We start from the raw sequence: 144,179 nt of genomic DNA on the forward strand, positions 1-144,179 counted from the left end.
TGATTTAATTGTCCCTTATCATCCTTAAAAGATTATCTTCAAAAGTTCAGCAGAAACTATGCCACATCTGTCCGGTTTTGAACCAGTAGCGCATGGCTGTGCAAGAGCAGACCTCTGTTCCCCATGGCTAGTTTTGCCCTGCCAGGGGGACCGTAGATGGGTTTGAAGTTGCCCCAAAGAGGTGACCATGAAGGAGGGGCACTCCGTTGATCATGAAGCGACAGCAATTGCTTCATTTGATTCAGGGAAAGCCCTCTAAACTCAACAGGAGAAAGGCTAGCCGCATGCCAGTGTCTAGCCCAAGCTACCTGCAGCTGAGAAGTCCAAGAGCACTAACCAGAACAACAGTGAACAGTGTGCTTGGAATTGTTGAGAGTATTTGATCTTCTCTCCCTTATTTTGCAACTAAGTCCCTGAGAAAGATCCTCAAAGCAAAAAAACTCCAAAAGTGAGGGGAGGGGACTACATTCCCATTCCCCCATAGACGGAAGCAGCAAATTAACTTTTAAGGAGGAAAGAAACATATTGAAATTAAATTTAAAATACTACAATCTGATCAAACTTACAAACTAAAACAAACTGCTAAGATTATATTCTAAAGGATTTTGATGAAATCATTAAAAAAAAGAAAAATAAGAACTTCTTGCCTGAAAGAGCTGGAAAACAATATTTGCTGACATCTAGTGGACGACTAGAATATATCACATTAAAGACAACACCCAGAAACAAAGAAAAATATGTTCCCATGAACTGTAATAACCTTTAAGAAGATAGTTGCCAGGAGACAAAGAAGATATTGTATCCTGGACCAGCCATAAGATTGGAAAGTGTTTGAGGGAAAGGAAATATTTTGATTGTGGCCTAAACTTATGCATTATTTTAAAAACTTTGATCTATGACTAAGTCTTGAGAAGGAAAGTTATAGGAAGGATTTAAGGTGGCTAAATATACTGAATTGCAATTCTGACTGGTTGACAATTGACTCCTGAAGGAAAGAATTGTTATAAAACATTGATTTTACTGAAACCTTGACAATTGAAAATTACAGTGGATTATAGAAACTATATATAAAGACAAGAACTATATAAAATTGGACTGTTTGGATTTTGAGTTTTGGCTAGCTTGACAAGGCTAATTACAGAGACTATGGCACTTATAATGGATTACTCAAAAGGGGGAGACAACATGGATATGACATATTCATTAAAAAATGATAAAAAGCCACACTTAATATCTACTCTTGAAGGATTGAACCAGAAAGATCAAAGACCTCTAGAAGCAACATTTCAAGACAAGACAAATACTTTCCAAGAAGAAATTTATGCAATGCTATGACAGATACAAATCATAATAGCTCTAAACAGTGCTTTTTTTTGTAAAAGAAAAAGGTGCCGGAACTCACACGTGTCATACAACCCGCCTTGCCTACCCTACAAGGTTCCATCCAAAAAAGGTGCCAGAACTCCATTCTGAGCGTTCTGTGAGAAAAAAAGCCCTGGCTCTAAACCATGAGAATAAACATAACTTTGATAACATAAAGGAATATACTTCTAATTTAAATCTACAATCAAAAAAACATTCAAAGAATGATGGTAAAGAATGAACAAACAAATCAGATAACAGAATGTGAACCAGAAAAAAATGACTTAATTGATAAAGTCACAAATGAAGGGAACTATAACTCAATACAAACAAGAAAAACTTCACAGGTTTTGGATACAACAATAAATCTGGAAAAGATACCTTATGCATTAGAACGTCAAAATAAACCTGAGAAGAAAGAAGACTTAACAAAGTGGACACTGCTAGGAGAATCACTGTTTGGGAGTCAAAAAGCGTACATTTTATGTATTATGTATCCTCTACGCCTAACAACAACAACTACAAAAATATAAGAACTGTTTGACAGCTCAAAAATATTAATTTGGAAAACAATTTGGCAAAGGAAGATTAGAGATGGACTTAAGAGACTTGACTCACCCTACCAGATAGAATATTATATGAGCAAACACTTGTTTGAATATGGATAAATAAACAAACTAGTAATGGTGTTTAAAGCACTACATGGCAGGGGTCCGGAGTACCTCAGGGAACACCTGCTGCCGGCATCAACCTCCCTGCGCCCTGCGCGTTCCCACAGAAAGGGACTCCTCAGGGTGCCACCGATCAGAGAATGTCGATTGGTGGCCCCCAGGGGGAGATCCTTCTCTGTGGGCGCTCCGGAACTATGGAATCAGTTACCGGTAGAGCTCTGGATGGCGCCCGATCTTCGCTCCTTTCGCCGTGATCTAAAAACATTTTTATTCGAACAAGCCGGCCTGGCCTGATGGGGGATTGGTGGGGTTTTTATTGCTGTATTTTTGGGGTTTTTATAAATGTATTGTATTAATTGTTTTTTAATGGGCAACTATTTAATCTTCTCTTAATATTTGTAACTTTGCATTTTATTCTTGCCCTGTTCACCGCCCTGAGTCCTTTGGGAGAAGGGCATTATAGAAATATTAATAAACTAAACTAAAAATAACTTTGGCTATAAAGGGCCATTAGTATAAGTGGGATAAGAGATATAACTAATATGGTATTTTTTTATACGACAAAATGTAAAAATATTGGGATGATGAAAGTGAAGGAAAAGTCTGAATTTTAAAGACAAATTAAGTTTCAAAAGATTTAGGATTAAGGAATGACTGAAATATTGTGGGGAATTTAGGCTTAAAAAGATTTTTTTAAAAAGGATATATAGTGATTTAATTAATTTTTACAAATATAAGTGAAATATAAATTGATTAGAAAAGATGTTATAGGTACATGTTATGATAGATAAGTAGTATAGTATTTCTATAATATATGAAATATGAAAATACTGGGATGCTATATTTAAGTGGAAAATTTGGATGTTAATTATTGAGAAAATTATGATTGATAAGAATTGTTTGAATATTATGGAGAAATTGAGTTTAAACAAGATTTATGAAAATAAGATATATGGTGAATTAATAAGATGACTTTTATGAACATAACATAAGTTGATAAAAATGCTACATATGAATGCTATTATTGTTGGTATAAATATAGAAGAAAATGTTTTTTATTTAATCATTTATATATAGATAACATTAAATATCAAAAATTATATTTGTTTAATGCTGAAGAAAGAAAATACTATTGAAGAAGAGAGGATCAAGGAAATATATTATCAATTGATATACTAATTATGGAAATATAAAAAATAATTATTATTGATTGTTAATTAACTATTATTGATTGTAAAAAAATATGAACCAAGACAACACACTGTACACCAGGCAAGAAGGCTGTTATTGTAAAAAAATAATAAAACATTTACAAAAAAAATTGAAACTATGCCACATCTTCACATCTTCTATCTGCTTGTTTGTTTGGGCAAAAATAGAAGCTTTTAAGCTGGAAAACAAATAGATTTTGGGGGGAAATGATAAAAATGGTTGAATTTCTATAGTGCATATTTTAATTATCATGGTGTATACAGTGGTAGGATTCAGCCAGTTTGCGCCAATCTGGCAGAACCGGTAGCTAATATTTTGTTGCCAAGGCTCAAAATGGACTTCTGGAAGCGGCTGTCAGAATCCATTTATATCACATTCATAAATGTATGTTTAAAACATTATCCCCCCTCCCCCGGATTCTGCCATCTCTCGAGGAAGGAGGAGCAGATGTGGATTCAGCCTGCCTTAGGTTATTTCAAAGACCAAGGGAAACCTTTTGAACTGAGGGAACAAAGGGGAGGGTTAGGGAAGAAGGCATCTGGCCTATGTCTCCATTTGAATCTGTGAAGGAAGAAGGCAATAACCGTAAAAGATCCGAAGTTCCCTTTTTCCCACGAAAGGGATGACACGAAGTAAATGATGGGGGGCTGACCAAATGGGGTTGAGGGAAGGGGGGTTGAACTGGGAACTCTTTATAAAGTTTCAATCTGTAAAACAATACCAGGTCCTGTCTTGTATTTCTACAACCAAACATGTCCTAGTAAAAATTCCTTTTGGACTAGAACTGACTCCAAGAGTTTTTGTTTTCCTAAGACATGAATTGGAGTGGGTCCTGACAGCGGCATCCACAGAGAGAACTAGTTGTTCACATATTTGAATCCCACAACTGGGTGTATATGCATTTTTCTTTGTGTTTTTGTTGTTGTTCCTTCGGTTGAGATAAGATGCACAGATGCTTGAAATAAATAGTAAAAAAGTATTTAACTGCAAAGAGCATCTATCACAAACACCTCTTTTAAATTGCTACCTAGCTCTAAAGTTCACCATCTAGCTAGATATTTCTTCAGAAAACTTAATAAACTTAGGAAGAAACTTAAGAAACTCTCATTTAGTTTTCCTGAGAATCAAGTGAGTTATGCAAGGACAAAAGGTTGCTGGAGCTAAAACATTCCCCCACCCTATCCTGCCTCCACCATAGGGAATATATCATAACCTCTTCAGCATAACTTCTGATGACAGGTAACTTGTCACTACATGCTTCAGTTTCTTTTCTCCTTTACAGTCTGGCTGATCTGGCACCCTCTTCACTGTAGAGGTGTTTTCCTTTTGCCGTCTTGTGGAGATAATAGAGCAGTTCAGTCACACCATCTCTGAGAATTTCTGACAGGGCATTTGCTGCTTTTGAAACATTGGTACTCGCCATATGGTGAGGGCAGCGCAAGATTTGGAAACTATAAAACATGATTTTTTTTTCTCTCCTATATTTTTTTTCATTTATTTGATGAAACGTATTAAAGCTTTGTAAGACCAAAATTCATTAAATGTCAACAAGGTCCCAAACATTGTAAAACTGTTTTCTGCAGTGAAATTGAAGTGCAGTTGGGAGCATTTGAAGAAAATAAAAATATGTGAAAAATCACCCACTCAAAATCTGTGCTATGGGGTATTGAACAACCAAATAAACATTTGCAAAATATTGCATGGATATCTCTATCAATCTGTCTCTGTCTCTGTCTCTGTCCCTGTCCCTGTCCCTGTCTCTCTCTGTCTCTCTGTATGTATACACACACACACACACACACACACACACACACACACCCCACATATATATATTTGTATAACTGCCTTCCTATAGCATAGAAGAAACAAGGTATAATTTAGAGGCATTTAAATTATTTGGGGAACATGCTGTCTCCTGCTTTATTACACTTGATATAAATACTAGATTTCTCAGTTCTGCTATATTTTCAAGATGATTGAAGTTGTACATTCCGTTTATTGTATGTGACTCATATTCGAGTTCTAAATATCCACAGATTTCATTGATATGCATTTTCTTAATAGTGAGCAAGTTTGCACTAGTGGTTAAGGCTCCAGGCTAAAGACTGTGAATTCTAGTCCCATTTTAGGCATGAAAGCTGGTTGGATTATTTTGGGTCAGTCACTCTCTCTAGCCCCACAAGGTCAGGCTCAGGTGACAAGTGGGTCAATCGATTCCTGTCACAACGAATAGATCACTTGCCCCCCACCCCCCCTGCAAAGTGGATCCTGTTCTTGCAGGAGAATGCTAGGAAGAAAAAATTATGCAAATCTAGCTACATTTATTCCAAAATCTTGCTTAGCTCTTACAGTTAATATGTTAATACTATTATTTTCCAAAGTTGAGAAAACATGTAAAAACCAAGCAAAATCATGTTACATGGGAGAGGGGTTATTCTGATAACTTATATTAAAAGCTTTGATGGAGAGACTAAGGGAACATTTTAACAACTAGAGAAAGGATACAATAAAGTTACCAGCCCAGAAATATAGCCCAGGTAGAAGTGATATAGCCAATACAGAATAAGAAGTTACAAGGGTCTAACATATACATACATGTCAATTACCCAGGATCATTCATTCATCCAGTAAGAAAATCAAAAGAAAAAGTAGATTAGATGCTGACTGTATCCAAACAATTTTGGAATTACTTTGCCATTATGCATACTGGTTGGAGAATTTGGGGGGATTGAAGTTCTAAACGTCTTAAAGCTGCTGAGGTTGAGTAACAGTTCTCTAGTGCAAAATGCTGATCACACTTCCATGGTAAACGTCATTTTTAAATCTAATTACTGCTATGTAGACACAGACACACACAGACACAGACACAGATACAGACACACACACACACACATGAACTCTGGGATATAAGAGAAAATTCTTTATTGCTGAGCTTTCATCAACAAGCTGTTGACATTATCAGAGCAAGGGCTGAATGATAGGGGAGTCAGTACATACACTTGTATGGCAGTTATAACGTTCAAATTGTGGAATGTGGGTGTGGCCTGTTCGTGACAAGCTCGCTCATTTATAATCACAGTGGTTCCAGTTTTGCTGAAAAAGGCCGGTTTCTGGTTGATTTTTAAAAGTCGCATGTAGCAGCTGCTTGGCACGTATCAGCTGTTAGGCACATAAGTCTCATTGCGCTGCGTGTAGTCACACTTCCATGGTAAATGCCATTTTTAAATCTAATTACTGCTATGTAGATGTAATGTCTTTCCCTCTCTTCCCTTTTTTAGTTTTGGTAGAATTTTGATTGGAAAAAAATAATTAATACTATTTGGTTTTGATGCTAGGATTTATCCCATAGTGAAGTCTGATGAAAGCAGAGTTGTCTAATTTACTCCCACTGGAATTTACTGTATAGCAGAATGTGTTTAAAGCCCTTGCTATTAGGTTATAATGGAGAATGCCTGGGCAAGTTCTAATTAGCACTAGCAGATATTCTAGTTCTAAATCAGGGGTGTCAAACTGCCGGCCCATGGGCCACATGCATCATGGTGAAACCACATCGAACCCATTGCCAGCAATGGAAAAAAAAAGTTTTGCTATGTCGTGACACGTCACATGATTTTGCAAATTTGAAACCCTTGTTCTAAATCATTCCTTTCAAAAGCCGTCACCAATGGAACCTGACAAATGACTCAGAATTCACTTTTCTCATTCAGAAAAAAGCTCATATATTCCTTTGATAGCCAACTTGCAATATATGCTGGTCCAATAGTAGTTTTTGAGTAATTTCAAAAGTAGACCTACTATATTTTAAAAACATGGTGACAATCCAATGGTGATGGAATTACAGTATAACACCTGAATCATTTTGATTAAACTGAGCAAAGGCAATACTAGCCATAAACAACTGCTGAGCCTTTTTGTTGTTGTTAGTTGCGATGTCATGTCCAACCCATCGCGACCCCATGGACAACGTTCCTCCAGGCCTTCCTGTCCTCTACCATCTTCTGGAGTCCATTTAGGCTCACTCCTACTGCTTCAGTGACTTCATCCAGCCACCTCATTCTCTGTCATCCCCTTCTTCTATTGCCCTCAATCTTTCCCAGCATTAGGCTCTTCTCCACTGAGTCCTTCCTTCTCATTAGGTGGCCAAAGTATTTGAGTTTTAGCTTCAGGATCTGGCCTTCTGAAAAGCAATCAGGGTTGATCTCCTCTAGGACTGACCAGTTTGATCACCTTGCAGTCCAAGGGACTCGCAGGAGTCTTCTCCAGCACCATAGTTCAAAGGCTTCAAATTTTTGGTGCTCAGCCTTTCTTATGGTTCAACTTTCACAGCTATACATTGCAACTGGGAAGACCATAGCCTTGACTATACACACTTTTGTTGGCAGGGTGATGTCTCTGCTTTTTAGTGTGCTGTCTAGATTTGCCATGGCTTTCCTCCCCAGGAGCAAGCGTCTTTTAATTTCTTGGCTGCAGTCCCCATCTGCAGTGATCTTGGAGCCCAGGAAAATAAAATCTGTCACTACCTCCATTTCTTCCCCATCTATTTGCCAGGAATTGAGAGGGCCGGATGCCATGATCTTGGTTTTCTTAATGTTTAGTTTCAATCCAACTTTTGCACTCTCCTTCTTCACTCGTAACAAGAGGCTCTTTAGTTCCTCTTCACTTTCTGCCATTAGAGTGGTATCATCTGCATATCTTAGGTTGTTGATATTTCTCCTGGCAATTTTAATTCCAACTTTTGATTCATCTAGCCCTGCCTTTCTCATGATGTGCTCTGCATATAAGTTAAACAGGCAGGGTGACAGTATACAGCCTTGCCAGACTCCTTTCCCAATTTTGAACCAATCAGTGGTTCCATGTCCACTTCTCACTATTGCCTCTTACCTGCATATAGGTTTCTCAAGAGACAAATAAGATGGTCTGGCACTCCCATCTCTTTAAGAGCTTGCCACAGCCTTTAGGATTCATTTTAAACTAAGAATCAGTATTTTAAGAGGAAATACAAACTTGTTCAACATCCACTAATATTACTTCCAAGGTTAGCTTCATTTATCATACCACTGCTCTGCATAGATTTGCATTACACGTGAAATCTTCTTTAAGGGATATTGCTATTTAGTAAGGGGATCATTAACTCCACTTTTATTTCTACCTAAAATGCCCTGCATTGAATTAAATAATGTTACAATGGCTCTGAATTAGATAATTTTAAAAGACCGTGGCATTTGGCATTGTCTTCCTAGAGTAACATTATTCTATATAAGTTGTATGGACTTTCTTTTTCCTTGCTCTCATTTCCCATTTTGGCTTTATTATGATTCACATTAAAAAGAAAACTATAATTCTCTAAGTGCTAAACAATTAGGTGGAAAGAAAACAAATTAAAACTGAGACCATAACATTCAGAAGCAGAGCATTAAGTTAATATATCAAGTGATCAAGTTCATCTTTTTTAATCTACACAGCAGTTTAAGGGTACAGCAAAGTTTCTGCATTTTTATTTTGTGCCTTGTTTAATCTAATGTGAAGAACACACTGGGCTAACTCATTTTTAAGAATTGGATTTTAGTGGCAATGATTGAAGTTAATGGAAGGTGGAGTAAATTACTTTAAGGGAGATTAGGGATCATAAGAGAAGCTATAAAGTTTTCCCATTAACTTTGTTTCCATGGCACAGTGTACTGCAATCTCCTCTCCTCTCCTCCCCTCCCCTCCCCTCTCCTCCCCTGCCTTCCCTTCCCTTCCCTTCCCTTCCCTTCCCTTCCCTTCCCTTCCCTTCCCTTCCCTTCCCTTCTCTTCTCTTCTCTTCTCTTCTCTTCTCTTCTCTTCTCTTCTCTTCTCTTCTCTTCTCTTCATGCATCATGCATATAAGTATGCATATATAGAGGCAGGATTTTCATAAATTTAAACAAATAATAAATATATATTTTTTAAAAAAGTGGTTTAAGAGAGAATGACTGACCCAAGGTCACCCATCCGGCTTCATGCTTAAAGCATGACTGGAACTCACAGTCTCCTGGTATTGAGCCTGATGCCTTAATCACTACACCAAATTAACTCTCATGAGATCTAATAAAAATATTATGTGATGTGTAATAAATACACCACTAGAAATAATTGCACGTGAAAGTTTTTCACAGAACAATGATAAATAAAGCCACATACAGGGCAGAACGTAGCCCAATCATCTATGTTCATAAGTCCTGTATATGTTTATTCAGAAGTAAATCCAATTAAATTCAATAGGAATCATGACTCAGTAGTTATAGAACTAGTGGCATTCATCCAACATTATGATCCGCTCATAGCCAGGATTTCTGCACTATAATGGAGTAGAAAGGTTAAAGCACAATAGACCAGCTGTAGTTAACTGTATCTAGGATACACAATAATTGATACTGTACCAGGCACCACCTCTACTTCACTGATCCAGGAAGTAAAGTGACAGAAGACAGTTAAGAAATGTCTTCCCTGTCCCCCTGTGATTTCAGATATTATCTCTACATTATGAAAGAAGGTGGCTATTGCAGAAACTTTTGCAGAGCACATAAGATGCTGGAAGAGAAATCCCAAACAGGACCTACAATAGTATACAGATCCCAAAGTTCTCATGTTAAGGTTTATAAGGACTTTAATCATGGCTGAATTATTATTGAGTGATTCTATGTTGTTCTGCCATGTTAGTGTCAGAGAGTTCTACTAAAATGTGAAAATGTCCTACATACTTGTATATTTCTAGATGTTGTTCATAATGGAGACAGAGTGAGGTGAAAGACAAAACAAAATACACATAGTTCTCGACTTACCACAGTTCATTTAGTGACCATTCAAAGTTAGAACAGCACTGAAAAAAAGTGACTTATGACCATTTTTCACACTTACCACCTTTGCAGCCTTCCCGTGGTCACGTGATCAAAATTCAGACCCTTAGCAACTGATTCATATTTATGACCAGTGATGGGATTCAAATATGTGAACAACCAGTTCTCTGTGTGGATGCCGCTTCCGGAAGTCCGTTCTGGGCCTGGTGCAAACTGGTGTGAACTGGTTGAATCCCACCACTGTTTATGATGGTTGCAGTGTCCTGGGATCCCCTTTTGCGATCTGACAAGCAAAATCAAGGGGGAAGTCAGATTCACTTTACAGTTGTGTTACTTACTTAACAACTGCAGTGATTCCCTTAACACCTGCAGCAAGAAAGGACATAAAATGGGGCAAAAACTCACTTAATAAGTGTCTCGCTTAGCAACAAAAATTTGGGGCTCAATTGTGCTTTTAAGTCGAGGAGTACCTGTACCACTTTTACACTATACTGGACTAGATGTATTAGTTTATTCTAGTCTTTAATCTGAATATAAAGTATAGTCTGTCTCAAAATACAACAGTCCATTTTGCTCCAGGTAAGAGCAATATTACACATGGATCGCTAGTGCTTATACCATTTCTTCAAGCGTTTGTTTGTTTTTCCTAAACTGTCTGCCTCTTGAAGATGATGTTCAAGAGTAAAAGTGAGAAAAAACATCTTTTAAGTGTGTACTTCTGCAATGAATTTACCATATTTGTAAACAAATATTATTTGACTAATGCAGAAGAGTTAGAATTGTGGTCAGCACATGTTAGATTTGATTGATTCTAATGTAGCGATGAACTCACAAATTACATATTGTTGTAATGGAACAATTGTAGTTTTCTTTTCTCATTTGGAAGTCACAGTCGAAGAGGCTCTCTTTCTCTCTCTCTCTCCCCCCATGCATACGTGCAGAGATGGAGGAAAAAGACCAACAAAAAGGAATTGTTATTATTATAGCATCAGACTCTGTTAGAAAGATTAAGGTTCAAGTCCCAAAGAGGCTGTGAAGTGTATTTGGTAATGCAATATCCAGTTGCTTTGGCACCATTCAGATTTTTCTTACACTTGTAATACCCATATTATGAGTGTGCCAATAAAACCTTGTCCTAATACCACTGTTAAAAGTGAGATTCTCTTGCAGGCATTTGTAAATGATATGGATATATTGGCAAGTAGAAGACATTGTGCATATAACTGTTCACATGTTGGCTTCCATGGAAACCATGAACCATAAAATATGGAAGGTGATAGTCATGTTTTCTTTGATGACTATGGATTGAAATTAGCTCTATTGCATAAAGATGAGAGATTACATAGGCAGGGATCTCAAATGTAGTTTCTCCTCTTGAAAATACTTCAGAAAGAGAAATTGCTAATGACATCCCACCTATGTTGACTTTCAACCACCCTGTCTCCAAGAAAATAAATAACTGATAGCTTTAAATTCTGAAGGCCTAAATAGCTTAGACCCAAGAAGTTAGGATAAACCTCTTTTTGAATAGCCAGCCCAGATACTCTAGCACTCAGATGGGGAATCTATTTCAGACCTCAGCTTTGAATGGCTAATTGCAAAGTGAACAATTGTCTAAGCTGCTCTGTGTTCATTTAAGATTTCCTCCTTAGAGGGCTTCAAAAGATATGCTGTAGAATAAATTGCACAACATTTATTTAAGCCAGCTTCTACTACTGAGCATTCACATATGTTAATTTTTTTTCAATTGTACTGAGATGGTGTTGAGAATCTTCCTTTGACAAAAATGTTCGTTGATTGATTGATTGATTAACTCCATCCATTCATTATATTGATATCCTGCCTTTCCTTCAGAAGGTCAAAGTAATCTATAGGATCTTCAGTTTCATCTTCACAATAATCATGTAAGTAGAACAGCTTACCTCCAGAAATTGTGGGCACTCCATCTCTGGAAATTTTCAAGAAGAGACTGGACAATCACCTGTCTGAGATGGTATAGGTTCTCCTGCTTGAGCAGGGGGTTGGACTAGAAGACCTCCAAGGTCCCTTCCAACTCTATTCTGTTCTACGTAGGCCAGGCTGAGAGGTAATATTTCCCTGAAAATAACTTTCTGTGGGGACAGGAAATTGAGACTGGAGCTAATTTAACACCTCCACTATTAATCTATCTGGAGCATTTTAACAGGGCACAATACTGGCTTACTGTTAAATAGTGGGTTCTTTAGTGCAGGAATGAAGATGAGGTAGCTGAGTACAGGGAAACTCATATTTTATTTTGTGCAGAATCTATACTGAGCAAATGGCTGCAACTAGCCGTCCAGTGCGCTCCCACAGAGAGGGCCTCCTCAGGGTGCCTCCGATCAAAGAATGCCAATTGGTGGCCCCCAGGGGGAGGGCGTTCTCTGTGAGTACGCCAGACCTGTGGAACCGCTTGCCAGTTGAGCTCCGGATGGCCCCCGACCTTCGCTCCTTCCGGCGTGATCTAAAAACGTATTCATTTGAGCAATCTAACCTGGTTTGATGGGTTAGGGCAGGGGTTTTAATATGTTTTTAATTATTGTTTTAAATTTGGGCATTATATTTAATCGTTTTTTAACTTTTGTATTCTGTTTTTATATTTATTGCCCTGTACACGACCCTGAGTCCTTCAGGAGAAGGGCGGTATAAAAATATAATAAATAAATATATAGTCTAGCCCCTAGGTGGCAGCCAATAGGTTTGAAACAACCATTGCCACCTAGGGATAGCCAATTGTAGTGCTGGAGACTTGTAGTCTGGGTTGCTGGAGAGCCGTTAGCTGCTCCAGCAACCCACGTGGTATTACTATGAGCCCAGTACATAACACCCCTCCCCTCTTAGATCAGACAATATTAACATAAGTTAGTCTCAATGCAATTATCAAGACTCATTATCAAAACATACAAAAATAAAAGTAATAGAACAAAAAAAACCCATATAGGTTACAACATGATTAAACAACATCTGAATGAATAGGCTTCATGGATAGCATACTTAGACAGTTACAACATAGCACTAGTTTCTGTAGTATAGTGGCATACAGCAATACACAATATTATAGCTCTTTATTTTACAACATAGTCAGCAAGATATGAAGGAGGCTTGTGTGCCCTAGTGGAATGTCTCGGAGTCCCAATCACTTTGTGGTCTACCAGCTTACCCAGTGGGCTGGGTAGACTTGTGTCCATTTGTGCTCCTAAGTCAAGGGGATTAGATGCTCTCGGGCTGGCCTCTCCTGGTTGGCCCACCCCAGAGTCAGACTGATCACCAGAGTAGGTGCAGCGGTTGCTGAAGTTTGGATTAGATGCTCTCTGGCTGACTTGGAAACCACAGATTCCTATGACCATTGATTTGATTTGATTTGATTTGATTAAATTTATATGCCACCCTTCTCCCTGAGGACTCAGAGCAGCTCACAACAATAAAAATTAAAAAACATAGAGTAAAAAATTAAAAGAGAATTAAACAATAAATGTAAAATTACGAGACAATTTAACCCAGTAAAAAGCCTAATTAAAAACCGTAGTCAGTCCAGGCCCACTTGTTGGAAAAACCAGGTCTTCAGGTCACGGCGGAAGGACCAAAGGTCAGGGGCCATCCGCAGCTCTGGGGGCAGTTCATTCCACAGGGTCAGCGCACCCACAGAGAAGGCTCTCCCCCTGGGGGTCACCAGCCAGCATTGCCTGGCCAACGGCACCCTCAGGAGGCCGACTCTGTGGGAGCGAACCGGGCGATGGGAGGTTGACAATGGCAGTAGGTGGTCTCGCAAGTACCCCAGGTCTAAGCCATGTAGGGCTTTAAAGTTTATTACCAGCACCTTGAATCGCACTCGGATGGTAACCGGAAGCCAATGCAGCTCGTGCAGGAGTGGTGTAACATGGGAGTACTAAGATACTCCCATAAGCACCCGCACGGCCGCATTTTGCACCAGTTGAAGCCTCTGGGTGCTCTTCAAGGGCAGCCCCATGCAAAGAGCATTGCAGTAATCCAGGCGAGAATAGACCATAGTTCCTGGCCCAAACCCAATTGCCCATGTGCAGCCCCCTCAGGGGTTTTGGTCAAGAGGCTTCTGCTGCCACACTATCTGGATGCAACCTGTCCAGTTTAGTGATCAAATGCCTCCCCCAATGTAGTTCTGCAGGACTTTTGCCTGTAGCAGTGCAGGGCATATAATGCTGGCAGAGTAAAAAATCTGCCAATCTGTGATGCCAATCACCTGTGACAATACTGTATGCTTGAGTGCCTCCTTCATTGTCCTCACCATGTGTTCGGCTTGTCCATTAGAAGAAGGATGAAACAGTGCAGACATTGCATATCTGATGAGGTTAGCTCTAAGAAAAGCCTGAAATTCAGCAGCAGTGAATTGGGCCCCATTGTCTGAAACTAAGACATCCAGCAACCCAGGCATGGCAAAGAGTTTTCTCAGCACCTGGATGGTCCTAGCAATAGTCATGTTAGGAACTGAAATTACTTCCAGCCATTTTGAGTGGCTATCCACTACTATCAGGAAGAGCTACCCCTGAAAAGGCCCAGCATAGTCTCTGTGAATCCTAGACCATGGAGTGTGTGTTTCTTCCCACCTGTGAATTGGACCCTGTGGCATTTCAGGCCTAGATTGCTGGCATGTATAACAACCCTGGACTTGTGCCTCAATGTCCTTATCAAGGCCAGGCCACCAAAGGTAGCTTCTAGCTAAAGCTTTCATTCTGACAATACCTGGATGGCCTTCATGTAATGCCAGTAAGACCCTGTCCCTTAGGGAAGTGGGAATTATGACTCTATTTCCCCATAAAATGCACCCCTTGTGGGCAGATAACTCATGCCTTCTGAAAAAATAGTTTTGAAATTCAGAACCTGGGCTTTTATCCAACCAGCCCGTGTATACCCATGACAATACTCTACTAAGTATTTTTTCTGTGGCAGTTTCAGCAGCAATGTCCCCCACATGGAGGGGAAATTCAGGTATGTCCTGTATGGACAGTATTCTAGCAGCTGGAGCTGGATCTGGTTCCATTAGTGGCAGTGGTAGTCTGCTGAGGCCATCAACATGGCCCATTTCTTTGCCCAGTTTGTGAATCAATTTAAAAGTGTATGCAGATAGAAAAATAGACCATCTCAGCATTCTTGGAGAAAGTATGTGGGAGGTTTGTTTGTCTGTTGTGAAAAGTCCCAACAGAGGTTTGTGGTCTGTAAAGACCGCGAAGTCCTTGCCATATAAATAGTCATGGAAGTTTTTAATTCCAGCAACGATGGCTAGGGCCTCTTCGTCAATCTGAGCATAGTTGTGCTCAGCAGAGGACAATGTCCTAGAGTAAAATGCTATAGGACCAGTGTTCCATTTTTTTCTATGTGGCTTAAAACTGCCCCCACCCCATAGGGAGATGCATCACATGCAAGACATATTGGTTTAAACTCTTTGTAGTGAGTTACAGTGGACTTATCTGACAATAATGCTTTTAAGTCCTGGAATTTTTTTTCATATAAATTAGTCCATTTCCATGGAGCTTTCTTATCTAGAGGCCTGTGGAGGGGCTCTGCTATTGCTGCCTTATGAGGTAGAAATGTGTGATAGAGGCCCAAGAATACTTGTAGATCTCCTTTGGATTTGGGGCTAGAAACCATTTTAATGGCCTTCACTTTAGATTCAGCAGGGTGAATGCCATTAACATCAATTCGGAAATCCAGGAATTCTGTTGAAGGAACACCAATACCACACTTGCTCTTTTTTTAATTTGAGGCCTGCTTCGCGAAGCCTCTGCAAAACAGCCCTGAGCCTACTGGCCAACACTTCTGGGGATTCTCCTGCAATAAGAACATCATCAAAATAAGGGCAGATGCCCTGAATACCCTTAAGTGTATGATCCATGATTCCCTGGAAAGTGCTCAGTGCAACACTGACTCCAAACTGTAAGCATTTAACTTTGAAAGCCCCCCTGTGAGTCACGATCGTCTGAGCCACAGCTGTGACCTCATCAACCGGCAATTGCTGATTGGCCCAATTGTTACTGCACCTACACACGAAGTTAAAAGTGTCTTGAGAAATGATTTGAGACTGCAGAGCCAGAGTCCAATTCCATCTTACATGGAACTCCTTTTAGCTCTACCATGAGCTTAAGTTTGGTTTTGAGGGGGCGTCGATCCCCGGTGCGGCACACGCTTCTATGGCTTCTGAAAAACCTCACACTAACTGGACCCTGGGCCCCAGTACCTCTCCTAGTCAGTTCTTCCAACTGGTGTTTGGGTGGCCGGTCTCTCTGTCAGGCTCTGCACACCACTGTGATGTAGCCTGTCCTTCCACAAGCTCTGCACGTGGCTGATCGGAATGTGCAATTGGCGCAAAGATGGTTGCCGCCACACCCCTTACATCTTGGTAAGAGTACTGCCTTGTAATTGTCCTCTCGCTGCTGGCTGTTGCGGTGTTGCACGTTGGGTTGCTTTTGGAGTGTGTTGATTTCAGGTTCTTCTTCCTCGGAAGAATCTTTGGTGCGTTCGGCGTCCTCAAGGTGGACCATTTCTTCAAACTTTGTCGTTTTGGTGGGCTGTACTGTTTGAACTGCACCCCCGGTGGCTTCATCGGCCATCACTTCATCTTGTGTCTCAGAAAATGTTAAGTTGGGTCTAGCAAAGAGTCTCTACTGAAGTGTTCTGTCCCATAGGCTGCAGACGAGCCGGTCTCGTAGTTGCTCTTCTAAATTTGAAAATTTGCAAAGGTGTGCAGCCTGCCTCAGGCCTGCTATAAACTCTGAAGCTGATTCCCCGGGTTGCTGCACTCTCTGGTCGAACTTGAACCACCAAGCCATTTCATACATCTTGGGTTGGAAATGTCTGGTTAGCTTCTTTTTGAGGTCTTCGTAGGAGACCGCTTCAATCAGTGTTGGCACGAAACGTTTCTCAGCCAAATCAAAGGTTGCTGGGCCATACACAGAGTAGAGTTGCAGCCTTCAGCCCTTCTTCCGTGATCTGATTTTCCCTGAAGTAGTTCTGTACTTGGGACAAATAGGATGTCCATTCTTCCGGGTGCTTCACATTGAATTCTCAAAGTTTCCCAATCTTCGGCATTCTTTCTTTGCTGGTTCCTGCATTTCTTTCTGAATCCTGCTTTCCAGGCTCAGGGAATGAGTCCACTGAACATGAGGTCACTAGCGTAACTTGCCTAGCCGACCTTGAGAGTGGAGGAGAGAAAATGCCTTTTCCCTCCGGCATGTACTGCTTTCCCCTTGTAGACTTCAACTCTTTTTTAGTGAAGCACGATCCCTCCCTCGTCACCAGTGTTAAATAGCAGGTTCTTTGGCGCAGGAATGAAGACGAGGTAGCTGAGTACAGGGAAACCCATATTTTATTTCGTGCAGAATCTGTACTGAGCAAATGGCTGCAACTAGCCGCAATATATAGTCTAGCCCCTAGGCGGCAGCCAATAAGTTTGAAACAACCATTGCCGCCTAGGGATAGCCAATTGTAGCACTGGAGACTTGTAGTCTGGGTTGCTGGAGAGCCGTTAGCTGCTCCAGCAACCCACATGGTATTACTATGAGCCCAGTACATAACACTTACCATATGGTTTTTTCAGCTTAATATTATATTCTTTGAATGCTTTACTTATTCTACTGTTTCTTTTAGATAGATTTACACTCTTTTGTAGCAAGTTAACAAGTTAACATATCTCAAAACATACTAATAAATCATTAACAGTCTTGATTAAGATTGTCAGCTCTCTTATTTATTTCATTTTATTGCACAAACAGTTCCATTGACTTTGGTGTATGAAACATTCATTGTTTATAACAACAATATCACTTAGACTTACATAGCACTTCAGTGTTTTGCAGTCCTCTCTAAGCAGTTTAACAGAATCAGCATAATGTCCCCAACAATCTGGGTCCTCATTTTACTCACCTCAGAAGGATGGAAGGCTGAGTCAACCTTGAGCTGGTAAGGATCGAACTCCTGGCTATGAGCAGAGGCAATCCTAGAACTTCTCCTGATGTTTGACAAATGTATAATGTACCAATTTCATTTTAAAGTTGTTCTATATGAATCCTAAGTATCCTGTGTATTTTTAAAAAAATGATAAAAGTTTCTCCCCTGCCAGGTACAAAATGAACCAATTAAAACACCATCCCCCCAAACTAGGAAACAGACAAATAGTTGCCTTGTTATATGCAGACAACATAGTACTTCTATCCCAAACACTAATTACAGTCAAAGAAGCCTTGACCTTGACCAGAATGCCTTGACCAGAGACTGTTCAGAGCAAGCTTTCAAAATCAATCACAGCAAAACCAAAATCCTGATTTTTGCAAAGAGACCTAAATAGCACGCCTGGAGGATAAACAGCCAGAATATTGAACAAGTTAAAATCTTCAAATACTTGGACATGATTTTCCATAGTTCCACCAAACACAGTGCACATCAAAATTACACTATACAAAATGCTCAAAAAAACCAAACCCACAAACAAAACAGTTGCTGAAAGCCAATCCATCTATTCTACCAGAGGAACACAATATATACCAGCAGCACTAAAGTTATTTTTAGCAAAGGCTACTGCACAATTAATCTGTGATGCACAGCTAAGACCCTATTCCTCTTTTACCCCTCTCAAAAGGGTTTAGTCCAAATCTCTATAGGCCCCTGTGTTCCTAATGCAGTTCTAAGGAGGGAGACTGGGTTCAAAGTTAAAACAGTGCATGGATGTGCATTATAACACCCTGGCTGAAATTGCTGTTCCTCCACATAGATTTGAGTCCTTTCCTTATGGAGAATAACTATACAGTAAATCAACATGGATTAGGATTATTTCATTAAAACTCCAACATCTGCAAGGAGGATTTTCTAATTATGGGCATTTAGCACATTTAAACAATGTATTAAAGATTAGGAAGTCCAACTGGACCTGTCTGGTTTACCCAAGAATGTTTTTGTGAGCACAGACTTCCCTCCACAAACTAGTGAGATATTTATAATTTTGAAAGAAAAAATTTCAGATCCAGTCTAAGCCAGGAATAAGAAAATGGAGACTGCTTTAGAAAAGAAAGTCCAGTTTATTGAGTTGCCAGAAACTTCAGTGGCACAGCATGTGTGTGGGGTGGCTGACAAAATGGAGCTGGGAGTGGTGGATTTTTATACCTTCTTGGGTTTTTAGGTTTGGAATTGTTCCTGTTCCTGTGGCATGAACTTTGACCCGAGCCTGAGTGTGCTCTTCTGGTATTCTAATGGTAGTGGGTTACTCCTATTATGTCCTAAAGGTCATGTCCTGCTTCTCTGGGGCTGGGGCTGATGATTATGTCCTGTGTTGGATTTTTGGGTGAGGGGTTGCTGGTTCTAATCCTATAACACTGCTGTTGTTTAGCTATCAAATCTTGCTCCAAGGGATTTTGAAAGATCCTGTCTTGAATGGGTTTCTGCAAGTAGTATTTGCTCATGAATGGGGCCTCAGTCTTTCTGAATGTGATTATCAAATATCTATTTCTACAGAGTTGGCCTGTTTAGTTTCTGCTTGGGGCTACTAAGAAAACCTGGGCCTGCTTTTCTGCCTTTGAGATCCCCTGGAGAAATATAATATTCTGCCTTTTTAATATTCCCCAAAATATTTCCTTGGGGGGGGGTGATTTCCCACAATAACATATACTGTAACTGTCTCTAAATTTCAGAGGACATTAACTCTAGCTTGCTGTAATACTTTGCCCACATATAAAAAAATGTCCCATATGAGCTGAAATTGTGGTCCTGTGGACAAAGGGCCATTAAAAACAGTCTGTATTGCATCCTTTATAAGTGCTCACACACTTTAAGTCTTTATTAATTATTGATTAACCCTTGGGCCATATCAAAGTGCAAAGTTCCAGCAACAAATTGTTACTAAAATTTGATAAAGGCAATTTAAAATGGAATTTGATAAAACACAATTTAAAATGGAATTTGATAAAATACAATTTAAAATGGAATTAAAATAAAATACAATTTAAGATGAAATAGTAATAATGTACAATAATTTAAGATATAGATAAAATATGATAACATTATATTTCGGAGTCGCCCTTGCAATCTACCCCAATCAGTCCCACATATGTAGATCTCAACCGGATCATTTTGTTTAAGTACTGTGCTATGTTAAATGTTATTTTCAAGTTCTGGGTGGACATAAGGTAAGTTATTTTGATATGGGGATCCCAATGGGTCATTCGTTTGGCATATAGACCAAGATACCTGTCTCTCATCCTCTTATACAGGCAACAGTCAAATAGGATGTGTGCTCACACACTTATTTTTATAGCACCTTACCTGACAAAATATCATTGGAATTCCAATCCTTTTTTATATACATTTACTAATATTGGATCAGTATGATACAGTTTCTTTGAATGTAGCTAACTTTTACTATCTGTAAAACCAGACCCTGGTTATCCACTGATGATTTCACCATCAGTTGTAATACATTATTATGTCCTCTACTGTTCTGTTTATTTTATTCCAATACTTAACTTTTACATGGTCTATGATCATAATAAAGATTGAGTGATTTAAAAAAGGAGAGAAAAAACATGCTCACCTTTATTCTTGACAGTAATTGCTGTTTATTTATCTACTATGTTAGTATACCTGACATTTTATTTGATCCTAAATAACTCTTTGAAATAGTCAATTGATTTATAGAGAAAAAAATTGTCACAAGAAATGGCTTGACCTGATCAAGCTTTGATCACACACAAGTGGGGCAGAAGTGAAATTTTGACAGCATGTTCCCTTCCAAATGGCAATAGCCTGAGTTATTTAAATCTCTTAGTACAGAAAATTTGTTTTAGCTATGTTTAAGATTTGGAAGACATGTTGGATTTGCAATGTGACAACGTGAAGCTTCAGGTTTTGGTATTTCATTGCTGACATCTTATAATGGTCCAGATTTTGCATTATAGTTATAGTAGCTCTAGTCACCAGCCAAGTTCAGCTGATATCCTAGTTAACTATATGCTGCCACCCAAAGTCACTTATTTATATAGATGGCTCTAGAAATCAAATAAATAACTCTCCCTCAGTCTAGTTGCAAAGGCACCATTTTAGTTTGTTGTATGAATCCTTTGCCTAAACTGTGAAGTGCTACCCAGGTTGACTTTGTTTTAATAATGGTGCAAACTGAACTTTACATCCATTATAAAACATTAAACTTTGCTTTACTTTATCAGACGCTGAATTAAAAGGTTCAGAATACTTAATGAAAAATTGACCTTTTTTGTTTCCTAGAAACAATACTGCATTATTTACTGGTTTGTTTCAGTTCAAGACTAAATCCATGGATAGTGATTAATTTCTGAAGACAATACGTTTAAGGGTTATCTTGACTTACTGGAATAACTTTATTATTCATCAATAACTAGGTGCTTTTCAGTAGAATACCCTAGAGAAGTCTCTGTGCTCCAGCTCCTAATGATCAGTCCCTGACATCCTAAGTGTTGCTTAGTATAAGCCCACCTGACTCTGACAATTCTGTTTGCTTCTTCTTACAAGGAAAATGTTCAAGTTTTTGATCAACTGTGGACTTGCTAAAGTATTACTATCACTTAGATATTAATACTTACTAAAGTATTAATATCACTTAGATCACTTAGATCTATTCTGCTGGACTTCTGGATGGTTTGCAGCATTCTATCCATTAATCAGTAAATGTCAGCAGATTTATTTATATCTGCGTGAAACCATTTTTCCATTTCTAGTCTACTTGCTTAACTGGTCTGTCCTTTAAGCTGACATGGATATTTATTTGCTAATTAAATTCATTCTTATGTTTAAAAGAAACATGCTAGATCTCTTAAACCAATTGTCTGTTTGGCAGAAGATTTCTAAAAGCAGACCCTCTATTAGTAGTAGAGTAGCATTGGAAAAAAATGTTGTGATGTTAGACACATATTCAGACATGTCCTTTTGAGTTTAAAGACCCTGAGGAAATTATCTGAACTTCTCCAAATTCCATTTTTTTTCCTGCAGAATTTGCTCTATTACCTTAGCATAAACCACCAGATTGCTCTTAAAATTTCACCTAGATATATGTGGAATTTTTATAGGAAAAAGTGTAGTCTTACTAAAAATCCTCATGCATCCATATGATATTGTGTCTCTGAGGCACTTAGCAATTATGTAATTTAATATGGATTGGGTGAGGTATTATTTTACTTTTTGCTTGCTTGGTCTATCATCCATACCTTTTAATGTGTGAAGAACACCAATTTTGTCTAAGGCAAGGTTTTCAGGAAGATTGCAGTTTTAGAAAGATTGTAAGGTTTTCTGAAACTGAGAAAGGTATTATTGGCTCAGGAGAATGGTAATTAGCGTGGTGTAGTAGTTTAAAATGATGGCCTACAAATCAGGAGACTGTGAATTCTAGACCCACCTTAGGCAGCTTTGTGATCCTTCTTCAATTTTTATTTCTATCAAACTTAAATTTTGAATCCTAGAGTTCAGACACATGATCTTTACAGATCCCCAAGCTGAATAAGTCTTGTATAGGAAGAATATAATGAAAGAAACATATCAAGTTCCAATTTCTGTGGCCGTTACCAAATCCTTAATTTTATAGTCTGCAGTTCACTGAGAAACTTAGTTCAATGGCCAAATCTGCACATTCCATTAAGCCATAGTACAGCTCAATTGGTTGTATATTACAATATTGTATTAGTACAGCTACTGTTATTTGTAAAATGTAGTTATTTATATGTAAATTGAGTCATTTGATTTTATTCCACAAAACATAGCTAAAACTAACTATGGCTTTGTTCAATGTGAGAACCTTTACAACCACAGCATAGGCATGAAATAACAAATTATTTTAAAATCCATTCACAATTTAAATGAAATCTGCAAATTTGATGCTACCTAAAAGACCATAGACACAATATTCTGTATTTGAAAAATGTAATATTCTATGCTTGATGATTGATTTTACAATGTCTGGTGCTTTTGTTGACAATGTCACCAGTGTTGAGAATTATGATACCTTTTTAAAAATCTCTAAACAAAACAAAACAAAATTCTTTTGAAATAACTCCCCCAATCTGATATTGTCTGATATTTAGCAGGATTTATCCCCATGGAGCTGACTGTGGCTCAGACCATGAGCTTCTTGTTGCAAGGTTTAGGCTTAAATTAAAGAAAGTAGGGAAAAGTGCTAGGCCAGTCAGGTATGAATTAAGTCATATCCCTGTTCAATATACAGTAGAGGTGACAAATAGATTTAAGGAATTAGATCTGATAGACAGAATGCCTGAAGAACTATAGACAGAGGTTCGCAACATTGTACAAGAGGTAGCAACCAAAACCATCCCAAAGAAAAAGAAATGCAAGAAAGCAAAATGGCTGTCTGAGGAAGCTTTGCAAATAGCTGAGGAAAGGAGGGAAGCGAAAGGCAAGGGAGAAAAAGAAAGATATGCCCAATTAAATGCAGAATTCCAAAGAATAGCTAGAAGAGATAAGAATGCCTTCTTAAATGAACAATGCAAAGAAATAGAAAAAAACAATAGAATAGGGAGGACCAGAGATCTTTTCAAGAAAATTGGAGAGATGAAGGGAACGTTTCATGCAAAAATGGGCATGATAAAGGACCAAAATGGCAGGGACCTAACAGAGGCAGAAGAGATTAAGAAGAGGTGGCAAAATTACACAGAAGAACTATACAAGAATGAGCTTAATGTCCCTGATAATCACAATGAGGTGGTCACTGACCTCGAGCCAGACATCCTAGAATGTGAAGTGAAGTGGGCCTTAGAAAAGCTGAGCAACAACAAAGCTAGTGGAGGTGACAGTATTCCAGCTGAGCTATTCAAAATCTTAAAAGACGATGCAGTAAAAGTGCTACACTCAATTTGCCAGCAAATTTGGAAAACTCAACAGTGGCCACAGGATTGGAAAAGATCAGTTTACATTCCAATTCCAAAGAAAGGCAGTGCCAAAGAATGTTCAAACTATCGCACCATTGCAGTCATTTCTCATGCTAGTAAAGTTATGCTTAAAATTCTACAAGCTAGACTCCAGCAGTATGTGGATCGAGAACTACCAGAAGTACAGGCAGGATTTCGAAGAGGCAGAGGAACTAGAGATCAAATTGCTAACATACGCTGGATCATGGAGAAAGCTAGAGAGTTCCAGAAAAACATCTACTTCTGCTTCATTGACTATGCTAAAGCCTTTGATTGTGTGGATCATAACAAACTCTGGCAAGTCCTTAAAGAGATGGGCATACCAGACCATCTTATTTGTCTCTTGAGAAACCTATATGCAGGCCAAGAAGCAACAGTGAGAACTGGACACGGAACCACTGATTGGTTCAAAATTGGGAAAGGAGTCCGGCAAGGCTGTATACTGTCGCCTTGCCTATTTAACTTATATGCAGAGCACATCATGAGAAAGGCAGGGCTAGATGAATCAAAAGTTGGAATTAAGATTGCCGGAAGAAACATCAACAACCTAAGATATGCAGATGATACCACTATAATGGCAGAAAATGAAGAGGAACTAAAGAGCCTCTTGTTGCGAGTGAAGAAGGAGAGTGCAAAACTTGGGTTGAAACTAAACATTAAGAAAACCAAGATCATGGCATCTGGCCCTCTCAATTCCTGGCAAATAGATGGGGAAGAAATGGAGGTAGTGACAGATTTTATTTTCCTGGGCTCCAAGATCACTGCAGATGGGGACTGTAGCCAAGAAATTAAAAGACGCTTGCTCCTGGGGAGGAAAGCCATGGCAAATCTAGACAGCACACTAAAAAGCAGAGACATCACCCTGTCAACAAAAGTGCGTATAGTCAAGGCTATGGTCTTCCCAGTTGCAATGTATGGCAGTGAAAGCTGGACCATAAGAAAGGCTGAGTGCCAAAGAATTGAAGCCTTTGAACTATGGTGCTGGAGAAGACTCCTGCGAGTCCCTTGGACTGCAAGGCGATCCAACCGGTCAGTCCTAGAGGAGATCAACCCTGACTGCTCTTTAGAAGGCCAGATCCTGAAGCTAAAATTCAAATACTTTGGACATCTAATGAGAAGGAAGGACTCACTGGAGAAGAGCCTAATGCTGGGAAAGATCGAGGGCAATAGAAGAAGGTGACGACAGAGAATGAGGTGGCTGGATGGAGTCACTGAAGCAGTAGGCGTGAGCTTAAATGGACTCCAGAAGATGGTAGAGGACAGGAAGGCCTGGAGGAACATTGTCCATAGGGTCACGATGGGTCGGACACGACTTCGCAACTAACAACAACAACATCCCCATGGAAAGAACAACTGCTGGAAACAAATAAGTAAGGAATAAATAACAAATATAATTGTTTTAAACAAGCACATTTTTCTGTATATCAAGAAGCTTATATCAAAATTCTTGATCCAATTCTCTGAAATCTTCCAGGTTCTAATCCAAGTTGTTACATTTATCATTCTATGCAGTCCTTCATAATAAAGGTGGCTGGAAATGTTTAAATAAATTATATCCAGAATGTGTTTAATATAGAACTAATGATATCCTATCCCTTCCAGAACACTGAATGGAAAATGACAACATCATAATAATATATATTATTTTTTTAAAAAAATATCCATGTTATTTGTAACATAGGATGCAGAGACCTCATAAACAAACTCTTGTAAAACTGTAATGAACCAGAATTATACTCATCCACCTATCTCTAAGGGGTTTCTGTAGACAGTTTGCAGTTCTAGCATTTTTATTGTACAGCTTTATATTATATTTATAATATAATATAGATTATATTCTGTAGATTCTGTCAAACTGTTTAGAGCCCATCGACAGATAAAATTTGACTTTAACACATTGTTTCACTCCTAAAAGTTGTGTGCACACTCTGTTTCTTATGCATCTGTGCAGCCACTCTTTTATACAGACTGACAGATAGCAATACCTATATTGGGAAGCAAAAGACTGGGGCTGACATTATTATGAATTTATGCACTGGCATATCAAAGCTGCAGGTGTTGAGGTTATTGCTGTGACACAATAATTCAACTCTGAAAACTGCCTTGTCCTCTGGGTTCTCCCCTATGTGAGAAGTTACTGCAGAGTTTGCCGAGAAGTAAAAGAGGGAGCATGTGCTGTTTGACATAGTGCCATCTTGTGGTACTGAAAGCATATCACAGAAAAGATATCTGGTGAAAAGATGGGTTAATCTGAAATTGAAAGGACAGAGCAAAGATCAGTGATTTTCCATGTATTCAGAAAACTTTATAATCACTGAAATAAATAAGCTTTCCAATGAATACCAATGAAAATGGTATTTCATCATGAAAAAGTAAAATAGTGTTGACTATCAAACTACTGAGCAATTAAACATGCAGTATATAAATGGTTTTGTTGTTGTTGTTGTTGTTGTTCAATTTCTGTGGCCCCCATTTCAGTAAATGTCTCTGGGACCAATAATTTGCATGAATATTGACTAGGTTTAGCCTGTCAAATGGAAGCAATAAAGAGTTACTTAATTAGTTATTTTGGTCTAATTAATCCCTTTTGTTGTTGTTTCCCCTTTTTCCTTTGACTAATAGCCTAAATATGTCCAAAGATAATACTTGTCTTAAAAAAAAATCTATGCTTTTGAATAGGGAATAGTATACAATAGGCCTCTTGAATGAAGAATAAAGCATAAAACAAAGTACAACTTTCATGCTCTAATGAATGGGAAAAAGTGAGTCTAGATTCAGGCCCACTTTGGGAATTTATATTCTCTCTGAAATTTATGTAGTAATTCCATTCCACTCTATCAAGAGACATGAAGGAGATAAGGTTGGAGAAACAAATATTTATCCCAGTGGAATCACTTAGGTTCAGGTTCTTGCTCAAGAGCTGTGGTGATGCAGTGGTTAGAATGCAGTATTGCAGGCTGACTATGCTCACTGCCAGGAATTTGATCCAGACTGGCTCAAGGTTGATCAGCCTTCCATCTTTCTGAGGTCAATAAAATGAGGATCCAGATTGTTGGTAGCAATATGCTGACTCTGTAAACTACTTAGAGAGGGTTGTAAAGCACTATGGGGCAGTATATAAGTCTAAGTGCTATTGTTAAGTGCTATTTATAATTCACCCTTTTCCTCAAGTACCAGTAAGGTAAAAGTTGTCAGGCTTGTGAGGTACTCTTAACAGGACATATGTCCAGGTAGACTAATTCTACTTCATTATAAGGTTGCATTAACAGAATCTTGCAAATCTGAAAGTTCATTTTCCACCATTCCCGCCCTTGTTTTTACAGTAAAATAAAAATAAATAAATAAATGGAGAGTGTTCTTTCTAAGACAACTGCCACACCCACATACCTTTTGTGGGCTAAACAGCTATTGTCCAACCATTCTCCTGGCTGTGGCTCTTTACCTTATCCCCCAGGTCATTCCCACATACCCTTACAGAAGTATCCCCTCAGCAGTTGGTTTGAAGGTGATTAATGAGGGTTCTCTATGATCCTAGGGATGTATGGTCCAAATGAGGACAAATATTGCTTTATAAACAACTTATGGAGATATTTGTAGGAGGTCAGCAGGCTGAGCCTGAGGGAGGGGTCAAACACATCATCAGTCTCAAGTTCCTTCATGCCCACAAGAGATCTAAGTCCAGCCCACCTTGATTTCCACTGACCCTTGTCTACCACCATTTGCTTTGACCATTAGTAGTTCAGATTCTTGTAGAGTGCATAAGCTTGCAATAACCTTTATATTCATTAGAACTGCCTGGACTTCTGATATTCCCATGCTTGACAATACTAATAAATTTATGAAAAAATGTGTTTAATGGGGGATTGGAATGGAGTGATGTATTCACTAATGTAATCTACCAGATCCCCTGTACAGACGGGCAGGAAGCTAACCACCAGATTGCAAGAACACAAGTGAGTGGTCAGATAAGGAGACCCAAACTCATTGGTAGCCTCACATTGCAATGAACAAGGACATACAATTTTGCAGCTACTAAACTTATCAGGTACTTACAGTAGGAGTTGAGGGCTTGACCACACAAGGAAACAACAGCCAATCACCAGCCATCAACACGCCAGTCAAACAATAGGAAGGCACTACATAAATATGACTCACAGAATAGCCCAAAGCATATATTCCAGTAGAGAGAAGTTCCCTGAAGATGGGCTCCAGCATGAGTCCAAAAGCTTGGAAAAGTAAACCTCTAGTCCCAAATTTGACATCCCAACAATTCGATAGAATCTCTGAGAAAATATTAAAACTCAAGGCAAATTACCAAATGTCTTCTTAATTTGATAGACAATTTATGGTTGGCTGATATACAGACACAAAAGAAAAAAGAAAAAGCATTTCAAGAGAGAAAATCGATTTTTCTGAAAGCCATAAATCTGTTTCAAAAATAGGCATCATTTCGATTGCAAACAACCTGGCTACTAAGGTTTCTAAAATAAAGATATTACCAATTTTATTTATATCACAATCCTGTACATTTTATAAGAAAAAAATCTAATTATTTTACAGGGAGACTAAACAAAATGTTGCTACACAAAGAAGAATAGTGAAGGGATGTGAAAAAAAATATTTTTTTAAAAAATAACTTAGAAGAAAACACTGGTTTAAGAATGGTTTGGAATGTAAGTAAACTTTTTATTACAGGTTATTAACACAATAATGAAAAGAATTTTTTTAAAAAAACCCACAAACTGCTCTGGATAAATAAAAAGAAAAGAAGAATTAAAGAAATGTCCAGAAAAGTTAAGTATTTCTCAACAAATTAAGCTTTTACAATGACAATTATCTGTGTTAACAGTAAGAGAAATGGAAATAAAAATGAATTATGTAAAGTAAAAAAAGAGTTTGCAAATAAAACAGGGAAGTGATTAGCATATAAATTACAAAAAGAAAAGCAATGTTATTGAAATTACAAGAGGAATTGTAATTCTATAAATGGACATGCAGCTATATAAAAGCATTTCATCAATATTATTCCAATTTGTATAAAGGAAGTGATATCTCTCTCTAGAGAAAATAGATGGATATCTAAAGAAACAAAATTGATTGAGAATTACAGAGGAACAGGGACAGATTATGAATGGGCCTATAACAATAAGAGAAGTTTCTGAAGCTATAAAGAAAGATTGAACTAGGAAAGGTGCATGGATGACATGGATTATTAAGTCCTTATTATAAATGTTTGGAAGATTAACTTTTGTAATCTTTACAAAACAAGGTGAACTCTATCCTACAGTGAGGAAAGATGCCAGAGAATTGAAAAGAGGCCAATAAAGCATTTAACTATATACTAATAAAACACTTGTATCAGTTTGATTTTAACTTTCATTTGGGTGAAACAGTGCATCATAGGGCAACATGTTTTGAATGAACAGACCTCAAATTGACTTTCTTACAGAATGGGTCCAAAGTCCAGAACCCATGATTCCCATGGGATTGAAACTTTGCAGGTGTGCCAGTGAAGTGCTTCTGTGATCATGTGATCAACCTTTCCAATCCTCTTACCAATTTCCTACAAGGAAAGTCAAAGGGGAAGCCATCAAGAAATTCTAAGTCACTTCTGTTCCCACAATATTTTGTCTGCCCATGCTCATACCTCTGTTTAGGTAAAGAAATATTTCTGAAAGAATAACCCAATGGGTAGCAGGTGGTCTAGTACAATACCTAAGAGAGATGAGATGTGACTTTAACAAGAAACTGTAAGCTGATATCATTTGAACAATGACCTACAAATTGTTCACAAAAATTCTAGCTGATAAATTAAAAATAATATTGCAAGCATTTTTCCCCATATGAATCAATGTGGATATATTTTTATTAAAAGAGAGTTAAAGGATAATGTTAGAAATATATTGGTCATTTTGGAACATTTGAAGAACATCATGAATAATAAGCCATGCTGACTTTAAATACAGAGAAGGCCTTTGACAGTTTGAACTGGGCTTTCTTACACAAGGTTTTAGAACAGACATGTCAAACTCGCAATGTCACATGATGTTGCACAACGTATCAGAGCTTTTTCGCCATTGCCGGCAATGGGGTGGCCGTGGTTTCCTGATGACACATCCGGCCGCCAGGCTGGCAGTTTGACACCCCTGTTTTAGAATGTGATTTTTGGAGACAATTTTATAAATTGAATAAGATGGGTTTAGATTTCACAGAAAGCACAATTGCTAATGGAAATCTAACAGACTCCTCTGAGGTACAAAAAGGAACGAAACAGGGATGCCCAACTCTCCTCTCTTGTTTATTTTAGTTCTTGAACTACTGAATAGAGATATAGGACAAGATGAGATAGTTGTGGGAGTACAGATTTTTTTAAAAAAACAATTTATAAGTTAAGGGCTTTTGCAGATGAATTTATGTTTGGTTCTTGAAAATCCTTTAAAGGAAGCTTAAATATTTATAAATATAATTTGGTGCATTAACAGGTTCCAAGTTTAATAAACAGAAGATAAAGTTGTTAACAAAAATGTGAAAGTAGAAGATCAAACAGAATTTATGAATAATGTAGATTATAAGATTGAGAAATAGGTAAAATACCCGGATACCACTTTGATAAATCTGAAATGTATTATACTTCAAAATAACTATGTTACATTAAAAAGACATGTTAAGATAGGCAACATGTTAAAATTACAACTCTCCCCACTGCTCAGGAGAAGGTTTGTGATAAAAATGATTATGTTGCCTAGTACAATGTTTTTGTTTCAGACAACAGATGCTGCATTTAAACAGTGGAAGAAGGATGTGCCTAAATTTGTGTGGCAGGAAAAAAAAACTTGAGTTAAATATAAGGTGTTACAATATGCAAAAGAAAGGGAAGGATTGGATTTACCTGATTTGAAATTGTGTTTGCAGTTTGTTGTTTGGTTTGGATGAAAGGGTATGTGTTGCTGAGAAATAGAAGGGTTTTGGAATTAGAAAAACACACCCGGAAATTTGGGTGGCATTAATATTTGTATACACAACAAAGTCAAGGTTAATGTAGATTTTAAAAATCATTATGTTAGGTGTGCTATACACAAATGGGTAGCTTATCATGAGATATAATCATTTGCCAAGGGAAATGTAAAATCAAAATCAAACTGTTGTCAGAGGTAGTTAGCTGTCAATGGCTTTCTTATTTACATTTATGTACAATATTTTTCCTAAACATAGTGCAGATGTTTAGGGTGTCTGAAAAATTCATATTTGATACCCACACTAGTGCTGTTGCTCCATGGTAGGGTAAGTATAGGATTTATTTTAGTTCTCTCAAAACAATATTTTTAATGCTACTTAAAAAAAGTACTTTAAAACGCATTTCATTGTGCATTTGTACATGTATTCGAAATATGCTCTCAATTACATAATTTAATATGAAGGTATGTTCTTCTTAAAAATATTTGAATAGGAGCCCTTTTGTGACTTCATGAGTATCACATTTAGTGAAGATGGCAATGTATGAACGTTGATTGCATTTCAATATCCATTAATATCACCTCCTACATTCTTGAATCTAAGAATGCCTATTCATAACTAAATGAGCTACATGTAAAAACAGGTACTGTGAATGTGATTTTTCTCCCTCATCCAGCTGCTAAAGATGAAGCTACAAAGTATGTGAGCTATTCAGAGAACTAAAGATCTAAATATAGTCATACTTTAGCTCCTTTAAAGATGAGTTGTTACCAAACTCGAGTGCTCTGGATGGGAGTTTTGGTACCTGTTCATAACAAATTGGTCTTCTCAGTATATTTAAGGGAGGATAAGATATTGGTTCCACTTATTTTATTTTTTACATCAGCTCACTGCATTTCAATCTCCTGTATTTATAGAGCTGGTGTTCATGTATGTAGCAACAACAACTTCATTTTTCAGAATATGCAATTCAAAATCTCAATTCAAACTTTGAACACAAATAGGTACAGAAGACATGTATAAAGTCATATAGAAACAGAAGTAATCAGAACATGCAATTGGTGAAAAAGACTTTAAATGAAACTGAAATACACAGTCATAATCCAGTAAAGATTATGGTTTTTTTTAATAAACTTTGTGCTTGAATACTCTTTCGCTAAACATTTCAGACCTGTTAATTTTGTATAAACATACAAAACAAAGAAAAAAATATGGCTTCTAAATTCAGTCTATTGTTTCCTACTTTTTTTAAAATATAATTTTTGTTAACGAGTTATGCAATGTTCAATGATAATATAAACTGAAATCAGAAAAAAATAATAAAAAAGAAATGCAAAGTGCAAAAAGAAGAGAGCTAGAGATTGAAAGCATATATATATACTTTGTTAGCTGAGAAGCAAGGGAGATATGTGTTAAATGTCGATGGCCTTTGGTTAGGCTGAAACATGAAATAAAGATTTGTCCCATGTTTGGGGCCTAGCAAGGTAATTTAAATAGTTAACAAGCATTTAACACATATCTCCCTTGGTTCTCAGCTAACAAAGTGAGATAGAGCTTGTGGCCTAGAGGTAAAAACAACTACCTAATGTGCAATCAGCCCAGGTTCGAATCTCAGAAGGGTATGGATGACTGATGAAAACAAATAAGTTTGAAATGCATATCAGTCTCCCTTTAATACTTTGTTAGCAATCTAAAAAATTCACACAAATATGAGCTGTCACTGTTGTGACTACTGCCTGTCGATGGCCTTGGGCTAGGCTGAAACAGGAAATAAGATTTGTCCCATGTCTGGGACCAAGCAAGTGTATCCTTTGAAATATTTCAAGTGTCATACCTTTGTCATTTTGTAAATTTCACTCTTCTTTTTCCTGCCTGAATCTTTAGTCTCCTTTAGTGACCTATTTCTATATTCACAAAGTCTCAGTTTTGTTGCTTTGTTTGTTTTGTTGCTTTGTTTTCAACTTTTAGTTGATAATCTTCTCTTGGTAGACTAAAAAGTTTGAATTTTGGTCAGCCAATTTTAGTCACCATATCACAAAAAAGATTTCGAGTTTGGAAAAAAAATCAGAGAAGAGCAACTAAGATTATCAGGGGCCTAGAGCAGACATGTCAAACACAAGGCCCAGGGGCCGGATCCGGCCCGCGAAGTGGTTTCATGTGGCCCGCGAAGCCATCCTGGAAACAGTGAGGGAACGGCCCCCACTGCCTTGGCCCTGGCCCAGAGACCCTCCTCCTGCCAGAGACCCTCAGATCTGTCCCACTCCTGCCCAGGCCCCCATAGGCACCCTTGATGCGAACGATGTAGAGCTGGCCATGCGCACCCAGTAGGCCATACGCACTCTAGCCATGCCCACCCAGGCCATACCCACCCGGCCCCCTGAGGGCAACTGCAATGCTGATGTGGCCCTCAATGAAATTGAGTTCGACACTCCTAGCCTAGAGAATAAAACATATGAATAACGGCTACAGGACTTGGGTCTGGCTAGTCTAAAGAAAAGAAGAAATAGGGGAGACATGATAGCAGTGTTCCAGTATCTGAGGGGCTGCCACAAGGCAGAGGGGGCCAGGTTGTTCACCAAAGCACCAGATGGAAGGACAAGAAAGAATGGTTGGAAACTGATCAAAGAGAGAAACAACCTGGAATTGAGGAGAAACTTCCTGACAGTGAGGACAATCAACCAGTGTAATAGCATACCCCAAGAAATTGTGGACACTTCATCACTGGAGATTTTTAAAAGGAAACTGGACATTCACCTGTCTGAGATGGTATAGGTCCTCCTGCTTGAGCAGGGCTGGTCTAGAAGACCTCCAAGGTCCCTTCCAGCTCTATTCTGTTCTGTTCTGTTCTATTCTAATTCTCAAGAAAATATTACTTTGTATACTCATTTTTTTCAAAAATCTTAGCAAAAGTCCTAATACTCCAAATTCATCTTTAGTCCCTTAAACTTAGATCCCTTAAACTTTTTTAAAATTAAATTTTATTCAGATGTTTGCCTTTTATCTTATATTCGTTAAGTTCTTTAAAGTGTTAGTTAAAATTTCTTCTATTTGGGGATGAAATTTTATTTCCCAGATAGTTATTGAAACTTGTTGTTTGGAAGACCTGTTTTAATTGTAAAATAATTGCAATTTCAAAAGTGATTAGAAAATAAGGTGGTTGAACTCAGTGTCCTTAAAGGCTCCTTAGCAATTAAGACCTTGATGACTTCCCTCATCTCCTAGAATTCCATCCCATGGGATGATGCTATCTTGCAGTCTTCTCTTGAGGATCAGCCATTTAGAGCTGTAGGGAGTCAGCACCTCCCTGCCGAGAGAATGAAAAGGCAGGATAGACTATTCCCCCTGAAGGAGAAATGGATTTAAAAAAAAGAAAAGAAAAGAAGAAGGCAGAAACCAGCCCATTTCCCCAGGCAGAAACTGAGCAGGCCAGCTTTTAGAAATGCAGATTTGTTAATCTATTCAAGAAAACTGGAGCCCACGAAGGCTGGAGCTGATGAGATTAGAAAAACAAAAACTCCTAAAAGCTACATCTCTCACCCAGCTCCATGGACAGGACATGACCTCCAAGCCACAATGGGAGTCAGGCAACAATGATTAGAATACCAAAAGGGCACACTCAAGCTCAGGTCAAAATACATTGCATAGGAACCTCAATTATAAAACCCAAAGAAGGTATAACTCCCCCCCCCACTCTCAACTCCATTTTGTCAGTCACCCCAGAAACATGCTGCTGTCACTGAAGTTTCTGGCAACTAGAGAGACCTCCTTTCCAAAATGCTACAGCATCCTCCTGACTTGGAACAAAACCTGATTTTCTTCTTCTGACAGAGCACAATGGGAGATGTTTCATCCTCTTCCTATCTGCAATAGTTCCAGCTGAAGCTGCTATTGATCCATCAGTCATTGACATGGTGTTATAATTGCCGGTTTAGAGACATCTAGTTTGCCATTTTTCCTCATCTGGAAGTCCCTCTTGTTTTCCAGTTCTTGAGAATTGGCTTAGTGACAGTCATTTACTTGTATTTGGATCTTTTTGGACAGCATTTGTATAACACCATATCTATATTATTATAGGAGGTTTACACACAATACAGTAAAATAATAAAGCAAGCAATAAAACATAAACATATCAAAAAGCAATTCAATCAAACATGTAATGTAAGAATAAAGGTAAAGGTTCCCCCGCACATGCGTGCTAGTCGTTTCCGACTCTAGGGGCCGGTGCTCATCTCCGTTTCAAAGCCGAAGAGCCAGCGCTTGTCCGAGGACGTCTCCGTGGTCATGTGGCCGGCATGACTAGACGCCAAAGGCGCACGGAACGCTGTTACCTTCCCACCGGAGTGGTCCCTATTTTTCTACTTGCATTTTTACGTGCTTTCGAACTGCTAGGTTGGCAGAAGCTGGGACGAGTAACAGGCGCTCACTCTGTTATGCGGCACTCGGGATTCGACCCACCAAACTGCCGACCTTCAGATCGACAAGCTCAGCGTCCTAACCCACTGAGCCACCGCGTCCCTCTAATGTAAGAATACAAGTGGATTAAAATCTATTTTTTATCAACCTCCTTTTAAGGATACCGTGAGCAATTAAAACAAAAAGATCCAAAATCTCTGAGAAACCAGCAGAGTTTTCACTGCCCTCATAAAAGCTGAGAAAAGTAACAATTGTCTGTAATTCTGCAATGAGTCCATTTTGTAAGAATGGAGCAATTATTGAGAAGGTTTTCTCTCCCTGCACCTCTCAGAGAGATAATGTATATGAAGCATTCTCTCTAGTATGAACACACAGGATGAGCACATATGATTCCAGGTTAATGGTCCTAAAGATAAACTCGCACTTGAATTGTACTTGGGAACTATTTCTAGATAAAGTTCACACTAAATTAATGTTGCAATGCTGAAATGGCTCTCACCAACCAGCAGGCAGAACGCCACCTTCTGGGTAGCTGAAGTTTTTGTGTAGTCTTCAGAGTTCAATATTGAGGTGATGAAGGTGTGAATTACCCTAACAGAAAGTTGTTGTTCCCTGTCACAAAATAAATAATAAAAAAGGCTATAATTGGGACATAAATTGAACTTGGAAAACCTCTCCTCCACCAAAGATTCGGATTAAACAAATCCCGAATCCAGAAAAACCCATATATCATGGATCTGCTTCTGCAGGAGGAATTTATTCCTCTCCAAGATTATAATTTGGGGAGTCCCAATAAACAAGATTTTTTTTGGTGATCTATGAGTTCTTTTTTAACTTGGAAGTTGCCTTTTTCAGATTTTTACCTTCTCAAATTATAGATGATGATAGTTTCTAGTCCAAAAATAGCATTAGAAGTTGGCAATGATGTAACAGACTTGGTTTAGTCAGGTAAAGTCAAATTACCAGCTACAGAGTCTAAAGTAGTGAAGCGTTCCCTGAAGCAGCTTTCACTGAAGATATTAAATGTCATCATTTTCACACTTCATTAAGTGTATAATTCAAGAGGGAAATGGCTTTATAACATCTCCTGACTTTAGACAGTGTTTGTTGTACTCTGATAAAATCTTGTTGACCTCAGTAATTTAACTTTAGGCAGAAAGTTAAAGTTTCTTCAGTAATTTTTCAGAGTAATGAAAAATCTAATATTCCCATCATATAAAATATGGATGCTGAAAACTCCAATAAGTATCTTTGGTTTAGTCAAGACATTTAATTAATCAGTGCCACTGGTCCATGTTCACATAATGGCAAAAAAGTTAAAATAGCATCACCATGAAGATATTTAAAATGGATCTGCAGGGGCCTTTAGAAAGTCCTTGGCACCCCTCTCTCCCACAAGGAAGCTATATTAATCTTTATTAAAAAATACAAACGTGACCTGTGACAAAAAAGTAAAAAAATGAAACTGTTTTAATATGGGGTAGCTGAGGGCAATGGAGTACTGAGGAAGGGAGGACTTAATCTAAATTCAAACATAATTATAACTCATGTTATAGTTTTATTTGTATGACATGCTTGGCTGGATTAGTGAATTAACACATTCTGAGGGGTACATGCAATATGATGAACCCTAAATAAACCAAACAGGCTGACCTTGTGCAACAGAAAAATAAACCTGAGATTAACATTAGCTAAATTTAACATATGGTGTACACACAGCCACTAAATCCTTCATTACCTGCTTAAATATTGTATGAATGCAGGAAGTATACATGAAGGAACCTCAAAAGTACAGATATATTGAAGAATAGAAGAATATACAAATATAGAATATACAAGAATATAGAAGAATATACAAAATACTATATATATATATATATATATATATATATATATATATATATATATATATATATATATATATATATATATAAAACAGTAATAATTAGCAATGTTTGGTAGAAATTGTTGTAAATAGAAAACTATATGACAAATAATTTTCTTATATGATTTTTTTGGCTCATTCTCTATACTAAATTTTAGAAGATTGGAAGTCACACTCAAGTATTACTATGTTGCCTCATCAGTGTAGGTAGTGATTCTAGGAGAAATGAGGGAAGAATCCTAGAGTTTATGTGAAGAATACATAAATCCTGCAGGATCACCCAAAGCATAAAATTCATCTCAGCTGCCCAACTAAAGCAATCAGACACCTATAATTGGCAGCAACAATAAAGAAGGATGCTGTAGGTGGAAGATCACTTTAGTGGCAATGGCAAAGGCATTATTTTATACTCCTCAGGAAAAAGTAATGGTAAACCATTCTCGCATTTTACCATCTACTTGGATGAAGAATATAAAGTGATTGATGATGGGCAGCTGAGATGGGATGGCACACAATACATTACTGAGGAAGAACTGAGAATCTTTTGTAATACTGATGGTATTTGTTACCTGGCTGGAATAAAACCTTCAAGACATCACATGGCTGATGCTGCCATGCAGAAAAGAAAATCAAAGGTGCAAAGAGCAAATTACTACCAGAGCACGGCATATATAAAGCATGAGCAGGAAAAAGTTCAACACAGTGAAATATGAAATGAATGGACCACACAAACTTCAGCGAATTGAAATGAATTGAAACTGGACATTGTCAGTCAGAAGTTCATACAGTTTTCTATTCAGGACCTGAAAAACAAAGAAGAAACAATTCTTTCATAACCAGGAAGGATATAGCAAGGACAGTACTTGGGACGATGCAATCACTGAACAAATAATATCAATTAGACTTTGTGAACAATCCTTCAATATGACAATTACCCTAGTTTATGATCCAACCACTAGCACAAAAGAAGATAAGGTTGATTATTTTTATGATCAGGTTCAATGTGAATTCAATAGAACATCCAAATAAGAAGTGCTGCTTGTGATTGCAGTCTTCAATGCCTAAGTTGGAAACAGTAAAGAGGAGAATATTGTTGAATTATATGACCTAGGGAACAGAAAAGAAGCAAAAGAATGACATCAGTTTCGGCTAGTCCAGTGATGTTTTCATTACTAATGCTGTATTCAAACAACCAAAGCCCACCTCTGTATCAAGAAATCAAACTGACTATAAAGGTAAAGGTAAAGGTTCCCCCGCACATGTGTGCTAGTCGTTTCCAACTCTAGGGGCTGGTGCTCATCTCTGTTTGTTAAAAACAGGTGGAGGAGCTTGGTTACAGCATAAAATCCTGTTGCTGACTATGGAACAGGTCATGAACTGTTCATTGACAAGTTTCAGGTTAAACTAAAGACTGGTTTCCTCAGTCTGATCTCCAGCATAATTCTCATCCCCATTTTCAAGGAGAACATCAGTAATCATTTTGAAGTCCTGTACCTCATTGATACAGAACCAGAGAACTATGATATAAACTTAAGGGATATATTAAAGAGGAATGTAAAAAGAGACTGTCAAAGATGAAGAAACAGAAGAAAACAACCAGATACCAGAGCAAACTATGGAAGAGAATAAAAGTCAGAGACAAAAATCTCAAGAATGATATTTCCTTCTTAACTTTTAAGAATTCGTACAAATTGCTCTTTGCATCTAATGGCAGGTTCTTATCCCAGTTTTTACCCATATTGTTCAAGCATCTTATCTTTGATTTTTTACTAAGCCTCTCCCATGGGTGTTCTCTCCCCACCATCTCAGTAGACTGTGCCCAAACTGCCCTCTTCTTGCCTGATAGTTTACCCACTTCACTGAATCTGGAGTATTGCAGCTCCATTCCTTTACACAAGCAGCATACAACTGGTCACAAGAGATGGAGGCATTCCATCAAGAAAACCAGGTACTTTGTGATCAGCTGTGGCATTGAGCTATAGCTGTGGGCAATGTTCAGACACCTTTGGATGAACTCAGTGCTGCTACTCTGCACCAGCCAAAATGTCTTGTCTCTGGGCCTGAGAAATTTGATGGGTTGATTTGTTGCCTGCTTCCCTCAGACAATCCAGCTTATATATTTGTCTGCACCCAAAGGCTTTCCCTTCAGAAGCCCATGAGGTTTGTTTCAAGCCTGTTGACTGTCCTTGTGTTTTGTGGCTAAGAGCCCCATCCTGTAGGATTTGGGAGACTTCATAGGGGAACTCTGTCAGCCTTCGAGGTTTCCAAGGCTAATCACAATATATGATGCTTTCACCAAAGCGGGCACTCTGTGATGCACTATTCTGCTGAATTTAAATTAATTGCCCAGGATTTGGGGAGGAATGATGATGCAGCTCTCCTGATGATTTGAGCTGCTAGAGTTGAATGTCCTACTACACTTCAAGGATTACTTCAACTTTGTAGGCAAATAGATACACATTTGGAAACATGTAAGGCTCAAAGTGAACATTCAAACATGAGCAACAGGCCTAATCAACCCCTGTCATCCAACACTGGCTCCTTTGTCAGTCTACTTCCAGATGGACCCATACAGCTGGGCAGCAGTTGAAGTTGCTTAACAGATATAGCAAAAAAAAAAAAACAACCCAAAACCGAACCCTGTTGTCACAAATAAAATCTCTGTTTGTACTGCAGCCAGCCAAATCAGTATGGCCAATAATGCACACAGAAACAGAGGCAAGGGAGAACAGTCAGAAAACACAGAACTCTCAGCCAACTCCAGAAACTGAACTTAGGTACAGTGGTGGGATTCAAATATGTGAACAACTGGTTCTCTGTGTGGATGCCACTTCTGGAAGTCCATTCTGGGCCTGGGCAACAAAAAATTAGTTACTGGTTCTGCCAAAGTGGTACAAACCAGCTGAATCCAACCAGTGGTTAGATATGAATAGCAAGAGCCTGCACCATTCAGTGATGTGCCACCCCATTTTCAGATTCTAATATAGCTGCTCATACCAGGTCATAGCACTGTTTAAGCACTTGCCATTATTGACTCTGTGGCTTCCTGCAATTCTAAAAATGCTGCTCAATGTTGAATTTCAGTGTGCTCAATTAAAATGCCTGTGGTAGTGGAAACTATCAAGGGATATCCCATAGAGTGAGAGGTTACTCTGACCACTGCACCAGTGATTGTACATATGGGAAAATATAAGACAATATATTTACTGAGAACAACTCTAGTTCATGGTCATGCCAATCCTTGAATTACAGGACACACTGGAACTTCCTTCCTTCATGACCCTCTGATATCCTGGCCCAAGATCATTCTGGCCTTCCAAACACAATTATGTCGTGCTCATGTGTAAATTCTGAAGGTCACAAAAATGGCCTCCAAGATGTGACAGTAAATTCAACAGCTTCCAGCCAAGTACAATAAACATTTAGTGATGCTTTCAGTGCTCAAGAATCTGATTGTTTTGATCCTGTGATTTGCTATAGATTTGGTACCAGGATCAAACATCTCGAGGGATCACTTCTCTCCTGTTTCTGAATCAGAAACAGAGGCAGTTTGGGAATTATTTGGAAAAAAAATGTAAACAGGGGTTCACCCTGCATTCAACCTCTGCAGGCACCTCAATGTCATTTGGAAAAAAAAATAAATCTAGGGAATTCCATCTTTGCTGTGATTATAGAAGTCTGAACCAGGTCGCAGTATGCAACTGGCATCCCTTTCCATTTATCTTGGATCCATTGGAATGGCTACACTCTGCCACCATCTTTACTAAATTAGTGATCCATGAGGCATACAATCTGGTTTAGCTCAAGGAAGGGAATGAGTGGAATACCACCTTCCAAACTAAGTTCAGCCATTTTGAATATTAGATAATGCCCTTCCGTCTACACAGCTTCTGCTGAATTACATCTTCCAGTATCTCATGATACTTGCCATACCATTGATAAGGTCCTGGTTTACTTGTTCAAGAACATACAACCCATATTAAGATTGTCCTACAATGACTCCAGGAGTAGCATTTGTATGCCAAGTTAGAAAGATGTGCATTTCACCTCACAAAGGTCTGGGATACTGCATATCTGCTCAAGGTCTAGCCATGGATCCAATGAAAGTTTACTTGTTGCACAACTGGCATTCCCCTCAGAACAAATAAGATGCACAATGGTTCCTGGGGTTTGCAAACCTATATTGTAAATTCATTCTGGTTTTCCCACAGATTATTCCACCAGGACTGCCTCAGAACAAGGTTTCCTATAGTGGCAGCCCTGAGGCACCACAGATGTTCAGGCACCTTAAAGAATTGTTCACCAACACCTATGCTCTACAACATCCTGACCCTGCAAGTCCCTTTATCATGGAATTGGATGCCTGAAATATTCCTGTTGCTGCTATTCTCCTTTAGCCCACAATTCCTAATCAGCCTGCCTTGCCATGTACATTTCACTCCTATAAATTGGCTGTAAATTAATTACAGAATCTGAAAGAAGGAGCTATTCATTGTTAAGGATGCTTTTGAGACTTAGCAGCACCTCATGGAAGAGGCAAGGAATCTGAATCAGGTACAGATGAACCACAGGAACCTTGAAGACTTGCACACTAAATACTACTCAATTAACAATTGGTAAGCTGGTCTCATTTCTTTGCATGATTTAACTTTGTGGTATCTTAGCTGTCACTATGCAAAAATTGGCCTGATGCTCCTTCAAGGCTTTCAAAGTGTGGGTCTAGGGGGAGTAAAAGGAAGGAAGAAGAAATTATTTTACTCTTGCAAGATTTTGTTAATATAAATTTACAGAGATAGAATTGGTACTTCTTGTTGTGCTTATTGTTTGGATTATTTTGCAGGGCTAACAGCAGATTCCATTTTTTTTCAGCTATGGTTAGCACACCCAGTTCTTTCCTGTGCCTGTATCTTCTTCCTCACTTCCCACCAGTGGTGTATCCTTCCTGAGCTGCAGGTTAAACCATTCAAGACACTATTAGCTAAAGACTACTACAGACATTTTGGAGACCACCATCATCAAGCAGAACCACATTTAAAAGTTGTGACTACAGCTGCATTACATAGCTGCACTAGGAAACTAGTCATAGTTTCATAGGATTCTTCATCACAGCATACATCAACTCTATCATTTACATGCTTCAGCTTTGGCCTTCTTACCCAATGCACTCTATTTTCCATCTCTCATTTCTGCTCCTGGATACCATGCTGCAGCTTGCTCTTGACACTCCTGCAGCACCTCTATCCATGGTATTATAAAAGACCATGCAGAATGTGATCTAAGTTAAATTCTGGGTTCTTAGTGATACAGAAAATGGCTGTTACACTTTATTGACTGGAAGGGGTATAGTCCATAGGAATGTTTCTGAGAAAATGCCATTACTGTCCATTTGTTCACCCAATTCCATTGATATTACCCAGAAAATCTGGTTCAGCAACCACAGGACGAGAGTCAAAAGGGAGGAACAATGGCATAGTCTTAGAGTCAAGGTCCAAGACACATGAGGTCCCATATGTTATTGCTCTTGCAAATCCAGCAGCAACTGAATCAAACATTGACACACTCTCAGATCCTTTTTCAAGTACCACTGATCCCTCTTTAGCCCACATAGGTGCCAAAAAGTAGAGCGCACGCACACACACACACACACACACCTACACAAACACACATTGCAAATCCAGCATCCCATCAAAATAAGTGCTGGGCAAATAAGTGGAAAAACATTATTGTCAAATGCTGAGCAAGCAAAGATTCAGCTATATATTCTCAGCAAGAAGAGTGTTTAAATTGTACAAGACTGCCTTTCATTGCTGGAAGCAACCTCAGCATTTGGCTTTGTAGTTAACATATTCATGCTCCCAACTCCTGCTGTTATTAACCTCAGCATGTTCCTAACTCTCTAGCTCTTTGCTCATGCTTTTCAAGACACTGTATGTTTTCTGATTCCAGACTGACTGACCCAGTTTACTCAGTTAGATAGCAGGCACATGCACATTTTTGTTTTGCTTCCACATGCACTTCTATCTCATTTCTCACCCATCTGCTGCCATTTCTCAGCCAAGTCTTTGTGATGCCTTCACAAACCTTGATGAAACACACTGCTCTAATCATTCATATCAGCACTCTCCATGTGGTTCCCCTCCTCTCCCCACCCTTGCTACATTTTTTACTAAGCCTCTCTCACAGTGTGCGTTCTCACCCTGACAAGTCTTGCACCCAACTGCCCAAATTGTACCTACATAAGAGCCTTAGTTAAAGTGCAACATTGCAGGCAAACTCTGTCCACAGCCTGGAGTTTGATCCTGATTGGACTCAAGGTTGACTCAGCCTTCCATCCTTCTGAGGATAGAAAATGAGGACCCAGGTTATTGGGGGCAATATGCAAATAATGCTTCAATATTATAAATTGCCCACAGAGTATTGCAAAGCACTATGGGGCAATATATAAGCCTAAATGCTACTGCTATCTTGTCTGCCAGTTTGCGTAGGTGTTACTCCATCCATTGCCAGGACCTGAAAATGAACTATTCACCAATTCCAACAGTTCTTCAATAGTCCCTTCCCCTCTACACACATTAACATTTTGATTCTGCTCTTCTAGATTCTCTCAAAGATTCCATCATCCTTCTTTTAAATACCATGCTCAGAATAGATTATAATATTCTTAGAGTAATCTGATTAGCCCAAAACAGAGATGAAGAAGGATATCTCTTAATCTTGACACTATATTTCTGATGAGGCCTCAGATTCCATTTGATTTGTGTATGACTAATGTGTATGTATAATGACTGTACCTGCAACATTTCGTGTTTCTGTAATTTTTGAAAATGTACATTGTAGTCATTGATGAATGACACAGAAACCAGCTTTTTTTAACCTCCATTTTCTCTCCCATTTTAACATCTGACACATGGCCATTTCCGTTATAACTGTCTTCTTCATTTATCTAGTTTTACACTGGTATTTTAAGTATCTGATGTGAGTCACATGAGAAATAACTGGCATTTAACATCTTTCAGTGTAAGGTGTTGGGAGGAAACCATGTGGAAGAAAAAGGAAAGAGGTGTGTTTTTTTTTTACAGGACTAATAATTTGACAATCCAACATATACATAGTGCACATATCCTTGTATACTGAAACTTCTTAGATCAGAAAACCTATGTTCAAAATTTTCTTTTGTTATGATTATAACCTTTCCTTTGTTTAACCATTTACCAGTCTTTATTGTATTATTTATTACATTAACATATCAACCTTTGTTCTGGAGTTCAGGGAAGCATATGTAGTTCTCTCTCCCACATGTTTTATCTTTAAAACAGACCTGTCAAATAAATGGAGAAATTAAGACTGTCCCCAATTGTCCCTACAAGTACTTGCCTAGTATCCTGACTCCTAACCAATGTTTCACATTGCTTTTCTGTTTCAGCACTGGCTTTAACACAAGATGATGAATGGATAAAGCAACAGTTATACCTGTGTTCAACATTACGTGTGCTTTATTGCAAGCAATTAAAATTATTCTCTTAGATATGGAACAGTTGTTTAAGTCCTACCAAACTAAACTCTGGCCACCTACATCAAAAATTACAACCATTACTTATTAAATGATATATAAGAGAATATAAATTGCTAAATAAAGCAGAACTCCTATATTGCCTTCCCAGTCCAAAACATCTTCAAAGCAGTCTCTCACAAGCTCTCATGCTCCCATGTTAATTCTGGCCAGTCATTCATTCTTAATAAACTAGAGATGGATGAATGTGGGAATAATCCAAGAATATGTGCAGTTTTCAGCTATGGGCGCTAACAGTGATTTTGCAAACATCGTAAATACATTCTCTGCACAGAAGTATTAAATTAATTATGCTACTTAAGGCACAAAGTATCTGGAGAGATAAATATATAGAGTTCTGCCAATTTAATACCTTTCAAATATATCTTGATTTTTTTTCCTTCTTGGCAAAGAATTTACATTATGATTTTTGGGTAGTTAGGGAAGGTGTGAAGTTTGATTGTTGAAAGCACACATAGTCTCTCAATTAACATTCTCTGTCTGTCTCTGTGCATGTGTGTGTGTGTGTTAAATGTGTGTGAATAAATCAAACCCTATAGGGATTTTAACCATACTCAGTGAGGGTGGGTTTTGTGAAACCTGACAGTTTTATTATGAATCTTTAGTTGTTTAATTTTAGGGTTTTTCCCCTTAATCACAGGTGTGGATAAGGGAATATCTGTGAACAGGCTGAGCCACTGTCGTAACTATTAGTACTCCTCATGTTCCATAGTTGAAAACTAAGGAAAAACAAGATTAGGGTTTATATCATACACACTGGCTGCACACACTTCTATAAAATATTTGCCCCTTTCAATTTTTCTGAATTTTTGCAGATCCCTCCTTGTGATTTGGGTTGGAGCCATATAAAACTCTGTCTGTCTGTCTGTCTGTCTCTGTCTCTGTCTCTGTCTCTGTCTCTGTCTCTCTCTCTCTCTCTCTCTCTCTCTCTCTCTCTCTATATATATATATATATATATATAGATAGATAGATAGATAGATAGATAGATAGATAGATAGATAGATAGATAGATATAGATATAGATATAGATATAGATATAGATATAGATATAGATATAGATATAGTTTACATCTATCTTTCTATCTATCTATCTATCTATCTATCTATCTATCTATCTATCTATCTATCTATCTATCTATCTAATCAGAGTTTCCTGTCATTCCTGCTGATACAGTATATAAGGAGAGTCCAAATGAACAAATAACTCTGAAGTTTGGTGTGTTTTTAATTTATAACTAAATTATTTAATGTGCACATGTAATGCACTCTGAAAACAAACTGTATTTCCCAGTTTTGTTCTTAAAAAGAATACTGTAGGTAATGTTTGGGCAAAACTTTGAAATAATTTTAAAGACTGCAATTTGAAGGTTTTCTTTATACTTTCAGAGCAGAGTAATAATGGTCTTAGAAACTGCAGCATCAAACCATAGGACCAGTTATTAAAACATGCAATCTTCCATGTCAGAGCAGTCACAGGTAATCAAACATGCTTACATCCTTTGTGACATTCTTGCATAAGGCTTAATTTTTTACTTTCTATTTTTCTACGCCTTCTCATTTGTTTTGTTATCAAAGTAATATAAAGTAAAGTCAAGAGATAAAAAATTATATTTTGAAAGCTGATATACTCAAAAAACAGATTGAGGCATCCTGCCTAAATCCATAATCAGCTAAAGAAAAAAAGTCAGATTTGATCATTTCTTTTACAGTCCTCCTTATTTCCTGTTTTCTCTCCCCCACCCCTTTCAAAAAAACTCTCTATTGATGCTCATTCTGAGAACAGAATAGAATAGAATAGCAGAATTGAAAGGGACCTTGGAGGTCTTCTAGTCCAACTCCCTGCTCAGGCAAGAAACTTTATACCTCTTCAGACAAACGGTTGCCCAATCTCCTCTTAAAAGCCTCCAGTGATGAAGCATCCACAATTTCTGGTTATAAGTCGTTGCACTGATTAATTGTTCTAACTGTCAGGAAATTTCTCCTTAGTTCTAGGTTGGTTCTCTCAATGGATTAGTTCTCATCCATTGCCTTTTGTCCAGCCTTCAGCTGCTTTGGAGAACAGGTTGACCCCTTCTTTGGGGCATCCCCTTTGATATTGGAACACTCCTATCACAGCTGATACCAAAGAAAAGAAAGCAGTTATTTTCATCTTAAAGGTCTGAGGGGAGAATAAGGAAAGTATAGTTTTGTTTTGTTTTTTATCCCCCAAATATTGAGTAGTATTGCTTCCTAAAATGCAAAAGTTTGCCAACCCCATTTCAGAGAAACTCTCTGAACCTGGGTGTGTGCTTATATGTTTTTTCCAAAAACAGTATTTAATTAGTATCAATAAAAGTGTCAAAGCAGGTCTATTTCTGAGGATTAATAATCAGCAGGATTTAATTAACAGCCATCAGTACCTCCCAGAGCTTAAAAAAATCCCTCAAGAAATGACCTGATTCTTATCCATTATTGCTTAATTGAAAGATTAGTAAAGAATCAGCCTTCCAGCCTGGTTGTTATATTTTATCTCATCTCCTGATAGCATTTACAGAGTTTTCATTAAAGAGATAGAAACAATCATTAAAATAATCCTTCCCACTAAAAGAGGACTTCAAATATCCAATTTATTAAATGCCCTTTCCCTGTGAAGACTACCTTCCAACTGCTGAAATAATTTCCTTAGATATCCTCCTTGTAATTCATTTGAGCTCACCCAAGACAAACTGAGACAAAATTCATCACCCAAATGAAGCTCTGTCTATTTCTTCTTCATAAACATCACCGCCATATTGTCACATTTTGTTAAGGCAGAAGAGCAGGAAGAGAACAGAAATACTTTGTTGCATGATATTGGACTTCATCTTAACATAGAGTAAAATGAAGTACCTAACTAGAAATCATGTAAATAATTAGTTAGGGGTTTGTTTGTTTTTTGGTGCATTTGAGAAACATTTGCAAATTCCATGTCCAAACTCTAACCTGCTTTTGACCTAAGACATCTGGAGTTTGTTTTGCCTTGAAGATATTTCGCTTCTCATCTTGAATAAGAAGCGAAACATTTTCAAGGAAAAATAATGTCCAGTTGACTCTAGAAAAAAAGTACCTTTGGAACAACCATGACCTGGGTGACTATTGTTGTGACTCAGGGCCAGCCTGTGGGCCCGACAGCCGGGTCCGATGTATCGGAGGACTCAGATGTGGGGGAGGAGGGAAACGAACCGGCTGATGATGATTTGGAGACTTTGCAGAGTCCTCAGCCGGGAACCTCTTCTCAGCTGTGTGAGCCCGAGAGTGCGGAGGATGATGACCCACAGCTGGCCCTGTTCAAGGACGCCCGACGCAGGAGGCAGACGAGCAGGGACAAACAAAGGAAGGCTATGGGACTCCTCGGGAGGAGGCACAGGGAGACCACGCCCTGAGCTCTCTATAAAAGAAGTGTTTGGGGAGGGGCTAGTTGCTGAAAGCAACTTTTTCTTTGAGAAGTCAAGCTCTTGTATTTTTGTAACAGTGTAATTAAAACTTGGCAGAAGCCTTTTGATCTTGGACGCTTTCCAGACTCTTCCTTTGATTAGGGGTGCGAGAAGAGGGCTGGTTTAGAACAGTTTGCTTTCAGCCACCCACCCCTTAATACTACGATGGAGCAGCTTCTTGCCGAGAATGTCCAGCTCAACCAGCAACTCACCTTGCTGGCCACTCAGGTGGCACAACTGCAGGCTCAGGTACATGCTGCCCCCCCACCCAGGAGGAAATGTCAGATAGCTATGCCGGATAAATTCGCTGGTAATCCAGAACTGTTTCCTGCCTTCCTGGGACAATGCCAGCTTTATATCAGCGTGAAAGCAGCTGATTTCCCCACTGACCGAGATAAGGTGGGATTCGTGTTGAGCCTTCTGTCGGGAGATGCAGCTCGTTGGGGCACGCCTCTGTTGGCACAGCCTAGCCCTTTGTTGGATAACTTTGGGGGGTTTTGTGACCATATGCGCCTCATGTACGAGGACCCGATTAAGGCACAGACGGCCACCCGACGCCTGAAAGCTTTGAGGCAGGGTCAGCGCCCTCTACAGGCCTATATCAGCGATTTCCGGCTGCTTAGCCAGGATTCCGCCTGGAATGAGGCTGCGCTCGTGGATGCCTTTCAGGATGGCTTGTCAGAGGAGATGTTGGATGAGCTGGCCCGCGTGGACATTCCCTCAGACCTGAATGGGCTGATCCATCTTTGTCTGCGGATCGATGCCCGGCTGCAGCAGCGTAAGAGTCGCCGTGCCACCCCACAGACCCCTGCCGCCCCTGTTGTGCGTGAGCCCCCGGTCCAGAGGGAGGAGCCAATGGAGCTGGGTGCCGCCAGGTCCCGTCTATCGGTGACGGAAATGGACAGACGACGATCGGAGGGGTTGTGTTTTTACTGTGGGGACCCTGGACATTTGGCTGCTTCTTGCCCGAAGAAGCGTCAGCGGGCGTCAGTGACCAAGCCTGCCCTGAGAAAGTCCCCTGCTTTGTTATCGGGAAACGGCCCGAGCCCGATCTAGACGGTGTGAAAGATCGGGCGACCCACAACATCCACTCCGAGCGACGCCGTTCCAACGGTGCCTGTGAACCTCCACGGCATTTGATTTTGGAGGCACGTCTGATCCTCCCTGGCAAGTCAGAGGGGATTCCAGTCCATGCCTTAATTGACTCTGGGGCTACCACTAACTTTATGGATTCGGCCTTTGTGGCCAAATGGGCTGTTCCCCAGTGTCCAGTGGATCCGCCCATGCTTGTGGAGACCATCGATGGTCGAGTGCTCCTGTCCGGGCCTATCACGGCCGCCACGCAACCCGTGTGTATGGCCATCAGTACCCATGTGGAGGCCATTCAGTTCTACGTCACTTCGGATCTGCACTTCCCCGTGGTCTTGGGACTGGCGTGGCTCCGGGCGCATGATCCACAGATCTATTGGTCTCAGAACTTGGTCACCTTCCCAAGTTTGCAGTGCGTGGACCACACCCGCCATATCTGTGCCGGCCAGGTGGAGGGTTCCTCAGGGGTTTCCTTGCCTCCCGAACTGTCCGACTTTGCTGACGTGTTCAGCGAGTCAGAGGCGGACCAATTACCCCCGCACAGGCCCTACGACTGCTCCATTGACCTAGTCCCTGATGCGCCTCTCCCAGTGGGGCGTTTGTACTCCATGTCGGAGCCCGAGTTGGCTGCATTGCGGGACTTCCTGACGAAGAACTTGGCTCGTGGTTTCATCCGGCCCTCGTCCTCGCCAGTGTCTGCGCCCGTGCTCTTCGTCAAAAAGAAGTCGGGCGAGTTACGGCTTTGCTGTGACTACCGGAAACTCAACGCTATCACGGTGCGTAACCGCTACCCGCTGCCCCTCATCCCCGAGCTCTTGGACCGACTCCGGGAGGCTAAGATCTTCACGAAACTGGACCTGCGTGGAGCTTACAACCTCGTCAGGGTTCGGCCGGGTGATGAGTGGAAGACGGCGTTTGGTACTCGCTATGGACATTTCGAGTACACGGTGATGCCGTTTGGCCTGACCAACGCCCCCGCTGTGTTTCAGCATTTTATGAATGACGTCTTTCGGGATCTGTTGGACCAGTTTGTTGTGATTTACCTGGACGACATCCTGATTTACTCCCCGTCGCGTGAAGCGCATCATCAGCATCTCCGTCAGGTCCTGCAGCGCCTCCGGAATCATCGGCTGTTTGCCAAGTTGGAGAAGTGCCAGTTCTACCAGGTGACCATTGATTTCCTGGGTCACCGCATTTCTCCTGAGGGCATCGCCATGGAACCGAGTAAAGTTGAGTCATTGCAGAGTTGGCAACCCCCGCGTCGCGTGAAGGATATTCAGCGACTTCTTGGATTTGCCAACTACTATCGGACATTCATCCCTGGCTTTGCTGCCTTGACAGCCCCCCTCACCCGGCTCCTGCAGAAGAAGACTCGGTTCCAGTGGAACGCCCCCGAACAACAGGCGTTCCAAGCTCTGAAGGACGCCTTCATGAAGGAGCCCATCTTGAAGCATCCTGACCCGCAACGGCCATTTGTCGTGGAGGCGGACGCCTCCGACATTGCCATTGGGGCCGTGTTACTTCAGGCAGCGACGCCCAACGGTACCCTTTTCCCTTGCGCGTATCACTCACGGAAATTGAATCCCTCGGAGCGCAACTATACCATCTGGGAGAAGGAGCTGCTGGCCATCAAGGCGGCGTTCGAGGCTTGGAGGCATCATCTGGAGGGGGCGCGGCATCAAATCGAGGTCCGGACGGACCACAAGAATCTGGAAAGCCTGCAGACCGCTCGGAATTTGAACCAACGCCAGATCCGGTGGTCCCTCTTCTTTGCGAGGTTTGACTTCCGGGTGCGGTACATACCAAGCGGGCACAACCAGAGAGCGGATGCTCTGTCCAGGAAGCCCGAGTACACCCGAGTGGAAGACAAGCTTCCGCCCAGGACCGTGATCCCCGTCGAGTCTTTTGCTGCGGTGCGGGAGCCGGTGGATATACGGGCTCGGATCCGGGAGGCGCAGCAGCAGGAGGCGTGGGTGGCTCAGCGGAAGGAAGAGGTGGGGCCAGATTCGCCTTGGTCGGTCACGGATGGACTCCTGTATTATCGTGACCGGCTCTATGTTCCAGGAGGGCCACTCAGGGGACTCGTCCTCAGCCAATGTCATGATAACCCGGCTGCGGGGCATTTTGGCCTGTTCAAGACTCTGAACCTGGTCTCCCGTACATTCTGGTGGCCCCGAGTCCGACACGATGTCCAGTCTTATGTCACCTCCTGCGTCCCATGCAGGCAGGCCAAGTCAGCGACAGGGGCCCCGCCTGGTTTACTGCAGCCTTTGCCAACGCCCAAGAGACCCTGGGGGGCTGTGTCCATGGACTTTCTGACGGATCTACCCCCATCCTCCGGCTTCACGACAGTGTTTGTGGTGGTGGACATGTTGACCAAGATGGCGCACTTCATCCCCTGTCGCGGCTTACCGTCAGCTCGCGCCACTAGTCGCATGTTCATCCAACAGGTGTTCCGGCTGCACGGCCTTCCCGATAGAGTCGTCTCCGATAGGGGGGCCCAGTTTACAGCCCGCTTCTGGCAGGAGTTGATGCGGGCGTTGGACATTAAGGTTTGCCTCTCGTCCGCGCATCATCCTCAGACCGACGGGGGTACCGAGAAGGTCATCGGCATTTTGGAGCAGTATCTGCGCTGCTACGTTAACCTGCAGCAGGACAATTGGGTGGACTATTTGGCCATAGCCGAGTTTGCCTTTAACAACTCGCAGCACACCTCCACGCAGATGACACCGTTCTTGGCCAATGTGGGTTATCACCCTCGGTTTTTCCCCCTTTCTCCCGTGGACTCACCGGAGCCGGCAGCGAACGAATTCATGGCGGAGTTACAGGCGATCCATCGGTTGGTGCGACGGCAGCTGGAGAAGGCCAAGGCCGACTACAAGAGGTTCGCCGATCGGTCGAGAAGGGATACGCCTCCATTATCGGTGGGGGATCGGGTCTGGCTGTCCACCAGGAACCTACCATCCACTCGGCCGGCGAGGAAGCTGGACCACCGTTACCTTGGACCGTTCCCAGTCGAGGCCGTCATCAACCCGGTCGCCTATCGTTTAACTCTGCCACGTTCCCTGCGCGTGCACCCCGTCTTCCATCGGTCCTTGTTGGTCCCCGAACAACCGGCTTGTCCACTTCGCCAAGCGGAACCTCCCCCATCAGGACCTCGTGATGGCGACAGCACCCCCGAGTACGAGGTCGCCAGCATCAGGGATTCCCGCTGGCTGAAAGGTCGCTTCCAGTACCTGATCGAGTGGAAAGGGTACGGGCCGGAGGACTTCACATGGGAAGACGCGACCGCCGTTCATGCCCCTGCGTTGGTGACTGCTTTTCACGAACAGTTCCCATCCCGACCGCATCCGGATCGGCAGACCCGGGGGAAGGGCCCTGCGGTGCGGGATAGTGTTGTGACTCAGGGCCAGCCTGTGGGCCCGACAGCCGGGTCCGATGTATCGGAGGACTCAGATGTGGGGGAGGAGGGAAACGAACCGGCTGATGATGATTTGGAGACTTTGCAGAGTCCTCAGCCGGGAACCTCTTCTCAGCTGTGTGAGCCCGAGAGTGCGGAGGATGATGACCCACAGCTGGCCCTGTTCAAGGACGCCCGACGCAGGAGGCAGACGAGCAGGGACAAACAAAGGAAGGCTATGGGACTCCTCGGGAGGAGGCACAGGGAGACCACGCCCTGAGCTCTCTATAAAAGAAGTGTTTGGGGAGGGGCTAGTTGCTGAAAGCAACTTTTTCTTTGAGAAGTCAAGCTCTTGTATTTTTGTAACAGTGTAATTAAAACTTGGCAGAAGCCTTTTGATCTTGGACGCTTTCCAGACTCTTCCTTTGATTAGGGGTGCGAGAAGAGGGCTGGTTTAGAACAACTATCAGGGTTCTTCAAACTTGGCCCTTTTATGACTTACAGAATTCAACTCCCAGAATTCGTCAGCCAGCCTGGCTAAGGAACTCTGGGAGTTGAAGTCCACAAGTCATAAAAGGGCCATGTTTGAAGACCCCTGCCATAGACAATCAACCTTGAATAAGAAGCGAAACATTTTCAAGGAAAAATAATGTCCAGTTGACTCTAGAAAAAAAGTACCTTTGGAACAACCATGACCTGGGTGACTATCAGGGTTCTTCAAACTTGGCCCTTTTATGACTTATAGAATTCAACTCCCAGAATTCGTCAGCCAGCCTGGCTGAGGAACTCTGGGAGTTGAAGTCCAGAAGTCATAAAAGGGCCATGTTTGAAGACCCCTGCCATAGACAATCAACCTATTTTTGAGTAAATCACAGCTGAAAAGTATAACTGTTTGCAAAGTCAGGATCCATTGACCATAAAGGCTGCTTAGATAAAAGAGCAGGTTTTCGGGTTGGAGAGTAAAATCGAACGAAATACTGTAGCAGAGATTAACAAAAAAGAATGGAACCATGTAGATCAGCTTTATCAGGCCTGTACCCCCACCCCACCCCAAAATCCCTTCCCCTTCCCCACCAACAGGCCTTCATTCAGCACAATGTCCAGACACAGACAAGAACTAGTCCTTCAAGCTGGGGAGATAAGGAGCCAGAGATTGCACAAGCTATACGATGCCACACATGGCTGCTGGCAGAACATTAACGTCTTTGATTAGCCTTTTTATTTTATTTTTTAATGTAACATCTTAGTTCGGACTGCTTAGGTATTAAAGAGTTTCGTGTTTTGTTTTTTTAAATTGTCCCTGGATGCTCAAGGGAGTAGCTGGAATTAACTTCACCAGGTTCTTTTGGATAGTGCTGTGTTTGCTTTCTGTAACTTACTAGTCAGCTCCTCACCTCTCTATCTGCAAGGGTCACTGCCCCACCATGTCTTAACAAGATCACATATGAAATGCATTCTAAAAAGAAAACTCTATGCTGTCTCCATATTTTGGACTTATTTTTCTTTCTTTCCATGTTTGATATTTTTAAAAAGGCATATGCTACTGACTACGCTTATGCACATATGTAACATGATCACTGCTTGTCCAAAATTTTACTATACAGACAATACTCCCAGAAATTATTTTAGCCTTTTTAATAAATGTTGTTATTGATGCTAATCTCACCAGGGAAAACATCATATATTGTTATGTATATACTAGGTTAATTATTTAAAGACTGAAGTGCAACATAACTAGATTCTAAATAATCTATTGTTCAAAACACACAACAGTCCAAACAGTAAAAGTAAAGTCCAAATTAAGAATATTTCATTCTTAAGAATTGTTTAGATTCAAAATAGTTTTCAAGAGTGTACAAAAGATACTATTTTTTTTCTAGAATCAGCTAAATTAGACAAATTACATTGAGAAAAATGTTTCTCATTTCTTTCCTGTTACCTTTGATTTCATTGAAGAGATGTTAACATAAGAAATAGATTATTTTGTTATCTAATTTTACCTTCCAAAAGACAGAAGCAGATGAAAAATGTGAGGTTCTTTCCTGTTGGCTTTTCTGAATTAGCTGTTTTAGATTTTAAAAGTTTAGTTCCTAAAAAAGTAATCCTGTAAATAATTTTAAAATCCTCTAGTGCAGGCTCTTTTATGACTCAAGGACTTCAACTCCCAGAATTCCTTAGCCAGCATGGCTCAGCTTGGAAACCTCTCCATTTCCCCTCAGCATGGCTGGCTAAGGATTTCTGGGAGTTGAAGTCCACAAGTCATAAAAAAGAGCAAAGATTGCTAGCCCTGCAATAGGCTTAGGAAAACCAATAAGAGAGCTGGGTTGTTTGTTTGTTTTTTGTTTTTTGAAAAAAAAAAAAAGGTTCCGGAATGCCGTTCTGAGCAATCTATGAGAAAAAAAGCCCTGCATATATACATATACATATGTATGTATGTATGTATTCTGCTTCAATATTTGCATTTTTTTTGCAGTAGTCAGGTATCAATGAGATAACTCTGTTTGAATTTGTAGTTATTGTGGTCTTAATAATAATAATAATAATAATAATAATAATAATAATAATAATAATAATAATAATAATAATAATAATAATAATAATAATAATAATAATAATTTTATTTATATACCGCCCTTCTCCCGAAGGACTCAGGGCGGTGAACAGGGCAGAGATATAAAAAATACAAAAATACAAAAGTTAAAAAAATATTAAACATATGCCCAAGCTAAAAACAGTAATACATATATTAAAAATGACAATAAAAAATGGCTTAATCAGCATAACCCATGAGGCCATCTATGTGCCCAGTTTAATTGGCCAAGTGTCCTTGATCAATCAAGTAAGAAGCTTGCTTTTCTTACTCTGAAAAAAGATAAAGGTGTTATTTACTTTTTTTCCTTCTCTTCTAACTAAAATAACTCTATCTATTCCTTTCCTTGATATACTTTTAAAACCTAAAGGATTCTGTGTTGCATATAGAATATGCCCTGACACTTTCTGTTAGAAATAGTTTACTACTGGTATGTGAGGAAGTTACCAACAATTCTCTCTTCTAAAAACCTTTGTTAAAAAAAATAAAAATTAGTTTACTTTCAAATATGTTTCATATGCTGTGAAATTTAGAGAATCAATTATAACAAACATTTAAAGTTCAAAACCATTACTTACAATAACTTCTTGTATATCTGCAATCAAAGGCAGCACCCCTTAATTTAAATCATTTTTTAAAAAAAATATATCAATAAAACTTTCTGAATATTTTTTTCTGATATCATTTGTAAAACCCATTTAAAATTGTCTTATTGTTGTTAAGTTAGTCATCTAATTAAACAATTTATTTTCACAAACCAGTTACAGTAATTATTATTGGAAATATATATGCTTAACCAGTTGGATCTTATCCATTAACTGCATCTTATTCCTCTGTGCAGGAACTGTTGAGTGAGTTGTTGTGCTTTAGATATTTCTTTGAGTTGTCGCGCATCCGTTTTTGGGATGTATTTGTCTCTGGGTATCTGTTGTTAAAAGTGAATTGTTTATAGCTCCATGTGTTGTAGCTATAACCATGGTCATTGTTCGTGTTCTCATGCCAGGGATCTTAAATGGTTGTTGCTCTTCTTCTTTGTGTTCAAAGAAATATGGCAGACCTCAACAAACAGATCTGAGCATGCTCCATGAGCAGAGTGCAGACACCAACAGTATAAACGGAATCTCCCCACCCCAGCATCTCCATCCTGATGACGTTGGCAGTTGGCCAATGAAAGCTTGATTTTTCAGCAATAAAAAACTGTTTTAGTTTTTAATTCTATCCCAGTGTTCGTTTGTTTATATATATATATATATATATATATATATATATATATATATATATATATATATATATATATATATATATATATGTGTGTGTGTGTGTGTGTGTGTGTGTGTGTGTGTGTGTGTGTGTATATGTGTATATATATATATATATATATATATATATATATGTGGATCCTTGGTTTTTCGGGTTTTTCCCCGCGTAGAATTAAAGGTGTAGGCGCAACGTTTCGATGGAATCCCATCCATCATCATCAGGCTTCTGTTTCCTTCTTCTGGGAGAAGCATGTGGCTGTTTGTTCCTCTTTTTTAAACTGCCAGAGGGGGTGTGTTCTGTGGAGGTGTGCTCTGATTGGGTAGGGGACCAAGTGTGTTCTGATTGGGTGGGAGTGTGTTTTGAATGGTGGGGGTGTTCTGATTGGGTGGGGGTGTGTTCTGAGTGGATGGGCTGGTCTCAGCTGCCAGCTCCAGACCTGAGCTGGTGAGTTGTGCTGCCTTTGTTCGGCTTCGTGTTTGTGGTGGTGCCATGTTTTTATAGTGGGTGTCAGTTTGCTTATTGTGTGGTTTGGAGGGGTTTAAAGTGGCTGATGTTGCAGCTGTAGTTAGGTTTCTGTTTTGTGGTTGTGTGTCTTTATCGTTGTGGGTTCGGATTTGCTTTTTGAATGGTTGTGTGGTGGTGATGTCATGTGATGTTATCATGAGTTTGGGTCTGGTATCATTCTTGGTGGTTGGGCTTCGTCTGTCAATCAAGGCGGGTTTCCAAATGGCTGGTAGACGAGAGGTATCATCTCGTTTATTCATGCTGTGGGGGCGTTTTTCTATCTCAATGGCTTCTCTGATTATTCTGTTGTTAAAATGTTCAATTTTGGCAATAGTTTTGGTTTTTTTAAAATCAATTTCATGTCCCGTGGCTTCAAAGTGTTGGACCAGGGATGAAGTTTGTTCTCCCTTTCTGAGTGAGTTTTTGTGCTCTTCAATGCGTGCACTTATTCTTCTGTTGGTCTGTCCGATGTATGTGGTGGGGCAGGTGGTGCATGGGATTTCGTATACTCCTTGGTTTTCTAACCCAATTATGTCCTTGGGGTTTCTTAGGATGGTGGATATTTTTCTGTCTGTGTAGAATGCTGTTTTGATGTTGTGTTTTTGGAGGACCTTGCTGATTCTGTCTGTGGTCCCTTTTAAGTATGGGAGGAGGGCTTTGCCATTTTCTTGTTCTCTGTCTTGGGTTTTTGTGGGTGTCTCTCTTCGGATTAAGTTGGTAATCGTGTTTCTTTGGAATCCATTGGCTGTTAGTACATTAGTGAGAGTGTGTAGTTCGGTTTTTAGGTGTTGTTCGTCAGCTAGGTGTTTTGTTCTGGAGATGAGTGTCTTGGCTACGGAGTTGATCTGTGCTGGGTGGTGGTGTGAGGGTGCGTTCAGATAGCGGTTTGTGTGTGTTTTTTTTATGGTAGATAGTGTGTCCTAGGGAGCCGTTGGATTTCTTGTAGACTAAGACATCAAGGAAGGGAAGTTGATTGTTAGCTTCTGTTTCCATGGTGAATTGTATTTTGGGGTGTAGGCTATTGAGGTGTATGAGGAAGTCATCCAGTTTTTCTTTGCCGTGTGGCCAGATTACGAAGGTGTCATCTACGTATCTGAGCCAGAGTTTGGGTTTGTGGTTGGATTTTTCTAGAGCGAGGGTTTCAAAGTGTTCCATGTAGAGGTTTGCGATGACAGGTGAGAGGGGTGATCCCATGGGTGCTCCTTCCATTTGTTTGTATCTTTGTCCATTGTAGATGAAGTATGTGTTAGATAGGCAGTGGTTGGTCAGATCTAGGATGTGTTTTGGGGGGTTGTATTTATTTAGGATAGCTGTCAAGGCTTCTTTGATTGGCACTTGGGTGAAGAGGGATACAACATCGAAGCTCACAAGTAGGTCCCAGGGCTGTAAGTTTAGTTTACTTATGATCTCTATGAATTGGAATGAGTTTTGTACGTGTGAGGTGATGGAATTTGCATAAGGCTGTAGTTGTTTGGCAAGAAATTTGGCTAGATTTTGTAGAGGTGAGCCTATGGAGCTGACTATGGGTCTGAGTGGGGTTCCTTCTTTGTGTATCTTGGGCAGACCATAGAGCTTAGGACATCTGGATGATTTTTCTCTGGGAATGATTGTTTTCTGGATCTCTTCACTGATGGGGGTGGCTTTTATTTTTGATTTTGTGGTTTTTTCCAGGTAGGTGGTGGGATCTGTCTTGAGGAGTTTGTATGTGGAGTCTCGGAGTAGGTTGGATAATTTGGTATGGTAGTCAGATGAGTTCATTACCACCGTGGCGTTGCCTTTGTCTGCTGGCAGAATGATTATGCTGGTGTCATTTTTTAGGTTAAGTAGTGCTGTCTGTTCCTCTTTGGGTAAGTTGCTTTTGGGTGGTTTGCTGGTGCAGAGGATGTTGGTCACTTCGAGTCTGATTTTGTTGGCATCATCAGGGTTGATTTTGGTCAGGCTGGATTCGACTCCGCATATAATGGTTTCCGTGGGAATGTGTTTGGGAGCGACTGCAAAATTAAATCCTTTAGACAGGACGTTGGTTTCGGCTTTGGTGAGAATCCTATCTGAGATGTTGTGCACAGTTTGTTTCATGTGTTGCTGTGGGAGAGGAGGGGTTTGTTTCTGGCGTTCCTTTAGTCTTCGGAGTTTATTGGTGTGTGTGTCTGTTTTGTAGGCAGTCTCTGTTTCAGCTCTCCAGACGGCGATTTGTTTGAATTTGTCCCAAACCTCTACATGGAACACTTTGAAACCCTCGCTCTAGAAAAATCCAACCACAAACCCAAACTCTGGCTCAGATACGTAGATGACACCTTCGTAATCTGGCCACACGGCAAAGAAAAACTGGATGACTTCCTCATACACCTCAATAGCCTACACCCCAAAATACAATTCACCATGGAAACAGAAGCTAACAATCAACTTCCCTTCCTTGATGTCTTAGTCTACAAGAAATCCAACGGCTCCCTAGGACACACTATCTACCATAAAAAAAACACACACAAACCGCTATCTGAACGCACCCTCACACCACCACCCAGCACAGATCAACTCCGTAGCCAAGACACTCATCTCCAGAACAAAACACCTAGCTGACGAACAACACCTAAAAACCGAACTACACACTCTCACTAATGTACTAACAGCCAATGGATTCCAAAGAAACACGATTACCAACTTAATCCGAAGAGAGACACCCACAAAAACCCAAGACAGAGAACAAGAAAATGGCAAAGCCCTCCTCCCATACTTAAAAGGGACCACAGACAGAATCAGCAAGGTCCTCCAAAAACACAACATCAAAACAGCATTCTACACAGACAGAAAAATATCCACCATCCTAAGAAACCCCAAGGACATAATTGGGTTAGAAAACCAAGGAGTATACGAAATCCCATGCACCACCTGCCCCACCACATACATCGGACAGACCAACAGAAGAATAAGTGCACGCATTGAAGAGCACAAAAACTCACTCAGAAAGGGAGAACAAACTTCATCCCTGGTCCAACACTTTGAAGCCACGGGACATGAAATTGATTTTAAAAAAACCAAAACTATTGCCAAAATTGAACATTTTAACAACAGAATAATCAGAGAAGCCATTGAGATAGAAAAACGCCCCCACAGCATGAATAAACGAGATGATACCTCTCGTCTACCAGCCATTTGGAAACCCGCCTTGATTGACAGACGAAGCCCAACCACCAAGAATGATACCAGACCCAAACTCATGATAACATCACATGACATCACCACCACACAACCATTCAAAAAGCAAATCCGAACCCACAACGATAAAGACACACAACCACAAAACAGAAACCTAACTACAGCTGCAACATCAGCCACTTTAAACCCCTCCAAACCACACAATAAGCAAACTGACACCCACTATAAAAACATGGCACCACCACAAACACAAAGCCGAACAAAAGCAGCACAACTCACCAGCTCAGGTCTGGAGCTGGCAGCTGAGACCAGCCCATCCACTCAGAACACACCCCCACCCAATCAGAACACCCCCACCATTCAAAACACACTCCCACCCAATCAGAACACACTTGGTCCCCTACCCAATCAGAGCACACCTCCACAGAACACACCCCCTCTGGCAGTTTAAAAAAGAGGAACAAACAGCCACATGCTTCTCCCAGAAGAAGGAAACAGAAGCCTGATGATGATGGATGGGATTCCATCGAAACGTTGCGCCTACACCTTTAATTCTACGCGGGGAAAAACCCGAAAAACCAAGGATCCACATACAGGCACCGGCGAAAACCTCAGAAAACAAATATATATATATATGTATATATATATATATATATGTGTGTGTGTGTATATATATATATATATATATATATATATATATATATATATATATATATATATATATCTGAAATATGCAAATAGAGGTAATTTCAGCAGGGTGAAAGTAGGTTATAATCAGCAAGATGGATGACACAAATCATGATGTCAGCTCACCTCTTGCATCTGTGTTATCTACATGTTTAAAAGTGGGTGGGACTTGCATCACTATATTCTGATCATGACTTCTTGATTTTGATTCCCCCTTATACACGCTGCCAGTAACTTTACAGAGAAGATCCAGATCCAATCCAACTGTTTGTATTTACAATAAATTATAGATCCTGCAGCCTGAGAACAAGTTTATACTAAAACCTTATGAAATGGTACCATCAGATTTGTACTGCTTTGTAGGAAAGTGGAGATTTCATTTGGTTCATGTTTTGAGATGCAATGTTAGACTCAAAATTTGAGAATGAGCATGCAAGTTTTAATAAAAAGTTTCACAGAAAAGTGTACACATTTTAGGGAAAAAAATTGCTTACAATGTTACTGGCAGAATTAAACCTTGATTTTCAGCCTTCCATTTTATATAGGTTTACTGATGATAATCCCATTAGGTGTTTTCTTCCAGTGAAGTGTGTATTAAAAATGTGAGATAATAGCAAGGGACTTCTATGTAATCTTCTCATGCTAATTTTTTTTATTTCTATGGCTTTTCTGTAAAAAAAAAGAAAATGGAATGGGAATAAACACATAAGATTCAAGATTGGTTGATATACAGTACATGTTAAGAGCAGAAAAGTATACTTAGAGAATAGTTTATAAATGCCTATTACTGAATATAAAAAATAACTGATTGCTATCCATAGGGAAGGGGTAGTATTTTTCTACTGTCTTTGTTTATATCATTCATTCTTGTTCAATGTTTGACTTTTATAACAATGAGTTCAAGAGTAGACCAGAATGTATAGGTATCTAGAAAGGCCCCCCCATTTTTTGTGTGTGAAATATGAGACCATATAAGCATATTCACATACACACAATGTGTTTAATTGGCCAGGAAGAACACTTGGTGTACCAAATGAGATGAGGACACTTGTTCTAGTTAAAGAATTGCTTCATATTAGTTTATGGAGAGTTCTGCTCATGGAATACTCTATCTTTAGTGATTATATTCTCAAACCAATGCCTTCAGAAATCAGAACTTGAAAATGGACCAGTGAATGTGACTAAGAAAGTTATTTGAGATCTTTTTCTGTGCAATAATATAATTTCCAAGAAAGAAAAGTAGCAATCATAACATGGTATTCAAAAACGTTAACATAAATGTTAAAACATAAATGCTACTTTTAAATCTTCCTGTCTTTTAGATGGGTAATAAAATAATAATGACTGCCTTAATAATACTCACAACAATCATGTAAAATAGGAAACACAGATGTGAGGCTTGGAGCAGGTATCTAACCATTACATGTGTTGATAGATGTGTGTGTGTGTGTTTTGGTAGCAACTGCAAATCTTTGAGATGAAGCTTAATTTATGAACAAGTTCCAAAAAGTACACTTAAAACCATACTTTGATAGAAACAAAAGTTCCTATTAAAAATATGAGTTGCATTTTAGAATTTTTAGAATTACACAGAATCTTGCTAATTTGATGCTTTATGGACTGGAAACATCTCTGAACAGAGTGGCTATGAAGTTTCATTTTGAAACTAAAAATCCTGAACTGTAAAATGCACACATTGTCTTTCTGAAAGAAATATGAAGCCATTGGAATTTAACATGATTGTTTCTACAATGAAGGGAAGAAAAAAAATGACCCTGTCTGTTGTGTAGCCTGTTCTTTGCAGGCAATATGTGAGACAGAAGGTTCCAAACAGTAACATGCTGTGTCAGTTCAAGCAGAACAGAACTGACACAGTGGCTGCTGCACAGCTACTTATACGGTTGGCCACTAGGCAGCGGCCAATAGGTTTAAAGGAACCCATTCCCACCCCAAATCTACCAATGATCTTCTTGGAGACAAGAAGTCTTGCTTAGTCAGTGACCGTTACACAGACACACCACTGAGCAACCTTTAAGCAGCATTTAAACAGACACGTGAATCAGTACAAGTAAAAACCCCAATACATTACACTGTCCTTGAAGCTTTATGCAAGGGAATGATTTTTATTGGGGTATCTTTGCTGGCTAAGTATGAGTTAATTTGCTGGATAGAAAAACTCTACATGAATGTAACAAGATTAATTCTGTGATAAAGGATTGTAATTAGATTCTTTTTATTTAATATAAACTTCAAGCTGAAGACCAGGCTCCTTTGAAATATTTCCAAATAAAAATGGATCTCCTGCATAACTTTGAATATAAATTCTTTGCTATTGTAAGGGGGAAGGAAAAAGATGAGCAGTTAAAACACTCCCCCAACAGAAGTGGAATCCTGTGAGATTACTGCTACTCTTTGTACAATTTGAGATCAAAGGCTACCCCCCATTGCTTTCCACTGAAATTATTACATTAGTGAAAGAAAAATCAAGCACAACTCTAGGTTTCTTAATTATTGTTAATATTAATATTGTTATTAAAGTTGATGAACTCCCAATTTTTTCAGGTTATCCTGGTATAGTAAAAAAAATACTATGAATTTATTATCCTCTGCTCTTCTGCCTCTCTGCCAAATTAAAGCAAAGATATTAGTTAAGAGTTTTCAACCCCTATTGTGTGTCACCCTTGCCACATAGTGCAACTTTCTAAACCAAGTCAAAGCTCCTTTGTAAAATCCATGACCATATAGTTCAAATAATTTCTCAGCTCAAAAATTGCAGCCAATAGTTTGCAGAAGTAACCTAAGTAGAACGTAATTCTTCTGGTCAGTGTGCATTCTGGGAGTGGGGCAGTGGTGGGATTCAAATATGTGAACAACCAGTTCTCTTTGTGGATGCCACTTCCAGAAGTCCATTCTGGGCCTGAGCAACAAAAAATTAGCTACTGGTTCTGCCGAAGTGGTGTGAACCAGCTGAATCCCACCACTGGAAAGGGCCCACATTAAGAAAAAGAGACAGGGTGCAAGGAGAATGGAGAAAGAGGGTAGAGCAGGCAGTACAGTTGAGGGAAAGGAAAAAAGAACAACTTAATAATGCCATTCCAAAAATCCAAAAGTGAAGCAGCTTCTGTGCTGTTGTCTGCAAAGTTGTGCTGTACCACACTCTTGAATGAAAATTGAATGTCATCAACCATGAGAAAAGTTGCCAACAATCACCAAACAGGGCTGGTCTGTTTATGGGTGTTTGTGTATGGAATGTTGATGGTTCAGAAACTCCATTCATTTCATTTCCCTCCTAAAGACTGCCAACCTATCAACCTACTGATGCTAAATATTAGCAAATAGGTTAGCTTTCTTGACTGTTACACAGTAATTGCTGGATTTGTTGCTGGTCATATAGATTCATATATCTATGAATATCTATTGCTAAAAATATATAGCAAATAAAGAAACTGCACTCCAGTTCCTGTCTCCCTTACAGCCAGAGCAATGATAACTTCAGAGGATGGCCCTGCAAGCTGTCACCATCACAATTGATGTACAAGGAATGGAACTTGGAGGACCATATAATTGTCCCCTGACTTTCAGAATAAAAAAAAATGTTAAAGGGAGAAGCTCCTTGGAGATCATCTAATCTGTACACTGTGGAGAAAGCCTCTACTTCAGCATTCCTAATTCTCAGCCATCTAGTATCTGTTGAAAACTTGTCCAGAAAAGACTTCAGCTTCCTCTTGAAACAGTCTTTTCTACTCCTGGACAGCTCTTACTGTTAGGATTTTTGTCCTGGTACCCTACTGAAATCTATTTTTGTGTTAAGTCCACTGTTTCTTGTCCTATTTTTTTGGAGCAATTTTGAACAATTCTGCCCCACCTTTGACACAACAGCCCCTCATATACTCGTATCTCCCTGCAAATTTGTTTCTTTAAAACTGACCTTATCAAACAAGCATTCCTAAAATTTATTTCCAGGCCCCTCATCTTGATTGTGTACATTCTTCAGTTGATCACTCTTTTTTCCTAAAAAAATTCCTAAAAAAACCAGAACATATTCTGTTCTAAATATTCTTTAGAACCTAATACTGTACTTCTGTTGTTGCTGCTTAAGAGCTTTATTTTCCTTTTCTTTTTTTGTAGTTACATCAGACTGTCAGCTCATGTTCAGTTTATGAGCCACCAAGGAAATCTGGTCTTTTTTGCATGTACTGCTGTCCTATATCCTATTCAGAGCCCTGCTACCCTACATTAATTCCTTTTATTTATTTTTCTCCCCAAATATAGGACACTACATATGTCCAGATTCATCTTTGGAAATTTTCCCAAGGTTACAGTTTTCCAATGTGTTCCTAAATCCTGATTTTGTCCTTTAATGTGTTTTCTACCCTCACCCATCATTGTATATTTGGTAACCATATTTGTAACCATACTTTTTTTTAACTTCTTTCTCATGTCAGTTATAAATATGGTGAATAGTACAACACACAATGCCACACATTTTTGGCTTGATATGGAGCCATCAACATACTGTATCAGAGCCCTTCTCTGATGGAGATGGGTGATTAAGAAATACAAAATATAAATAATTTTAAAAAACCAGATTTGTAACTACCTAATATTAGCTTAAGGGACGTGGTGGCTCAGTGGGTTAGGATGCTGAGCTTGTCAATCAGAAGGTCAGCAGTTTGGCAGGTCGAATCCCGAGTGCCGCGTAACAGAGTGAGCACCTGTTACTCATCCCAGCTTCTGCCAACCTAGCAGTTGGAAAGCACATAAAAATGCAAGTAGAAAAATAGGGACCACTACGGTGGGAAGGTAACAGCATTCTGTGTGCCTGTGGCATCTAGTCATGCTGGCCACATGACCACGGAGACGTCCTCAGACAAGCGCTGTCTCTTTGGCTTTGAAATGGAGATGAGCACCGGCCCCTAGAGTCGGAAACGACTAGCACGCATGTGCGGGGGAACCTTTACCTTTACCTAATATTAGCTTAATCCAGCTCACATTTAGCTCTCTTCTCTACCAAAAACTCATGACAGACTTTGTCTGATGCTTTCCTAAAAAGGTACACTACATCAATCCCATTCCCATGCCAAATAAGCTAGTCACTTCCCCCCCCCCAAAAAAAAAAATCTAGTTTGGTAAGAAGAGAGATGAACCCAAGGTGGCTCTTGCAAGCAGTACATTCTTTTCCTGTACTGATGTCAAGGTGATTTTATTTTCCTAACTCTTCTTTTTTTCTGCTTTCCTCCTTCTGATAACAGAAACAACATTTATCTTTCACTGGTCCTTTGCTTGCTTCTCTGATTAATTCATTTATTTGGCTTGTATGCTGACTCTTAAGCAGCTTACAGACCTACCAGCCTCTAATAAGATTAAAGCAATATACTACAAGATCTATAATGGCGATAACAAGTTTTCCCAAACCTGAAGAATAACTCTCACTTAAAAAAAAATCACTCCCAAGAGAAACAAGACATATAACCCCTCATACATACTTTATTAATTATTTACAATAAGAATGACAACAGAATAATACATAGGGAAAGGGACAAGACACAAACCATATAATCACGTAACACAAACTGTGGAAAACAAACAAACAAACAAAACAGACGGAGAGTTATATCTACTCTCCTATTAACAAAAAATACATCGTCCCAGCTAAACTTTCCAATGCATAGAATATCCTTATCATTAAAAGAAAAACAAAACTACCATTGGTCATATCTTGTCAACCTTGTAAGCCTAATAAATTACACAGATCAATTAAATGGGCGATCTCATCACTCGTCTCCTGAGTTGAACCTTCTTTTAAGCCATACAAAACATTTGTTCCAACTTATATTATATAGTGATTCACATTTATCTTTTAAAATGTACATTAACCTGTCCATCTCGGCACAACGGAGAATCTTGTTTATTATCAAATGGTCACGAGGTATGTCTGGGTCCTTCCACAATTGGGCAAAGGCCATCCTCACTGCTGTTGAGGCATGAACAAATATATACCAATCTCTTTTGTCGATATTGTCCGGTCTTATACCCAATAAGTAGAGGTCTGGCTGCATAGGGAAACTCACACCTGTTATTTCCAATAGCCACTGTTGAATTTGTCTCCAATATCGTCTGGCATATAAACAGTTCCACCATTGGTGAAAGAAGGTACCCTTGGCCGAGCAACATTTCCAGTATCTATCAGAAGATCCTGAAAACATTTTAACGATTCTAACAGGGGGGAGATACCAACGGTAGATCATTTTATAGTCAGATCTTAATAGCTTTGTCAGAAGAGCTGGAACTTATATGTTGTCTGGGAAATGCTATTCCATTCAAAGGGGTAGTGATGGGGATTCCTCAAGATTATACTTCCAAAAAATTAAGACAAAATCTTCTTGTCCAGATCCTAATAACCTGGGAGACACCTGGCAGACAATCTGCTATGGGAGTAGGTCAGTGATGGCGAACCTTTTAGAGACCGAGTGCCCAAACTGCAACCCAAACCCCACTTATGTGCCGGGTGGGTGTGGCCCATTGGGTGGGTGTGGCCGATTGGGTGGGCGTGGCTGTGGTGGTAACAGCAGACTGGGTGGGACTAAAAAGTTCAATCAATCAATTCCAACTTTGCGAGATCATTTTTTCCCCATGAGAAGTTGAAATTGATTGATTGATTGAACCTTTTTTTCTTTTTTTTGCACATGGCAGTGGAGGCCTTAAAGTGAAAAGGTTTTATAAAACCCAGCTGAAGGCCTAGGACTTGGGCAATAGTGTGCGTGCCCACAGAGAGGGCTCTGCCTGCCACCTGTGGCACGCATGCCATAGGTTCGCCACCACGGGAGTAGGTTGTCCCATAGATACACAGGCCCTAAACCACGCAGTGCTTTAAAGATGAGTACAGTGTTTAGAATGCAGTACTGCAGGCTAACTCACTGCTCACTCCAGGAATTTGATTCTGAACAGCTAGGTGTTGACTCAGCCTTCCATCCTTCTGAGGTCAGTAAATTGAGGACCCAGATTTTTGGGGGCAATATGCTGACTCTGTAAACCGCTTAGAGAGGATTGTAAAGCACTATGAAGTGATATATAAGTCTAAGTGCTAAGTGCTATTTTGAGCTACACATTGTTTCAACGCTTTTAAAAAAAAAATCTTTCACTTTTTCTTTCATTTCAATTTCTGTTGGAGAAGAATCTAAGGACTTAAAAACTCACCTATCCTTTGAGATGGATCAACAGTCAACAGATTACTTTCTGATCCAGTCTTGGGTCAGAAGAACTTCATTGACATCTCTGTGTCTGTTATGAACAACTGGGACAGATTCCTTTTTCAGATAGATCACTCAATTTATGCCAGTTTCACACACTTATTCATTCCTAAAAACATTCCACCCAATTTCTGCTTCTTTCTGTGAATTTATTTTTTAAAACAAAAAATACCAGCCCTATACCAAAATCCATATTAATTTACATTTGAATTGTTTCTAATGTACACTTTCTGTACATAGGTTTTTTTCTAATGCATATTTTTTGGCAAGGTTGAGCCAAAAAGTACATTGCAAAATTCAGAGTTGCTTGCAGTCAGAAATAGAATAGAATAGAGCTGGAAGGGACCTTGGGGTCTTCTCGTCCAGCCCCTTGCTCAAGCAGGAAGGACCTATGCAATCTTAAACAAGTGACTGCCCAGCCTCTTCTTAAAAATCTCCAGTGATGGAGCGCCCATGATTTCTGGAGGCAAGCTGTTCCACTGGTTAATTGTCCTCACTGTCAAGAAGTTTCTCTTTAATTCCAGGTTGTTTTTCTCTTTGATCAGTTTCCAACTATTGTTTCTTGTCCTGCCCTCTGGTGCTTTAGTGAATAACATGACCTCCTCTTCTTGGTAGCAGCCCCTCAAATACTGAAACACTGGTATCATGTCTCCCCTATTTCTTCTTTTCTTTAGACTAGCCAAACCTAAATCCTGCAGCTATCCTTTGTATATTTTAGTCTCCAAGCCTTTAATCATCTTCGTTGTTCTTCTCTGAATTTTCTCCAAACTCTCAACATGTTTTTTGTGATATGGTGACCAGAATAGGCTTCAGTATTCCAAGTGTGGTCTTACTAAAGTTTTATAAAGCAGTACTAATACTTCATGTGATCTTGATTCTATGCCTCTGATTATACAACCCAGGATTGTATTAGCTTTTTTGGCTGCTGCTGCACATTGCTGGCTCATAGTCAAGTGACCGTCCACCAGGACTCCAAATATACTGTAACAGTTTCAATTTTTAAGGTAGTCTAGGAAATAAGAATCAGGTTGTCTCTTTTTAAAAATGCAGACCAAAAAAAAATTTCTGCTATCGCTGGTTCTTTCTCCAACAAGCCCTCATCGCCTGCCACCAATGATATGTTACATAATGGTACTACATGGCAAAATAAAAACTGGGAACATAGTTTTTCATCATGTAGAGAGCTCGTGTAATATTATCCAGTTTATAAACCTGACAAGGATGACTACATATCTCAAGATGTAAAGGTCTCCAGAATCCTGAGCCTTTGTCTTATCCCCAATCAACCAGAGTCTATTGTATCAGGTCCCTTTGGGGTTTTAGATAAAAAGAAATCCTTATATGTGCTTCTAATTTTGTGTATCTTTTAAATGCAAGAAGGGATAGCTAGAGGATATAAGTGGAGGGCTTCACCTTCATTCCTGTCATCATCTGGTTTGTAGATGATAGAACTTTATTCAGTTCTGCCTCTGTGATTCAAAGAGAGAAAACTTGATTTTACTTGTCCAGATGATGCAAATTTACATTTCCTCCCTGTTCTTTTACAGTAATTATTGTTGTGTTGGTTCATTCAGCTCTGTCCTCCTTTTCCCTAACATAGGGAAATACATGTGCTTGATGTGTCCAATTATGAATCATTCCTCCATCAATTTCAGCTCTAAAAGCCCATAACAGTTAAGCACTTGTTGTTTACATCTACCTATACACTAGTTGGACCATTGAGTTAATCAGATGGCTTTCTGCGACAATATAGTAACAGCAAGTGAGAGTTCAACTCACAGGTACAGTATTTAAACTTTCCACTGAAGGTTTATTTGTATCCATGCAAGTCTCTGTGAAATCAGTCTTACTTTATCACTTATTGTTACAACTATCTAACATAGCTGCTGCTCCTGAAATATCTGTGACATACACTTGTCCTACACATCTATCTCACTTACTAATTCAAACGTTGGAAGATCTGCTTTGATGTGCTGTTTGAGTACTTTGATCCCATCGACCTGCATGAAGCTTAGTTATTTCTTTTTCCTCTGTAGAAAATATAACCGCTCCAATGAATTAATTATTCCCCTTAACCTTCTTAAAAAGTTGCACAGTGGGACCAGTCAAATCTCCAAGCAACAAGTAGTTAACAAAATAATAATAATAATTTGCAATATAAAGTATGAGTTGATGAGGAAAGGGGAGGACAGCTTTCACCCATTAACCTGCTCAAGCAGGAATTGCATTTCTTGAGAATTAATTACACTGTATTTCCCAAAAGGCTTGAAAACTGAAGCCTTTGTTCAAGAAAAAAACAAGTCTGTTAAATTTCTGTCAACCCAGACTTATTTTTACAGTATTGTCTTTTAATAGATAGTCTTCATTTCTACAGATCCATGTTTTATTAAACTTGGCACTCATCGTGAATTAATATGCTTCCAAAAGCCACATGACCATTCAGTTTTTCTTATGTGAACTGAATTTTAATATGCAGGTTGCCTAGCTAAACACTAGCAGCTTTTGGAAGTGGACCTCAGAAGCAAATTGGTAGAAACCCTCTCAAATTTCTGTAAGATTCAATTTTCAATGCAAAATTTACATTTTCAGAATGGATGAGAAATTCTCAATTGTTATTGAGTGTGAGTTAGTGAATTTACACATTATGTTTATATTGTTTTCCTAATCTGCTTTTTTTTAGCATTCAGCAAGCAGATTATTATGTATGTATTTATTATTATTTTTTGGCAGGGGAAACTCAGAAATGTTGGAAAACGGTATTAGAGGCCATATGAATTTCTGGACTTCAGATTACTCACTCTATTGATAATGTCCCAAAGGTGCTTTTTTTTTTAACGAGGCAACTGGACTTTCTTGTTTTTCTTTGAAGACATTTCACTTCTCATCCAAGAAGGGCATTCTCTGTGGGTGCGCCTGCCCTTTGGAATGATTTGCCGGTGGAACTTCGGACCGCCCCCGATCTGCGTTCATTTCACCGGGACCTGAAAAACTTGTTTTTTGATCTATCAGGCCTGGACTGAAGGGGTTTTAGCTTTTAATATTGTTTTAATTGTTGGGCTTAATTAATTTAATCTATTTTAATTTTATACTATCTTTATGTTGTATTTTATGCTGCCCTGTAAACCACCCTGCGTCCTTCGGGAATAGGGTGGTATAAAAATTTAAAGAAAGAAAGAAAGAAAGAAAGAAAGAAAGAAAGAAAGAAAGAAAGAAAGAAAGAAAGAAAGAAAGAAAGAAAGAAAGAAAGAAAAATAAGTTTCTGCAGCTTTGACTGGATGGTGGGGAATGGCAGGATTTATACTCCTTGCAGACAGCTGGTCATTTGCATTGTTTTAGGGAGTCATTGAAGCCCCTGGAGGCTTATCTGTGTCAGCAAAGTCACCTGAGTAGTGCAAACAGGTGTAGAGCCTTCTTGGACCATCCAGTCAGAGCTGAAGAAACTTCTTGGATGAAAAGCGAAACACCTTCAAAGAAAAAGGATCTAAAAATGCATTCAATTCTTACTTTAGCACTATAATATAGTATTCATCTTCACTCCAATTTTTTTACTTTTTAAATTTTAAATCAAAATCAAATCCACATGCCATAATTTGATTTTGTTTTATCCATTTTCTGCAAAATGTCCACAAAAGGCTTCCAACTGTAGATAAATTTCTTCAATGACTTTTTCTTTTATAAGCCATTGTTGCCAGTTCTATCACTTTCACTAACAATTCTTCTCTTGGAGGCATTGCAAGGACTTTTCAGTGCTGAACATATGAAAGTTATACTGCTGTTGTATTTTTTATAGATATAAATGTGATTTTTCCAGTGCTTTATCCATTAACCCTGAATTGTGGTTTTTTGTGGTATGAATCGTGTATTTCCAATTTCTTATTATTTCAGTCCCATATTGCTTAGCTGTTTTGCAAGTCTACCAAAGGTGGTAAAAGGTTGCTACTTGAATTTTACACTTCCAGCAAGTGGAAGATTGGAAGAGCCTTTGTACATTTTAGCCAATTTGTCTGGAGATAAGCACATTGTTTTATAAAAGTTCTTTTTGAGAATATAGCATAGAGTAAATTTCAATCTCTTTATCCACAAGTTTTCATGTTGATCAATTTTTATGTTATATTGATTTTTTTTGCCACAACTCGTACACTATCATACAATTTTGAACTCATTCAGTTTCCCTTTGTAATGTTAACAGAAGTCTATATATTTTGGCAACAAGATGTTCATTATTTGTGCATAGTCCCATTTCAAAAGTAGTTTTGTCATGTTCAAAAATCAACTTTAAATCTCTCAGCGAATTTCAAGTTACATCTTGCAATTGACATCTTCTTCTGGGTCTGCCTTGTGCTCTTTGACCTTCTCTTTTTATTTATGCCTTATATGGTATAGAATCTCCAGATATTATCTCCAGATGGGCAAACTATTTCATTTGCTGTCTTTGTATGTAGTTTAATATTGGTTGTAATCCAATTTGTTCCCTTATAATCTCATTCCTGATTTTATCCCTTCTAATCACTCCAGGAACTTTCCTCAACTATCTCATTTCCATAGCAACTAACTTTCATTTATGTTTTATTGTAAGTATCCATGTTTGGCACTAGTAACCTAAGGTGGGGATGAATATGGTTTGTTTGAGATGCTTCTTTGTAGTAAGTGGCATTGCCATGTTGTGGGGGTGAAGCCAGCTATCTGAATTCTTGATTTGTCTTACTGCATCATATGTTACTATTTTTATCCATTTTCCCCATCTTCACTAAATATTGTTCCTAAATATTTGAATTTTGATACTTGTTTTATGCTTGTTCCCTCTATTACTGTGTTAAGGGTATACTTTCCTCTTCTGATTACTGTTACTTCTGTTTTTTCTGTACTAATTCCCATATTATTTGTCTTACATTTTTGGTTGAGATGTCCATGATAGCTATCTATCTGTCTGTCTGTCTGTCTGTCTGTCTGTCTGTCTAGAACAAGATGAAAAACATACCTAATACTGTTTCCTCCTATTTTCCCCACAACCCCCCTTTGAGGTGAGTTGGGATGAGAGAAGAATGGCTGGCTCAAAGTCACTCAGCCAGCTCTCATGCCTAAAGTGAAATTAGAACTCCAGTTTCTAGCCTTGTGCCTTAACCCCTAGGGTATCTCAGTCAAGCTTTCATTCAATAAATGAGTCCAGTTGTTGTGCTGTTGCATTCTGTGCTGATTGTGCCAATCAGAAACAAAGAGCTGAGAGGGGAATAAAAATTATTTATGTTCTCTCCCTCCCAAGATTTCTCGCATTTCTCAAAATGAAATGTCTCAACAAAGCAATATATTCATATTCATTCTGTACAGCAAAATTTTCTTACTATATTAATCTGCTAAAAGATAGATAGATAGATAGATAGATAGATAGATAGATAGATAGATAGATAGATAGATAGATAGACAGACAGACAGATAAATACTATACATACATACATATATACATACATACATAGATGTGTGTGTGTATAGATGTATACACACACACATATCTATCATATATTCTACCTATGTATCTCATATCACACCACTCTGGCAAGAATATCGGGTTGCCACTCAAGAATATTCAGAAGTTTCCAATTGTGCAAAATGGAGCTGTGCAGGCTATATGTGTCCCTAGAAGGACACAGATCACACCTCTACTCTGGGAGCTCCATTGGTTGACAGTTTGCTTCAAAATGCTGGTTTTGACCTTTAAAGTCAAATGAGGCCAGGTTATATGAAGGTTGGCCTTTGTCCAGCTTGCCCTGTGCAGACCAGTAGGAGAGGCATGTTATAGGTCCTGTTTGCTAAATATTTCTACCTTATGGGAACTAGTGACAAGCCTTTTTCTGCCATGGCACCTGCCCTTTAGAGGATAAGTAGACAATCCATGCCTTGCTAAGTCATCATTTCAGACATATTTTCTTAACTAAATAGAGAAACAGAATGACCAAAGGTGGCAAAAAAGCATTTGGAATAGGGAGCATCTTCCTACATCCTGCCAGCATCCCCATTCAACTGGCTGGGAAACTGTCACAGAACATTGAAAATGAAGATTATATAACCGCAGTAGCAACACAGCAGCCCAGCAGCAGTCAATAACAGCTATAACTTTCCCAAATGTTAATCCCTTGGGAATCATGGTTTCTAGACTTTGATGCATTCTGAAAGCTGGCGATTTGAGATACCTTGGTTCAAAAATTGTTGTCCTATGATGCACCTTTTCAACCAGTTAAAGGTCATGATAATGAGAATTTTAGTATTAAGCAGATGTCCCTAAGGCAGGGGTGTCAAACTCAATTTCATTGAGGGCCGCATCAGCATTGTGGTTGCCCTCAGGGAGCCGGGTGGGTATGGCCAGGGTGGGCATGGCCTACTGGGTGGGCATGGCTAGAGTATGTATGGCCTACTGGGTGGGCATGGCCAGCTCTACATCGTTCACATCAAGGGTGCCTATGGGGGCCTGGGCAGGAATGGGACAGATCTGAGGGTCTCTGGCAGAAGGAGGGTCTCTGGGCCAGGGCCAAGGCAGTGGGGGCCGTTCCCTCACTGTTTCCAGGATGGCTTCGCGGGCCACAAGAAACCACTTCGCGGGCCGGATCTGGCCCCCGGGCCTTGTGTTTGACATGTCTGCCCTAAGGCAAGCTTAGCCCCAATTCTATCTCTTAAAATCTAGAAATCACTTAAAACTTGGCTTTGCTAGTGGGCCTGGTGATTCAGTGGAAATGGGGAGCTTACAGGATGGGTATGTATATTCAGTGGTGGGATTTAGTTGGTTCACACCAGTTCAGCAGAACCAGTAGCTAATTTTTTGTTGCCCAGGCCCAAAACGGTCTTCTGGAAGTGGCATCCACAGAGAGAACCAGTTGTTCACATATTTGAGTCCCAGCACTGGGTATATTGTATATAAGGCTTTAACGTATTCTCCAATAGTGCTATTTGTGTTTAAGTTTTAAGTTTTTAAATTATTATTAAAGATTATTTAAGATTTTAATTGTTTTATTTTATTGTATGGTCCCTAGAGTCACATTTGTGAGCTGGTCAGCTATATAAAATTGATAAATACATAAACTTTAAAAGGAAGAATAAACTTTAATATATTTTTTCTTGCCTTCCAAGTAAGTTCATTTATCTTATTAACAATACAGTTCTTTTTTAAAATATTCAATTTTAAACTGAACATTCATTTTCCCTTGCACAGCATGCATACACGAGGGATGCAATACTAAGGGCAAAAAGGATACCCATTTTCTAAAGTGAAAGGAACCATTTCAATTTCTGAAGTTCAAATATTTAGTCCAGCTTTTTCTCTGAATTTTCAGAGATGAAAGAGGGGCACAATTAAATATTTTTAGGAATGGTATTCATGCTCTTTCAACACACTTCCTATCTTTTATCTCATATTTAAAATAACATCTTGCCATGAATAGTAGTTTTGATGGCCCAGTCATCTGTGTTAATTCTTAACTGACTTTAGCACAAAATGAGTGTGTCATCCCCAACAATTCAATTGCCAGTCATAGAAAAGGACTATTTCCTTTGTGTTGATTGACTTTCTTTTTTCAAAAAATGTCCCATTTGTTCAATATCATTTTGTTCTTGGATTTTGAAGAACAAAGAGGAAACTGAATGTAACATCTGATGGTACTATATAGGTTTGTTGAACTTCAGATTACAAATGAGATTGTATAAGTACTCTCTCTCTCTCTCTCTCTCTCTCTCTCTCTCTCTCTCTCTCTCTGTGTGTGTGTGTGTGTGTGTGTTTTTGTGTGTGTGTGTGTGTGTGTGTGTGTGTGTGTGTACATACATATACATAAGTAGATACAGACACACAGGGAGGCCAAAGGAGCACATAATCATGGGGGTGGGTTGGTGCCATGAGAACCCTCTCTTTGCCTTGTCAACCAACAACAGGGTTAAAATTGTCTCTTTGAAAATTGTTATAGTTTTATACTTTTTAAATTTTTAACTTTTAAATTTTCATCTTTATATACTTTCATATTTGTACTATGTGGTACACTGCCCAGAGTTCCTCTGTGAGAGAAATGGACAATTCAGAAATATGAAATATAGGTAAATAAATAAATGATATGAGGTATGAATGGGCAATCAGAACCCACCCCGTTACAGGATTGAACATTTAACAAGTTTAAACTGTGATCCATTAAAGAAAAAAAGTGAGAAAACTTCATTTTCCATAACCCTGGAACCTCAATTCAAAGACTGCGTGATTTTACCCCTTGCCATTGCTACTGCAGCACATTTCTCTAGGACAAATTCCATTGCTATATCTGTGCTAAAAATGCTAACAGTATTTGCTAATGACTGGATTTCAATTTCTGATTTTCTGTAAAGCAAACACAAGAATGTACTAGCATATTTTTTGCTGCTTGATAAGCAAAAATTGTGGGGTTTTTTTTCAAAATCAATAAAAATGGGATCATAGTAACAGCAAATAATAAGTATGATAATGAACTATTCTGGAAGATGCTTCTCCTAAAATTGATAAGCCCATCTTTTCATTTTCAACCACCAATTCTTCCACAGCTTCATTGTTTTTCCCCCCATAAACATTCCAATGTTTATATTGAGAACAATTGTTTTGAGACATTTGATAATGTATGGTAATGAACCAAATGCCTTTTTATAATCAATCTGGACCACCTGTAATTTGGGTTTTTGGCTTTTCAAACTCTCCAAAACCATTTTATCAATCAGAAGTTGTTTTTATATTTCTGCTTTCTCTTTTATTTCCTTTCTGTTCTATTGGATGGATATCATTTTCATCTAAACATCCTTGGACATTATCTGCTATAATGCCTGAGAACAATTTAAACATTATAGACAAGCATGTTATCAGTGTATAATTTCCTGGTTTGCCCCATTCATTGGGTCATTGGGTTGTAAGCTAGTCAGATATTTGAGCCAAAAGCCATGCAGTTGATCATTTCTGCAAATATAAAGTTTTTAAATGTTTTACTCAATTTTTAACCATTTAGGTAATTCTTATTAGTCTTCCATTTTATTTTCACCAAATTTGACTTCAGATTTTTTTATCCATCCAACATTTTTATTAGTCTTTTTAACTTTCCTACATATATTTCCAAAACTGGCTTGTTTCATTCTTGTTTCCTTTTTGTTTGGTTTTCCAGCTTCAGAATTTCTACTGCTATTTATATTTGGTGGATTCATCTCTGTTCTAATTGCAATAGCTGATTTTGCCTAAACTGGATGATTTCTGCCTCACAGAGTTCAATTTTCCTCCCTATCACTGTTTTTTACGCTTTCCAAAGCTTCTTCTATTTTTCTGATGCTAAGCCTATTTTTTTATTAAGCTTGCTCTTTCTTGTTCTTTGCATTACTTGCATCTGAACTTAATTTCTTTATTTTGGTCTCCAATCTAATTTTACACTTTGAGATTGAATATGATTTGAATTTGGATTTTCTAATTTTGATATCCAGGTGTTTTGTAATCACCACTGTGTACTAAAGGATAGCTAATTGGTCTGTTTGATAGATAATATTTTAATCCTTGCAGGTGCCTTATTTGCATCCTTTATTATAGGTGCCAGATCTTTTTTGGGTACTACATTAAATTCAAGACAGTTATTGTCTTTCTACTGGTAATTGTCTGTATGCCATACTTTTGTCTTTTAATTCTTCTTGCCAGGTGGGGGTATGTGGATCAGTTCATTAGTTGTGACCTATACTGGCTCTGTTGTTATTAATTAAGTTTTGTATGTAGTTCATATCAGTTGTTTCCTTTGTATTTGCAATTGTTATCTGAGTTTCTTCTATTATTCTATTATTGTTTTATTTGGGGGGAGGGTCTTCCATTTTTACAATTTCTCTGAATCTCTTCCAATTCTTTTTCCTTGAATATTTTATATCTGACAATGAATATCATTTTATCTACTAATCATTGTTCAGTGATATTTGAGTCTGAATATTTTTCTAACATTTGCTTTAATTATCCTCACTATGTCAGTTCAGTTTCAAATAATGGCCATAATAGTGTGATTTTAAAATACAATATACTTTTGTCTTGTTTGTGATTGTTGTTGCCCAGCCATAGCTCCTGAGCCCTGATGCTCTCTTGTTGACAGATGTCCAGGAATTCTAATATCTGACATAGCCCTTGTTGACCTCGGTGACAACTTATCAGGCATAGGATTCTTTTTTCTGTTTTCTGGCCATATTAAACAGCTTGCTGGATACATTTGTGCTGAGACTTGTCTAGTATGTGTGCTCCTTCTGATAGAATATACTACTGCCAGCATAGCTCTCAAGGTCATCAGAGAATCAATCATAATTCCCTCCCTCATAAGGAGGTATGCAAAAAAGAGGGATTATTGTCATTATTTCATTTATCAAAGTAGCAGATAGCTCATCAATTCAAGTGTGTTGTTCATCTGGCATTTAATTGTTGGCACTCAAAATTATTACATTTTCATTAGAAAAGATGTGCAAATTTCAGCCTTAATACTGGCTGGAATTTGGCTTAATACTAGCCAAAAAAGCCAATGCAATCCTAAATTGCATTAACAGAGGGATTGAATCAAGATCACATGAGGTACTAATACCACTCTATAAAGCCTTAGAATACTGCAACCCATTTTGATAACCACACTATAAAAAGATGTTGAAACTCTAGAACAGGGGTGTCAAACTGCCGGTCCGCAGGCTGGATGTATCATGCTGAAACTACACTCATTGCGGGCAATGGAAAAAAAGTTGTGATACATTGTGACACATCATGTGATGTTGTGAGTTTGACACCCCTGCTCTAAAAGAGGGCAGAGAAGAGCAACAAAGATGTTTAGGGGGCTGCAGGCTAAAACATATGAAAAACGGTTGCAAGAATTGGGCATGGCTAGTCTAGTAAGAGAAGGACCAGGAGTCACATGATAGCAGTGTTCCAATATTTGAGAGACTGTCACAGAAAAGAGGGGGTCAACTTATTTTCCAAAGCACCTGAAGGCCAGACAAGAAACAATGGATGTAAACTGATCAAGGAAAGGTTCAACCTAGAAATAAGGAGAAATGTTCTGACAGTGAGAACAATCAACCAATGGAACACCTTGCCTTCAGAAGTTGTGGATGCTTCATCACTAGAAGCTTTCAAGAAGAGACTGGACAGCCACTTCTCAGAAATGGTATAGGGTCTCCTGGTTGAGCAGTGGGTTGGACTAGATCTACAAGGTCCCTTCCAAGTCTGTTATTCTGTACTTCTGTACTACTTGTATGCTATTATGACTGTCAGCATTTCTGAACTAGAAATAAGCTATTAACATAATGAATGTATGGCCATTGCCCTGTTTATTTTGGCTGCAATTTGTAAGATGAGGGAGATTTACTTTATCCTTTTGCAGAAGCAAAGTTAGTCTTTGTTTTTTTTCCTCTCCCATTTTACTGAGTAATGATACAAACATACAGCCTTACAGGAGTTGGATGGTGGACAGGTGTTGATGATTATTCCTTTGCAACATGAAAGCAATTGCTTACACCTGCTCCTTATTTTATTGGGCACCTTCCAGGAATTTCATCAGTTCCCACAGTTTGAAATCAGTCCCACCTTAAACCAGCCTGCAGTTGCATAAGACAGTTTCACATAACCCCATTGAAATTTAGCAAAGCTACAATGCTGAAATCTGAATAATTTCTGAATAAATTCTTGGTTTGAATATGAGATTGTTTTTCCCAACCCAGTCTCTGATAACTTCAGATTTCTAGTGCATCTAAGTTGGATCTGGGGTGGTGAAGTACAATTGGGTATGATCAGCACATTGATAGTACCTCACCCTGAACAGATAGTTGAAAACTTATTTTTACTTGAGTATTGATCCATTGATGTCAGTCCTTTAAGGTAGCAGTCCAGACAATAAACCAAAACCATGAGTACTAACATGACCTTTATTATAAGGTTACACTAACAGAATCTTGCAAATTTGAAAGCACTTCTTCCATTCCTTACCTTAACATTCCAGAGAACTGGAAGATGTTGGGCTTTCTGAATCATTCAGCACATACCTGTTCCAGCAGTCCGGCCTGGCCTGATAGCTCTTGGGGTTTCATTTGTTTTTTACTATTGTTTAACTGTATACTTACCTTGCTCTGTACACCGCCCCGAGTCCCTCGGGAGAAGGGCGGTATATAAAAACAAATAAATAAATAAATAAATAAATAAATAAATAAATTTTCATTTCTTTCATGAGCTGAAATATCTCTTGCTTGACCACTGCTTAGGCCAGTGATGGTGAACCTTTTAGAGACCGAGTGCCCAAACTGCAACCCAAAATCCACTTATGTATCATCGGGTGCTGGGTGGGCATGGCCCATTGGGTGGGTGTGGCCAATTGGGTGGGCATGGCTGCAGTAGTAATGGCAGACTGGGTGGGACTAAAAAGTCCAATCAATCAATTCCAAATTTGCGAGATCTTTTTTTTCCTGCGAGAAGTTGAAATTGATTGAACTCTTTTTTTTGCACATGGCGGCGGAAGCCTAAAGTGAAAAGCTTTTATAAAACCCTGCTGTAGGCCTAGGACTGGGGCAATGGTGTGCGTGCCCACAGAGAGGGCTCTGCGTGCCACCTGTGGCACGCGTGCCATAGGTTCGCCACCACGGGCTTAGGCTATGCCTTCTCTTGTTTCCCAGGATTATTCTCTCAGAGCAGTATGAGTCTCTTCATCCATTTTATTCCCCTATGAAATGAAGCCCTTTTCCAATGATTACAAGATCCCAACAGAAACATACACCACGCTGCAAATTCCAGTTAATCCCATTGTCATAACAAAGTGATCTGTCCTTTGCAAAGAACTGTTGGAGTTGCCCCCTCACCACCAGATCATATTTCATGGCCTTTGAAGTAAAAATCTAACCTTAATGTATGATCAGCAAGGCAGGTTGGATCAGTGAAATTGTCATGAGCTCATGATTATTCTAGTGACCATGATCTTCTGAGCTGCCTCTGATTCAAAGTAGGGAAGTATAAACCACTCTATAACAACAGCACAATTCCAATAGTCATAGTATGGTACTCCAGTACCTCATGAAGTTCCATGTGTCTTTGAACTGTTGTGAGTAAATAGCAATATCAATAGCCCTTAGATTTATTATACCACTCCAGAGTTCTTTGCAGCACTCTCTTCTGAGTGGCTTACAATGTCAACATATTGCTCCCTACAATCTAGACTCTCATTTTACTGACCTTGGAAGGATGGAAGGCTGAGTCAACCTTAAGACGATTAGGATTGCACTCCTGATTGTGGGCATAGTTATCCTGCAATACTACATTCTAGCCACTGAGCCACCACCACATTTTCAGAAAACATAAAGGATTCAAATAGGGAGAAAGAACTGAAAGCAGTATTGCCCCTTTTTCTGTCAACATATATTGCTCATTGATTTAAGCTGTTCAAATAAATGGAAGAACAGTATTAGCAGCAAACTATAGATTGTAATAGTTTACTAAATAGGCTACTGTGTGGATAATATTGGTACATATAGATGGCATCTTCAGGCCTCATTCTTCTCTTTATTTCAGTGACTTTCTAAACCTAACATAAAATACACATCAAAGTTTTAAGTGCAAATAATAAAAGTTCTTCTTTTCACCTCACTACATTGCCTACACAAAGTTTAATGCATTTTTAAAATATATATTTCAGCTCCTGTTGCTATTGCCAGTTGGTATATAAAATGTTACTGTAGAATTTAATTCCTTTTTAGATTAAATGGCTGGTTTGGTAGAATCTTATTGTTATGTGAACCTTGGAAATATAATCAATCTCAAAAGAGGTTATTTGAAGAGGTATTATCATATATAATTTACCTCTGAATTGTTTTATTAGTTTCTCATCTTCTATTATTTTTTCTCCTACTCACTATTTTTTTCAGTCTTATTAAACTTCCTAGACTTTGGCTGGATGAAAAATAAAATGCATTATAATTTTAGATATATTGTAAGTAGGTATAAAAACGGATAAAGTATTGTCACCTTTCACTACAAGATCTTCTAATCTGATTTCACCAAGAATGAATGTTTTCCGAATTACTGATTGACTGTGTTCATATTGATTAAGGTTCTTGAGCTGATAATCAATAGCTATTAATTTCAATTTTCATATTTTCTTCAATAATTCTAATCAAATAATTCTATTAGTCTGTTTAATAAACCAAATGCCCTTGCACTTGCCCTAAAGAGGTATCTTTAAAAAAACAATTTTTAAATAGCTCCAGATTCTTTAAGAAGGACTAAATGACAGGCACACACATATAAATGAAGTATTACCATATCTTTACCCAATTTCTTCAATTCCCTTCTTCCAAGGGAGGTCAAATGAGTACACGTGACTTATATCCTTAGGTTTCAGAGACTTTATTCAATTCAATTCAGTCCAATTTCTATAGCCACCCAACTCAACCAAGTGACTCTGGACAGCTTGATTATTCAACTAAGAATAAAGTGAAGTAACATAAGAATAAAGCCCTTAACATGTTCCGAGCCCCAGGCCCAGGTGCATAGCCAAGTTTTTAAAGCCTTGTGAAAGGCCAACAGGGTTGGGGCCAATTTAATTTCTGATGGGAGAATATTCCATAAGGCCAGGGCTACAGCAGAGAAAACCTGTCTTCTAGTTGCTGCCAGTTGACACTCTTTCACTGATGAGATCTGCAGCATGCCCAATCTGTTGGATTTGATCAAAAGGGTAGAAACTCTAAGGAAAAGATGATCTCTCAGGTAATCAAGGACAAGACCACGTAGGGCTTTAAAGGTGACAACCAGTATTTTAAATTGCACTGGAAACACACTGGCAAACAGCACAGTTGTTGTTGTTGTTGTTGTTGTTATTTGTATGGCATTGTTACATTAACCAGGAGATCACAATGTAATTGCAGAGTAGTAGTATGTCTGCCAATTTACCAGCTCTGTTGTGGGACATGCTTGTGCACTTCCCAAGGTGTGCTACAGGAGGGCGATCTGGCTTCACACCAGAAAGAAAGACCAGGGGCTCTTCCTGCAGCATCATCCAAGACCCCCTCTTTTCCCTAGAGTGGTCTCACACACAGGCGCTGCAACCAGGAAGGTTCAGAGCCAGCAGGATTCTAACCATCTGCACCAATCACTGGGTTGTCTTCCTATCAAAGTGGTACCTATTTATCTCCTTGCATAGAACATGCTTTTGAACTGCTAGGTAAATAGAAGCTGAGGTGAGTAATGGGAGCTCACCCTGCCATGCAGTGCTAGGGCTCAAACCGCTGGAACAGACATCATCTCCAGCATCATTAAGCCACTGAGCCACTGAGCCCTTTTAGCTCACGTAGTAGTGTTGCTACATATGCCACATAGGTGGCACTATTTATTACCCACTATTTATTACACAAGTTTACAAAGGTATGGGGGATGGTGAGCAGGGCCTCCTGCTCACATATTCAGTTGAATTATTATGGTCACAGACCATAATCAAAAATCAAAACATAAATAAAATAATAGCAAAACAAATAAAATAGAACAGAACAAGACAAAATAGTATATTAGACTTAGTGGTGAAATCATTGATGGGCTTAATTTTACAGACAGTATAGTAGAATTTAGGCACATTTGAAGAAACTATATCATACTGATCTGATAGTAACAGTTGTAAAAAAGAGAGATCAGAATTTCCCAGATATTTCATCAGGTAATTTTGTATGCTATGTATTTTAATTTTCCCTGTAAACTGCCCTGAGTCCTACGGGAATAGGGCGGTATATAAATTTAAAAAATAAATAAATAAATAAATAAATAAATAAATAGTAATTACAAAATGAACCCATGAATCTTCATAGAGGGTGCAATATAACATGGCATGAGCTGTGGTTTCAATGGTCCCTTGTCCATGGGGGCACAATCACAGCTCATATGGGACTTTTTTGTATCAGCCTTATAGAATTGCAGGGAAAACACTACAGCTTGCTAGAGTTAATGTCTTCCTAAATTTAGAGACAGTTATTTAAGTATCTTGCTGGTTTGGGAAAGGGAGCCTAATTGCTCAAGAAAGCATTCTTAGGTAAAGCAGACAGATCCTGTTGCACTGCCTGATCTTTAATTTGTTGTTTAAATAAACTAAGTGCATGCTCCAAGCCCACCATTAGAAACTTCTCCTTGGAGAAGCCAAGACATTGGAGTTTTTTCTGAAATAGTCCCATGTTGTTTTTTAATTATCCTTTATAAGGGGATGGCTCAGACCTGTGGAAAAGAAAGTAAGTTCAGCCAGTATACTATAATATAAGTTCATGTACCTGTTTTGACCTTAGACAGACTTGAACCTCTCCACAGTAGAATTTTTGGAATGCAGGGGACAACCTGAAAGAAAGCTTTAGAAATTTAGGTTAAACCTGTTGAACTGTTTCTTGCACAGTCAGCCAGATATCCTGACTGGATTTTTGTATACATATTGAGTCATTCCCATGGACTGAGCCCTTATATTATTATTATTATTATTATTATTATTATTATTATTATTATTATTATTATTATTATTATTATTATTATTATTATTCAGTAGTAGTGCCTCACTGGGGAATGATGATGGTGATGATGATGGTGATATTTATATGCTGCTCAGTTCATTGCTTGACGTGAGTCTGAGCAGCTTACAATGTAATAAAACATATAGATATAAAAACAATTATAAATATAAAAACATTAAAATTACATAGATTAAAACAAACTGAAAAAACATGGATTCAGAGCTATGAAGTGGTGGCTTCTTTGTTATTATTTTAGCCACTTCCAGCCAACAGCTTCCCCTGCAGGGCCCCATCCCGAATGTTATTGCTTGACATAAGCTTTAAGATATCCAGAGGATACTGTGCTCCTCTTGAGAAATATAAGGATTGGATTGTAGCCACTGATTTTGGAGTACTTTGTGTAATTTTGATATGGACTGCATTTGGTGAAACTGTGGAAAATTTTGCCTAAATATTTAAAGATTTTACTTGTTCAATATTCTGCCGAGTTATCCTCTAGGCATGATATTTAGCTGGCCAGGGCATTAAGGGCTCATTTGACTCTGATTAATGCTAGTGACAAAAGTAGAGTGGCCTAGAGGTAGAGCTCTTGCCTCACAATCAGGATGCTGTGAGTCTGATACCAGGTAGCGGGTAGATATTTCTCTCTCTGGGCGCAAAGAGAAAATATCTACTGTGAGTGCTGCATAGGTGTCAGGAAGGGCATCCAGCCAGTAAGCGCTCAACTCCAGTCACCTTGACTCCATCCCGATGCAAGGGATTACAGGATTGTTAAAAGACAAAAAATGTTTGTGACGAAAGTATTGTGTTGTATGTATACAACAAAGTTGCAACATGTCTGTTTGCTAATTTTGAAGGGTGATATTCTTATTGATTCATTTTGGTCACAAGTGGTTTCTTTACAAATTAAGCAACAGAAGTGCTAAAATTCATCCCTGCCTCACTCCTCTGTAAATTGGAATCTTGTTGGATGGTGGCCTTGCATACTGCAGCAAAATTTGAATCTATTGTTCTTTTAAAGCTTATGCATCAGCAGTAGTAGCCATCTATCAACAGAGTGTGGAGAAGCTTAGTCCAAAGCCTTGCTCTGGGAAATAGATCAAATAGAGACCTAAAATTGATAAATTTGGTCTATAATGTGGTCTATAATCTGGAGCTTGATTTAGATGTATATATATATTTTTTCAATCAGATGTTGGAATATAAGGGCATGCTCATAGGTAGAATGTCCAGATTGAAAAACCACTTACCTACAAGCCAACATTGCTCTGAATCAATCCAGTCAACTAATTTATTATAAAATAGTGGCCAAAATTGTGGAAATCTTTTGGAAAAAGTGTACAGTAGAAATGTCACCTTTGGTTAAGTTTCCACCAATTTTTCTTCTAATTTCTTCATAACTGTAGCCTTGTTCACTTAATAATACTATTTTAAATTGCTTTCTGGGCAACCAGTCAACTCTTTGCACCATTAATTTAATTTTATTATGTTTTACAAGCTCACTAAATGAAAGAACACAAATAACCCCAACCAACCTGATTGTGATCACATAATACACTGACAAATGTCCTCCTCTCAGCTTCAATACATGACATCAATAACTGAATCCTACTGTGATCTGATTGGCTCATTGCCAAAACAAGATGACGCCTGATTTGCTCTCTAAACACTCATGCTCATTGGCTTTAATCAGATGAAGGAAAGCTACCTGATATCAACCTAAGCAAGTTGTGCTTCCTTTTTCTGGTTATTTGGCTATAACGTTTCATAGAATACAGAACAGATAATTGAACAAACTTTGTTGCATTACATTCTTGATTAAATTATCTTTCCATTGATAATTTATGGTATTACTCCAAAAAAAGTGGAGTTATTACCCATCAATCCTCAAAAATACCCTTTTCCCAAAAGGTTTCCACAATTTTGGCCACTACTGTATGGTGTATGGAGTAGAGGTTGCTTAACATGCTTAAAAGGCAGATTTCCAATATCCATTTTACAAATGATTATTGTGAAACAGTGGGTTCTTTGGTGCAGGAATGATTCCCTGGAAAATACCCGGTGCAACACTGACTCCAAACTGTAAGGCTTTAACTTTGAAAGCGCCCCTGTGAGTCACGATTGTTTGAGCCATGGCTGTGGCCTCATCAACTGGCAATTGCTGATAGGCCTGTGCTAAATCAAGTTTAGTAAAAATAGTACCCCTTTGCAAGGAGGCTAAAATATGGTTGACCACTGGGACCGGGTAAGCATGTTGCTTGAGGGCTTTATTTAGTGTGCATTTATAGTCAGCACAAATGCGAACTTCCCCGTTGGCTTTAAGTGGGGTGACTATAGGAGTTTCCCACTCCCCACCATCAACAGGCTATAACATGCCCTGTTGTACCAGCTTATCAATTTTGGAATCAATTTTATGTTTTAAGGCAAAGGGGACCTGTTCTGTTCCCCCCCTCCCAGGGTACAAACAGACAGATGAGCAGGCATGACTAGCAAGGGTTAATTCCTCAGGCTTTAGTAATTGCCTTCTGATAAGGCCTTGGCAGCAAAATACAAACAGTCAGCCAAAATAGGCTTGTTACCTCAAGCGTCCACTGGAATGAGATAACTTCCAAACAATTACTCAAAATGAGTCCAAGCAAACAAGCAAACAGTCCATAAACAAAAGTCCGGAAGCGTTGTCAAGAATTCAGGCCAGGGTTTCAAACAGGTAGTAAATCCGACAGAATTCCGAAGATGTGATCAGAAGTGGATTAAATTATTGTTCATCACAAAGTCCTGAGAACAGCCACACCCCCTTTTGTACCTTGTGGGGTGTGGCTCAGTGACTCAGCTAATCCCTGACCCTCCTACTCTTCCTATGCTGCTGTAAACTCTTGGCTCTGCACCATTCTTGGGGATCTAGCCATGATTCATGTCCGCTACACTCCATCTGCTGCAGCTGCTCTGGCTCACTCCAAGCCTGGCTAATCACAGGCTGCTCCTGTCGGCCTTCAGATGGAGATGGAGGCCTTGCCAGAGGGGAGGGTCCCAGAGAGGGAGGCCTTGCCAGTTTCTCCCCATCATCCTCAGAGTCCTCTTCCTTGGGTAGGACAAGCTCGGGGGTCAGGGCCACAACAGGACCCTACGAGACTTAACCCTGAGTGGAACTACATTGGGATCAAGCTTAAATGAGATGGGCCTGTGTATGTTCCAAGGGTTGAATCAAAAACATCTGCGTATTCCTCACACACTGATGCGAGGTCTATAGTTTATGTCTGGTTTATGCCAGTAATCTGAATACCTAAGGCATCAAACCAATCTAATCCAATGAGACTTGTTATCTGGCCCCCTACTACTATTACATCCAGGTGCCCCCAAAACCATTTAAACTTTACCAACAAAGTGGCTTCTCCCTTAACTTTAATGTGAGCATTTTGGAAGTCTGTTAGGATTATATCTGAGGGTCTTAGTTTGGCCCAATTGTTACTGCACCTACACACAAAGTTAAAAGTGTCTTGAGAAATGATTGAGACTGCAGAGCCAGAGTCCAATTCCATCTTACATGGAACTCCTTGTAGCTCTACCATGAGTTTAAGTTTGGGTTTGAGGGGGCGTCAAGCCCTGGTGTGGCAAACGCTTCTATGGCTTCTAAAAAATCCCACATTAACTGGACCCTGGGCCCCAGTACCTCTCCTAGTTGGTTCTTCCAACTGATGTTTGGGTGGCCGGTCTCTCTGTTGGGTTCTGCAAACCACCGCGATATGGCCTGTCCTTCCACAAGCTCTACACGTGGCTGAACGAAATCTGCAGTTGGTGTGAAAATGGTTGCCGCTGCACCCCTTACATCTCGGTAAGAGAACTGCCTGGTAATTGTCCTCTCGCAGCTGGCCGTTGTGGTGTGGTGCATTGGGTTGCTTTTGGAGTAGGTTGATTTCAGTTTCTTCTTCCTCGGAGAGTTCTTCAGTGTGTTTGGCGTCCTCACAGTGGACCGTTTCTTCGAACTTTGTCAGTTTGGTGGCTGTACAGTTTGAACAGCGCTCCCAGCAGCTTCGTCGGCCATCACCTCATCTTGTGCTTCATAAAATGTTAAATTTGGCCTAGCAAATAGTTTCTGCTGAAGCATTCTGTCCCATAGGCCACAGACGAGCTGGTGTCATAGTCGCTCTTCTGAATTTAAAAACTTGCATAGGCGTGCGGCCTGCCTTAGACCCGCTATGAACTCTGATGCTGACTCCCTAGGAAGCTGTACTCTTTGGTCGAACTTGAACCGCCAAGCCATTTCAGACATCTTGGGCTGGAAATGCCCGGTTAGCTTCTTTTTGAGATCTGTGTAGGAGACCGATTGGTTTTGGTATGAAAAGGTTCTTGGCTAAATCAAAGGTAGCTGGGCCACACATGCAGAGTAGCATTGCGGCCTTCAGTCCTTCTTCTGCAATCTGGTTGGCTCTGAAGTAGTTTTCTACTTGTGATAAATATGATGTCCATTCCTCCAGGTGTTTCACGTTGAATTCTCACAATTTGCCAACCTTCGGCATTCTTCTTGCTGGTTCCTGTGTTGTCCGGATCCTGCTTCAGGCTCAGGGAATGAGTCCACTGAACACAAGGTCGCTAGCATAGCTTGCTAGCCGACCTTGAGGTGGGGGAAATGCCTCTTCCCTCTGGCGTGTGCTGCCTTTCCCTCGTAGACTTCAGCTCTTTATTCGGTGAAGCAGGATCCCACCTTCATTGCCACTGTTAAATAGCGGGTTCTTTGGTGCAGGAATGAAGACATGGAAGACAGGATAACTTATTGTTTATTTCGTGCTGGAACTGTACTGGGGAAATGTCTGCAACTAGCCACAATATATAGTCTAGCCCCTAGGCAGCAGCCAATAGGTTTGAATCAACCATTGCCACCTCGAGATAGCCAATTGCAGCACAGGAGACTTGTAGTCTGGGTTGCTAGAGAGCCGTTAGCTGCTCCAGCAACCCACATGGTGTTTCACAAGAGCCCAGTACATAACAGTTATAGTAGTTAAGTCCCAGTCCTGTGGAATTTGCGTAGTGGAATCAATAAAGGTGAACAGGGAAACAAGAGCAGGGATCCACTAATCCATATTATTTTATAATATTTTCGGCATAATAAAGCTATTGCCTGGAGCTTTTTCCAGGCTTTAGCTATTTATTAAGCTTATGTATTTCAGCACTTGTGACTAGAGCCCAGTTGGGGACCTGTCACATATATCAGGACAATTATAATTTATAGAAGCCCCAAGGCTGCCACAGTAATCTTGAAATTCCTGGCTGATCCTATTAAATGGATTATAGCATATACATTATAACCTCTCAGGACGTCAGTCTGCAATTCTCCTACACCATTGCTGAGATCAGCTTAATAAGTTTTCCAAGGTTTCCAGGAACATAGTTACTAACCTTCTTCACAAGAGTATGGGAAGTAAATAAATGACTGTGATATTCCACATTCTGCCATGCAGGCTTATTGACCTGTATCTCTTAAAATTTGATATTTTTCAGTTGGTGGACTGCGTGTTGCTTGGGTTGACCTTTTAGTGGATAATTATAGGCTTTTGATTCATATTAACGGGAGATATGCCTATCCAGTTACAGAACTCCATTAACTTTCAGCATCACTTTTAATGCTTTTGTTGTTGTTGTTCACTTGATTAAGTATTTTATGGACTCTGTGTCTCAGCCCCATACAAATAAGCCAAATTCTATTTTTCTTATAGCAACTGTAGATGACAGAAATTTGTTTCTATTTTTTTTTTAAAAGAACAACAAGTGACCAACACAAGTGTGGTGGTGAAATTGCAAAGTGGAATTAGATTCAGATCCTTATTAAATTGCTGAGTTCTTTGGGAAGTCTTCAGCAAATTATTATTGTTCCGTTGAAGGTTTATTACGAGGAAGGTAAAATAAAATTGCCCTGATATGTACATTCTAGAGATCTGGAATGCAAATTTTATAAATGCTTATAATAATTACATTCTAAAATGGGGAAAGCAGCCTGGCTCAGATTACCATTTACTGAGCAGTTCATATAATTCTGCCTGAATGTGTTTCCCCCCCCCCTACATCTTTGTCTTACTCTCTTTCTATGTATAACTAATCATCCTAATCAGAATACAGTAATAAAATAATAATTAAAATCCATAAAATCAATTTACGATTCATCAAAATGTCTAGTTAAAAAGTGTGACTACTGCTTATTTTATGATAGTCTTCTTTTATAATTATAACTATTAAATATAGTATATACTATATATATATCTCCAGGGAAAACAAGCTAAAGCCGTATCATTGGGGTTAATATATTATGTAGTTAATTCCCAGGTCAAGATTATTTTGATGTGCCTGGAAATTTATCCATTTATAATATAGAGTGTAATTCTTCAGGCACAACTAATAGTTCCACAGCTTAATAAACTGTGATCAGATCAAAAGACTTAAATTGTGATTAGGTTCTGTTGAAGCATAGGAATCAGTACAATATAAACAGTCTCCATAAGCATTTCTCCAAGATCTCCCTTTTCCCTATTGGATACATCTTTGTATAAAATGTGGAATAGATTTTGATAAATTTGATAGCATTTTACTTAAATTGTGGAGGAAGGAAAGTGCTCAGAAATTCATATTTTTCCATAGCTTATTCCTATAGATATGCATATATCATATAATTTCTAACAATGTCAGATTGTAAACCCTTCCAGGTAGACAGGACTAGAAAACAAAAGCTTTGCATTTGAATGCAACTTTCATTACAACGCTACAAGAAGTGAATCTTACAGGTCTGAATAACTCAGTGTCCCAAATAAGATCCCTCCCTCTCTTTATTTTCATGAGAACTAAATAGGATCTTGACTGAGATACTTGGGTTACAGTTCTGCCCCAGACTCAGACTTCTTTTATCTGACCATTGTCTTGATTGTAGCCAGTGGTGGGATTCAAATATGTGAACAACAGGTTTTCTGTGTGGATGCCACTTCCGGAAGTCCATTCTGTGTGTGGGCAACAAAAAATTAGCTACCAGTTCTGCTGAAGTGGTGAGAACTGGCTGAATCCCACCACTGGTTGTAGCTCTTCCTCATGTTTTCCAGGGTTATTCTTTCTGCCCAATTCATATGTTTCTGTCAAAGTGGGTTTCAGAAATGCAAGTAATTTCTAGTTAGATGTAACAAGCTATATTTTAATGGGATTATACATTCTCCAAGAAATGGTCCCTAAAGTCAATCTTTAGAACACTAATGGCATATTATTCCAACGGCATATCACCTTAAACTCCAAAACTATATTTGCCCCCCACCCCCAGTGTAATATTAACTGATTAAATAATTCTATCTAATTTGATTAATTTATTTTAATTAAATTGAAATCTTATGTAGCATACATCATAGGTCCATCTCCCTCTGAGTGGGGATCCAATCCACTATTGAAAGTCTAACTACAGCCTGTGGCATGATAAATGCTGTGCCTCCAGTGCACCCCATAGCAAATCTAAGGCTAAGCTCCAACTGTTTTTGGAGATCATCCTAGAGGATTTACAGTGTACCACTAGCTGTTGCTAAGTAGGCTAAAAGCTATTCGTTTCAGGAAGGAAAGGTTTCTTAAATGTTACCAATGCTGAATGCTATTTAAAAAAAAAGATCCATACCTGGCCAATACTACATTTTCTGTAGACTAAGAAAGGTGACAAGTGAATGAATATTACTGTACTATTGAGAATAAGATTGCATATTTTCTGAGATAGATAGATAGATAGATAGATAGATAGATAGATAGATAGATAGATAGATAGATAGATAGATAGATAGATAGAAAGATAGATAGATAGATAGATAGATAGATAGATAGATAGATAGATAGATAGATAGATAGAGACTAATAGTTTCACTGGATTTATAAACTGATGCATATTGGGTGAAGATAAATCCTAATTTCTTATATAGATTTGTGGAGTTTTGGCTAGCAATAATTGATTAGGAAATGGGATATGGAGGCATGACAGACTCACTAAAAATATTAACCCTTGAATAGATGCTATAAATAGATTGAATGTTAGATACATACATTGCACATCCATTATGTAATATAGAGAAAATGATATTTTAATACCGCAACTTTTAAAAATAAATCTAGAGAGCAACCATACTTGGAGTATTGTTAGAGTTTGGAAAGTACACAGAAGCGAACACTTAAATGACTATAAATCAGGATTAAACTCCCTTATAAGGAAACATCATAATGTTTAGCATTATTCAGCTTAGCAAACAAGGGAATAAGAAGAGTGGGATAAAAGCTGCATGAAAAATCATTTGACACAATGTCAGAACCTGTGACTAGTTAATGAATTTGATTGGAATGATATTCACACAAAAAGAAGCAATTCCTAAATTATGAAAGTGACTATAGTCTTTGACCCTTCCTTATTTAAAAGGAGATTTGATAAATGGAAGATATGGATATGCATGATTACCTCCTGAATAAAAAGATGCCTCACCTTGCCAGTTGCTGCGAATACTTATGATCTGGTGTCCTGATTATAGGCATCCCATCAGCATTTGGTGGAATTCCAGACTAAACAGCCATTTATCCATGAAAACCCATTTTAGTTTTACCTCATTGACTCATTCAACTATATTCTAGACTCAAAATCTTACAAGATTTTGATTTCATTCTGTATTCTCTGATATTGCGAACTGCATTCAAAATAGGTGTATCTACTAAAATTATTTCAATAGATAACAATTTTCACAAAATTAGGTGGCCTGAATGACAAATGCTACCAGATTTATTGAGCATCAGGTTTTCCTTAGACCACATCCATATTACAAAAGGTAATTCACGTTCTAATGTTACCTTTCACTCTTAGATAAAAATGTTTTGTTCTTTTTTCCTACTGTGCTATGAGTTTTATTTTTATCCTGAATGTGTGGATGACAGCATAAGAATATAACAAGAAGAGTTCTTATCAAATAATTTCTAAAACAGTTTTTAAAACCTTAAAAGAATAGTTCTCTGCAAAGCAGCTACCACATCAAAAAAAAAACACAAAAAAACAAATCGCCTTATGGTTTTATCTGTAACTGACTTTGAAAGTGAAACAGAAGAATAGGCATTTTGGAAGAATTATTTGACATAAAATGTCAGATCTCCAAGATATTAATAAGCTGGCAAATTTTCTCACTCACAAAAAGAATTATTAAAGTGTCTTAAAAATGACTGATGTTGAATGCCAGAATTCCTTAAAATCATCATGTTATTATGCACTGTGTTAAAAAAAATAGATTTTTTTTGCAAAATATTTAATTCTTACATGAATAAAATATAACATTGAAGACTGTGTTGAAGAAGCTGGTACCAAGTTTTCAAGAGAATCTAAAAGTACTAAATTAAAGTTAAGAAAGCTTCAATGTAGAGCTTTTCCACAATAAGATGGATATATTTTCCTTTTTTAAAAAAAATATGATACCGTTACAAACAAACATATACTCATTTTACATTCTTCAACTTAATAAAGAATATAAATTAAGGATGCAAAGAATTATGAGGTTTTTTTTAAAAAAAATTAAAATACAAACAACATTATAAGAAGGAACTTTGATACTAGATTTTCCCCTTCCCTTCCATTCCACTCATCACTTCACAAGTATGTGGTTTGTAAAAATATTCGCTATTGCTTATATTTATTTGGTTGTTTATTTAAATCATTTCAACTTGAAATACATTGTAGCTTCTATACAATTTGTAGTTACCCTGACTAATATGCTACATTTTTCCACTCATTATATTGCCATCCCAGTATTTATTTTTAATTATTTAATTTATTTCATTGTACGTGTGTGTGGGTGTGTGTGTGCGTGTGTGTGTGTGTGTGTGTTGATATGTATTGCTGCTACAATATATACTTCTGTATGCAAAGCTGCTAAGTAATGATCTGGTTATAGGGTCCCAGCATTGCTATCTGCCCTGCCTGTTCAGTCTGAAATAATTTTATTTCATTTTTTTAATTCAACTTAGAAGCTGAAATGAAGGAAGGAGAGAGAGAGAAGAAAGGAAGGAAGGAAGAAAGAAAGAAAGAAAGAAAGAAAGGAAGGAAGGAAGGAAGGAAGGAAGGAAGGAAAAAAAGAAAGAAAGAAAGAAAGAAAGAAAGAAAGAAAGAAAGAAAGAAAGAAAGAAAGAAAGAAAGAAAGGGAAGGAAGGAAGGAAGGAAGGAAGGAAGGAAGGAAGGAAGGAAGGAAGGAAGGAAGGAAGGAAGGAAGGAAGGAAGGTTGTCTTTCTCCAGAGCCCATAGATTAAACAGCACCATCTCATGGGACCCTCTGCCACAACATATTCCCTGAAATCTGTATTGCTTGTAGCTAGCCTGTTTAAACAAGTCCCTAAAACCTGGGCCTCAGGTTAGGTTAGGCCTGGATGAGGAATTCTGGGAGCTGAAGTCTACAAGTGATAGAAGGGCCACATTTGAAGACCCCTGGCTAGGAGGTGGTCCCTTGGATGTGTGTTTGGAATGATGTTGTTTTTATTTCTGTGCTTGCTATGGAACTGGACAGCTGTGCCATTTTTTATAATAGAAAGACAGATACACTGTCTGCCTTTGACAGTAGAAGAGAGAACACTTAGAGAATATAAGAAAAATCTTGAATTAAATCAAGGTCAGGTGAGTTCCATGTTAATTTTTAAAGTGAATATGACTAAAATGTCTCACTCAAACCTGAAACAAGACTTGCTATTTGTATTCAGTATTGATCTTAAAGGTAGAAGGATTATCATTTGAATATAGATCAATACTTTGAATGCAAAAGGTTTCATGTTTGAGGCATATTTACTCAAAAGGATCTCAAAGCAGGTGATGGCAATGATTTTTATCTAGAACCCAAAATAGCTGCTACACAGTCAGTTTGATATGTATCAACAGATATTTGTCAGAGGCAGAAAAAATATGTAGCTACTGTATGTGTTGGTATGCTTAAGTATATCTCTAGAATTTATAAAATTCTTTTTAAAGCCATTACTTTTTGGCTTTTCAATTGGGAAAGTAAGCAACAAGCAATAACAAATTGATAGGTCTTTTGCCAATGTATGAATTTATACAAATTTATCACAGCCACTATATGGTCTTCCAAAGTAAGCCGCGAATCTAGGAGGACTCCCAAGTTGCAAGTCCTATCTATGGGGGGTAAAAGCTCACCCCCCATGGAAAGAGGTGGAATATTCTGAATATCCTGGGATGCCGGTATGTACAGCCACTCAGTCTTGTCGGGGTTGGGTTGAAGTCTGTTCCTCCCCATCCAGACCCGAACCGCTTCCAGGCAATGGGACATCACATAGAGGGCATCACTGGGGTGGTTTGGGGTCGAAATGAAAAGCTGGGTATCGAGCTTCCGGTGGCGGCGCGGCGCCGAAGACAGCCTTCCCGGGCTGCCCGCGGCTCAGCTGTTGTTTTTTCGTCCGAAACAGCGCCGATCAGCTGTTCGGGTGAATTTGAAGCCCCCTCCTCGGGAGAAGAGGAGGGGGTGAGCCCCCAGGTAGGGTCGAGTTCTCCGGAGCCGCCTGAGCTTGCAGCTTGGGCAGCTGAAGGATTGAACTCCCCCGTAGCCTGGGCTGCTCCCAGCTGGCCAGCGCCTCTGCTCCTGACTTCTCGGAGCAGAGCCAGGTGTCTGCGACCACCCCTGCCTGAAGGAATGACTATGGATTAAAGGAGCAGGCAGAGCGGTACAAGAGGAAAAGATGAAGAGGATTATTATATTTTACTCTCCAGCTTGATGGACTTTTTTGGATTTTAAATCTGAAGTGAAAGTGCGTCACAATTGGGAAAAGATGGCGGCTAAACCACCCCCTAAAACTCTTCGGAGTGCTGGAACTTCTCCGGTGCAACAATCATTACTGCAGGCGCTGCATCCTTCTGATGTATTGACATCAAAGGACTTACAAGATGCTCTTGAAAAACACACACAGGTAATTTTGGAATCAATTAATGATAGATTTGCACAGATGGAGGAGAAATTGGAGAAATTGGAGGAGAGAATGGAGGAGAGGATGGAACAGAAACTCAGAGTGATGAAGGTAGACATCTTGTCTTCAGTGTATAAAGTGGCTGGATGTGTGGAAGAATTGGAGGAAAAGCTAGAAGATTTGACTCAAAAGAATGCTATATTAGAAGCAAAAGTATTGGAGAATGAAGACAAAATGGATAAGGAACTGAGTCTTGCTCAATTTTACCAGATGCAGTTTGCCATTAGAATTAGAGGCTTAAAGGAGAATATTAAGGAAGATCTAAAGCAGCTGATTTCTGAGGCTTTCAAAGTAGTATTGAAACAGCCAGCATCTGAAATAAAAGGAGGCATGGATAAAGTGTTTCGTGTGAATTCATGGATTGCTAGACAGAGAAAGTTGCCTAGAGATGTGGTAGTATATTTTGCAAAAAGGGAAATTAGAGATGAAGTTATACGAGCTGCTTATGATACTAAAGTTGTGATTGCTAATCAAGAAGTTTTGGTCCTAAAAGAAATTCCTCCAAAGATTTTAAGGAGAAGGAAGGATTTTACATTTCTTGTGCAAGAGCTCAAGCAACGAGATATAAGGTTCAGATGGGAGATCCCAGTTGGGTTGATGGTGACGCACGAAGGTAAAAGGTACCGTCTGGTTACTGTGATGCAAGCGTGTGATTTCTACAATAATGTTTTAAAAGCAACGCCATTAACACTTCTGGAAGCTGAAAAGGGATCTGGAGAAGGAGTGCATCAAGAGGCCGAAGATGGTCAGATAGAAGACAACGGTGTTGGAGGAGATCAAGATACAACTTCGTCGGATGATCCTATAGAACAGAGGGTGACGCGTGCTGCTGCAAAACGATCTAAAAAGAGAAAATAGCAGGATTTGCAGAAGCCTATGGAATTTCTACAACGTATTTATAGTCAAGTAATGGGAGGTGGGAAAAGATTTGGGTGTAGACGCAACATATTTTTATATGTGGTGGTTTTGTGGAAAGGGTGAGGTTTTTTGGATTAAAGTTTGGTGGAATATACAGAAGATTTTTAAATGGAGGTTAAAGTTTTGTTCGCAATCTTTTTTTTTTTTTTGGTTTGGAATAATTATAGATGTGGCACTGGAAGAGGAACTGCCGATTACAGAAGAGTTGACTTTAAAGTTTTCTGATTTGGTCGAGGTGGCGAAGATTTTGGTTAATTTGGAAGATTATTTGTAAGAATGTTATATCATGGAATGGACAAAATGGATGGAGTCTATTTAGGATATGTATAGGGTTAAGAAGTATTATGTAGTATTTGAATAATTCTTTTTTCCTTTTTTTCTTCTTCTTTTTTTCTTTCTATCTTGGGGTTTTTTTCCCTTTTTTTTGTTTTTAATATATATTTAATATTATTAAGGTTTGTTTTATCCTATATAAGTTAGAGAATGTTTCTTTTTCTATTTTAGTTTTTTATATACATTTAATATTGCTAAGGTTTGTTTTATCCTATATAAGCTAGAGAGTGATGGATTTTAGAATTTATAGTTGTTAGTATGTGGGTGTTTATGTTTGCTTTTTTTATATATATATATATACCTTGTATTTAGCTCTGGGAAGTCGGGGGGGAGGGGGGAGGGGGGGAGGTAGGGGGAGGAGGAGGGAGGGGGGGAGGGGGGAAGGTAGGGGGGGGAGGAGGGAGGGGGTAGGGGTGTTTTTTTTAAAGGAAAATTGTATCTTAAAACTTTTCAATAAAAAAAAGAAAAAGAAAAGCTGGGTATCATCAGCATAAATTTATAAATATTTATAACACTTGAATACCATTGAATACAAGAGCCATGGTGGTGCAGTAGTTAGAATGCAGTATTGTAGTATCTGCATTTCACTGCCTGGAGTTTAGTCCTGATCGGCTCATGGTTGACTCAGCCTTCCATCCTTCCAAAGTTGGTAAACTGAGGTCCAGATTGTTGGGGGTAACCTGCTGACTCTGTAAACCATTTAGAGAGGGCTGTAAAGAACTATGAAGTGATATGTAAGTCTAAGTCAGGGATGTCAAACTGCCGACCCACGGGCCAGGTGCATCATAGCAAAACTGTGTCCACCCCATTGCCGGCTATGGTAAAAAAAGTCACAATACGTCGTGACAAGTCATGTGACATTACAAGTTTGACACCCCTGGTCTGAGTGCTATAGCTATTTTTTTAACCTCAATATTTCAGTAAATACCAGTTGAATCTCAGTTTCTCTCTCACACACACACTGTCTCTCTTTCCCACATGTATGTAAATTGTTTCTGCTGCTTTGTTTCTTTTTCATTACGAAAGATCCACCTGCCATGCCATTTAGTCTAAAGTATGCTTGGGAAACTAGTTTGGTACAGTGGTTAAGATGCTAGTCTAGAAACCAGGAAACTGTGAGCTCTACTGCTTCTTTAGGCACATAGCCAGCTGGGTGATTTGGGGCCAGTCTATCTCAGTGCTGGGAAGCAGGAAAAAGCAAACCACTTCTAAAAATATGCCAAGAAAACTGCAGAGGCTTGTTCAGACAATCACCAGGAGTCAAGAGTGACTTGATGGAAGAAGGAAGGAAGGAAGGAAGGAAGGAAGGAAGGAAGGAAGGAAGGAAGGAAGGGAGGGAGGGAGGGAGGGAGGGAGGGAGGGAGGGAGGGAGGAAGGAAATAAACAATATAGCTAATAGTTTACTTTCAGAAAGCAATCATAATACTTGCTATTCTTAATATATTGCCTGACACATGATATTCACTAAGAACCTACAGACTCTAAATTATTAAAGCAAGCAACTACATGGTTTGAATGGAGCAATTTCTCCCTTTAGTGTGTTACAGCTCCAAAATTACTTTTCTTGTTTAACCTCAATCTGCAGCATGACAGATTGCAAGGAGTCTGACACACCGGACTATAGGAATACATTTTTGTATGACACAAGAATAGGATATAAGTTGTTTGTTCAAAAGAAGTTAGGAAAGGGGGCATTTTTTTTAAAAAAAAAATCTTGGTTGTTAGTAAGTTGACCCAATTCTTGATTCCTGGAATAACATGTGTATTAGAACATAGCTGTATTCTATTCCAGTTTTCCATTTCACCAATTTTTTTGATGAGAAAGAGAGAGAGAGAGAGATGTTGTACAGTACACATACAAACCCATGACAGAGTACAGAGAAATTGAAAGACTGGCTTCACAACTGAAACATATGGTGAAACTGAAACATTCCAGATTAATATAAACTATTATTTCCCTGGCATGTGAAAGAATCCTTAGCTGAAAAGCAATTGAATAGTAACAGCACATGTGGTCTTTAACTAAACATAGAAAATATATATATATCAGCACTTGATAAAATGCTACAAATAAGATAAAGGGAGATCAAAACAATAGTACTAGTAAAGATAGTTTTCTCTTCACTGAAAGGAAAAAAATTGCAATAAAACGTAAAACAGATTTGCTGCATCTTACATTACAATTCAGATTCAGGATACTTCATCACTGTTTATGCTCAAGAATGTAGATTTAAATAGGATCTGGTTCTGTTTCAGTAATTTAGATTGACCATGACTTTGATGGGCTTTGGTTAGCAAAAAAAGGCAGAAAAATACCCTATTCTAGAAGCAACTAAAAATCCATCACTCACCTGGGGTGGATTGCTTTAACTTGTCTATTCTATATAAACCACCCAAAAGTAACTAAAGAGTAATTTACCCAGTGTAATAGATTTCCTGCAGTCTCAAATCACACAAAGAAAAGAAAGAGTCTGATCTATTTTCAAGGTAAATTTATCTTAATTGTTAACTATACTATCTTGAATTGCTTCTTTAAATTTACTGGCCACATTATTCTCTGTTTAATACTTTGCTTGCTCAATTTTGCTGGTTACTGCATTGTGTTTCAGTGTGCCTATACAGTATGTGTGTGTGTGTAAACACACACACACTTTATTTTGTCAGGCGCATACAGAAATACAGAATAAAATTACTGGAACTAAACCAAGTGAAAAGCATATGGATTGTTTCTGTATATATCACATTAGGGAAATGAAAACTGAAGGTACTCCTCCTCCAAAACCAAACAGAAGTTAATATATTCTAAAAATTAACATAGGGACAGTTACATTTTACTGAAACATTTTTATTGTTTATTTTCAAGTTATCATGCAGGTAGAATGTCAGTGGTATTTCCTTTTCCCTTCTGATTTCTTTTTCTATTATGTTATTATTGATTTTTAAATTGTCCACTTGACAGCAGAGATTGTTGTTTCATACTCATTTGCAAGTCACTGCAAATAAAACAGTATTATGGCTGCAGTAAACATTCTACTCAACAGAATAATGGTACTGGGCTATCAAATTTCATTGAGAACCTCAATCTTTTTATAAAGATAACATAAAATGAATGTAAGTTTCATACTAACAATGGAGATAACATGACATTATCTTTATTGAATATCAACAGTACCCCAATATTTGAACAATTTTACTTTATGTAATGCACAGAATATGTTGCAGAATTCTTTCATGTACTATAAATAACATGATCACATAATATACAAGACAGTAAAGTTGACACATTTTACTGCTGGTAGGTTTCAAGATCCCGCTTGAGAATATTATTCTTAAGAGTCATAACTACAGAGGTTATAGATTGCTTACCAGACTCTCTGCTCACATAGATAAGACTGAAAAAATGGTTGTGTTTCCATCAAAGTGCACAACAGAAATAATATCAATCCTGAGGGGGGGGAATTATATTGTCTGGCTCCTAAATGAAAGGTATACAGTAATGTGTAAGTACCAAAAAAACAAAAACAATAGGCATTTTTCCCCTTCAGTGCTGTAATTGCTTGTTTATCCCTATATTTGAGATGTTGAGATTCCAGAATTTATAAATATGGTTAGATTCAGAAATAAAGCAGTCACTGCTACTTAATAATTTATGAATTCCACTAGCTTAGAATTTGTTGCTGTTTTGGGATCCAGTTACACTTGAAAGCCAAGGCTAAATTTCTGTTCATACTGCCACTTCTTCATCTCCATAATGGCAATGGGCCCACAGTGGAATGTGACTTAATTTCTGAAGCTGCTTAAGAGTATTCTCAATTACACACATTCACACACATACATATTTCATTGTGGGAAGTCAGTTCCCCAGAGAAGGAAATATTAAAAGGGCAGGAAAATATATTTCTCAAAGGATCTTAAAGAGGCAGAAAAGCATGCCCAGTTTTCTTAATAGCCTCAAGTCTCCCTCCCCCAAGCAGAAACCAGCTCTATAGAAATGCAGATGTAAACCATTCAGGAAAGTTGAAGCTAGAAGATTAAGAAGACAAAGAGACCTAAAATCGACATACCTCACCCAAAGTCTAAGACAGGACATAATAGGGTTAACTCACAGATGCCAAAGGGCACACCCAGACTCAGGTCAGAATACATGACACAGGAAATACAAACAGGAACAGGAAACAACTCCAAACAAAAGGGTATAAAAACCCATTCCCTACATGTGCTCTATCTCTTTCTTCCAGAGCTATCTTTCTGTCTGGCTCTCCTCTTCAATAAACTGCAACCTTCTTTCTAAAGCAGTCGCCATGTTGTTTATCCCTGGTGTTATGTACTGAGCTTGTGGTACCACACCACCTGAGCCAACGGCTTCTTTGAAACCTAGACAGACCGTCTCCAGCCTTGCAATTGGTCTACCTTGGTGGAAAGCATGGGTTACATTCTATTGGCTGCTGCTAGAGGGTTGGACTGTGTATGTATATATATATATATATATATATATATATATATATATATATATATATATATATATATATATATATATATATATATATATATATATATATATATATAGTGGCTGGGCACAGCCCGGGTTAAGCTCTGTCATAACTAATAAAAGATGTGTTACTTTCTGAACAACTGTGTGTACTAATTCCAGCTCACCAGAACTCATGACATAACAGTGGCAATGAAGGTGGGATCCTGCTTCATTGCCTGAAAAGAGCTTAAGTCAGCGAGGGGTCGGCAAGACCCGCTGGTGGAAAGAGGCATTTCCCCCCCTCCAGGCCAGCTAGTAACGCTACACTAGCGGCCGCATGCTCAGTGAAAGAATTCCTGAGCCCTCAAAGCAGGGTTTGTGAGCACCGGAATCAAGAAAGATGCCGAAGGTCAGCAAACTCAGAGAGTTCGATATCAAGCACCCAGAAGATTGGCCGTCTTACCTCTCGCAGGTAGAAAACTATTTACGCACTAACCAGATTGCAGAGGAAGGCCTCAAAGCTGCCACGTTGCTGTGCATTTGCGGACCAGCAATGTTCGACCTAGCTGAAAAATCTCTTCGTGCAAATGCCCATCAAAGCCGTATCATTTGCAGATCTCAAAAGGAAGTTGACCAGACATTTTCAGCCAAAAATGTTGGAGATGGCATGGTGTTTTAAGTTTGATCAGAGAGTACAGCTACCCGGAGAGACAGCATCAGAATTTATTGCAGGCCTAAGGCAGGTTGCACGCCTCTGCAAGTTTTCGAACTTAGAGGAACACCTGAGAGACCGGCTTTTCTGCGGTCTCAGAGACAGAACATTACAGCAAAGATTGTTTGCGAGACCCAACCTCACTTTCTCAGAAGCTCAGGACGAGATCATGGCCGCTGAAGCCGCTGAAGGAGCTGTGCAGGGTGTACAGCCAACCAAAAACCCAAGGGTTGAAGATTCAGTTCATTCCAAGGTCGCCAAACATACCGAAGAATCGTCAGGAGATGAAGAACCCGAAGTCAACAAGCTCCAACAACAACTGAGCATGCAAAACCGTAGAAGCCAGCAAAAAGAGAATGATTACAAGGCAGTTCTCTTACCTAGATGTAAGGGGTGCGGAGGCAGCCATCTTCACACCAGTTGCAGATTCCACTCAGCCATGTGTAGAGCGTGCAGAAGGACCGGCCATATTGCCATGGTCTGCAGAGCCCGCCAGAGAGACAAGCCACCCAAGCACCAGTCAGAAGAACCGACTAGGAGAGATAATGGGGCTCAATTTACTGCTGCTGAGTTTCAAGCTTTTCTCAGGGCTAACCTCATCAGACATGCTACATCTGCACCATTCCACCCTTCGTTGAATGGACAAGCCAAATGGATGGTGAGTACTACAAAGGACGCACTCAGGTGTATTATCACTGGCATCACAGATTGGCTGATTTTCTGCTCTGCCAGCATTCCACTCCCTGCACAGCTACAGGTAAAAGTGCTGCTGAGCTTCGTTGGGGAGATGATTAATTACTAAACTGGACAGATTGCATCCGGACCGAGTGGCAGCAGAAGCCTCCAGGCTGAAACCCCTGAGGGGGTTGCAAATGGGTGATTTGGTTTGGGCCAGAAACTATGGGCCTGAGCAATTGTGGATTCCTGGTAAGGTAACCAAGGTGTCAGGGCCCCTATCTTATGTAGTGGGATCATCAGATAAGACATATTGACCAATTAAGGAAAAGGTTTCCAGAATGGTCATTAAGTAAGGACCATGGCATAAGTCCCTCCAGAGGCTCTCATACAGGCACCCAAACCAGCCCACACCTAGACCACCAGGATTTTCCCCCCTCAGTAGAAATGGATTCTGAGGATGTACCAGGGAGCTTGGAGGTGCAACATGGACCCTCTGATCTGGCAGACCAGCCGAATATCAGCAATCACTGCACTTATGCTACAGAACAGACTGACTCTGGGGTGGACCAACCAGGTGAGGCCAGCCAGAGCATACTACTTCCCCTGGACAACAGAGCATAAGGGGACTTGGGTCTACCCAGCTCACCGGGTAAGCTGGTAGACCGCAAAGTGGGGGGAACCCCAAGGCGTTCATCCCGGATACACAAACCTCCAGCATATCTATCTGACTATGTTGTAAAATGAGTGTAATACAATGTATGTGACTAGTGTTCCACTACCTACAAAAATAGGGGGTTGTTTGAACTGTCTGGCTTCAAGCATTTGCACTGAGACTTTTTTTTTAAATTTCATTGAAGTCACGTCTGTAAAGGTCACGTTATACTTACACTGAACGGAAAAATACCATTAATTATTATTTGTATTTGTTTATTTGCATGTTGGTTATTGGGGGTAATTAATAAGTCTTGGCTGTTGTCAAGTTGTTGGGAAATTTAGTTTTGTCTTAGGGGGAAGGAGTGTTATGTACTGAGCTTGTGCTACCACACCATGTGAGCCAACAGCTTTTTTGAAACCTAGACAGACCGTCTCCAGCCTTGCAATTGGTGTACCTTGGTGGGAAGCATGGGTTACATTCTATTGGCTGCTGATAGAGGGTTGGACTGTATATATAGGCTCACCAGATTCCATGACATAACACCTGGCTTGGACTGAACCATGATGAAGACTTTTCCTTCAACACCATGTAATGTAAACTCTGGCTGTAAACTAAGCTTATGGAAAAGTCAACATGTTCTGCTTGTTCAAAAGAAGGTACTCCCCTTTGCTAAACTACATAGCTATCAAGAACTTTAAAAATACAAAGTACACATGGTAGAAATAGAGATGAGCAGCCTGATGGCTTGTAATGTAATCAGCAATTTTTAAGTATTATTTGGAAGTTTTTGAAAAGATAATTTTTGAACTATGCATTCTAGGGATGATATTGTTGCTAATCATAATAATACCTCTGCATAACACAGATTGCAAATAATGTGTCCCAAGAGAAATATTAATCAGAACCTATTTGGCTCTTAACTGAATTGAATGTTCATGTGAACCAAATGAGACTTTTGGAAAAGCTTGTGGCTTTGCAATCTACCATATTATAAGTCTGTGCATAAATTCCAAGCAATGTTATTTTCAGATCCCCGAAGGAGTTTTTTGAATTGAACCAAGGACTATTTTTAAGAAAAAAAATCTATATTATCCATTAAGCAGCATCATAACTACAAGGTTTTTTTTTCTCTCTCAAGCATTTGCTCTATTATTCACCTTGACTAAATTGGCACCAAATACTCCTCATTTTGACCTTTTTTTTCCAATGGATCATATTTTACATTGACAGGCCTCTGCTTCTTCAAACACCTATTCATTAGTTGAGTTTTCTTATGGATATAAAAATGGAGTTAAGAAAAAAAGAGAAAGAAGAAAAACAATTCCATCAACAAGCTGCAAGAAAGCTAAAAGCTGTAATTTTTGCTTCTGTAGGGGTCAATGAAAGAGTCTAAGATGGAGTTCAGTAGCCATATACTATCTTGGGCACAGTTGCAGACCTGCAACAGTGACACAGTGTGAGCTGACTTTTCAACAAATCTAGAGGAAAAAGCAGAAAAGGAAAAAAGAAATTCACAAAAAAGTGAGAAGTAGAAAGATAAACATTTAAGTTAAAACAATTAGCTGAGTGATCTATGAGAAAGTGTAAAGATTTCCACAATCCTCCTGATGGAGCAGGACTCAGCATGGAGCAGATGGACTTGTACAAAGAAACTCCTTGCTGATTACAAAGAATAGCCCTTATGGAGGCCGTGGAATAGCTAGCTACACACTGGGAAGTCAGAAAAGGTCAAGCTTTCAAGACTGCAGGCTAAGTGAAGTATCACATGATAAGAGTGTATTTGGGGCATGGGGAAAGCAGGTTGGAGAGAAGAATGTGTTTGGTATTTTGCAAAATAAAACGGGGGGGGGGGTTAAAAAAGCAACATTTTGGTTTGTTTCACATGCAAACAAAAGGCATTTGTATCCAGACTTTCTTCTGCAATCTGTGCAAAGATTTGATCAGCTACATATTTGGAGTACAGTGAAACCAGAAAAGGAGTGTGGCTGTGCAAAGTGGGGTGAAACCTAGAGACTCGAGGCAATGAAAAACCTACACGAAGGTGTCTTAAGACACTTGTTAAGCCATAGGTGAGATATTTATCAACTGTGAGCTAAAACTTTCAGTGCAACATATCTTGCTGAATTGTTCTCCCTCCAGGACATATATAATACAATGGCATTTCCTTCCTCTTCTCCAAAATAATAATAAAAAAAATCTTATGACACCAGAATTTTTTTCCCTTGAGCCTATATTCATGCATAGTAGTCATCCAAATTTGAATGTGATCAAAATTATTGGAAACAAAGGACCCAAACAATGTGGGCATACAAATCTTCATAATAACAAAAGACAGACAAAAACAATGCTAATGAAGGAGAATATTTGTAGCTCGGGGTTGGAATGAGGGGTCCTTGGTGCTCTCTGAGCTTGCTTGTTTTCTTGCAGAAGTTTCATTACCCTAACTAGGTAACAACATCAGTGCTAGTAAGGAGTGCTGTTTGCTGTCAGTTTATATTCTGGTGTCTTGCCTGTCTGAGTGGGTGGGGGCGGTCTTAGGGATTCTTTGGTTGGGCTGCTTACTAATGGCTCTATGGCAGTTTCTTGACTGGGGTGATGCTTGCTTGATTGTTGGTCTGAAGGTGACCTTGGAGTTCATCTATGCTGATCTGAGTGCTGATTACTGGTGGAGAGGTGCCAGAGTCTTTTTCTCTTTTGGGCTGTTGATTGTCTCTTTTGCATAATCTATAGATGTTGTTAATGTCTATGTGTCTATTGATGGCTGATTTGTCAGAGTGCCAGGCTTCTAAAAATTCCCTGGCATTTTGGGATTTGCTCCCAAAAGAAGCAATCACTTGTAAGCATTGAATTGGGGACCGGCAATTTGAAAGAAAGAAAGCAACAGTAGCAGTATTTTTTTTCCCCCTGCTTAAGAATCTAAAAATATCAGTTACTCCTGACAGCCTACACAGTACTAAAAACATCATTCCCAGGAGTGGGCAGGTTGGAAGGAAGCTGGATAGTAGAATGACTGGAACACTTCTCCTCCCATCTATAGCCATCCTGCACATATAGATAAATATTGTGTAAATTATTTCTAAATTACTAATCTTTTAAAGTCAGGAAACATTAGTGTTCTTAATTTTAATTATTAAATTTTTATTAATTTTTGTAAATTCTCATTAAGACAGATAAGCATTAGATGTGTAGCTTCTGGTCCTGTTTACAAAACTACAACTAACTGTCAGATGTAGGTATATACACACACACACAAACACACACACATACATACACATGCACACACACACACACACACAGAGGTATGTCGATGACACTTTTGTTGTCATCAAGGGTTGTGACAAAACCAGTTTTATGGACAAGTTTTATGACATTCAGTTCACAGCAGAGGAGGAAGTGAATAATACTCTACCCTTCCTGGAGATACTGATTTGTCGTGAACATAATGGCACACTTACCACCAACATATATCATAAAGCCACGCACACCGACAGAATCCTCCACAGTGATAGCAATCATCCCATCGCCCAAAAAATCAGCTGCATCCACACACTCCTCAACAGAATTCATACGCATTGCAGCACGCCAACGGAGAAATCCAAGGAGTATGCACATCTATATTGGGTTTGCATATGAAATGGATACATCATTGACTTCATCCGATGGTGCCAACAACAATCGGTATCACGACTTGCAGATGACAGAACTACCACCACCCCTGGGCCACACTCCCTTACATCCATGGCATCTCAGAAACAGCAGCAAGAATGTTATCAGCACACAACATTAGAGTGGCGCATAGACCCAGTCAGACCCTCCGCTCATGAATTATGTGCCCCAAAGAACCCTTAGCCGCAGGCAAAATGTCATCAGTGCTCTACCAAATCAGCTGCAATGATTGTCCATGCAACTACGTTGGTGAGACCACAAAATGCCTGCGGACAAGGCTTCATGAGCATGAACTGGCTGTTAAATGAAAAGAAAAACAATCACAGGCATGGGTGTGTGTGTGTATACACACAGTAGAAATTGATATAGATATAGATGTAGATATAGACAGATATACAGCTATAGCTATAACTAGAGATAGATAGATAGATAGATAGATAGATAGATAGATAGATAGATAGATAGACAGACAGACAGACAGACAGACAGACAGACAGACAGACAGACAGACAGACAGAACCATGCAATGTTTTGCAAATCTTGGTAGGTAGGTAGACTTTGGAGTGATTAGAATCCCACTAGCAAGAACCAAAGGAAAACCCCAGGGGGCTGATTAGGGAGGAATTGTCATTGTCCAAATTAAAGCAAGTTTAGCACTTTGTTTTATCAAGTTTCTTTAATGCCCCCCATCCTGCCCTCATACAAGTGGGGCAACTTAAGCCAAGTGAATTTTGCATTTTTAAGAGACTTCCAATAAATGTTGTCTCAACAGCAGAATGGTACTGGTACTTCTATACCCTGCTCTGCTATGAAAGTGAAACATTGATGAACAGCACACTGGTGTTTTTGCCTGTAATTTTCATGGTTTTAGGATGAAATGTAGTTTAAAACATCTTAAACTTGGCTTGAAAATTGGGGTTGTCACAATTGAGAGGGATCAGAAAATGTTTGAATCTTTAATAAGAAAGGCAAGGGAGTTTCATTGAATGTTAATATTTGCATGCTAATTCACCGTATTAGGAATTTAATTCTAGATTTTTTTTAAAAAAGGAATGATTTCATTCCCTATATTTGTGTTATTTTATTGTCAAATCCACTAAAATCATCACACCTACAATAGAGATATAAAGATGATTGTATTTCCCATGGCAATGTATAATTCCAGATGAAAGTGAAATTTTAAAATGATCCTCAGGCAAGGCATGGGAAATCTGTACTTTTTAAAGCTTTAAAGTGATTCCAGAGGCTTCAGCTTTGATTCTTGCAAAGGCACTAAGAAAAGGGAAATAATCCTTTCCTCCTTCCCACTGTCTTAATCTAAATTGGCTTTGAAGCTTCTCTAAGCCTCCTAAGGGGGAAAATACAGACACTTTACCAATATCTACATTTTCCTCCTTACAAATCTAGTAGAAAACCATCATGTGTTTTAAGTACAAAACATGTGATACCTCATCCTAGTCAAATTCTGAGAAAATGTCAAGATTGAGAAGTTCCCGTTATATAAACCTGGTAAATCTTGGTACAAGAAGTTGAAAAAACTGTTTTTACTTTAGTCTACACTTAAGGTATACCTAGGTCAGGGGTAGGCAAGCTCAGCTCTTTTATGTCTCATGGACTTCAACTCCCAGAATTCCTGAGCCAGCATAGCATAGCTGGCTCAGGAATTCTGGGAGTTGAAGTCCATTAGTCATAAAAGAGCTAAGGTTGTCTACCCCTGACCTAGGCTTAACATTTCAACTGCTTTCAGTTTTATGTTCATGCCGACTTGATTCAAGATGGGTTTAAGGAAATTCTGCCTAGACTGATAAACCTTGGTGACAATTGACAAGATGTTCAGATCAAACTGCAGATTACCAAATCTCCTGCCATTGAATAAAGTGAGGGGACGATTGGTTGTAGGGATGTCATTCATTTTTTCCTCTACAGGAATGGTTGCCAGCCAGTTCTGAGAATGAGGTAAGTCATAAGTCACAATTTCCTTGTTAGTCAGCAATTTATGCCTACTTATAGTACATAAATAAATACATTCAGGGCAAGGATCAGTATTCTTCCTATCTATCTTGGCAAACACATAGATTATTGTTATTATCTGATTGGCACAGAAGAGCCCTGTTTGGTAATATTTTTAGTAACAAGGAGCACCTTTGATGAATGTTTCTATTTTTGGGAAGTAAAAAGCAGATTCTCCATGTGGAATGTTGATTCTGATAAGGAGCAGTTCCAGCTAGCTGCAAGTGAGAATTGCCTAGAAAAGTGAACTCTAGTAACTTTGAAAAAATCATTATAATGGTTAAAAATCCTTGAATGTTAAATTAGGCATTAATAAGATAATGCTAAGAATATTATGAGAAAAAATATTCCAAACCCAATATGTTTGAACTGTATTTATAGTTATTCTCCCCTTTCTAAGGGTCTTTCCTTTTTCTACCTGTGGGAGACGTATCCTTTACATAAGGTAAAGGTAAAGGTTCCCCCGCACATGCATGCTAGTCGTTTCTGACTCTAGGGGCCGGTGCTCATCTCCGTTTCAAAGCCGAAGAGCCAGCGCTTGTCCGAGGACATCTCCGTGGTCATGTGGCCAGCATGACTAGATGCCAAAGGCACATGGAACGCTGTTATCTTCCCACAGTAGTGGTCCCTATTTTTCTACTTGCATTTTTACATGCTTTCGAACTGCTAGGTTGGCAGAAGCTGGGACGAGTAACAGGCACTCACTCTGCTACGTGGCACTCGGGATTCGACCCGCCAAACTGCCGACCTTCTGATCAACAAGCTCAGAATCCTAACCCACTGAGCCACCGTGTCCTTTACATATGCATAAGTAAAAGATATTTATCTACCTTTCCAGCTCAGATGCTATTTTGGCCAGGGGTGCAATGGACTAAAGAACCCAACCATTATTTATGGCTTTGAGGTAATCCAAACAAGAAGCACAACAATGAATACCAGCTGTATCATTATTGTTAGCTTATATTAACAGTAACTTGCAAATCTGAAAGTATTTCTCTCTCTTCTTACATTCTCTGAAAAATTAGACAGGGTCCCTTTTGAAATGCTTCCTATATCGCTCACATCCTTCTGTGAGCTGAGATATTTTGCAGGTTGTCCAGTCTGTGGATCTTCTTTCTTCACCTAAGGTCTTTTCTACCTATTATTGCACTTATATCTTGAGAACGTCCTGATCCAAAGGAATTTAAGGTAGATGTGCACCTCAGACAAGAAATGCAATGCAATTTTTTTTTTAATTCCATTTATATCCCGCCCTTCTCCGAAGACTCAGGGCGGCTCACAAGCTTAGCAGTAGCCTTCATTCTATGTATATGCCTGCTTATTAGGGCTTTCACACATACCCCAAGCGGCATTATTACAAAGTCAGCTTAATTGCCCCCAACAATCTGGGTCCTTATTTTACCTACCTCGGAAGGATGGAAGGCTGAGTCAACCTTGAGCCTGGTGGGACTCGAACCTAAATTAATTTATTCCCATACATTTTGATGGGCTTTACTAAGTAAGTGGGCACAAAATATCCTTTGTATTATTAAGCAGACTGCTTGGAATAAAGCACAAGGACACATAAATACTGTATGTGGCTTGGAAAGCAAAAAATAAATAAATAAACAAAGGACTGATTCACCACAATTTCTCTTGCAGAATTAGAAATGCTTACTGGAGTTTGAGGCAGGTAAGCAGTTTGGTTTTGTGAAAGTGGGTGTGGTGAGGAATAGACAGCAAGTGACTCCTACATGGAGTACTTAAATTGCTGGCAAAGTGTAGTCATGAGAAGAGCTGTGTTGAGATAGGAGTGGGTGACTGTTGTGTTTCACATTTCTCTTTCTCCCCAGTCTCTCAAGGAACCAATTCAGGTCTTCCTAGAACCCAGTTTGAGCATTGTAGAAAATGATAGGTGACCCAAGCTTTATTTACTTAGTTACAAAAATGTGGTTTAAATAGTTAAAAATATGGCAGAAATAATCTTAATATAACTGCAGCTAAATAAATGATCTGAATGTGTTTGGCCATATTTTTCTCAGCAGATCCAGCTTGAGGCAAGTGAAATTCTCATGTTTCCTGCATAGAGTTGCATATTCCAGATCATTACTGAAACAATAGATTATCTTTCTCTCTCCCTCTCTTTCTTTTCAAATTGTTGGAAGAAAAGTCTTCATCGTGGCTCCATCCAAGCTGGGAATAAACATTGTTATGTATGCAGGCACCTGTATAGCAACAGCCACCAGGGGGCATTGGCCTGGACAGATTCAGCGGGAAATCTAGGGCCAACCCCATTGGCTGTTAGCTTACCTGGCCAGGTATATAAGGAGGCTGTGTAGCCCTCATTCCTCAGTTCACTTCCCCTTCCAATAAAGAGCTGAACTCACACACCGGCTGGCGTCTCTCTTGCGTCGGACCCACTACACAATAGTGGCGATGAGGATGGGATTGCTGCCGACCAAGAGCTGAAGTCACTGGGGAAACGCTCCGCAAGCTGAAGGGAAAGGCATTTTCCTTCTTCCCCCCACGACCACCAGCCGAACCGGCAACGCCAAGCACCACATCCATGACCAACTGCCGCCATGGCTAGAGCCGGACAACCCCGTGAATTTGATCCCCGCTGCCCCGAAACCTGGACCCGTTACCTGGCTCACGTTGAACTGTACATGCGGTTCAATCAGATATCGGAGGACGGTGCAAAGGCGGCCTCCCTGCTCTGCCTTGGGGGACCAGCGCTGCTGGAAGTCACCGCAAACCTGTTCCCCCAGGAGGCCATCAACAACGTCGCGTACCAAGACCTCGTGGCCAGTCTCAATGCACATTTCAAGCCCCGGCTCTCCAAGGTGGCCGCAGGGTCACATTTCGAGAAAAGGGACCAGCGCCCCGACGAGACCGGTGCTGACTTCCTCACCACCCTGCGGGAAGCGGCCGTCGCTTGCAGGTTCACAAATTTGGAGGAGCGACTACGGGACCGGCTGATTTGCGGCCTATGCGACAGGCAGTTGCAGGAGCGCCTGTTCGAAAGAGAGGAGGTCTCTCTCCAGGAAGCCGAGGACGCCATCCTAGCCCATGAAGCAGCCTGCGGGGCCGTCCAAGCCTGCCAGGAAACCCGGCCCGGCAACCAGGCAACCAGGGTCCACCGGCAAGGGGCCACAGAGGAGGACGACCTGAGCATCAACCTCCTCCAGCGGAAGTCGACCCCCGACCAGCGAGCCAGACGCCCAGACAGGCCCAGGCCTCTCAGCAACACCGCCGTTCCCCAGAGGTGCGCAGGGTGTGGTGGGAACCACGTGCGCAGCCTCTGCAAGTTCTGGTCCGCCACATGCCGGGCCTGCAAGAAAACAGACCACATAGCAGCCGTCTGCCGTAGCCACCGCACCCCAAGAGGAGATCCACGAGCTGCAACCAGAGGAACCGCCGTTCGAAGGTACTAGGGCCCCTACCAAAACAAAAATTGGCTATGTCGAGAGCCGGCTGGCCATTAACCACACGGGTAGCCGCCGGCTGCTCGAACCCAAAATTAGATTAGCAATCCGTTTGCAAGGCGTCCCTTGCAGCATGGAGCTTGACTCCGGATCAGCGGTCTCGATTATTTCGGACGAGACCCTTAACCACATAATTAGCCGGAGCAAGCAACGGATTAAATTACGGCCTACTAAATTAACCCTGACCGATTTTCAGAATTCGCAGGTCAAGGTGAAGGGGGAGGCCACCATTTCAGTGGGGTTTATGGGCACCTGGACATTGTAGTGGTAGAGGGGCGCAGAGCCAGCCTGGTCGGGCTGGACTGGTTTGAGGCCCTGGGAATCTCAGTATCCGGGATCCATCGGATCCAGGGGGACTCCGTTGAGGCCGTTTGCCAGGAGTTCGCCGATGTCTTCGATGGGTCATTAGGCAAGTACACCGGGGCCCCCATATCGTTCAAGCTTAACTCAAACATCTCCCCCGTTAGGGTCCGGCCGCGGCGAGTCCCTTTTGCGCTCAAACAGAAAATCGAGCGCGAACTAGACAAGTTGGTGGCCCAGGGAATCTTAGAGCCCGTAGATGGAGGGAAGTGGGAAACCCCCATCGTGACCCCCCTCAAATCCAACGGGGAAATAAGGATCTGTGCCAACTATAAGTACTCAGTGAACCGCACCCTAAACCTGCACGCTTACCCGGTTCCAGCGGTCAGCCATGTTCTCGCTTCCCTCCAAGGCGGCGCCATCTTTGCAAGGCTTGATCTTGTGCAGGCATACCAGCAACTCACGGTCACTAGGGAAACAGCTGATATCCAAACCATAGTAACCCATAGGGGGGCCATAGTAACCCATAGGGGGCCCAGACCCAGCACCAGCCACACAGATCCTAGCCCTGCAGGAACTACCCGAGTGTCCAGTTCTTGCCAAGGACATTGCCAGCCACACAGCCACAGACAACATCATGGGCAGGGTGCACTCATGGGTTTGCACAGGGTGGCAGGACAAATCCCCAGGAACAGAGTTTCAGGCCTATTTCATTAGATGCGATGAAATCTCCACACACAAGGGGTGCCTCCTTTGGGGTAGCAGGGTCATCATTCCACCCGCACTACGCGCCAGGGTATTGGACTCCTTACACGAAGGGTACCCGGGGGTGGTCAGGATGAAGGCGCTGGCTAGGAGCTACCTCTGGTGGCCCGGGTTGGACAAGGAGGTTGAGGATCGGGTCAAGGCCTGTTATACGTGCCAGAGATCCAGGCCAGAAGTGCCACATGCACCAGTACACCGGTGGGAGGCCACACACACGCCATGGTCCCGCATTCACATTGACTATGCGGGGCCATTCCAGGGTCAACTATTTTTAGTAGTGGTGGACAGTCACTCCAAGTGGTTAGAGGTAGTCCCTGTTCCCAACATGACCTCGGGGAGGACAATCCAGGTGCTCAGAGCTCTCTTTGCCACACACGGCCTCCCCGACGTAATTGTGTCTGATAATGGGCCTCAGTTTACTGCTGCTGATTTCCAGGCATTCTTGAAGGCGAACTGGAATAGGCACGCCACCTCTGCGCCTTTCCATCCATCTACCAACGGGCAGGCCGAACGGATGGTAAGGACAACCAAAGATGCACTCCGGCGCATCATCAGCGGGGACTGGCACCACAGACTGGCCAAATTTTTACTAGCCCAACACACAACACCATGCGTGGCTACCGGCAAGAGCCCAGCAGAACTGTGATGGGGACAGCGCCTCATCACCAAGCTGGACCGCCTACACCCAGACCGGGTAGCAGCCGAAACCGGAAGGGCAACATCACCATCATCACCATCATCACCATCACCACCAGCATCACTACCATCACCATTGCCATCATCACCCACACACAGGGTCCTCAACCTGGGGGACCTGGTCTGGGCAAGGAACTATGGGGCTGGACATCCTTGAGTTCCGGGGACAGTAGTCAAGAAAACAGGACCCCTTTCGTACATTGTAGGGGTGGAGGGGTGTTGCATAAGGCGACACATCAATCAGCTCAGAGGAAGAGTCCCTGAGCATGTCACACACGCCCCTGAGTGCGTCACACACGTCCCTGAACTCAACGCACACGATCAACAGGAGGACCACACTCCAGGAGGGGTCAACCCAGCTGAGGACGTCACAGAGCAGGGAACAGAGGAGGAGGACTTCCTGATGCCGTCTCCTTGCAGCCCTGCACAAAGGCCTCAGGAACCCACGGTCCAAGCCCAGGGGCCAAGCACACCCAGACGATCCACCCGTCCACACAGGACACCAGCCTACCTGTCGGACTATGTGTGCAAGTGACCCTCACACAAGGACACCACTGTTTTATATATATATATATATATATATATATATATATATATATATATATATATATATATATACTCATAGTTATAGTAGTTGCATGTTGTTGTTGTTATGTGGGTCTTCTCTAAGGGGGGAGGGGTGTTATGTATGCAGGCACCTGCATAGCAACAGCCACCAGGGGGCGTTGGCCTGGACAGTTTCGGCGGGAAACCTAGGGTCAACCCCATTGGCTGTTAGCTTACCTGGCCAGGTATATAAGGAGGCCGTGTAGCCCTCATTCCTCAGTTCACTTCCCCTTCCAATAAAGAGCTGAACTCACACACCGGCTGGCGTCTCTCTTGCGTCGGACCCACTACACAATAAACATGGTGACTGCTTTAGGAAGAAGGTTGTAGTTTATTGAAGAAGTGAGCCAGACAGGAAGATGGTCTGACAGAAAAAAGGGACTGAGCACATGTAGGGAGTGGGTTTTTATACCCTCTGGAGCCTTTTGTTTGGAGCTGCTTCCTGTTCCTGTTTGAGGCTATTTCCTGTGTCATGAACTTTTGACCTGAGTCTGAGTGTGCCTTTCTGGTATTCCGATGGTGATGGGTTAATCCTATTATGTCCAAAGGTCATGTCATACTTCCCTGGGGCTGGACTGATAACTCTTTGGATGGGATATGTACATTTTAGGTCTTTGTCTTCTTAATCTCCTAGCTCCAACCTTCCTGATGGTTTACATCTGCATTTCTATAGAACTGGTTTCTGCTTAGGGAAAGGAGACCTGGGGTTATTAAGAAAACTGGGCATGCTTTGCTGCCTCTTCAAGATCCTTTGAGGAAATATATTTTCCTGCCCTTTTAATATTTCTTTCTCTGAGGAGCTGACTTCCCACAATATAACCATAGAGTAAAAAAGATAGGAAATATGAAGGAGTTTGGGCCTTTGATAAAGTTATAGGTAAGGATCTCCTTTTGTTATGATGCTTGCAAGGCAGTTGTTTAAATGTTTATATCACATCAAAACCCAGAGATTATTCTGTGGAAAGGCAAATGCAACCCTTTCCCAACCAAACATTGCTCAGTTTTAGGAATTCTTTTGCAGGCCTAAGAAGTTCCTTTATGTTACTTCCCAAGCTGTTTTGGATTCCAAGGTTCAAACACATCCCAGTTGTGTATAAAAATAAAATAAAATAAAAGCTCTACCATGATAACTGAGGTGACACTTATCTAAAAATTAACCCTAACCCTTTACACATTGCAGTGCCTTGAAAGTTATGGAGGAATATGGAGATAACCCTGAAAAAAAAGAATTCAGTGATAATTATATAAACATTTATATATCTAGCATTGATAGACTGGAGGAAGATGTTCAAGATGTTATGTGTTAGTTTTCATATATATATATATATATATATATATATATATATATATATATATATATATATATATATAGAGAGAGAGAGAGAGAGAGAGAGAGAGAGAGAGAGAGAGAGAGAGAGAGAGAGAGAGAGAGAGAGAGACAGAGGAGAGAGACAGAGAGACAGAGAGACAGAGAGACAGAGAGAGAGAGAGAATCTCTTAGGCTTCAAGGTTATTGTTATTATACAATGTAATAAGAAAGTAGAGTTTCATTAATTCATGTAGTATCTATATGGTCCGGCTCAATTGCTTCTCTCATTTCTGATAACTTGGTGATTTTGTGAAATGTCTTTAGTCTGTTCAGTCAGTTTATCAAATGAGAGGAAAAGATGATGAAAAGAAATACCCAGCATGGAGAAACTCGACAGCAGATGCCTACTTCTGTTCTGTTCCTGTTTCTTTTTTCCAACAGCCTTTGGATTTTGATGAAGTGTTCCAATCCTGAGGATATTATTCAATTATTGTAGAGAGGGATGTTTTAAATTGCCACTAGTGTGTTTCCTGTTCAAGTCTACCCTCAAAAAAAAAAGTAAAATATGAGCAGGAGAAACTGATGTAAGCAAAATCTGAATGCTGGACCTGCATGCCACACAGAAATAATAATAATAATAATAATAATAATAATAATAATAATAATAATAATAATAATAATAATAATAATAACGATAATGATGATGATGATGATGATGATGATGATGATGATGATGATGATGATGGTGGTGGTGGTGGTGGTGGTGGTGGAAGGGACCTTGGAGGTCATCTAGTCCAACCCCCTGCTCAGGCAAGAAGCCCTATACCATTTCAGACAAATGGCTGTCCAGTCTCTTCTTAAAAACTTCCAGTGTTGGAGCATTCACCACTTTTGGAGGCAGGTTGTTCCACTGGTTAATTGTTCTAACTGTCAGGAAATTTCTCCTTAGTTCTAGGTTGCTTCTCTCCTTGACTAGTTTCCATCCGTTGCTTCTTGTCCTGCTCTCAGGTGCTTTGGAGAATAGCTTGACTCCCTCTTCTTTGTGGCAGCCCCTGAAATATTGGAACACTGCTATCATGTTGAATGTAAGGGTAACTACAAAACAAAACAAAAAAGGAAAAATAACTAGGAGTTGTAATGAAGGGTAGAGATTCTTAAAATACAGAGTAACAATTTTGCAATTTTATTGTCTTCTTTCCTGGTAATTATGTATTCATTGCACTGTAAAATCTTTCAACCACTTGGTTGTCATCATCACAGAGAGGTCTTTGAGGAAAATTAAGACTTTTTTTCTGCTTGGTAGAAGAATGGTTCTACTATTTTGACTATAATGTGATGGCAGGAATTCATTCCTCTCAGGATATATTAGAGTTAACAGCAGCAAAATTATTGTAGTGTGGCGTAGCTGGCCATGATTATTAGAAAATGCTATTTCTGCTTTTTTTCTTTCCATCCTTTCCATCCCTGTTTTTGCCTGTTCCCCAAACAGAATGCCATTAATGCAAGCACACACACAAATCTAAGAGTAATGTAATAAACAGTATATACTGGTGGTAAACCAGATCTTATCTGCTTTCCTGGAATTGACAACAATCTGGAGGTGTCTTACAGAAGAAAAGTGTAGAGGTATGTCAAACTCTCAACATCACGTGACGTCGCACAACATATTGCTGGCAATGGGGAGGGCGCAGTTTCGTTGTGATGCACTAAAGCAGACATGTCAAACACAAGGCCCGGGGGCCAGATCTGGCCTGTGAAGTGGTTTCATGCGGCCCGCGAAGCCATCCTGGAAACAGTGAGGGAACGGCCCCCGCTGCCTTGGCCCTGGCCCAGAGACCCTCCTCCTGCCAGAGACCCTCAGATCTGTCCCACTCCTGCCCAGGCCCCCATAGGCACCCTTGATGCGAACGATGTAGAGCTGGCCATGCCCACCCAGTAGGCCATACACACTCTAGCCACGCTCACCCAGTAGGTCATGCCCACCCAGGCCACACCCACCCGGCCCCCAGAGGGCAACTGCAATGCTGATGCGGCCCTCAATGAAATTGAGTTTGACACCCCTGCACTAAAGCAAAACAAAATGGAAAATGTTATGTATATTGGATGGCAATTTAGTTCAGAAAACCAGATAAAATGTAAATCCAGCTAAACAAAGCAAGGCTATGCCTCAGAACATATTTTTTTCCTTCGTAATAACTTTAAAATAGACCAACCTTTTATCTGCTCAAACTTTTTTGCTCAGGTAAGCTGGGTCCTAATGTTGTAGTCTCACACATATTTAATGTGACCACAGTGGCAAGTCATACATTAGATTAATATAAAATATGACACATGTTATGCATTTAAGCTAAATTAAAATAATAGTAAAAGCATCATTTTTTTCTTAACTTTTGGATGATTGCCTGTCAGAAATAACACATAAGATTCAAACATAGTCTGATTATCAAAATTTCTCCAGGACAATTACAAATTTAGTACAATTATATGATATGAACTAGTGCATGATAAAAAACTAATAGGAAATGGGTTTTTTTAGGTATTGGATACAGTAAATCAAAGCTAATGAAGCATACATTGGCAGTTTTATGTTATAGGTTCTAATTAGGAAGTATGTTAGTGAAATTGGGGCATTTACTTAATTGCTGTGAACAATTATTTTCAAATTAAGGCTGGCAATAAAAACCCATGATTAAGCTCAGAGAATATGTTTTCTCTTGTCCCACAGATACTGGTAACTTATTTTGTTCAATGTGCTACGCTTGGTAGTCAACAATGAAAAGTATCTGTCAATTAACCAAAGTAAATCACATGTCAGGCCTGGTGTAAATCTTGACTGAGCACACATTAGGGGAAAAAAGCAATTTATGTTCTATCTCAGTATTTAAGAAACTTAAGATCACCTAGGAATGTATTAAGCCATGTTTTTTCCCCTTTTCTTGTCAGGGGGACTAAATTTGAATGTAAATTGGAGCTGATAAGGTCAAAGAAAAACTGTAATTATCATTTATATGACTGCAACCAATCTTTATTTCCCAGCTAAATATTTTCCCTCTGTTTGCATATAGATTTTTCACTGTTAGAGTTTAAGATGCAGTACCCTGGTCTCTGGGAGAATATCCTTGAGACACAGGATTTTAAAGAACTTGTCTGTAAGAGGAGAAGGAAATCTGCAGACACAGGAGAATAGCAATCCCACTGAGACAGTGAAAATCTACGTACTTCCATTGGTCCTCTGTCACTGATGTTCTTTTAGGAAAAAAAAGAAGCATGTCAAATGCATGCTGATGATCAAAGCAGATCTGGGATTTTCAAGATCCAAAGCTTTCTCATTCCTCCAGCACTCTCCATAGGAAGGACACTTACTGGAAAGAGGCATTGCATTTCTGACTAAAATGCAGATTTAATCACTTGCAAATTTAAAATGTTATGCAGATTGTTACAAACATGGAATGAAATTACCACTACTTATTTTATATACAAACTTACCATGGGAGCTTTAGTAATAATGGCATCAGCAGAGTGATCAAATAAACCCCATGTGATGCAGATGTCATTAGATCATGAGTCCTATTGGATACAATCTGTTACTTAATCTCATCAAGAAAGGCTGCTTGCTAGCCCGTCCTCAGGTTAATGATAACCCTTCTACTTGTCTGTATTAACCTCAGGAACACTAGGCCTGTACATCTGAAGTGAATTCTATTTTGATCACAAATAAAGCTGTGATAAATTCATTATTTCTGTTTTAAAATCAGCATCTTAAATGCGGGACTAAAATCTACAAACTGTTTTCTACCTTTTTTTCTTTGCTAAACATTAAAGGTACATTTTTCTCTGCTAAGTTTAACTGGAAATATATCACAGTTACCTATGCCACCACCACCACCACCCCAACCCCCCCCCCAAAAAAAACAAATCCAAAAAGCAATGAGGAAAAAATGAGCATAGCAGGCAAAAACGTATTTTGTGCTTTTTGAAGAAAATATAAAATACTAAACTTTATTTTTTCATACTGACTGAATCATTGATAATATACCAGTATAAATTGGTATACACTGTAGCTACTAACATATCTGAAATTGACATTATAATTAGTAATCCATCTTTTCCTGGTACTTATTCATAGTGGCCAAATAAGTTTTTCAGTTTGTCTGAGCATTCATTGGCTAATCTCCTAAAATACAATCTAAACAAAATGTACTTTTTTTAAAAAAAATTAGCAGATAAATCACTTCTATCAATTTATTTGTCTTTTTGACATTTCTTTTCCTAGTTATTGTGTGGATTGATAAATCTCTTTGATTCCAAGTGTTTCCTCTGTACAATTGGCCAGCATCTACAGGGAAGAAGATTTTTTTAAAAAATCATTTTTTTCACAGTTGGGTAAGAGAAATTAGAGTAATTAAATACTTGTATTATTCACACTTCAGTAGAATTACATAAGTACACCTTATTATTAGAGGCAACAACTTCTCCTGACTGAAGACGTGCTATTAAGGCAGTATCAGCTCTTAGCAACCACAGAAATAAACTTTCTACAGGACAAGCTATTTATGTATTTATTAGATTTTTTTATCTGTCCTTTATTACTTTATAAGTAACTCAAGATGGCAAACATACATAGTAGTCTTTCCTCCTCTCACTCTCCTCACAGTAACCATCCCGTGAGCGGGTTGGGCTGAAGAAGAGTGACTTTCATACCTAAGATGGAACTAGAATCAGCTGGTCTGGTTTCTGGGCCAGCATCTTAATCACTAGACCATACAGGCTCTCTATGATCTATCCCATTCTGACTCTGTAGATCAGGCATGTCAAACTCACGATGTTGCGTGATGTCGTGCGACGTATCGGAGATTTTTCCCCATTGCCGGCAATGGGGTGGGCGCGGTTTTCTCGTGATGTGTCTGGCCCACGGGCCGGGAGTTTGACACCCCTGCTGTAGATCTTCTAGTGATGCTTCCACTCTCACTGTAATCAAGTTCTTTCACCTTATTGCTCTGCTGATCATTCCCCTTCTCTCTCTCCCTCCCTCTCCCTCTCCAGACTTCTCAAGAGAGTTATATCTTCACATAATATGTCCAAAATAAGTTAATTTGAGAGCTTGATCATTTCTGCCTCATGAAAATCTTGTATTGTTTTTTCCCCCAATGATTCATTAGGTAACTTTTTTGGCTACCCATTGTATTCTCAGGAGTCTTCTCCAATATAAAAGCACCAATAATCTATCTTACCTACTTTTCCAGAGTCTAAATTTCACTTCCATAGAACTAGGGCTAGCTTTCAGTTAAGATCAAATAGGCAATGATCCAGGGATCAAAACTTAGAAGACACCACTGCTCTCCCTCCTTCTGTATCTTTATAAAATGCCAATCTTTGCATTGGTGAGAGCCAATCTTTGCATTGGTGAGAGGTGGTGTCATTAATGTATCCTTGCGACACCATGTATTCTTAAGTTGGCAGGGTGTAGAACAGACATGTCAAACCTGTGACATCACATGATGTCACACAACGTATCGGGACGGTTTTGCCATTGCCGGCAATGGGATGAGTGCAGCTTCTGGATAATGTGTCCGGCCCGTGGGCCGGCAGTTTGACACCCCTGGTGTAGAATATCATCACAAAATCTACTGCTTGCACAATTCCTTTGTAAGTTTAAACACATCACAGCATCTGGCTATCTTTTCCAAGGTCCTCACTGCTACCAAGTTCTAGTCTCTGGAGTATTTCTTATAACTAGGGACTTTTTTACTTTTTTACTATTGATAATTGATTCTAAAAAGCAGAAGCTATCCAGTATTGCAGCAGTCTCCAACCTCTGTGGCTTGGCAGTCCAGATGGGGGGAAGAATGGAACCAGGCCATGTGTGTACTGGCCCACTGCTCATGTGAGTGGAGCTGTGTGGTGGTACGCGTACCACTGGTGGTACGCAAGCACCGGGCTAATGGTACGTGGTGTCACCTTCCTCCCCCCCCACATCACGCCCATGCACCAGCCTTGCTGTGTCGACCCGCTGGGAGCTCTACATGGACTGGAGCCCGTTGGCAGAGGTCGGAGCTGGCCATATGCACCAATCAACTGGCAACTCCATATGGCCTGCCCTGACTCCGCTGATGGGCTCCAGTCCACAGAGAGCTCCTGGCAGGTCGATGGCTTCCCGGCGGCAACCCTGGCCAGTGAGGAGGCTAGGAGGGAGGTGGTGGCCTGGTGCTGGGGCTGCCAGGGCTCAAGGGGAAGGATCAGCACTGCTTTGCAGCTGATTGGCACTTTTGGGGGGCTGTCGGGGCTCAAGTGCCAGGATCAACGCTGCTTTCCAGCTGATCAGTGCTTTTCCAGCGGTGTCAGGGCTCAAGCGCCAGGATCAGTGCCTCTTTCCAGCTGTTTGGTGCTACTTTGGGACAGTCAGGGCTCAGTGGAAGTGCCAGGATCAGTGCCAGGCTCCAGCTGGAGCTGCTGAGCCCCGAATAAGCACCAATCACCTGGAAAGCAGCACTGATCCCGGCACGTCTGCTGAGCCCCGAAGAAGCACTTATCACCTGGAAAGCAGCATTGATCCCTGCTCTCCTACACACACAAACACGTGCGAGCAGTTACAGCTGAAGGTGTTTCAGCCTTCAACTACGGCTTCCAGTCCTCCAGCATTTGCAGAGAGAGAGAGAGAGAGAGAGAGAGAGTGCCTCTCTCTCTCTTCATGCCAGCTTGCCCCCTAGCAGAGCTCCTGATTGGCTCTGCACCCGTTCCTCTCCCATTGCCCTTTGCAGGCCTGTGATAGAGCTAGACATGAAGCGCCCGGGGAAGGAGCTGCGGAGGTGGGCGGGCGAGTAGTGAGTTCCCTTTGATGAGTTCCCTCCAGGCTCTGCCCCCACCTGATGCCACCATCTGAGGGTGGATTTCTAGCCTCCCTTAGCGCATCTCCGCTAAGGAGCAAGTCCTCTCACATCTTCTGAGGCAGCAGGCGTGGGAAAGAACGATCTTTATGGAAGCAAAATAAGCCCAATTTCGGGACTTTAAGGGCAACTGCAATGGAAGCGTGACTGTGTCTGATACCTCCCTATCTTGGACTTCAGAAAGCGGTTTTCCTAAACTGAGAGTGCCTGGTAGCAAGAGGAAACAATGGGGAAAGGAGATGAAGTGGGGTGGGGTGGGGGAGTTGGACTTGTTGAAAGCACAATTACTCGGAGAATGGAGGAGAAAAGAAGAGAAGGAGCGACCCAAAATCTTAGGGAAGAACTGGAAAAACAAAAACGTGACAAAAGAAGAAGCCCAGAATTGTGAACTGCTGAGAATGAACTGAGGTTGGTGGAGGAATAAAAAGAACTTCTTCAAATACGATCATTAAAAGAAATAAAAATAAGGAAGGAAGGAAAGAAGAAAGGTAGGGACAGTGGGAGAGAAGGAGGGAAGGAAGGAAGGGAAAAAGGGAGGGAAGGAAGAAAGGAAGGAAAGAAGGTAGGGACAATGGGAGGGAAGGAAGGAATGGATAAAGGGGGGGGAAGGAAGAAAGGAAGGAAATAGTAACCCATGGATTCTCTCTCTCTCTCTCTCTCTCTCTCTCTCTCTCTCTCTCTCTCTCTCTCTCTCTGACACACACAGGCACCCTGCAACCTGAGGGAGGGAGAGAGGGACAATGGAAGGGAGGGAGGGAAGGAGGAAGTGACAAAGAAGGAGGAAAGAAAGGAAGGAAAGAAGGAAGGAAGGGACAATGGGAGAGAGGGAGGAAGGAGGGCACCCACCCCAGTCCCACCCCCCTCTACCACATATTAAAATGTGAATTTTAGGTAAACACATAGTTTTAGAGTGAAAATAATTAAATAATCATTTTCATTAATAATGTTTATATTTGTGAGTTAACATTTTTAATATCCTCAGATTTTTTTCTCCCTAGCCTCCTGTGTAAACATACAAAAATGATACAGAACATAAACAGATTAATCTATCCATCCTCAATGTACTGTCTACCTCTGGGCCAGTGATCTTATCAAAAAGAGGGAAACCTGAAATAGCAAACGGAATATTCTGTTCGATTGGAAGATGGTAACTTCCTATAGGGGTTTTCAACCAAACATTAATCCCTGTAATCCTTGTTAATTTATATTGATTTATATGGTTCCCTATCTCATCAATGCAATTGTCGGTGGCTAGCAGGAATTCAAATTCTGACCGATTGCAGTTAAGAACCTTTATAAGGTCTTATCTTGCGGCGATGAGGACAGCGAAGTCTAATTACTTCGCTGCCCTCATCGCATCCGCAGATAATTGCCCAGCCGCCCTGTTTAGGGTGACTCACTCCCTCCTTAACCAGGAGGTGAGGGAGGATCCCTTACAGGGACGAGCCGAGGAGTTTAGTCATCATCTGACGGACAAACTCGCTCAGATCCGGGCCAGTCTGGACTCTGACTGGGCAGAGTCTGACGTGGAGGATTGGGACGGTCTTGAGCATGTTATCTGGACTGAGTTCGATCCTGTTTCCCCTGATGATGTGGACAGGATCATGGGGAGGCTGAGCACCACCACCTGTTTGTTGGATCTGTGCACCTCCTGGCTGGTTTATGCGGCCCGGGAGGAGACATGAGGCTGGTTCCAGGCAGTAATAACTGCTTCTTTGAAGGAGGGTGTCTTTGCTGCCGCCTTGAAGGAGGCGGTGGTGAGACCCCTCCTCAAAAAGCCTGTCCTGGACCCGGCTGTTTTAAATAACTATCGTCCAGTCCCCAACCTTTGTTTTTTGGCGAAGGTTGTTGAGAGTGTGGTGGCGCATCAGCTTCCTCTGTTCCTGGAGGAAACTGATTATCTGGACCCGTACCAATCAGGTTTCAGGCCCGGATACAGCACGGAGACGGCATTGGTCGGCTGGTGAATGATCTCTGGTGGGCTCGGGACAGGGGTTGTTCCTCTGGCCTGGTCCTATTAGATCTCTCAGCGGCTTTTGATACCATCGACCATGGTATCCTGCTGCGGTGTCTCAGGGGACTGGGAGTGGGAGGCATTGTTTTACGGTGGTTCTCCTATCTCCTGGGCCATTCGCAGTCGGTGTTGATGGGAGGGCAGAGATCCGCCCCGAGGCCTCTTGTTTGTGGAGTTCCTCAGGGGTCGGTTCTCTCACCCCTCCTGTTCAACATCTATATGAAGCCGCTGGGTGAGATTATTCGTGGTTTCGGGGTGGGGTATCATCAGTATGCTGATGATACCCAACTTTTTCTTTCCACCCCGAACCAACCCAGCGATGCCCTCACTGTGATGTCCCGTTGCCTGGAAGCGGTCCAGGTCTGGATGGGGAGAAACAGGCTTCATCTCAATCCCGCCAAGACTGAGTGGCTGTGCATATCGGCATCTCGGGCTAACCAGACTATTCCACCTCTAACAATGGGGGGTGAGGTGTTACCCCCCGTTGATAGGGCTCGCAACTTGGGTGTCCTCCTGGATTCACGACTCAATTTTGAAGACCATATAGGAGCCGTGACCAGGGGGGCTTTTGCCCAGATTCGCCTGGTGCGCCAGTTGCGACCCTATCTGGACTGAGATGCCCTACGCACAGTCACTCACGCGCTCATGACCTCCCGTTTAGACTACTGCAACGCTCTCTACATGGGGCTGCCCTTGAGGACCACTCGGAGGCTTCAGCTCGTGCAGAATGCGGCCGCGCGAGTTGTGATGGGGGTTTCCCAATACTCCCATGTAACACCTCTACTCCGCGAGCTGCATTGGCTCCCGGTTTCCCTCCGGGTGAGATTCAAGGTGCTGGTGATGACCTATAAAGCCCTAAATGGCTTGGGTCTGGGATATCTGAGGGAACACCTGCTGGTGATGATCAAGCTCCCTTTGTCCAGTGCGCTCTCACAGGGAGGGTCTTCTCAGGGTGCCACCGGTAAGAGATTGCCGGCAGACTACACCCAGGGATAGGGCCTTCTCAGTGGGTGTGCCTGCCCTTTGGAACCAGCTGCCAGTGGAGCTTAGGACTGCCCCCGACCTCCGTTCATTTTGCCGGGACCTGAAGACCTGGTTCTTCGAGCTCTCTGGCCCAGGCTGAGAATTTTAATTTTAATTTTAACTGGGGTTTTATTTGTTCAGGGACGGATGTAATTTTTTAAAATTGTTTTTAACTTTTGTAGTTTTTGTTTTAATCACCCTGTAAACCGCCCTGAGTCCTTCGGGAAAGGGCGGTATATAAATGTAATAAAATAAATAAATAAATAAATAAAATAAATACAATAAAAGAACAATTACGTATGTATATTATGTATGTATACTATAATAGGTCATGAATTATAATAAACATACATTAGAATTAATTTATTATTTTTCCATGATAAAGAAAGATTCCCAGTATACAAACTCTTAGTTTGTTGAACCCAACCATGATTAAAGAGACATACTGGAAGACATGCAGCAGAATGAGTTTACATATGAATACCAACAGTGCCTTCACAGGACCTGTCTCAAAGGAACAAAAATATTTTTTTTCAAAATTCTCTAATATACTGTATGTATAAGTAACATATTTTTTGAGATTATCTCGGCCACAAATGCTCAAAACTCCATTTTCTTGGTGAGAGTAGCCCCACTATTGAAAAAGCTCAACAAAAGAAATTCCCTTAAAATGCCTTCTTTTAGAATATAATTGGAGTATAGGAATCAAAGAAATCTACAAACCACTGGACCAATGATTGTACAATAAAAGGAAAGTCACACATGTTCTATGTTGTAACTATGTATGTGCAAAAACACCACACACTCTATGCCTGACAATTTAATTGAAATGTTGTCTACCTTTAAAATAATTCTAAAGCAATTTCTGTTTCATCAGACTGAAAGACAAATGGTAGGGAAAAAAATGCAGGAGAATACTTTATCTAGCCCTAAACTGTTATATTAAAACAAAACCTAATATAAATGTATAGTATCAATACATCTTTTGGTACCATTTTTGTTAAACCTAATTCTTCACATGCCACCTTCTGTCTATATCTATCCATCTAAAATATTTATGTACAATTTTCCTCCAAGCTGAAGGCCAGGTTACAATATAATTAAAACAAACATAACACAAACTTTAATAATATAATTTTTAAAAGATTATACTATAATGACTGTGAACGTATTTAATACCAGCAATAAAAAGATATAGCTTTCAGCCTTTTAAACTGTCCTTCCACTACAGTTGAACAGATGGGCATCAGTTGTGATGACAGTGGAATTCAGTGCCATAGCTTTTCTTCGAGTTTCTTCCTCATACTAAACAGACTCCATAGGAGAGTGCATTGATTTCATTAACCTTGAATAAGTCCTTATTGAATTATATGGAATAATAAGTAGTAAAGCACGTATTTGGCATGAAGAAGGTGTCCAGTTATTTACTAAGAAGTTAGAATAATCTACCGTCTTTTCTCCAAGCACTCGAGACAACATGCAAATGTTTTCTCTTACCTGAATAACTGGGCTAGTTACTGCGATAAAAGAAATAAGCAGTGCTTTTTTTGTTAAAAAAAAAGGTGCCGGAACTCACACGTCATATAACCCGCCTTGCCTACCCTACAAGGTTCCATCCAAAAAAGGTGCCGGAACTCCATTCTGAGCATTCTATGAAAAAAAAGCCCTGGAAATAAGCAAGCTCCAAACTAGGAGACCCTGAGTTCTAGTCCTGTCTTAGCCATAAAAGCCAACTGGGTGACTTTGGGCCAGTCACTTTCTCTCAGCCCAACCCACCTCACATGGTTATTGTTGTAGGGAAAATAGGAGGAGGCAGGCTATTAGTTATGTTCACCACCATGAGTTATTTATTAAAACAATGACAGGAAATAAACAAACAAATCCTCTTGTGTTGGACTGATGAATGTGACTAAGAGAGAGTCACCTGGTGGTTTTCCATGGCAGAGAGTGAAGTTGAACTTGGGTCTCCTCATTCCTAGTCTAACTCTTTAACGAATGCACCCTGCTAGTGGTTCAGTTGGCAGATTTTCCCAGGATGGTTAACTTCCAGAGAAATCCCATTCTTTTAATGAACAAAACTGACCAATCTAAGCAAATGGTTTTATCTTGTTAAAGGTAAAGGTAAAGTTTCCCCCGGACATGTGTGCTAGTCATTTCCAACTCTAGGGGCCGGTGCTCATCTCTGTTTCAAAGCCGAAGAGCCAGTGCTTGTCCGAGGACGTGTCTGTGGTCATGTGGCCGGCATGACTAGACGCCAAAGGCGCACGTAATGCTGTTACCTTCCCACCGTAGTGGTCTCTCTTTTTCTACTTGCATTTTTACGTGCTTTTGAACTGCTAGGTTGGCAGAAGCTGGGACGAGTAACAGGCACTCACTCTGTTACGCGGCACTCAAAATTTGACCCACCAAACTGCCGACCTTCTGATCAACAAGCTCAGCATCCTAACCCACTGAGCCACCGTGTCCCTTTTTAGCTTGTTATATAGAGGTAAAGATAAAGGTTTCCCCTGTCCAGTCATGTCTGACTCTAGGGGGTGGTGCTCATTTCTCTTTCTTAGCTGAGGGAGCCAGTGTTGTCCTATAACAACTTTCTATGTGCCTCATTATATGAACAAGTTGATACGGAGGCTCTTCCCCAGGGTATATTAATGTCAGAACAATTTCTAAACTGCACCTCTTACTAGACAGAGTAAGTTAAAAGAGAAGCCAAAGATTAAGATCTTTGTGAAATGGTGTCTTACAGGTGAAAGACATCATGCCAGTACATGCCTTCACATCCAAGAATTAGCAGATTATAGTAACATCTGTATAAAGATGTGACAGATTAAAACTCAAACAACATGCTGTTCTTCCCCCCCCCCCAATTTTTTGTTTTGTTTTGTTTTGTTTTCCTTCTCTCTATCAAGAGATTTGTTGATTCTGGGTGAGTTTTTTTGTACTGTGCAGTATAGGATGAGACAGGAAAGAGCAAACCCTCTTATAGGCATCTCTGTAAGGTGCATAAGATCCAACATTAATGGAGATAGAAAAAAATGCAATAATTGAAAGGGACTAGCCTCATCTAAGCTTGGGAAAAGCAATGAAGCTTCAATTTGTCTTGATTATTCTTCTTGGCATTTAAGCTGTACAGAATATCAACAGCTGCTAGGGCATGTGTACACCAGAAATGCAGTGTTTTGAAATGTTCTTCAAGGAATCTAATTTTCTAGGACATGGGCTGAGACAGAACTAAATGTACTTTTTCCTGTGTATTGTTATTACTGTCAAGAAATTCCAGCCATTTTAGATAGCTTTCCCCCTCAATGCACCTAAAAAAAGGACTTATATTTACTTGTATTAAATAAATACTAATGCATATATTCATATTAAATAACTACAAATGGACTTGCTTCAGAAAGCAAAGTAGATAATCCCTTGCTCCCTGCCAGAAATGTCAATCCCATCCTTTAAATTGATTAAATCAGCCCATTTTATGTCATTTCAAATGATTCAGACAAAATGTATCTACTTTCCAAAACATCTGAACTCTAAAAATCAAACAAATGAGTGTAGCTTTCATTAAAGTAATTTAGAGAATGGCAGCCAAACATCTGCTTAATTATTTTAAATCATTTAGTAGTAGGTTACAGCCTTGAGCCATATGGAGCTCTTCTTTTTAGCCATTCTGTTCCTCTTAAATCCTTCCTTTGACATTTATTTATTCTATGTACATACTCTTTCCCAGATGCTTAAAATGTTCAGTTTATTTTCTTTTTCACGCAGTTTACCTGTTTTCCTAAATTGTTTTAATCCCTACCGTTTTACTTCCTTACCCTCCCCACCTTCTGCTTTCTTTAATATTGAATTTCATTCAAAGACCCACTGAATTCCTTCAGAGCAGAGCAGTATGACCAGTGTCATTCAGTTTCTTCTACTTGTCTGGTCTCTGCCTGATCACAATGACAACCACCCCTACATTTCTTCATATTTTGCAGGTGTGATTGCTGAGCATGCAGAACTGTCACATAGCATGGGTTTAACTAATGATTATTGGCATCTCAATGAGCCTGGCTTGGCAATCACTGCAAAAATCAGCTTTCTGATTGTATAATGTCAATTAAACATGCTTTAAGTCTTCTCCAAGCCAGACAACTGTATCAAAACAGGATAGAACTAAAAATGGGTGAATTTGTTTAGATCTTAACAGATCTCTCTTAATTGTTTCATTTATCTAAATTATTGCTAATTATATTCACTGGCACTGCTTGAGTTTGCCTTTTTAGGGACTCTACACAAGAACTGTGTACAACTTAATGGAGTTGGATAGAAAAAAATGGGATTAACTGAAACATGTCAATGGTAAACAAGGAGGAGGAGGAGAAGGAGGAGGAAGATGATGATGAGGAGAATAGAGAATGGAATTAATGGAATAACAAGCAAACCTGTTTTGACAATGTCACCCCAAAGTTAAGACCAGCAATGACCAGTTTTCTTAATTAGCATTAGAGAACAATGAAAGAGTTAAGGCTTCCTCCCAAATGCACACCTAACACAATATAAATTGAAAAATTCCCTTTAAGTGAAATAGTTGAAGGTTTTCAGATCAGGAAAAAAGAATTCTTGAGATTAAAGGTCTCCAACATAATAGACCTGCACAGACCAAGGAAGAACTACATTGCAATCCAAATTCATTCATGTTAAAATGCCTGGCCTAACCACACATTTTTCAAATCCAGTCTTCTCTGCAGAGTTGGGAGAATATCAGCAACTCTTAAAGCACAAGCAACATACAAAAAATAGAATGTGAATTAGAATAAAAACATTAATATTGCTAAAGTAATTACTTTGGATAGAATTTGCTTATTTGGAATCTTGTTATTTGATGGTTTATTATGATTGAAACCATAGGTCATTATATAAAATTTGCGCAGAGCAAAGTACTGAAACAAGTGTATCAGAGGGAGCTCTTTATAGTCATATACTTAAAAATTGTCCCAGGGGAGAGTTGGGGAGGTTTGGGGAGAGGGGAGGGGGAGGGGAGGGGTTTTGTATTCAAAAATGTACTGTAAAACTTTTCAATAAAAAAAAATGTCCCATCACTTTAAGGCTTTGTAGCAAAAGTTCTGGGAGATTGGGCAATGTGATCTCATTACATACAAACCTCATCATAGTTTAAGTGATAGGTGATAGTAATCTAGTGCTCTATTTTTTTTCAGCTTACAGATTAAGAACAATGAATATTTAGCCATTTATTTTTCTCACTGGTTGTATTTTCCAGTGGATGATTCCTACAGAGGAGTTTATAAATCTAAGAAATTCAAACCAAATAACAAAATATCTGAATGTCAACCTTACTCTATAATTATAAACTAATTTCTGGGATGGTTTTGATATTCCAAATCACAGCTGACTCTCTGTAGTAAATCCTTTTATTGTCATTATTATTTAGAATCATGTCCTTGAGATGGGCAGCCATATAAATTCAATAAATATTTTTTTTAAAAAAATGATTTCTATCACTGTAGAACTGTGGGGTGTTCACAGAATGCTGTGGTATGAACACACTATGTGTCTCATGGGGAAGCAAGCTGCAATTATCAACTAAAAACTGGCTTGTCTGAAGTTTTTACTGCAGGGAAGATCTTTTTATTTTGCAAAGCAACAATTAGAGGATTTATAATCAACACAGCCTTACCAAGTTATTAGCAGCGAAAGAAAGAACACAGCACAGTCCTTCAGCTGATAATGCAATTAGAGGCTTGGTTAAAGATTGACAGGGTCACATCAGGCCATTGAAAAACCCTTGATTGCCAGAAAGCAGCTTGATTTGCTAGGAATGACAGAGATGGGGAAGGCTTTTTCTTTAAACCAAGATTTTTATGAAGTAGGAACATAGCCTTCTGTCAATCATTATCAATGTAACAAAGATCAACACCAAAAGTAGGTAATATGATTCCTATAGATGTCACGGGTCTTCCATGCTCCCCATTCTTTTAAAAGATTGATGTGATTTAAAAAGGAGAAGAATTTTGTTTCTACAGAGTAAAGCATCCTCTTCTATTGTGGAAAGGTTCCACCAGTTTGAGCAAGACATTGTAAACATTCTGGACAACGTCTTCTAGAAACAAACATCTGTGGTTATCTGCATCAATGCCTTTCCCTGAGGGTAGGTTCATTGTCCCACCAAGATGGACAAGGTAGTCATTCTTCAGGTATCTTCCTTTCAACATTGTCATATTGTTCGTCCTTGGAAGCAGCACCTGCCGTTTGGAACATCTGTCCCCTTGAGATCTGATAAGCCTTATTAGAAAAACTTTCTGGAGAATACTTAAGACCTGGGTCTTCCCCCAGACACTAGGATAAAGTGAAGACAGAGTGGGAGGAGATTTTCAGGGACTGCATCAGAAAGTGGGGTTATGACACCATGTTTTCTGTTTTTGGTTTTATTCTGGTGTTATTTATGGTTGCATGCCTTTTTTTAATTGGCTTTAAATTGCCCAGAATTGGTTTTAAAATGGGTAGCTATGCAGATGTTTTAAATAAAAATAAATAAATATAAAACATTTAAAAACAAAGCACATTGTCATAGAGGAAATTTAAGATGCCATTTTCATAAATAAAGAAACCAGATGAGACCCACAAAAAACTATGGGTGGTTTAACTACTGTCCCTAAATACTGCTACTAAATTTCTGTGAGTTTGGATCAGATTCTGCATATTTTTGATGTAGCCCAAGATGCATATCAACTGGGCACTTACAAATCTTGCTTGTAGCCAAAGGTGTTTTTGCTTAAACTGAGAACACTTCTGGTTTTACAAGATAGTGCTGTCATATTTCTCTACTTTACTGGAGTCCCAGGATCTTTAAAGAGCTATTCTACTTAACAAACCCAATGAAACAGTATGAACAAGATGCAGGGAACCTACATAAATAGAAAGTAGGGCTGAAACTGAACCAATTCCTTACATGATTTTTGTTTCCCCCATACAATGTCCAAATGCTTCAGATGCTTCTGATAAGAAAACTGCTCTTCCTTCTGATTTGTTTAGCTTTTTTTTTAGTATTTACTCTAGCTCTATATCTTAACATAATACATAATATCCTTTGTGGGATTTAGAGAACCAAATGGTATATGATGCAGTTAATTTTGGAGTCAGTGCACATTATTCAACTTATAATCCTTTGGAGCCCTTTAAAATCTGTTCACCATAAGTAGCAAATTCCTCTTGCATTTACTTCCTGTTTAAGTGGGGGGAAATTTGATTCTTGAGATATGTAATAATTTGATTTGTAAGGGAACACAAGATAAGACATCCTACTATTAAATACAGTACATTGTGTTGTTTAAGTGTTCCCTTTATTTTTTGAGCAGTATATATATATATATATATATATATATATATATATATATATTCATATATTTGTTTTCTGAGGTTTTCACGGGTGTTTGTATGTAGATCTTTGGTCATTCGGGTTTTTCCCCACGTAAAATTGGAGGTATCAGGACAATGTTTCGACAAAATCTCATCCATCATCCTCAGGCTGGTGGCTTCAGCTTCGAAGGAAGCTGAAGTCACCAGCCTGAGGATGACGGATGAGATTTCGTCGAAACGTTGCCCTGATACCTCCAATTTTACGTGGGAAAAAACCCGAATGACCAAAGATATATATATATATATATATATATATATATATATATATATATATATATATATATATATATATATATGTTTAAGTATTTGTCAAGGCTTTTTTGAATGGACCTTGCTAATTAACTCTTTCATTCCTGTTTTGGCCCGGCTCAGGGCTTATCCACAGGAACTAGTCAACTTCTGACAGCTCATTATTTGTGCAAATTATTCAAATTGCTAATAAAGAATTTGGGAGGCTAAGATGATCATTTCGAACTCATTTATGTTCTCATCAGTTAGTCATACCCTTTATCTGAGATTCGAACCCGGGCTGATTGTATATCAGGCAGTGTTTTAACCTCCTGAGTTAATTAGCAAGGTCCATTCAAAAAAGCCTTGACAAATACTTAAACATACATTTGCCTTGCCTTCCAGCTAATATAAGAGAGAAAGAACCCCGTGGCTCAGGAGGTTAAAACACTGCCTGATATACAATCAGCCCGGGTTCGAATCTCAGATAAAGGGTATGACTAACTGATGAGAACATAAATGAGTTCGAAATGATCATCTTAGCCTCCCAAATTCTTTATTAGCAATTTGAATAATTTGCATATATATATATATATATATATATATATATATATATATATATATATATATATATATTTGTTATAAGTTTGTTAGTATATATATATCAGTTTACATTTCCTAAATTAGCTAAATAATATTAAAACTAAACAGAACTATAATAGGAAAAACAATAGTAAAGGAATTGCCAAAAAGATTATGGTCACTAAACTTCCAAGCACAACTGAATGGGGTTACTAACTTATAACAAAATCCCTCCTCAATTTTGACAAGAGGGTGGGGATCAGTTTGATCTCAGGAAAGAAATCATAAACTATTTCAGGGAAGTACAGCTGTAACTGAAAAGAGTTACCAGTAGCTTGATAGGCCCTGTAGATGACATCATGTAAATGCAGACTCTAAAGGATGGGATTAGCCATCCAGCCTGAGTAATGGAATGCTGTGAAGATGGCAGCCAGTACTTTCAGCAGACTAGCAATCAGTGAAACATTTGAAATATATATGCTATATGGAAGCATAAGGGACACGGTGGCTCAGTGGGTTAGGACGCTGAGCTTGTCGATCAGAAGGTCGGCTGTTTGGCAGGTCAAATCCCGAGTGCCACGTAACAGAGTGAGCGCCTGTTACTCGTCCCAGCTTCTGCCAACCTAGCAGTTCAAAAGCACATAAAAATGCAAGTAGAAAAATAGGGACCACTGTGGTGGGAAGGTAACAGCATTCTGTGCGCCTTTGGCGTCTACTGTAGTCATGCCAGCCACATGACCACGGAGACGTCTTCGGACAAGCGCTGGCTCTTTGGCTTTGAAATGGAGATGAGCACCAGCCCCTAGAGTTGGAAACAACTAGCACGCATGTGCGGGGGGACCTTTACCTTTACCTTTTTATGGAAGCACTGCCACCCCATCACTAATCAAACAGCTATATTCCAGTTCAGTTGCAGCCAGACAATCTTCAAGATCAACCCTATGGAATACAAACTGTAATAATTCAAATGGGATGCATAATGGTGAGAAGGACCTTTTATTCCAGGAACAGTCAAAACATTTTCTTTACTATAAAGTATTCCATTTGTGTTTACACAGAGAGAGATTTTGTTTCTTCTCCCTCTTTTCACATTTATAATCCACTCAGAAATTAGAATTTTACTGTCCCAGGCTTAAGTCTCTTACCTTAATCACTTAATCAGTGTTAGTAGGTTTCCTAACAAAATTATTTTGTGGGCCTTCTTTCAGTAGGATCAAAATGTGGGGGAATCTGAAATGTTTTCAGTTTCCCCAGCTTATTCCAGGCTTGATCATCCCTCTTATGGTTCTATTTATTTTTCTAGAAGACACAATTTAATAAAATCTAACATGACAAGCAATTAGGTTCACAATGACTAGTGGATCAGCTATCTAAAGGGACATCAATTTTCTCCAATAATTGTATAATGTGATTTAAGTTATGCTTGGAACTAAAATGTTTGGATTATATAAACACCCACACACCACAAATTTATTGTTCTATATAATATTAATATTGATATTGAAATGTTAAATGCTGACCCATCCTTTAATTGAACAGATATATAACATATACTGTAATTTTACCATTTTATCTTCAATTTGGTGAACTTTCCTGTGTTAGAATCAAGAACCTCCTCCAAATGTTATGTTAATGAATGATCTTTTCACAATATCTTTCCATCTCCCCATATCTTGGAGAAGGTTATAGAATTGCTGCCATTTCTGCTGAGCTTTAAATAAGATAGAACTTCTTCAGAGTTTAGTGACAACAAATAAGTTATATCACTTTCTTAGATAATTAGATAAGTCTCAGAAAAAGGAGAGGAACAGAAATATTGATTCTCTATTAATTAATAAGTAGACATCTGGAAACTTTTATTGAATGTAAAAGTGATTAATGTACATAACATTTACCAGCTACAGTAGATGAAACTCAAATAATCACTTAGATTCTAAAGTGACTATTGGAAACAGTCATATTTAGACTGATACAATATAAATAAGAATTATGCCATTATTACAATGATTGCTACATTTTATTCCTGATACACAGAAACACAGATTTCAGATCACTTCAGTTAGAACAGGGGTGTCAAACTCACCACGTCACATGATGTGTCACGACATATTGTGACTTTTTTCCCTTTGCTAGTGCTGGTGATGCATCTGGCCTGTGGGCCAGCAGTTTGACACCCCTGAGTTTGAGCTTCTATAAAGTAGTCTTGTTCCTCCAGCTGTTTTGGACTATAATTCTCATAATTGATGACTGTTGGACATGCTGACTTGAACTGAGAGTAATTTTAAATTAAAATATATGCAAGGTACTTTGTCTCTCCTATAAAAAGAGGGCTTGAATTACCATTTTATTATATTTTCTATTAACATTTGAATAAGGGGACAAGAAGCCTAAATTCCTAATCTCTCTTGTTTTTCTATATTCTATACATTTTAATTCCATGCAAAGCCAGTGAAATACTTTGTCAGTATGTAATTAAAAATAGTGACCAGGATGTTGGTCTTTTTTGCTTATAATTCTATGCCCATTGGTCAATTTTACTGACAGATGAATGTCTACACTTGACTTGCAAGTAATAACAGGAAAACACAAATAGTTAACCTATGATGAAATACTAGAATTTTGTGAATGGGAATGTTAAAGAACAACAACAACAACAACAACAACAACAACAACAACAATAACAATAACAATAATAATAATAATAATAATAATAATAATAATAATAATAATAATAATAATAATAATGTTGCAAGGGATCTTGGAGGCCTTCTAGTCCAACCCCCTGCTCAGGCAGGAAACCCTATACCATTTCAGACAAATGTTTGTCCAGTCTCTTCTTAAAAATTTCCAATGTTGGAACATTCACAACTTCTGGAGGCAGGTTGTTCCATTGATTAATTGTTCTAACTGTCAGGAAATTGCTTATTAGTTCTAGGTTGCTTCTCTCTTTGATTAGTTTCCATCCACTGAATCTTGTCCTGCCTTCAGGCGCTTTGGAGAATAGCCTGACTCCTTCTTTGTGACAACCCCTGAGATATTGGAACACTGCTATCATGTCACCCCTAGTCCTTCTCTTCATTAAACTAGACATACCCAATTCCAGCAACCATTCCTTATATGTTTTAGCTAGTGGTGGGATTCAAATATGTGAACAACCAGTTTTCTTTGTGAATGTCGCTTCTGGAAGGCCATTCTGGGCATGGGCATAAAAAAAAATTAGCTACCGGTTCTGCTGAACTGGTGTAAACTAGCTGAATCCCACCATGGGTTTTAGCCTCCAGTCCCCTAATCATCTTTGTTGCTCTTGTCTACATTCTTTTTTAGAGTCTCAACATCTTTTTTACATCATGGTGACCAAAACTGGATGCAATATTCCAAGTGTGACCTTACCAAGGTATTGTAAAGTGGTATCAACACTTCATGTGATCTTAATTCTATCCCTCTGTTAATGTAGCCTAGCACCGTGTTGGCTTTTTTTGGCAGCTGCAGCATGCTGCTGGCTCATATTTAAGTGATTGTCATATTTAAGTGATTGTCCACTAGGACAAGATCACTCAAACAGTTACTACTATTGAGCAAGATACCACTTAAACTATACCTGTACATTTGGTCTTTCTTGCCTAAATGTAGAACCTTACTTTTTTCACCATTAAATTTCATTTTGTTAGATAGTGCCCAAAAATCAAGAGAATACAGTAATGCTAGCAGAAGCATACAGTTATCAATGATTTTCTTATTTACAATTATTAGACAGCTGTAAAATAAACAAAAGAAATTATGGTTTTACACATAAGACTGAAATTGTGTACAAATAATGAACATGTAATTGCTAAAATGCATAGACTATTATTAAAATCTGAAATAGAAGAACAAGTGAAAGAAGGCATGATAAAATGGGCTAAAATATGATTATTATATACAAATGGAACAATGGGAAAATAAGTAGTTGAGTGAATTGAAATTTAAACTGTTATAAGCATGAAATGATTGTCATAAAATTATGTACTATTGGTATATGTCACAAGAGAAATTGTCTAGAATGTATAAAAGCACTTCAAATTCATGTTACAAGTATGAGCAAGATTGGACTTTTTATCATATTAGATGGATGTATAAAAAGTGGAAATTCATTGATTCATTGGATGTTAAAGGTTAATATACCAAGGAGACCACTTTTTTTCCTTTTGGATTGCTGGACAAATGGTTGAAAAAAAATGCCACGGAACTTTGTTTTTGTACAAAATAACTGTAGTGAGATTTTTGTATACATGAAGATGAATTACCCACAATGGAGGAATGGTTGCTGATATAGCTAAATCTATCTAAAGACAGACAGACAGACAGCATTCTGGTTCAAGAAATGTAAATTGGGCAAATTGGTATTAAAATATGATCTGATGAAGTTTCTTGTCAATCTTAGGTTCAAATTTCAGCTTTACTTTCAGTTGTCCATTCACTAATCCATTATGACAGGAAATAAAATCATCTGTGTAATTCCGGTTGTTATGTGTTCTACTTGTTAAAGCCCCATTGACAGCAACATCAAAGGACAGAATACTGAAAAGTAATTCTAGGCATAAAACGTAGAAGATATCCTGCCAAATCTCCATATTATAACATTAGTAATTATTTTGATTCTTTTTATTTCCAAGTCTTAATTTGTACTCCTTGATTTCATATCTTATCTGTAAACTAAATATTTGATTTAAAAAGTAGGTAATACCCTTATCTTTATCAAAAATGTTATATTCCTTTTTGGTGACTCATTTTAATTAAAGTAAGACCAACATATTAATGCATAGTGCCAAACTGAATAATTGTCAACAAAGAAACCCCTCCCTCTGATTTACTTCTTCATAATAGTTTAATTATTCATATTTGTATTTCCCTCCACTTGAAAATAAACAAGAGTAATTTGAACAAAACTTTTTATACACTTTGCTAGCTAAAAAAGAGCAAAACTAAAAAAACATAATCCAAAGATTAACTTTTGTCAAGAACAAAAATGAAAGGCTTCAATTTGATAGAGAGAAGAAAATTAATCAAGAGAACAAATGTCTAATCAAGAAACACTTTTTTTTGATTATGTACTGCTGCAGCTCACAACCGGCATTTCATATCTGTTAGACATCATTTAGAGAATGGCATCCTGCCAGCACAGCACTCACCAAAATGTTTGTATACCTCTTTTTTGGTCCTTTGACTCCTTTTTTGTCCTTTGACTATCCATTTGAAAAACAACGGGTGGTTCTTCTCAGCAATACCCAAACTGTGAACTGTCTTCTTAGATAGTTTTGCTGCACTCCTTCTCAGCTAACAGCTTATGGTTGAAATAGTGTCCAAAAGAATTTCATTTCATTTATTTATTTAGTGGTAGAATTGTGTTTGGTCAGTGGTGTAATTATTATTTGCTGCCTTTAAAAACTTGTTTTAACGAATTCTGGTTTATACAGGTAGTCCTCGCCTTACAATAGTCTGTTCAGTGACCATTCAAAGTTACAACGGCAGTGAAAAAAGTGACTTGACCATTTTTCGCACTTATGACCACTGCAGCATCCTCATAGTCATGTGATCAAAATTCAGATATTTGGCAACTGACTCATATTTATGACAGCTGCTCTGTTCTGGGGTCCAGTAACCACCTTTTGAGACTTTCTGACAAGCAAAGTCAATGGAGAAGCCAGATTCACTTAACAACTGTGTTATTAACTTAACAGCCACAGTGATTCACTTAACAAGTGGGGCAAAAACATCATAAAAATGGGGAAAAACTCACTTAACAAATGTCTCACTTAGCAACAGAAATTTTGGATTCAATTGTGGTCGTGAGTCAAGGATTATGTGCATTAACCCACATTGATCAGAGTGGCTACATTCCTTTTTCAGATTGATTTTGGATGGTTATTGATAGCAAATTTTGGGATTCAAAGTTAAATAAAAGATATAAGTGTTTTAACAAATAAATTCATGTAAAGCCATAATAGGCTCAAACAGGCCATGTGAGCTACACAGCAATCTAGTGACGTAGCTGAATAAATTTTCTCCTCCCCCCCCAAGACATTTAAAGTTGTGGTATAGATCAGAGTTCTCCAACCTTTCTGGGCTCATGGCCCAGAGGGGAGAACATCTTCCAAATTACTGCATGCACGCATGCATGCATGCAAACAGGTCCACATCCACTGGTGCAGTACTAGTGGCTAGCGGCCATTTGCGCATGCACAAATGGGCTGTGCACAAACACCTGTGCTAGCAGCCCATTCTCGCTTGCACAAACAGGGCATGCATGCCTCCCCATGCTAGCATTCCCGTTCATGCCTGTGCACATGTGTATACACAAACAGGGCCATGGGCACTAGTGTGAATGGGGGGGAAAGCATGCCCACATGTGCACGCACCCTGGCCAGCCATTTCCATGGCCTGCTGGCCAAGAGCCCACAGCCTGATACCAGGCCGTGGCCCATAGATTGGGGACCCCTGGTGTAGATGATGTTTTTCACTAATGGATTTTATTTATTAGTATGCATTGGATTAAACATTTCCTTTTAAAGCTTCCCCTGATCCTAGGATAAATCTATAGTATCTATCCTTAGCACTATGCTGACTCTTTAGTTAAGCAAAATAATAATAATAATAATCTTGATACTTCTTTAGGTTTTCTGCATATAAGGAAATGATGTGATCAAGAACATTTGCTTTCCTTAGTAAACTTTCCATCGTACAGGTAGTATATGGCAGGTATTGCATTTATGTAAAAACGTCATGAGCCTTTCAGATCACAACAGAGAACAGATAGTACAGCATTCTTCACCTGTTTGGTCCAGACAGACGAATGACTCAGTGAGGTTAAACAGCAATAAGGTTTATTCATACACAAATGTCAACTGCCAACTGTCAAATAACTCTGGCTTTTATACTCGAGCTGCTTAAACTGTATCCAATCACAAGCCCGGGGTTTTCCCACCTTTACAACATTAACCAATAATTGCACCAGAATCTCCCGCTTCAAAGGAACCTTCTTTGCAACAAAGCTACTGACATAACACCCCTTCCCCCCCAGTTGATGTTATTTGTTGACGTAATCTCTCAAGTATTTGGGTGGCCTATGGACCCTAGATGGGTATCTATTGGGTTGGCTACTTAAGTCATTGTTAACTGACTGTCTGATTGGCTGGCTTATATTTATGGGTCTGGAATTTTGAATTACAGGCTCTGAAGATTCCCTACAAACTGATTGTGATTGCTGTTGTGTTTGTTGTTGTTGCTCAGGTACTGCTGGCCTGTTCATAGGGGACAGCTCCCAGTCAATTTGACAATGTTGTGGGTTAGCTGTAGTCACACTGGTTTGAATTTCCGCTTCACCGCTAACTGGCAAGTTGTTTAGATTAAGCCAAGATGCAGTATCACCCCCGTGTACATTTTGACCCCCATCAACTGGCATACTTCCGGCAACTCTCTTCCTTAATTGATCAACATGTCTTTTACTTACTCTATTCCCTTCCCCCTCAATGGTGTAAGACAACGGCCCCATTATGTCAGTGACTACCCCAGGAACCCATTTGTCCCCCTGTCCATAGTTTCTGGCCCAGACTAAGTCTCCAATTTTGAAGGACCTGTTTGGGATGTCAGGTTCAGCACTTGAGGGTAGTTTGTCAGGATGTAACCTGTCCAGTTTGGTGGTTAGCCGTTTGCCCCACCTCATTTCCGCAGGGCTTTTCCCGGTAGCCGTGCAAGGGGTTGTGTGTTGGGTCAGCAAAAAGTCTGCAAGTCTTTGGTGCCAGTCGCCACGGATGATTCGCTTCAAGGCCTCTTTGGTGGTTCTCACGTTGCATTCAGCCAAGCCATTGGTGGACGGGTGGAAAGGTGCTGATGTTGCATGTCTAATCGAGTTGGCCCTGAGGAAACCCTGAAATTCAGCAGAGGTGAATTGGGGCCCATTATCAGATACAATCACATCAGGTAACCCGTGAGTGGCAAAGAGGCCCCTTAAAACCTGTATTTTTCTACTAGATGTCATTGAATTAACAGGCACTACCTCCAGCCACCGAGAGAAGCTGTCCACCACAACTAGGAAGGTTAAGCCTTGAAATGGCCCTGCAAAATCAATGTGAATCCTAGACCAAGGATTCCTGGCCAATTCCCACTTATGTGTGTGTGTGTGTGTGTGTGGCAGCTCTGGTCTAGATCGCTGACACAAATAACATCCTGAAACGCATTCTTCAATATCTTTATCAAGCCCTGGCCACCACAAATGACTTCTAGCTAATGCCTTCATTCGCACAATTCCAGAGTGACCCTCATGTAATTCCGTTAAAACTGTAGTTCTGTGAAGTTCAGGAATAACAACACGGTTGCCCCACAATATACATCCCAAATGGGATGATAGTTCATTCTTCCTCCTAAAATATGGGATGTACTTGGCATCAGGGCTAGTACTTGGCCAACCACCAAGAACCCAGGTCATAATCCTTTTGAGAATATGGTCTTTTTTAGTAGCCTCAGCTATTTCTTTAGCAGTTAAGGGGCATTCAGGAATTTCCTGTAATGACATAATTTGTCCTACTGGGGCAGGGTCCTCCTCTGTGTTGGTTAAAGGCAGTCTGCTAAGGGCATCTGCATGGCCCATTTCCTTACCAGGTCTATGTTGCAGTGAGAATGAATATGCTGAGAGGAAAATTGACCACCTCAGCATTCTGGAAGACATTATTTGGGGTGTCTGTTTATCAGTGGTAAACAGTCCCAATAATGGTTTGTGGTCAGTGAGT

The sequence above is a fragment of the Vipera ursinii genome (assembly GCF_947247035.1).
Source record: "Vipera ursinii genome assembly, chromosome: 3".
NCBI classification, from domain to species: Eukaryota; Metazoa; Chordata; class Lepidosauria; order Squamata; family Viperidae; genus Vipera; species Vipera ursinii.